Raw genomic sequence first — 144,179 nt, 5'->3', positions numbered from 1 at the left:
TACCAAGTGGTCATAGTTAAATTCCCCCTACTCAAGAGCCCTCTGAGGCATTGGATTGCAGAGAAACTTGGTATAGAGACTATGGTGACCATGTGGAAGCAAATGATGATGAAAAAAAAATAGTTCAAATTCTAACCACCAGGTGGAAATGTGGTATTGAAATATGGTGTACAGTGAACAACATGTTGGGAAACTCTTCATGTAACCATTGATCACACTGTCTTATGCTTCCAAAGGGTCATTTATGTTGATGGCTCACATATTGAACACTGCTACACTGACTCTCCAGAGGGCTCTGAGTAGGGGAAATTTAATTCTAAGCACCACATTTCCACCTGGTGGTGAAAATTTGAACTACTACTTTTTTTTGTCAGTATTTGCTTCTCCATGACCTGCACATCATGTTTCACAACCCTTTTTTTCCCAGGTGCTCTGAATAGGGAGGCTATAAATATGACCACTTGGTGCATAAAGAAAACACATGTCCACAGTTTCTAACGCATTTGCTGATCAGAGTACACATTCATTGACCTTAAATGTGGTGGGAAATTTTTAAAAATATGAAATTTTGCTTCTTAGTGTGGCCTTCAATAAAACTAAATCCCAGATCTAACAAGAAATTACCGAAGGACAAAGAAAATCATGATTGGAATGACAATTTGCAATTATGAGGAGTCCAGTGTCCCATCAACTCTGTTATTAGGTTTTGAATTAAATGCACATCTACATATACTAGCTTACTGAGATCAGAATGATGAATAAATATTGTAAATGCAAAAAAAATTGAAGATCGATTTTCAACTTCCCTATACTTTTCAGGCATGCCCTTCATAATGTTATCACATTCAGATGGACAGCCTACATTTACTTTATAAAAAAAACAAATATAAGTTGTTAAAAAAATTAAGTAGCAATTTGTTTCATTGAGATCAAGACAAAATTTCAGTGAGATTTCCATGTTAATGTGTTCATTTTCAACTCTTAATTGTATTCAGGAATGTTCCTTTGTGAATACACTGACATTTCTATGTACATGCCTGGAAACCATATTGTTTATTTTAAACTGTTAAGGATTGTATTTTTCCAGACCATCTTTGCACATGAACAGTGCTTACATGCAATATAAAGTTTACAGTTGTCAATTTGAAAAGTAGGTTAAAACTGTGTCTCAATCAATTAACATTTTTACTAATTTTTCAAGTTATAACGTTCCAATTCATTTGGTCAATTTAGTAAACAATCACACAAGATAATAATTTTTGTCATGTTTCTTTCTTTCCCTTTTTTTGTACAATACGTTTCCACAAGTACTGTTCTGTTTCATCAGTTATTTTACCTTTTTGGAGCATTGTTGAAACACACATGAGATTCTACAGATGCAACTTCAACTATATCATTACAAACTAACCCATTAAATGAACCATTTGGCTGAACAACCTAACACGAATGCAATAATGGACTCAGTCAATTCATTTTTTTACAAGGCACAGTGATTACCTGACTTGCATAAGCTGGTAACGTAACGTTACATAGCACTTCGTAAGCAGTACTTGTGTGGACTTACATAGAAGATACTCGACACCAAACACTCTTTTGTCACACAATAATGCAATATAGCATTGACATGGAATGTATACGTCATGTACATAGTAACACACTCAATACCAAGGCATCAATAACAGACTTACATGCATTTAGATAACAGAATATTTTTGCATAGCCCTAACTTGTTCTTAAATTGGAAAATATATATTCACAAGATATATTACGACGTACAACAAATATAAAGTGGCACTTTGAAACATTTTCAGATATTATAATGATCTGATTATTAATTTACCACCAACCAATAAAATAACCTGTTGACAACCCAAAATATAAAACATAATCTGCAGTCAAAATTTTCAGTAACCATTACAAGAATACAACACATTTCTAACATTATGTGAATCTTCTTGTAATGAGTTCTCACGTACTTTTCAAATTGTATATTGGTCAGTGAAGGGGAGACATTTTACTTGATGTCTACCAATTTCACGCTAAAATGATCTCTTTCGTTCTGATGCCATTAAGAAATCTATGCCCTGGCAAGACGATGCATCAACATCAGTATCTACATATTGATACTTATGCAATAAAGCAGACATATCTTATTATTTTATTACTTTTTATAGTAAAGATGCACCATGGACATCTTGAATTCTCAATGCAAAAATAAAAAAGATATGTCTAGGCCAAGAACTACCTTTCTGTTCCAAATATAAAAAATCTGAATAATTACAATTGGCAAGGATATCTTTAACAATAATAAAATACAGTGGAATTCACAAGTAGATTGGTTTAAAAATGTGACCAGTTCTAACAAGTGCCATACAAAAAGCACTATATGACTGCACATATACATGGATATGTTTTTAAATGCACTGTTATGACCAAGTGGTCTTTTATTACCAAAAAAAATGTTGCAAAAAGCAGTCTTTTGAAGCAGGAATGATTTTGGATTTACAACAGTTCCAGCATGGAATGAACATTTACAATATTAGGACAGGTGTGAGCTGGTTGTTAAGGAACCGGTTGCAAATTCTCACATGAAAACATACAAGCATGGAAATGTTATTTGAGCTTCTGTACAAGCAAAGGCAGATTAAATACATGAACTTTAATTTTTTTTTTGCTGAATGTTTGAAAATAGGTTCATCTGCTTCTTACCGCATGATCTTGCAATATTGCCAGACCATCAGTGTGTCATTTTCATTTTGTTTCAATGTATGTTCATAAAAATGGATGGATGGATGAAAATATACGACCATAGTTGCATCTGCACATGGTTTAGTGTGGACAGGAAATTTTGAAATTACGGAAATTATCACAGCTAATAAAAATTCACAATGAGCTCTAACCCAGGCAATTCAGTGGCAGTACAAAAATTAATAATAATAAAAAAAAATGCACTGGCCTGGTAGAGCAGAGATTCAGATTCAACGACTGGACAATGCACAATTTTTCACTGATTAGTTGTACAATTTACATGCTATGTCCACACCATCATTTAATGTATAATCAAGGGTTGTTCGAATATTTTTTTACCTTTAATAACAGTGAAGTTTAAGCATATCAATGCATTTTGGAAAGCAGTAAAAGAAAATAAACATTGGAATGATATATACGCGTGCACACACACACACACACACACATCTAAAAACAATTTTAAAAAACATTAAATTTGCAACGATTCCTTGCAAATCAACAATATATATAGAAAAAATCAGTCCAAATATGGAAATGCTGCAACCTGTAATATTTTTTTAACAGGTTTTCCAGATCCAAAATAGAAATTCCACTGTATTTGTGTAAGTATGCAAATATACAAGTTCTTTATGATATAAAAATAAAAAATATATTATGTATATATAACAGCACAAACTTACATATTTTGCTGGGATTCTATTTCAGGTATTGTAACTGGCTCAAGCTTCACGGCAATGTCCCCATTGCTTTGAAGTATTACAATGTGCCTATGAAAAAGAGAGTTTGTCCTCCGCATTGGGTGGAAGTACCAGTAATACAATATCATGAAACCTATCCCCAGAAAATAGCTAAATATCTGCGTCAGCACGGCTGGGTAAAAGAACCACAGATCTGAATTAGCAGACAGACACCACACTATGATCATTCCTGTGTTCTCCATGAAACAGATAAAGTAGTAGATGAAGTAGCTGTATCTCGTCTGTCCATCCTTTGCCGTGATATATGTAAATATGTACACAAGCCCCAAGACCATGCTGAACAGCAGATCCTCGCATCGGCTCCCACAAATGGCAGTTTGTTGCAGCACCAACCAGACAACCATTACGATCCAGTGAGCCATGCAGATCATCCCCATCCAAAAGGGATACATAGATGCAAACAGACTGAGGGCAAGTATCCTGGACACTGAAAATGATTATTAGTATCTTTTTTAGCCTACATGATTTAATACCATAATACAGGGTGTTCCAAAAGTGTGAAAACGTCTATATAAGGCATCTTTTACACTACATTTCACTAACAGCTGAAGTCGTATTTTTAACCCTTTACAGAGGAGATTTAGAATATAGATTTTTCCCTAGGTGATTTTTTTTTTTGCAGTTTTTCAAAAACATTATAGATAATATGCTGTTGAGTGTTATTATTTTTTTTCTAAAATCTACAACATTTCTTCTTTCCACAGATGTGTGTGTCTAATATAATATGTCACATTTTACAAAAATTTTCTCACAAACAATTTTTTGGAAGTAAAAAAAACTATAACACTACATAAAAGTTACTCAAAACATATTTTGAATAGGTAATATAAAATTAATTCATGAAAATATATAAACTTTACATTAGGATCAAAATTATCTCTAACTGCGAAATACGAAGCCGAAATTTCCACAGTGTGTATATAAATTATTAAATGCTATTTTCAAGAGTATAAACAAGCGCAAACTTAAATCGACATGAGTGCAAGTAAAATTCAGCAACAAAGAAATTAATAGAACCATTACAAGTAAGTCTTGCGGAAAAAAGTTAGTACTGTATTTCGCTTTCATAAATTTCTTATACTATGCATCTTTCAATACTCAAATATGAAAATTGTATTCATGGTGGTTGCGGTAAACGCGGTTTAAAATTACTTACGTGAAATTTAAAAGATTTCGTAATTCCGCATTGCACAATTTAATGGTTCAATCCTATTAATTTCGAAGATCCACTGTCTTCATTCACAAAAGGGTACGGCGTTTGAAGCGGAGATGGTACCGCGTCAGTACATTGTTTGTTCCCGGGCGGCGGTGGTTGCGATTTTTCCCGTTCGGCAGCACTGGCGCGCGCATCTTGGTTTGCGTCGTCTGCTTCCTGTTGTCCGGTGGCGTTGTCAGTTGGGGGTTGGGGAGCTGGGCCGTGTTGCTCGGTAATGTGCCGTTCCTGTTCCCCGCGTGGCTGGAGGGGGGTCGAGTATGTGCATAGCATCTTTTCTTTTTCAGGTCGGGGATCTTTCTGAGGACAGGGTGCCAAGTTGGGTGTGCTTGTCCATTGTCCAGGTTTAGTGCTGGTTTCTGCTGGATGATAGCATGGGTTTCTTTGATGGTGTTTTCTATGACAGAGCCGGTTGGGTGAAGTATGGATATGGAGGAGATGGTGTGGTTAGTGGAGTGGAGGTGTTGGGAGAGGCCTGATTTAGGTGTGTCGTTTTTGGAATCTTTTACATGTTCGTTAATCCGTTCTTGGACAATTATGTGGGTCGTACCGAAAGTAATGCAAAAGTGGTCATAACCTCTTTATTAACTGATGTAGATCGTTCAAATTGCACATGTAGTTGAAGTGACTTTCTCCATACAAACCAGCTACTCAACATAGTCTCCATTTAAAGCGATGCATTTGTGCCATCGTTGAACCCAACTCTAGAATCCTCTTGAAAAAAGTTTAGTGTGCACTGTCCGACACCCACTTCTTCACAGCCACTTGCACCTCGTCTGTGTCATCAAATCGTTGTCCCCAAAGACTGTCCTTCATGGGACCAAAAAAGTAGAAGTCTGAGGGTGCCAGATCTGGCTGTACAGTGAATGGGAGACCACAGACCAGCCCATTTTGCCGATCACCTGATTTGTTGACAACGAGGTGTGTGTGGTCGAGCATTGTCATGGTGAATGTGGATTGCTATCAGATTCTTGTTCAGTCTCTTCCTCCTAATGGCTTCTCTAAGCTTATGGAGTGTCTCAATGTACCGCTCGCTGTTGATGGTACGGCCGCATTCCAGGAAATCAAGGAGAATGATGCGCAATCAACTCATCCACTCGCTGACGATTCGTGTAAGTGGTCGAAGTTGATGGTCTCCCACTGCGCAGTTTGTCTTCAATGCTGGTTTCCCCTTCTGTAAACTTCTTCATCCACCTGTGCACATTGCTCTTGTCAATGGTGTCATCTCCGTACACATTCTGTAGCCTTCTGTGGATGTCAGACAGTGCACACGGGACTTTTTTCAGAGGATTCTAAAGTTGGGTTCAACAATAGCGCAAGTACAACCCTCGTATGCACAAGAAACAATAAAAATAGTGAATTGGAGGCTACTAATCACACACATACACAAAAGCAGCTCTGATGCACCAGTCATGTCTGTTCATCGTCAAATGTCAATAACTACCACAGTTACAAAAATATATTTGATCCGTGTCAACTTTGGGCATCCTAGTAACTATGAGAGCTATAAGAATACAGAGCGTCCCACGGCATTTACACTGTCTTTAGCACAGGACACGTCAGTGTTTCAGTATCCAGATAGCTGGTGTCCAGTTTGCACGTGTTTGTGAAGTTGTTTTGTTTTAGTTTACATATTACTGGTGCTTTCATGAAGGTTTTTTTCCTCTTCTTCTTCTTCCAAGTAACGACGAATTCTTATAGGGAAGGAAGTTAGAAGGCATTTTGCAGCAAAATTCCCACGTTTGTTCCACACAGAAAACTTGTGAAAAATATCAAGAGAAATTGAAGTAATTTGGGAAGAGGCCAATGTTTAACTTGCTTTGACTAGGATTGATTTAGTTTCTCTTACTTCGCTTTTGTGCCACTTTTGGCTAATTGCGAAGATGAGGATGAGTGATGAAATTGATGAATGGACAATGCCCAGGCCGAGATTCAACCCCGGGACCATTGGTGTACTTTGACTGAGATTTAGAGCCTTTTTGAAATTTAATTTTCAGTAAATTGTCACCCTTTCTGCAATGCTTTTCTCACATTTTGATCACACTGTGTGTCTTTATCTTTCCTTTTTCACCAACAATTTGACCTTTTCTGCCATTGTTGAACTTGCTTTGACTAGGATTTAAAGCCTTTTTTATATATTAATTTTCATTAAAAAAATCTTACTCTTTATGCAATGCTTTTCTCAGATTTTGTTCACATATCATTCCTTTTTACCATTTCCCACCAAAACGTAATGGAAATCAACGACTTTGGCTTGATATAAGCAAGCTTCTTCGAGACCCTGTCCTCTGGCCGAAGTTTGCATGTCCCAAATATGCTCATGCACGGAGTGCCGATTTCATGATGTGATCCCACAACCTAACGATCTCCCACCTGCTTTAAATCCTTGTCAAAGGGAGTTCAACAATGGCAGAAAAGATCCCACTGTTGATGAAAAAGGAAAGATAAAGACAGTGTGATCAAAATGAGAGAGAAACATTGCAGAAGAGCTCAGATTTTTAGGGAAAAATTCACCATCCGCCACTGGGCATGCAGTAAAAATTTCGAATAACTCGCTGGAAAATAAACTAAGACAGGCAGGACCTTAACACTTCACAAACACCTGCAAACTGGACCCCGGCTATCTAGATACTGAAGCACCAATGCGCCCAGTGCCAAACTGAACATAAAGCTCTAGGTCTAAATGCCAGCAGACAAGCTCACAATGCCCGGCAAGCTGGCCACCATGCCACAGCCAAGTTTACGTGGGACTCACTGTATATTCCATCCATGTCAACTATTATTATCTCAGTAACCACCGGAGCTATAAAATTACATAGTAGATTCAAGCAACATAAATTAACACAACCACCTCTTAAACTTGCATAATTGAAGATGTAAAGTATTCTAACAGAAAATTAATGTGGCATTTCACATCTAACTGTCTATTAAAACTAATAAAATGTAATTTCATCTTGAAGAGTTATTTATGAAGAAATTATCATAATAAATTCAATCCACACTTGATTACTCACTATGTATTTGTTGTGACTAAGGTTATATACTAATTCGTTGTGCTCGCCAGCTGATGGAACATCAGTTGGAGGGAACAGAATCGAAGTTAATTTTGGATGTTCGTTAATTAGCCCAAAAACACACATTACTGCAGCAATCATGCAGTCAGTGTGTGTGATCACATTATGTACGTGTTAGTGTAGTTTTTGATCTAAAACAATCTATCAAGTGAAATGTCAGTGTGTTATTTTATTTGCAATAACTAAACGACAGCGGTCAAACGTGTCGCACATTCGAGCGATTGAACCGGCTAAACAGTACAAATACCAGAGTTTTAGGTGAAAAGAATCATGGTCCTTCGTCAGTTGTATGTAAGTGTTAATCATGGTCCTTCGTCAGTTGTATGTAAGTGTTCGGTAAACAATTGCAACATAAACCACACCCAAAACAGTATTTTCAAATGTGCGAAGTAGCTCCATAGTTTGTGGATTTTGGTAACTTCTGGTTAAAGGTAATACACTGAATACTATGTTTGAAATGTGAAAACCTCAGCAAAAATCCAAATTAAGATAACAACTTCCTTCTATTGAGGAATAGACAACACAAATGAGTTATCCACACAGAAAACACTTTCTATGAAAAGGACGGGAAAACTATTGTACTTACCAGTACTCATGAGATGCCAGAGAAACTGGATGACTGTTCCTTGCCAATCCATGTTGGCTTTGTCTTCCCTGGAGAGCCTAACAGACCTATGATATGAAGCCAATGTCCATGCTATGCTTACAACAGAAGATGCTATAGCACACAGCTGATAATCTACAACAAAAACACAATAGCATTAAAAAAACAAATAAAAAAATCTATCATATTTACATATATAATTCAGCAGGCATAAATAATAAAGAGTGTGGAACATTTAAAACAAAAAGGGAGAACGATACAGTCTCAGAATTTTACACTGGTTGTGGAGAAAACTGAGATAATCACATGCAAAAAATAAGACAGGAAAGACATATTAATGCAGTAGCTAGATTGTGAAACATCTATGATGTTATTATATCTTTGAATATAGATGTTCAATTGTTTTGTTGATTTGGATTGTCAAGCATGGAGTTAGCCATGTTGTATATTCTTAGTTATGGATTAAATTATTATTTTGTATAAAATCGAACCCACATGATTTATTATATCATATTACCGTGGTTGGTAATACAACACTCCTAGCAACCAAAATCTTCAGGTTATATACAGCGTGTCCTCAAAGTCCTGCTACCGTTACAATGAAACTTAACTCCTAAACTATATGAGATAAAGACATGCAGATTTTTGAAACGTGATCTACAGCTCTCAAGGTTTTAATAAGTAGTGGTATTTTTTATTATTATTATTATTATTTTAATTTTTTTGCAGATTAGAATTATAATTTTGTATAAAATCGAACCCACATGATTTATTATATCATATTACCGTGGTTGGTAACACAACAATTTGGCGACTATGTATGGGATTCAAGGACAGATTCTGGAACCTTTCGAGGTGGATAAAGGTAACATTGATTCGTATTTGGAGCGGTTTGAACAGATTTGTGTTGCTAATGGCATTCCAAATGAAAAGCAAATTAGTCATTTTATTGCATTCTGTGGAGGAAATTTATATGATGTTTTAAGGTATTTAGTTACTCCAGATTCTGTTGCTAATAAAACATACGAAGTAATAAAAGATGTATTGTTGAATCATTTTCAACCGACGCATAATGTTGTTGCAGAAAGATACCGTTTTCATCTTCTGACGCAAGAGTTAGGTCAACCTGTGTCTGAATATACAGTTTCTCTTAAACATGCAGCTACTAAATGTAACTTTGGAGCATTCTTAAATGATATGCTAAGAGATCAGCTGGTGTTTGGAGTTAGCAGTGAAGTTACAAGAAAGAAATTGTTATCAGAAGGCGATGTTTCCTTTCTTAAAGCTTGCGACATTGCCGTGAATATGGAAATGGTTGAGAAAGATGTACGGCTATTCCATCAAAAGGAAGGTTTTGCTACTGATTATAATGTACATGAGCTTCATGAAAGCAAGACTAAACCTTTCCAAGCTTTCTCCAATAGAAAAACTAACTTTAATAATCAGTTTGAGAAGAGCAGAGTTAATGAGAAACCTGGAACTTCAAGACAATGGATTTGTTATAAGTGTGGAAAGACGCATAAAAAAGGTAAATGTTATTTAACCCCTTTACCGCGGCAGCCTTGAAGAGAAGTTCGACAAGAAAAAGATAGTCTACATATAGACGCCACTGCAAAATAAATTCATCATAAATAATAACTATATTTAGACTCTCCGCAAAATGAAGTTAATCAAAACAATCTATATATAGACTCTGCCGCAATTTACCATTATATATTAATTTTTGGATTCATAAATTATTTTTATTTTTATATTTTTAAAATGCACATATTTTTAATTTGTACTTTTAATTATTTTCATAGGGTAAAATGTGTAATAGTTTTTTGTTTATTGAAATTTTTGTTTATTTTTTCAATAACAAAGAAAATACACGTAATTACAAAATTAATATTAGTGATTTTTTTTATATTTTGATTACAATAATGCCACAAAAACTTTTGTTGCTATAGAGTCAGTATATACCTAACTTACAATAAGAAAAACTAATAATAGCAATTGTGATCTACATTCATTTTATAATGTCACTTTCAATAGTCCATCTTTTTTTCTCAGGTTCATATTTACTTTGGTAAGTTCACCACTGTATGATACTCTCTAAAACATGGTAAAGGTAAAAGGTAAAGTGCTCCCCTGTGCATAGCACCACGCCATGAAGGCGTATAGGGGGTGTGGGGGTAACGCCCCACACTTTCTTGATCCGGTCGTGAGTGGGGGTGATGTGATCAGCATCACGCCCCTGACCGCCTTTACCCCCCAGGGTTTCCCCCAGGTACCCATGTTATTCGACGCTGGGTGGGCGCCGGGGCTGCTTTCACCGTTAGAAAAGTTCCCGGATTTGAACCGGCCGGGGATCGAACCCGGGACCTTGAGCATGGTAGTCAGACACGTTACCGACTGAGCCACCGCGGCCACATGGTATGATGCACAATGGCAACTCGCATACATCACAGCAATAGATACTTCTTCTAACTTTGTTTTGTAGTGTGCAATACACGCATCTTCTTTGAAGCTTCTTCTTGAGACCAGGTGCATCACCTGTAAGAATTTCGACTGGGAAATGTCTTCCTGTAAGCCTTGTGGGACATGTTCCTAAGTTGAGGGGACCTGTTGGTTTTCTAATCCAGTACACATCTTTTCCATACGCACTGATGAGCTGCTCAACGAGATCCATTTTGAAATCAAGAAATTTCTTTCCACCTCCATTGCGCCTGTAAATGATGTGGCTGTTGAGAAGAGTTATCTCAAGCAATCTGAAAAATATCTTCTTGTAGTATTTCTTAACTCCTTTTCTTGTAGGCGAGGAAGCAGATGTAATTTGGTCCATTAGATCTATTCCTCCCATGTGACACCTTTTATACTGTACACACACTGTGGGTTTGCTAATGGGTTTTCCTGCAACCTGGACTTCTTCCTTCATGTCATCATAGATTGTGCTCAGCATATGTACATATTTCTTGTCTCTCCACTTCATGTGCATGAGCTTACTCTTGAACCTAACAATAGTTTCGCCTTTTGTCAACACTTTGTCATTTACTTCCTTGCAAAGGTTCTTCCTCGTGAAACGCACTGTTCCTATGGCATCTGTTTTGTTAGTGACAAGAATCTCATAAAGCTCAGGAGAGGCATAGAAATTGTCTATTCCAAGAGTGTATCCCTTATTCAATAATGGTTCAATAAGACTCAAAACTATCTTCGTTGGCTTGGTGAATCCTTTGCTAATTTCTTCAGATATTCCTGGAATATTACAGGGATAAGTCGTTTTTTTACCCGTGTAAACTAGAAGATTCCAAACATAGCCAGTTTCTGCTTCTGCTAATATGTAACATTCAATGCCAAACCTGGCTCTCTTGAGAGGGATGTATCTTTTCCACCTGAGTCTTCCTTTCCACAAGAGCAATGATTCATCAATACTTATATTTTTAGCTGGAATGTAATGGGATTTGAACTTTCCGAGAAGAAAGTCTAGCACATCTCGAAATTTTATGGTTGGCACATCTTGTTCTACTTTATCAGACAAGTGCAAATATTTCATAAGTAAGCTGAACCTGTCCCTACTAATGCACTTGGAGAAGAAAGGAGTGGATATCAGAGGATTGGTAGAGTGGTAAGATTCGATTGTCGGCTTTCTGACAATCCCTTGCAGAATAATGATAGCTAGGAAGACGTACATCTCACCAACACTTGTGTCCTTCCATAAAAGGTCTCTGCTTTTCCGTCTCATTTTACCTGATCTTCTTTTGTCATCTCCTACTTTACTAGCATATTTATTTGTTTCGCTCACAATATATTCCATCAGAACTTTATCAAAAAAAGACTGAAATATATCCAATGGACTTTGTGGATTGGAAAGCACTAACTTCACACCACTGTCACCTGTGAATGGGAAAGGGTCTCTGCTTACCATTGAAGATTCAGTCCATGTATCAGATGCAGTTTCATCTTCCAACTCACTGCCGCTAGTTTCACCATCTTCTTCTTCAATTCCTGTCCTATCGTTTTGAGCATCTTCATCACTTGAAACAATATCTTCACTGCAAGTACCTTCACTTTCAACATCAGAGATTTCATCCAGAAAATCATCATCTAAGTCATGCTCCAGTAGATGCTGAATATCTGTACGTCTGAGGTTTCTCCCCGCCATTGCAAAAATTCTGTGTGCAATACACAAAATAAATATGTACCATTGCACAATGCACACCACTAGCTAACGAAACTTCCTCTTGGGAAGCAGCTCTCGAACTAAAAGAAAAGCCACCTAACACAAAGCAGTATACGATAATCAATAGAGTCCATATAGTAACAATGGTAAACACACAATACAAAGTTTTTTTCGGTACCAACAATGCATAAAAATGGATTGTTTGCTTCCAAACTTCTTGCACAGACCTGTAAAAGCATTAAAATGAGGGGCCTATAAATATGACTTGCCGCAATACAACAGCCGTTAATTTTCAGACACCGTCTATATATAGTCGCGCCGCAAAATAGTCCCGCTTTTTGAGAGTCTATATATAGTTCCGCCGCGGTTAAGGGGTTAAAGCAAATTAGATGTAATTATTGTGGATTCTTTGGACATATTCAGAAATTTTGTAGATTTCGTAATAAACCGACAGATAAAAACTTATCAAGTTTACAAAGTAAATCCGCTGAATCTAACAGTTGCTTAAGTAATGTGTCTCTTGATGTAATTTCAAAAGAATGTAAAGATTCTATTAAGTCAAATGCAGAAAAGGAATCAAGAATTGTTAATTTCACGCGAGCCCTTGCACACTTTCCAGTTACCGTTGTACAAGTATGGTTCTACTAAAGAACGGCAATTTGAATTTAACTCTGTAGTTGGAACTTTGTACAATACAGACAAATGTACAATTGATCTGAATTGTGATGGTAAATTAGTTAATTTTGAGATCGATACTGGAGCTTCGGTAAGTGTGTTTGATAAAAGATTTCTCGATCAATCTTTTCCGTATTTAAAGATTCAACCTGCAAATATAAATTTGAAAAATGCTGACGGAAGACCATTAGCATTAGAAGGTCAGGTTATGTTGGATGTATTGTGGAGAGATAACAAATATAATATGAATGTTTTTGTTTGTAAAAATCTGAAACAACCAATTGTAGGATGAACTTGGCTGGATATTTTATGGCCCAATTGGAGGCAAAATTTCATGTTACAGCAGATAGGAGTTCAGAGCTGTTCTAATAAGGAAGTGGTGAGAAATGAGACCAATAAGAACGAAGAATTACCATCAATCGGAAGTACAGTGTGGACAAGAAATTATACATCCAGATTTCCGAAATACGTACGAGCCACAGTTACGGGTCATTTAGGAAGACGCTTGCTATTGGTCAATGCCGGTGGAACAACGAGAAGGGTACACCTGCATCAAGTGAAGTATAAATCTAACAGGTCGGATACAGACAGTGTACAAGATAACTTTTGAATCTTTGATGGTTCCGTGTCAGCGCAGGACAGAGCATGTGAGGAGAGACCGCAAACTGGGCGAGAGGAAGCTGTTACTGCCTCCGCAGTGAACAGTCCACGACGATCTTTTAGAAGAAGGAAACCACCTGATAGGTTGCAGCTGTCATTTGGAAGAAGGGGGAAAGTTGCAGTAGCTAGATTGTGAAACATTTATTATATCATATTACCGTGGTTGGTAACATAACAATTAAAAGATAATCCTGATACACATCATGAAATATTCTTCATTGTTTAAAATTTTCACAAAGGTTATGTTCACTTTTTTAGCATGCATCTTCCTTCCTCAAGTTTTCACCATGTCATGTGGCTTCTTCAGGAGGTTGGACAAAATTTAGATTGAAACATGATAGAAGGTACTTTGTTTAAAGGTTAAGAAGAAGTTAGAATTTCACATAAGGTACCCATCTAGACATGAGATAATAATGTTAACACCATTACACATTCAATTTTTTGTACTATACTATCAATCCAAGGAGGTTTCTGTGACTTTAGAAAGTGAGTCATGTGAGTGAATCATGGCAGAACAGCAACTGAATTGACTGATTTTTATAGTTTGTGAACATCAGCATATAAACTATTTTTGATTGACTTATTGATTTGGTGTTTTAAGTCCACTTTATGCACAGTAAGTCTAATCGGGACTGGAGCTATAGTTTAAAGAGGGATCCTAACCACTTGTGCCTCCACCGGGTATCGAACCTGGCACCTCTTGATTACAAGGCAACGACGCTACCACTGCGCCATCGGGGAGGCCACACAGACTATTTATGATTAATTGATCGAACTAAAATTTTTTGGTGTGTCACCACAATAGGTTATTTTGCACCCTTCAACGTATGCAGGGAAGATCTCATCTAAAACCCTTACCTAAAATTAAAAATGGGGTGTAGTGTACCTGACATGCAATACAAGAATAGCCTCTTACAAACAAAAAAGAGGACAGGTCCCTAACAAGAAATGAGATATGTTTCTTAAAAACTCCCTTACTCAATTTTTAAAATTAGTGTGTTCAAAGGCTAAAGAATAACAAAGCACCTGGCATTGATTTAATACCAGCTGAGTTAATTAAATATGGTGGAAATTCATTAATATGTCAAATTCATAAATTAATTTGTTTAATATGGAATAAAGAAGAAATCCCTCAACAGTGGAAAGAATCCATACTTGTTCCTGTGTTTAAAAAAGGTGATAAAATGAACTGCAATAATTACCGTGGAATTTCTCTACTCTCAACAACATACAAAATATTGTCTAACATTCCTTTAACAAGACTAACCCCATATGCTAATGAAATTATAGGTGATTATCAATGTGGATTTAAACGTAACAGATCAACTACAGATCAAATTTTTCACATCAGACAGACACTTGAAAAAAGTGGGAATATAATCAAAATGTCTATCAGCTATTCATTGATTTCAAAAAAGCATATGATTCGGTCAAAAGAGATAAATTATATGATATATTAGTAGAGTTTGGAATACCTAAGAAGCTTGTTAGTATGATAAAAATATGCACCAGTGAAACAGAAAGTAAAATTCGTGTAGGTATTAATATGTCTGACAAATTTACAATTCATGATGGGTTAAAACAAGGAGATGCATTATCTCCATTGCTCTTTAATTTTGCCTTAGAATATGCTGTTAGGAAGGTAAAAGAAACTAAAGAAGGACTAAAATTAAATGGTGTGACTCAGTTGTTAGCATATGCAGATGATTATAAACTTACTAGGGGATGATGTGATTACAATTAAGAATAATGCTAAAATATTTATCAAAACTGCTAAAGAGATAGGTTTGGAAGTTAACAAAGAGAAAACTAAATATATGCTTACAGGCCGAAACCAAGTGTTAGGTAATAATCAAAATCTAATTATTGATAACAACTCATTTGAACCAGTTTCCAAATTCAAATACTTAGGAGTAATATTAACAAATGAAAATTATATTAAAGAGGAAATAAAAAGTAGGCTTAATTCAGGAAATGCATGTTACTTCTCTCCTCATAAACTTTTGTCTTCTCGTTTAATATCTAAGAAACTAAAAGTTAAAATATACAAAACAGTAATTTTGCCTGTAGTATTATATGGATGTGAAACTTGGTCCCTTACATTGAAAGAGGAACATAAATTGAGAGTATTTGAAAATAAGATCCTTAGGAAAATCTTTGGACCTAACAGGGATGAGGAAACAGGTGAGTGGAGAAGGTTACATAATTTAGAACTACATAATTTGTATTCATGTCCAGATATTATTAGAATAATTAAATCAAGAAGACTTAGGTGGGCAGGCCATGTGGCACGAATGGGAGAGGAAAGAGGAGTTTACAGGATTCTTGTTGGGAAACCTGATGGTAAGAGACCTGTAGGAAGGCCAAGACGAAGATGGAGGGACAACGTTGAGATGGACCTAAGGGAAATCGGTAGAGATGGAAAAGAGTATATAGAACTTGCTCAAGATAGGAAAAGATGGAAGGCCTGTGTTGCTGAGCCATGAACCTTCGGGTTTAAGAAGGCTAGGGAGTTAGTTAGTTAGTTAGTGTGTTCATACATTACTAAACAAGAACTAAAAGTATACTGTCTCTGAAGTCTAAAGTCTCCTAAGGTGTGGCCACAATTGGGGTAAAATGTTAAAGGGAGGGGGGAAATTCATTCAAGCTGAACCAACTCTATCACTATCCAGAACTGTCTGAACTCTGGAAAACCTGAAAATGTAGAACTACTGACATCAGGCAGAAAATTGAAATGACGGGCGTTCTGAAATAAAAATTCATCTATATGTTGCTTGAAGACTTGACCATTAGGAACGTGTTGTGTGATGGTTGCCATAGTTTCTCACGCCACTTCTAAGCAAAATTGCATCAACATTTTGAATGAATTAGTGAGAAGTGTCCAGCCTAATAACAGGGGATGAGACGTGGACATGCTATCATGACCCCAAAAGAATGGGTGTTTGCTTGCAATGCGTATCACGCCACAGGCATGAGTCGAACCCAAGACCCTGAGTGTCATAAATAAATAAGCTCATCACGTTATAAAAAAAAAGAAGAGGTTCCGGTGAGGCATTGGAAGAGAGCTTCTTAAAAGCTAAAAGTTGGAAAAAATTTGCTAACATTGCACTAGGCCGGGAAGAATATGAAAATCAGGAACTCGGCATTTTTCCTCAGAATCGCCGTTGCAAAAGGATGTGGTCGAGACAACGGATTTACAGATCTGAAGTTCAAATTCCGAATAAATATCTCGCCTGAGAAAATCTCCCTCTCAGTTGCCTTCAGTTTTATACCAGAACTTATTCAGTGTGACAGAGCTCCGAAATATTGTTGAAAGAGGAAAGAGTAGTTGTCGAACATTTTAGTTTAAGATATCGGGACAACGTAAGGGTAGTTTTAGGAGCACAGAGTTTCGCTCCCGATTTGTGGTTTATTACAGGGTAGGATCTTATCAACGAGGACCAGCGGAGAAGTGAACTTCAACTACAGGATTATAGAGCTAACAAACATGTCTTTCCTCCCCCACCTGTTCAGTCAAGTGAAGTGTTAAATTGAATGTTTAAGTGTTCTTATTTCACGGAGCCAGTCCCCTTGCTGTTTGAGTGATGACGTTGCTCTTCAGAGCTTACGATAAACCTCTCGCCACCTATAAACTTCGAATTCCAGGCTCTCACATAGCCTATCTACGATCCCCTAAATCTAAACTAAGTAGTGTTAAGACAAATGGAAGCATACGGCAAAGTTCAAAAATCAACACGCAAGCTGTTGTTCACTGTGTTTGAGACTGCAAAGGCTTTCTGCTTATAAAGTTCCATCCCAGAAATATCATGATTAATAGCAAGCACATCGTGACATGACCCCCAGTTAATTTTATCTGTTTCAATAATTGAAATTCAAGTTAAGGAAACAGTGATTCACCATGTGTGTTGTGAACTCCTTTTTTCAATCTTGGGTCAAATCCTACAGCAATGAAATTGAGCTTGTCATCCAGATGGGAAGAGCGTTAACAGAGGTAGAGACTATATTGAAATTTAAACCAGATGTTTTTTAACCACATGGTATTTGTGTATACTTCTAAATTCACCTTGAATTCTCCTTGTAGTCAAATAAGATGAAAGCACAGTAGCAGTTACCCTGACATAATTCTCGGCCTTCTGTGTCTGTGTGACAAGTGATTTTCAACCAATAGAGAGAGGAAGCCAGCACGTGTTCAGGGTCAGTATATGAATCTCAAATCCTAGATCCAACACCCAAATCTCAAATCCTGGATTAAATATCCAAAACTTCATTATCCCAAATTCATGAGGATGTGATGGATCTTCAAAGATTTGGACTTGCCAATCCCATCCCTCCTGTGTAGCATGAATAATAGTTTAATAAAACAGGAGAGAAGTAAACAAATACAGTGGAACCTGTGATTTTACGTTCCCCAGTTTTAGATTTTCCCGCATATTGGACCCAACAGAGTAAAATGCTATTAACATTTTCCTGGAGTTTAGATTCTCCTGCATTTTAAGTTCTAACACCTTGGTTCGCTGAAAAACATAACATCAAGGTTCCACTGTACATGATTGGAAAGATGAGGCAATACTTACCCAGTAAACTTTCCTGCTGCTGTGTTGCCTCGAAGATCAAAATAATCAGCTGCAGAATGACTTGAGGCGCTGCCTCCAGGAAGCATTGGAACAACCTCAAAAGAGCAGCATCCGAATCCTCATCCAGCATGCACCTGTAATACTTGAACTGCTTCACTCTTTGATTCTCCTTCTCAGCTTTTCTGCTCTTCAAGCAAAACACTAAGGCATCACAATACCTTCAAAAGAGGAAGACAAAAGATTATATTGAAATATTCACAAACATCCCAGCAATTGTATGCAATATTGGAATTCAAAACTGAGCTTGCAAATTAAGAACATCCTTAAATAAATAACCTGTAGCGCAACAGCCCATGAGGGCAAGAGCCTACGTGGGAGACCATCCAGCCAGATATGGGGTGATATGTAATCAGTACGACAAAACCCCAGTTGTTGTACGTTTTCATGACTGGGTTACGCTATTCTTTTGTAGCTCCCCAAATTCCGCACGATGGTCAGGAAACCACCGGTCCCATACACTGGTCAAAATCTCGTAAGAAAAGTTGTTACACTTTCCCCAGGAGACTTGGGACCAGCACGTGTCCTGTAGCTGGAGAGGAGAGCATGACGCCTTAGACAGCACAGCCACGATGCAGGAAAACTACCGCTTGGGTGGAGATTTAAACACCGCTTAAGATGCAAACAATGTACACTGAGCAACCAATATGGTGGGGACTTGATCAGATGTTGGGAAATTGTGAAAGGTTCCTGTCTGTTTTGCATTAGCCTAATGATAGTAAAAAAGGCACAATATGCTAATTATATCAGAAACCGCAATAAATACATCTCAGTAATTCTGTTAAGGCTGTGATGGACCTTTGGCTTACACCAGTCGACCCTTTACTGAAAATTCTTCTACATATTCACAATAGCCTCTTTTCCATCATGGATATCTAGACAACAGCAACCCACATGGAGGTTCATGTGAATGCTCTAGAATGAATTTTTCAGAATTGGGAATATACCAGTTTTTTGAAAGGATAGGAATTTTAGAAATCAACTAGGCTGGCATTGAACAATGGCCTAGTGGAACTGTAGGACATGCAGGAGCATTATAAAGCAATGCATGTTTTTGGAAGTTCAGCTTAGTTAAACAGAACTTTCTCCATAAGACTTGGCAACAGAAACTGGAGAAAGTTGTATTTACCATCATGTCTTGTTTATGGCCGTATATGTCTTCTTATTATTTCTAAGCATATGCCTTGTAACTGAAAATATGTTAGATCACAAAATCTTTATTGAATTAAAATGAAGCAGTTGATCAAGAAATAATGCATTTCTTCTACTTTTACTTAATGTCAAATAAATATGTGCTAATACACAATAAAGCCTGTAATCTTTCAAAGTAGTATGGCATTATTGTTGCAACATTTTAAAATTATTTTTTACCTCCTCTCATTAATGTAATGCAGAAAAAAATATTTATTTGCAATGGAAAGAACGTTTTAAACAAATGTTTATTATAGTATTTACAACCTGCTTCATTTTTATATCATTATTTTTCATGAATTATTTCAAGGTGTCAAGAAATCAAGAGGTAGGTCAAAAAAGTCAAGACATTATGCTTGTGCTCAAGAATTTTTCCTAATTTTTGCAGTATAGTGAATTTACATTGTTATATACCTGTAGTGGGACTTGATAAGACTGAATAATTGGAAATCTAAAATTGTATTGGGTTGTGGTCTCCTTTGTTTTGTTGTTAAGAATTACATTTTTACATGCGTAAACTTTTGTAAAAATATTAAACTTACGTGGCCATTCCCCATCCAGGATGATGTCTGAAGCATTAATTTGTGCATGCATTAATAATTAAAACAAGTCTAAATATTTTGTGAAATACAGCTTCAGCTTCAACTTTCATCTTACCTAGCCTTGTGGTAGGGGTTCATCATTGAAAAACAAAATATATCTATTTCCTTCATTTCCATCATTTTCCCCTGCTAATTTTTTCCTATGGACTGATGTTTGAATTGTTGTGTCAGTTGTATTAATTTTCAGATCAAGGAAAGAAATTACATTGTTATTCATGGGTTCACAAGTGAATTTTATGTGATGATGTGATTCATTTAACAATTTAAATACGTTTATGATGGTGTTCTCATTTTTAGCAATAATTAGCACATCTTCTACATATCTGATGTAGAGTATGACATCCAAAGCTAGCTGATTAACAATTGGCAGATTCTATGTAATGAAGGAAAATGCTGGAGATGATTCCGGATACCAGGTTTCCCATTGATAGACCATTCATTACTTTGCGGATAGATTTTGCCATGAAATATAAAGTAATTGTAATTTGCACATACAGTAAACCATCGAACCATTTCCCATGATTCTACTGGGTTAACCTTCATCTCAATAAGCCGGTAAAATTTTGATCTCCGGGAAACGTATTTCTTCAATTTTACAGGAGAAAGTACTTACCGAACTGAGTTTCTGTAGACTTTTGAAAGATTATGGAAGTGTTTTTTCCCATCGTTTAATTTATTTGACCGGTAAATCATGTATTTTTAAAGATTAATGTCTCTCCGATGCACAAAAGCTGTTGCATCTATGTCCTTCCACTACGTGAACCAAATGTTGTGTGCGATGTAACCCCCTGGTCAGTGTTTCCAACCATGCCATTCTTTTGCAAGAACATGATAATTTTAACTATGTTTGCCTAACCTAACGTAACCTAACCTTGCCGTGCATGGTTCGTGGGGCTATACGTGAATGGTTTGTGGGGCTACCCGTGCATGGTTCGTGGGGTTTTCGAACCCGGAAAAAAAATACGAAATCAGTAACACAAAAGTAGGTATTTTTCGGTGAAGAAGGTTGGAAACACTGCATACCCACTGATGATATACAACGCTAGTCAAGATTTGCCCGCCATATTGTGTGTGTAATGCAAGCGAAAAATGAACAAACAATAATTACTCGATATGTGGAAAATTGTAATTGCTTTCGTGAAAAAAGTGAAATCCCATCTTAAAGAATCCTTAGCAATGCAGAATAAGTAAGTACGAATGTGAAAAATAACAAAATAAACAAATTTGAGACGTTTCCCGGAGATTGGAATTTTAATGTTTAATTTTGCTACTTTCACAATATTAAGGAACCTGAATGGTCCATATGTTTTGTCATTTCTGCCCATTCAGCATCTCATTTTTGTGTGGCCCCTAAGGTATAGCCTAGGATAGTCTAGTGGCAAATGCCCCCTGTACATACCTGAGAATAGGTGCCATCTGAAACAATAACATGGTGATACGTAGCACCCATTTCCACAATGGAGCCTTTGGTAATGAAGGGTCATCTGCATCGATTATATACCTAGAAGAAAACAAAGCAACAATGAAAGTTTAGGTAACGGTTCTGATTTTTTTATGACTTTTTTTCAAATTCTCCTAGCAGGAAGACTAATTATAGTAGAATTTTGGAAATTATTGTCGCACGAAATTTGAACCTTCCTTAAAGTAACGAGCACTGTTTGGATTTTGAAAAAAAAATACTCCCTCTGTCCCATAATTATTGTCCGGTACACTTTTGTTTGTTGTCCCATAATATTTGTCCAATAGGCAAACTGTGACATTGGTGTATACAGAAGAAGAAAATTAAACATGGAAATGAGTCATACAACGTTATTACTCAAGGATCAGTACAAATTTGCCGATCAAGTATTGAAAAGAACATAAATAAAAAGTCACCATTTTGGCATACCGGACTATAATTATGGGACAGAGGGAGTAACAAAAATTACCTTACGCAAGCATGCACGCTTCCCATGGACAATGTATTTTCCATTGACAAGAGACTGTAAGTATCGTAGGCCAGTGGGAATCAATGTAGAAGTAAATTGGAACCTTAGTAGAATGCATTTAGGGACTTTATTTTAATGCTAAGGGAACCAAACCTACCTGCCTAACCTAACTACGAAAGCATATATTGAACAAAATCTTAAGTAATCGCTAAAACTCCGAAGTATGTGTTAACAGAAGTAAATCGAATTGGTCCATGTTAAAATTGCGGTAATCGGAATAACTGATTTCTTCATTTTTACACAAGAAACTACTTACAGGAACGAGTTTTTCTAGCATTTGGATACTTCGTCGAGATATTTTCTGTCATCGTAGAATCTGCTGGAGCGGTAAATCATGTGTTTTTCACAAAAAATATCTCTCCGATGCACAATTGCTGTTGCTGTTCCTTACTTAGTCTACATGATGACATAATCTCCTGTCAGTGTTTCCAATGACGCGGATGTTTTTCAAGAAGATGAAAAAACGAAAAATACATTCACGATATTACTACGACCCAAAATTTTAACTATGTTTTCATAACCTAACCGAACCTATCTGGGAATGTTTTTTGGGGCTATGCGTGAATGGTCCGTGGGGCATTTTTCGATTAAGAAAGTTGGAAACACTGTATACCCACTAATACTACTGAAGCTGTACCCGTCATATTGTGTCTGAAGGAAGCGAAAAAAGGATGAACAATAATTAGCGTTATTGACATTATTTTCATCAGAAAAGCAAAATATCACCTTAAAGAATGTTTCGCAATGCACAATAGTAAGTACGAATATAAAAAGTGACTAAATAAACGAGTGAGAGGCGTTTGGCCGATCGACAACATTTAATAAAATTGCATTCGTAGCATGATGAAATCGCAATAAAACAAAAGGAACTTGGGTCGTGCAATTTTCATCAGAACTAGAGAAATAATGGTACTACTTTACTGTACCTGAGACACCTGGGAATGATTTCTTTCGCACTCCAGAACACTTATTTAGGTGAAATAATGGAATTTAACGAAAATAATGTATATTTCTTACATTTACGAGTACTTACTGTTCTTGTTTATTTCCACACACAACATGGCGATAGCTTACCGTTGATCGTTCGTTGTGCCAGTGTTTTGTCGATTTGGAGTGTGCATGCAGTGTTGCAAGCTCCTTTACCGAAAAATACCTACTTTCGGGCCGGATTTCAAAGTATGCTCAAATAAAAAAAAAATAAAAAAAACACCTCAGGAAGAAACCATTGATGTTATGTTAGGTTAGGTTAAAAACACACTAGGAATTTTAAATTGACTTTTTTACTTACTTATGGGGACGAGGTAAGCCTACTAGGTTAGGTTAGGTTCCATTAGCACTCCCTTCGTTCAATTTAGCATATACGGACAACATCGGATTGTAGCAGCAGCAATATCGCGTATTGTGCTCTCGTGCAGAAAGCAAATGGCGGAAGCAGCAATAGCGCGTCGGAAATAGATTTTCGTATAAAACCACATGGATTCGCATTTAAATGGACCAAAACTACATTCCGGAACATCAACAACACTCCAGAAAATGAACTCCGTAAGTACTTTCTCCTGTAAATTTGAAGGAATCTGTCTCAGGTATAGTAAAGTGTTACCGAAATAATTACAAGCAAGAAAGACCAAATGCTAAGGGGAAGAGGAGAATAGGCCATAAGCTCTTTTCTTTCTTCCCCCTCTTAATTTGTAGAAACACCACTGACTATCAATTTATCAGTGCTCAAATTGGATCCGGATGCAGGGGGTTCACTCCCCAGCTGGAAAATATTACATACACAAAAAAAAAAAAAAAGACACCCCAGCTCCATCATCCTTCAGTTACTATTTATGATTTCATTTGATTTATTTTACTTCGGATTTCTTTCACTTTTGGATAATTGTAAATATGCGATTATATATAAAATGAACGATCCATTCCTTTTCATTGGTGCTTTACAAAATGTGCGTCTGAGATAGTGAGTTTAATAAAATGTACATAAGCATATTCATTGCTGCTCATTATTTTGCTGTTATGTAATCTATTACATGAATGAGCATTCACAATGTGCAGCGTTGTATAGTACTTGCCACCATTTATTAGCAGGGAATGTGCAATTTCGACTGAAATACATATGAATAAATACAAATCAAACCGTAAATATTTGGATAAAACAGTTTGAAACTTTACAAGGTCGCCATCCTACAGGTAGCACGGATAAAAGTAGGTCTAAGAGGAAAAAGTGTGCATTTTCTACGCACACAACTTACCATCTCATGCTGAACGCCGTAGTGACAATCGACGGAAAAGCTATGAAAATTACTGTCAATGCAAAATAAACTCCTTGGCCGTGAGCATAATAAAAGTATGCCAGGCATACATCGAAACCTACATCAAGTATGTAAGTTACTACACTTAGTAAAATACATACTATATAACAATGCGAAAAATGAAACAATTTGGCCAAAATTTCATTGTCTTCTTTTTGTTTCAAAACAGAATTTTCAACATTTGCCGCATCCGATTCTCGAGTATATTTCACAGCGACAGTACCTTCCATTGCTAATCTACATCACTACATTCGCTACAATATTTGCTGCATTCCTGTTTATTGCCTGTTTGCTACCTGTTTCTCGTCTATGTTGCCAAGTAATCTGATAGGGAAATCTCCGTATGGAGTACCATGATATAACTGTATAGTGGACTTCATAAATATAAATATTACCATGCAATTTACTTCATGTTTGTTATTTGTAGGGAAATAAGAGAGAAATCACCCTCTCAGGCTGAGACCTTGGACACACTCTGAAAAGGAAAAATGTCGTTACGAAGAAACAGGTACGGCCAGGGGAGCTGTGGCACTCCCGAAAAATTGACTGGCTGGCACTCCGTGCTCGTCCTAGCGAGTTTCAAAAAATATGTTACTACAATATAGTAGTAACCTGCGAAATTTACGGAGAAATTTACAATGAACAGGGAAGTTAGTTTCACAAGTGTGACGACGTTCCTCCATTTTTATTTATTTATTTTTAGACTAAAAATTTTAGTTTATTTCTTACAATGCTGGATATTTCTTTGTCTAAAAGTGCGAAAGTACAAATCAAATTGTCTTCTTTCAGTGCGAGGCGGCTCTGACGGATTGGTGTCGGCGAACGACCCCCGATTGACCGCCCCCCCCCCATCAGAAATGAAACATCTTATAGACCGTGTTAAAAATGTAAACATAAACCCTATGCATAAACCTTGGTATGGTCTTGCCCGGTCCCCCCGGAACTTCCGGTTTAGGCCAGTCCCCGTTGTTGCCAGTGCAAATTCACCGGCATACGAAGTAAGAAATGAGCGCTTGTTTTCATCAGTTGTGCGACGATAGTCAAGAAAGGTATTTGTTAAAGTTCTACCTGGTTCTACTATGAAGGAGTGGACGTCTAGAATCCGTCGGATGATCATCTGCAGAGCAGATTATTAAAATATGACGTGTCTTTGTGGCCGCCAATTGTATAGTATATATTGTATATACGCATATACAAGTATCTCATGTAGACGCACGACGAACGTTTAGATATATTGAATTATTTTGTAAATGGAAAAGTGGGAAAGATAATTCTATAAAACTAGTGATATTATTATATTATAAAGTATGATTAAGTGAATCTTTGCCAACAAATCTGCAGAAGTAATGACATAACAAATGCTAGTAAATATTTGTGCTTTCAACGTCGCCTTTCCGCCTGAGGGATTTAGGGAAAACCTATGATATGGCATGCCACTTTCACTTGCACGAATTTACTTCAAGCAACAAGGGAGTTTTCAGACTGAAGCGACAAGCGATATCGGGATTTCGCACAGAAGTATTCGATCTAAAGCAAACCATTCACCAGTCCTATGCCAGTCACGCTTGTGCAAATAACAGGCCGGGGCAACACATTGCGCGGTATTGATAAAACGGCCAAGCAACACATGCAATTTGTCGTTCGGAAGGTGTTGTTTATTTTTTAATGTTGGTTTCCAAGAGAGACGCATCGCTGCAATCTGAAAGCTTCCTTTCGAACCAATTCACCACGAGAAAATGCACGTGTCGCTTGGACTGGACTGTTGTTTTCTCAGTACCATACATCGTGTCGCCTCGCTCTGCTGTACTCGTATGCAAGGTGAATTGTTTCCTTTAGAGTAAAGGGGCTCTTGCTTGTCGCTTCGGTGTGTAATCTGCGTGCCACTTAAAATAAAGTGAATCCTCAGTGATCAATGAAATTTTTCGAACCGAAGCGACACGACAAGCTGCACGTGTCGCTCAGATTCCCAATGGCGTGTATTGTGCAGCCTGAGACTTGATTTCCCATGAGCGGTAAATGCTTATTTATAGACTAAATGGGCCTGTGTCGCTTGTTACTTCTGTACGAACCACTGCTGTTGCATGTCGCTTCGGTTTGAAACCTCTCTAAGAGGCGAGCTTTTCGCCACAACACAATACGCAGATAAACGATCAACATGCTTGTAACAAAATGCAAGTCTTAAAAGTCCTTTCCGGGTACCAATCCTTTCTCGTTCTGCTTGTATCAACAGGTTTCGTCTCTCTACGTCCTTCGGAAACCTACGAAGTAATACTTGACTCAATAAATTTGTTCCCGATTGAACTGTGCAACCATATGTTACACAGCTGACACGCTATTTCCTTGTAAAAGAATCTCCACTTTGCCGTTTCATATTATCGTCCATAGCACCGTAAGCGTAACCGGATGTTCGAGGGGGACCAGACGAGTGCGCATGCTCCGCAGTAGTTCCGCCTTTAACACCGTCTATATGATACTTCAGCTTAAATATGCATTTTGATTCCTTATCCATCTTATTCTTGCACTGCCACTGTTTATAGGGGCAACATTGATATAAGATTAAATAATAATTTAATAACAAGTATTATTATAAAATAATAAACTATTATTTTGTCTATTTATCATTAATATATCCTGGTCGGTTCTTGAATTTTAACTTGTGTGCGTGTTAACTTTCTTTTATTATTTAAGTGACTGGAAAAGGATTTTGGAAGATAATAATATTTGATCTTATTAGAAATTTTTTGTTCATTTGTTTATTGAGAAAATTCCAGATACAACACAGATGGCCATTTTACACTGAAATTGTCAACAATGAAAAGTAATATATATAACAATAGCAACAACATTACTTCTCACATAGAACATTATCATTCCTTTTGAAGGGACCCATACCCACACTAAGGCCGTCTCCGAAATGTGCAAGACCATACTTCAAGCAAGCATCCTCCAAGTATGCTCTTGCAGTGCGGTCGTGCACAGGAAGTGAAAGTCTTTCGAATTGCACTTCGACTGCAATGCCAAATACGATCAGTAGATGAAACTGAGGACACATTTTTTCCCTCACGTTTTAAACACTTGTTTTTCATCATAGATATCACATAGAATTTTCAAATGTTCTTACACATACATTTCCACAGGTTAGAAGCACTTTAACCAACAACTTGCTGACCCATAACGTATATTTAACCCATGTTGCTGGCTTTCTGTCTCCGCAATTTTAAACAAATGAACAACGAGTGTGGATATCACGTGACCTAGTCATCTGTGCTGCGAGCTGTGTACTTGTGTGCTTCTGTTCTTGGCGCTTTTTAACTGTACTAGGTGACGTCACTTCCGTCAAGACCATACTTCAAGTATGTACCTTGTACATTTCGGACAAAGCCTGTATCCACCAATGTGCTACCAGTGACTGCATTTGAGTCTCTGATGTAAATACCCTCCACTGATTTATTATCATTGGTATTTTATTACTCATCCTCAAACACCATCCAACAGAGGACAAAAAAGTGACTAGTGATCCACATGCAAAAAAAATGTTACCTCCCAGGAATAAAATCAAGATTACTCTACTATGTTGGTAGAATCTAATATGTACTATTGCATTTACTTAATAACATCATTAATCTTAAAAGCATATATTACTCAGCCTTATTCACCTATAATGTGTTATTCAAAGTAGAGGCAGGTCAAGGTCAACCAATTCCCTCCCCTTTTTTTCTACTTCTTCTCCCAACACAGTGGCTGCAATGTTGCCAGTAGCATAGTAGTTATTCTCAATAGATCAATCTCTGCATGTTCTGAATACACAATCAAATGACTTAATCTTATATTGCACTGCAATATGCAGTGTACGATTCTGAAAATCATCATAGAATGTCATGTGACAACCATACGAGGGGAGTCCAAGGTGAATTTAGAATACCATACAAAGCGAACCATGTAGACATGTCATATCGTGGCAGATAATTTTAGCACCATTACACATTTTTTGTACTCTGCAATCTCATTTCTGGTGGTTGCTACGACTTTGGAAAGTGAGCCACACGAGTAAATCATGGCCTAACATCAAATGAAGTGTTGAGCTGTGGTAGAGTTCTTGATGCTAATAGGGCTACCACTCAAGGACATCCACACCTGTTAGTTCAATGTGTATAAGGGCTCTTCACCTTCCACCTACCATGCACAATTGGGCTGACAAGGAAAATTCATTCGAGATGAATCAACTCCATCACTGCCTAAAATGGTTTGAACTCCGGTAAACCTTAAAAATTAGAACTACCGATATCAGACCAAAGATTAAAACACTCTGTAAGAACAGAGGCAATGGACATTCCAAAATCGACAATTCATCTGATGTTGACTGAAGACAAGATAATGAGAAAAGTATCCACGCTATTGGTGCCTAAGTTGCTCGCACCACTTCAAAAGCAAGATTGCATCAACATTTCGAATGGAACTTTGGAATTAATGAGAAGTTAGAAAAAAATCTGTCTACTCTAGTAACAGGGAACAAGACATGGGTACATTGTAAGTGAAGCAGGTGTCCATGCAATGGGAGCACAGGGACTCTCCTCCATCAGACAAGGCAAAAGTTCAAAAATTCAACAAAAGCTGTTGTTCCTTTCTTGAGACTGCAAAGGCCCATTGCTTATGAAGTTCAATCCCAGAAATATCATGATTAGTGCATTGTATGCAAAAACTTTGACTGATCTGTATCAAGCCATTCTTCAGAAAAAGGGGGACAAATGACAGGTACAGGGTGACTGTGATACACAACAATGCACTACAACTACTTTACCATGGCTGCAGCAGATAACTAGAAATTCAGAATGATCAGCCACCTCCCTTATTTACCACACTTGGCCCCCAGTGATTTTTGTTTCAACACTTGAAATTCAAGTTAAAGGGAAAGTTATATGACAACAAAACGATCATGTGTATTGTGAACTCCTTTTTTTGGATCTTGGGATAAATTCTAAATACTAGAATTAGGAGCTTGTCATCCAAATGGGAATAAGTGTGTTAATTGAGAGGTATATTACCTTAAAAAATAAACCTGATATATTTTGACATGGTATTTTGTGATTTTTCTAAATTCACCTTTGCCTCCCCTCGTATTTGCAAATGCTTACATTTTATTTATATTGTGTATTCCAACGTTTTAGAACTTACTTCCTAAGGTGGCATGTTTTTAACCAGTCTGTTGCATCCAATCCAACAATCAGGGAACTCCTTGTCAGGTAATCCTCCACTTGATGGCTTCAATGAGCAGGAGCTCCACCTAACTGTTGGTAGAAAATAGGCTAAATGGCACAGAGAAATATTGAAGCATGTAGATATGAATTTTCCTGTACTGGTCGGTTCCTCAAAGTAAAATGGAGCATACACCACAAATTTAATTTAGAGAAAAACATTAGTCACTGACCAAGGCAGATTAATTTACATACAAAAACACTATACACGTAACATTTCGACCCTGTACCAGGGTCATCTTCAGAGAAAGAAACAAAAACAAAAATTTTAACTTGATTTTTTAAAAATGTGTTTCTTAGTCTGAACAAGACCCTGATACATGATCAAAACGTTACGTGTACAGTCACGGACAGTTCTGGGGTGTTACAATCCCATTGACTCTTAATGGGATCATTACAACCCAGAACTGTACAAGGCAGTGCCTTGGTGAGTGTTTAGTGTTTTTGTAACTTGGAAACATGGCTTAATTGTGTTAGTTTAGAGGTATTGCAGATGTGCTCCACAAAAATGTGCAGTTGTCTGCACATTATACATTTTACTTTTCCATGTGGGTGGAAGGTATCTTTTTGGTGAATGCATGAATCTCGGGCTCTTTGTCAATCCACCTTAGATGACAAATGAACGGTAGTTTGGGTTTATCACTAGGCAGTTATATCCCTCGATATTCATCTTGAACAGGTGACTTCGTATAGTGACCACAAAGAAATGAACCTTCAGTGAAAAGTCTCTCCGCACCTCCCCTTGAACTTGGGCCATAAGGAAGCATACTCCACTCTGCCCCTTCCCTCCACGTGGGAGTATGGTGCACAGGAATCGTGGGTCTGCACACTTTTTTTTTTTGCTTGTGGTTCCACTACAGGGTTGGCTGCCTACCTGCCTCACTAAAAGACTTCTGCACACACTGATGAAAAAACCTTCCCTGATCGCATCCACACTGTCACCTAATAGGGTTTGCAGTATCAGTGAACTTTCAACACCCTTTCTACGTACAGAAATAGCTTTTTGCTTGCCTTGGTGTTGAGTGATAGATACTTTCCAACCACAAAACGAAAGGTTCAGTACACATGCACAACGGAATTATTCTCAACATACCATCATGCAGATGAAATATCTTTTCAGCAGATGTGACTTGGACTTTTGCAACTCAAACACAACCACATAGTCTAATTCCTCTTACTCATCCAATATATATATATATATTGTGCAATGGTACCAGGTGTAGAAGTATGAAACCAGAATTTGTTTGCAAGAAGTAAACGGCTGGTGTTTGCAACTGAGAAACAATATTTTATTCAAAGTAAGCTCCATTGCTAGTTACACATTTCTTCCACCTTTCCGGCAGGTTATGAATGCCACGCCAAAAAAAAAACGTTCTTCTTTTGAAGCGAGCCATGTTCGTACACGAATTGAAGCGGTGTTCTGCAAGAGCGTGTCCCAGTGAGGCAAATAGATGATAATCTGAAGGAGCCAAGTCGGGAGAATACGCCGCATGCCCTAGTATCTCCCATTTGAACGCCTCGATCGTTTCCCGGACCCGTTTTGCTGTGTGTGGTGAGGCATTGTCATGGAGCAGGATGACCTTGTGTTGCCTTGATTCATATTCCGGCCGTTTGTCACGTAATGCTCGATGTAAATTGATCATTTGCTGTTGGTAGCGATCTGCGTTAACGGTTTCACCGGGTGTTAGCAGCTCATAATACGAATAATGACGCCCCGCTGATCCCACCAAACACAGAGCAGTGTCTTTTTTCCAAAGCGATTTGCTCTTGCAGTGGATGTCGATGGTTCGCCTGGATTCACCCACGATTTACGACGCTTAGGATTCTCCAAATATATCCATTTCTCATTGCCGGTCACTATGCGATGGAGAAACGACTTACTTTTGTATCTGGCGAACAGCATTTGACAAGTGGTCTTGCAGGATCCTTGCTGTCTTTCATTCAGTTCATGCGGAATCCATTTGCCCGCTTTCTGCACCTTTCCCATAGCTTTCAACCGAAGAGAAACGGCTTTCTGCGTCACATTCAATTGTTCTGCGAGCTCCTGCTGCGTTTGGGTATCATCTTCATCCAATAAGGCTTGCAATTCGTTGTCTTCGAACTTTTTCGGAGGTTTCCCACGTTCCTCGTTTCGCAAGTCAAAATCGCCACTTTTGAATTTCTTGAACCACTCGAAACACTGTTTTCCCGAGAGCATGTTCGCCGTAAGCTTCGACGAGCATTCGATGCGATTCTGCGGCGGTTTTCTTCAAATGATAACAGAACACCAATGCTGTCTGCAAATCGTAGTTCGTAGGCACAAAACTCGACATGTTCCGGGTGTGCAACACCTTCCTCTGACTGGCACTCGGGTTACTGTGTTCCGATATAACGTCCTCGGGACTGGCGGGCAGCAGCTGGCGCTGCTTACGCGATCTTCCGTGCCCTCCACTTCCGGCTAGCACCATCTATCAGCCAATTCCGGTTTCATACTTCTACACCTGGTATATGTCAGTCTCAATCTAGGTAATCAAAGATTATATCAAACATCTATTATTCATACCACATACAACGGGCTTTGTTTTTTATTGATTTTTATTTAATGTATCTTTTCTGCCTCTTTTGGATGATCACAACGAGGATTGATGATGATATGATGAAGGGACACTCACAAAGAATACCCATACCCCGACCAGGATTTCAACCCAGCATACCTGCGATTGTAGCATGCTGTAGCATCTTTGGCCCTCTCTTGTTCATTCTATACATGGACGATCTCCCTCAAAGACTTTCCTCACTTCCTGTCAATATACTCATGTTTGTTGACGACTGTAAACTTTTCAAAGAAATCTCAACCACACAAGATTCTGTGATTCTCTAGAATGCTCTTTCCGAACTTGTCACATGGTGCAAGCAGTGGAATCTACAACTTAACCTGCAGAAATGTTCCTCCCTCACAGTCTCTTTAAAAAAGAACAAAATACATTCTCATTATGTTCTTGAAAACAATTATATTACTACAGTTGCGACCCAAAAAGATCTAGGTGTTATCATAGATGAAAAACTGAACTTTAAGGAACACATCGCAGCTACAACTAAAAGTTCAATGCGCCTCTTAGGCCTCCTCTACAGATTCACTGAAATTGATACTCCAACTTCTCAGCCTATTTTTCAAGTCATTCATTTCTCCGATTCTCGAATACTGCTCTCCAGTCTGGGCCATGGCTTCCAATACAAATCTTTCTAGCATGGATTCCGTCCTCAGCTTCTTTACCTCCATTGTTAGTCATAGAATCCCTTCTCTGCGGCATCTTCAAAAACCTGACATCCTGACTACTTTGAACATCCAGTTACTGCAGACCCGACGCAATATGGCTGATATGAAATTTTTCTATAAAATCATGAATGGAAAATTAAGATCTGAATTTCTGCTTACAGAATTCAACTTCAGAGTTCCCTCTCGATCAAACCGAAACACTGAATTGTTCCACAACTCTACCGCTAGGCTTTCCCTTATACAGTGCGCTGTATTCCACAGGCTGCCCCAGTTCTACAATAAACTACCCACAAACATATACATTTTTGCCCCTGATAGTATTTTCCGATCTTCCCTAAAAATGAATATGTAAATCTTTGTTTATTTCCTTGTTTATGTCTTATGTTTATATTTAACTCTTCTTGATTTTACCTAAAACCATCTTGACTTGTTCTTGTTATTTGTAGAGTTTTCAGTGTAAAATGGCCCTAAAAGTTCTGTATCTGAAACTTGGAATGAATAAATAAATAAATAAATAAATAAATCCTCTGCTATGGAGGTTGGCTACACATATACAGGATACCATATTTTATTTTGTAAGGAAACATTTTACATTTTTCTTAATTTTTCCAACAGTTTATCGAGTACCACAAACTCAAACATATATTTAACTACAAATCATGGATGGATAGGACAAATAAAAAGATTTACTATTTGTTTCTTATGATTTTAATTTACTCTCCAAAAAAATGTTTTGTACATAAAGACTTCTTAATAAAAAAAAATCCTCAAAGAATTCAATCATCATACAGTTATTGCAATCCCCCAATATCATAGTTCGACAAGGTGCATTTTCAGATCCAATTTTTGAATTATTAGCTACATTATTCCATCATAGACACACATTATTTTGTCAACAAAAAGTAAGCAGTAACAACTGCTGTTATACCACTGCTGTGTAGAAAACAATAATATGGTAAAAGAAAAAAGTAGTGAAAGTATTTCTTAAAATTTAGCAGATGGTAGACTCTCGTGCCAGGAGGTTTTCAAGTGCATGCTTTTCAAATAATGAATTGCTGCACAAAAAATAATCACTGAAGGAAAGCTACATACGGTATACAGTTGGGGACAGTTTTGTTTTATTCTCCTCAAAGAATTCCAACCTTGAGAGAAGAAAATTTTGGTAGATTAACCTGTATCCACAAAAATACAATTGGAAGGAAATTACTATTTTACACAAAAATTCCTGTTTGGGGAACCCCAATAAACAGAAGTGAATAAAAAATTCTAAAATGTACACAAGTTGTGTTGATAACAGTTGAATAGTTAACCATACACACACAAAAAATAATTGGATTATGCAGTACTAAAAAAAAAAGCATGATAGGTACAGTAAGAATATTGGTCTAGCAGTAAGCTAGATAAATATTATTTTATTGTAAGTACGGTGTACAAATATATATGCCCTAATGTTTCAAACCATCATTCTCACCATGCACTAAATAGGAGTCAAGTAGGAGCTAATTAAAGTTTAGAAAAAATACTTTTTTCGAAAAACTTTAGGTATTTTTTTAAATTCTTAGGAATAGTTGGCAGTGATACTTATTCACTATTTTCAACTAGTGGTAATGTCATCAAAGGGATCCCGGTTTCGATACCTGGTTGAGGTACATTACATTACACAGTGGTTTGGATCCCACTTTAAACTGTAGGTCCAGTCCCAATTAACCTATCCGTACATTAAAATGGACTAAAAAAAATTCAAACAACCATACATTCAACTATACTTTGCAAAATTCTAGGTACATAGCAGTGGTACATATGCACTTCGGTTTAATAAAGGTCACAAGGATCCCAGAAAAGGAATTTCTTGAGTATAATGTCCATTCTTTTTCTACTTATAGCTGTATCAACATGGAATGTCAATATTGCATTTTCTGTGAAAGTCCTAGCTATTCCATCCAAAATTCAACACACTTCAACTCTCTGCAATGAATAGTTCTCTTTCCATGAATTTCTAGAAAACTTTCATGCATTTGACTAAAATTCGTATCAACCAAAAACTTTTGTTTGTATTCTGGGTTGCTACTCTAAGACCATGATAAAATTCAAGTATAATTCCCAGTTTTCAAGGAGAAATTTCTAAAAATTTAAGGGTACAGGCAAATGTTTCCTCTATTTAAACCTTGCTATATTACCATATGCAATCATAAGCATATGAAGAAAATGTTTATGATTACACAAAACAATATTAAGAAAACAAACAGTTCCATCTGCAATAACATGCATGTGAGCAAAGAACTGAAAACGAACCGATGCTAACGCAGACGAATTTCAGTCATAAAGGAACTCGTAGCTTATAAGCTCCAAAAAAGTTAGATCTGATGCCTTTCCATGAGTCAGATAGGTTATTCTGCAAAGAACATTAAAAGTATAAGGACTGAGAGATTTGTGTTTTTTTCTGCAGCTATATTATTTTCCTTCCTCGATAAAAATAAAAGCTAAAGAGTGAAAATGATGCCACAGGGCATTTATAAATACGTATGGATTCAATGAGGTTTGGATTAATAAAAGCTATAAATTAGGGATGTGCTGATATGAAATTTTGGCCGATACCGCTAAAGTACCTATATAAAATTTGCTGATACCGATAACCGATATAAAATTAGAAATGGTCCTTGAAGTACCTGAAAGGTTCATTGACCTCCTTAATAAATGTGTGTTTTGCGGTGACTGCAGTGCAAAAGATGTTCAATATTTAAACATTTACTTTTTAGAAAGTAGGGTATGGGGATTATGCATAAAAATTACAACAAAATGGTAGAATTTTGCACTAAATTATCAGATATTTATCGATATATCAGATCGGTAAAATAATCGGTAATTTTACCGATAAACCGATATGCCTATATCGGCCGATACCGATAGAGTACCGATTAATCAGTCCCATCCCTACTGTAAATTTAAACGTCTGCGGAGAAGAATTCACAGAGGCACATATTTGTGGTAAATAAAAAAGCAAAATTTCGGTACAAAACTAGAGTCGATTTCGGGTTCAAAAGTGGTAAATAAAATAAAATTTCGGTGTTATAGCGGTGAATGATCAGATCAAAAGTGCTATATAAGATGACATTTTGGTTTTAAAATTGTGAATATAATCCTAAATTTGATTTAAAAACTGCCATTATTACACAAAATAAACTTATCCCTTCTAATAGCACATTTATGTACTTACCAGAGTATTAAGTTTATTCCTGTGTAAAGGGGTCCAGTTTTGCTTCTCAAATATTTACAGCAGAATTAATAAATTTTCCGTGAATTGCATAACTCACAGGATACTTCAGACTTCAGAAAGTGTCTCGTCGGTATATAAATGGTAAATTTCGTGTTTAAGAGTCAATTTCGCATTTTGCAGTTCATTTCGCATTTTGCAGTTCATTTCGCATTATTTCGTGACAAAACGGGGTAGAAAAATGCACCTCAGACCTTTCAGAAATATGAAATATGAACATTACAGCATGTTATTTCGTATTTCCGTCAAAAACGAAATTTGCATGCCTCTATTCATGCATAATTCCCAGAATTCAAAAAATTCCTGTTGAGTAGCCACCCTGGTATTGCATTACAATCTGAGGATGCCATACCTTAAATGAAAAAATAACTAAAATATCATCTGTAGTTTTGGAGAGATGACATTTTAAGAGCTACCATGTGGTACTGGGTCTGGTGTAAATCCAGACATCCCTCAGACAGAATTTCTACTGTAAAAGAATAGAATAAGACACTCAGCCCTTCATGTAAATTTACGTTTTATAAAGTACACCCTCTTCAATAGCATACTGGTTGAGTTTCTGGCCTTGTAATGAAGGAGGTGTCAGGATTGATCAAGTTAGAACAGTGTAGTGGTTTGAACTGCACTTGAAACTGTGCATTTCAAGGCAATTTAAAGACATCGTTCATATTCAATTTGTAAAACCAAATTCCCTGCCTTTTCCAGTTTCCAGATTACTTTATAACAAAGTAACATACTAATAAATAAAGTACTCTTTATTCAACATTTTTGAAAAATAAAACGACTCCCTGTTCAACAGCCCTCTAAGGAACAGGGCCTGCCAGACCAGCTTTTTTATTGGGTAGCGCATGGTCAGTGCATTGAGTTCCACCACCACTGTTTTCTTGCTTTTGAGACCGGAGCCACTTCTTTTCAAGTAGTCCCAACTATCGCCATGACACTGGGTGAACACCCGAAATTTTGGGGGTTCCCACGGGACCACTCGCACCAAAGCGAGAGCTCTACCCATTTGGCTACGCAGGAACCCATTGGAAAATGAAAGAACATTTGGTAACAGTTTGATCTCGGGCCAACGTATTTCTTCATTTTGACAGATGAAAGTACTTACTGAAATGAGTTTCTCTAGCATTTTGAAAGTTCGTGGAGGTATTTTCTTTCATCGTTGAATCTATTGGACTGAGAATTCATGTATTTTTGAAGAAAAATATATCTCCGACACACAATTGCCGTTGCTTTTATTTGCTTCCTCTACGTGAACTGAATGTTGCGTACGTTTGATGACGTACCCTCCTGTCAGTGTTTCCAACCACGCCATTGTTTTGATAGAAAGTGAAAAAACAAAATATACATTACTGATATTACTACGACCCCAAATTTTAACTATGTTTGCCGAACCTAACCTTACCGTGAATGGTTTGTAGGGCTATGCATGAATGGTTTTTGGGGCATTTTTCGGTTAAGAAGGTTGGAAACACTGTATACCCACTGATCCATCATGCTACTCAAGCTGTGCCCACCATATTGTGTGTTACGGAAGCGAAAAAAGTAAGAACAATATTTACTCGTAAAGTGAAAAATTGAAATTATTTTCGTGAGAAAAGCAAAATCCCACCTTAAACAATGTTTCGCAATGCACAATAGATAAGTACGAATGTTAAAAATAACAAAATAAACGAGAGAGAGGTGTTGTACTGAGATTAAACAGGTAATAAACATTTTTATGTGAAATATTCCCAAAAAAGAAACCAGTTTGGAGGTAAACGTGAAATGTGTTTTCACTTTCCATACCTGGCAAGAAAAGAAAAAAAAATAACAATTGAATTTCCATGACTGAATGTTTTTATAAAATTCCTGCACCTCTCCATGGCCTTTTCACTCCTGACTTTTTAGAAACTCCAGATCAGAGAGAACCCTGAAAGATTTGCATTTCAAAGTCAACTCTTCATTCCTTCTTTTTGTCTTTGGGATAGAGGGCTGAAAAAGAAGACACTACAGTCATGTTCTTGGCATCTGATCTAATGATCAAATATTGGTACAATTGTGCCTTTGGTCCTGTAATAAAGCAACATGCAAACTATAATTGAACCAAGAACATGAGTGTAGTGTCTTTCCTGTCAGTCCATCCATCCAAACAGGAATGAAGAATTGACAATGAATGTTGCTCGTCACTGCCTGCTCCAGCTTTACAGCCGTGAGGTTTTACAGGTACTAACTGTACCATCTTCTCCACTGGACAGAGGACAAAGACTTTACAGACAAACCTTAGCACATGCTATACTCTTGGAGATCTTACACTCTCAATGAAGTGGATATTCACATATTTATGAGAAGGCCTGCTTTAGACAGAACCACTTCCTTTAACATTTTTCCTGGCATAAATGCTTCCAAAATCTTATATAAATTTTTATAGCAGACACTACTTTACACAGAAGCAATTCATGTAATTTTCCAGTTAGCATTTGCGAATGTGGTGTGAAGAATGCAGAGAACATTAGATACGTATATAAGGCATGGAAGGAATACCGAGTTACACTTTTCAATTAATTTTAATTTAATAACAAATACATTTAAAGAAGAAGAAATGTAATTTGAGAGAAAATTGTTATTTAATTAATAAGATATCATGTAAAGAAACTGATACTCTACACATTTTTTTGTAACATTAAGTGACCATCAACCTCACCTATATATTGTACTATTTCTGTCCATCAGCCAGTGTGTGGTGTTTACAATTGAAACAACAAATGCATTTTTCAATATGCGCTAAAAGTACATATTTATGGAGCAGGATTGGTTTGTACCTAACATCGTTTCGCAGGAAAATATTTTCCTCTCAGTTGAAGTTATCAACTTTTAGAAATGTTAAGTGATATATTGTTTGCTTCTGATCGGTCACGCTATGCGATAAGCTAAGAAAATTAGGACCAATTTTATCTGTGAAATGCTATTTTTTTTTCAATGTGTGTGGTAGAATTCGACTGTAGTAGAAATGTTAAGTAAATGCCAAGGAAAGAGCTTTTGTCTAAAGCAGGTCGAACCGTGAGAATAAAACACTTCAAAACTACATTCCGATATTAGGTTTTTCGTTACAAAAGAGCAAAATGCTGTACTGAACAAACATGTTCAAGTTATAACAATGTGTTCTCAATGATGAAAGTTACCTCCCATGTAGCGTAGTGGCTAACCATGTCACCTTGTAATCAAGGGGTAATGGGTTCAGTTACATATGTAAATAAATATTTATAAACTAACTATTGCAAACAATTTCACGACTCACTATCCTTTGTGTATGCTATAAATCATCTCTGAAGAATAAAAATAAAATATGCTATTTCAAACAAGCTACACAGCATCACTAACTGTCCACCACTAGAAAAAAAAAAATGTACTTGCACATGGAGAGACAAGTCTTCCTGTAATGTGTCTCTCATTTCACAAACCTTGATCGTATTTACAATAATTTTAGTCTTAGGATACTTTTGAGGTACGTATTGTCAAAAAACTAACAATGTCATGTCAGCCTTTATGTGAGTCAACAATTACCTCCCAACAATGCATTTTAGTTGCAAACTGTGATGTAACCACTGCATTCAGTGAATGTTCAAGCCATCAGTGAGTGGCTACATGCATGTGGCAAATGGAAAGGTATTAACCATAATAACATGGAGGGGGGGGGGAGTACATTCTCACATAGGTCACAACCAATTCCTAAGCACATTGGAATGAAACTTGAGTTCAAATACTGGTCATTGAGTTAAAAATACACTGGTGCTACCACTATTCCTGCCCGCTCTCCTGGCCTGCCTGAGTTGCTGGTGCCGCTTGCGCCAAGAAAACTGGTGTTCCACCACCTGACTGGCCTGCAACCTGAAGAAAAAATCACAAGTTTGTGTAAGTCCACGTCTTATATTGCTTATAGGTTTCAGTAAGTTTTACATAATACTGTTAAAATTTTATCCAAGCTAAAACAGAACAAACTGTGAATTACCTTTATCTTAAGCTCACCTCTTTGATATATAGGGTGCAGCAATGAATCTGGCGATTTTAAATACTCCACACTTAAGACAAAATAATACATAATACAAAGAAAATATACATAATAAAGACAAAATAATTTACTTTATTCATTGAAGAAGAAATACCACAAGAAAATAAAATCACTACATTTTCATTTATTTGAAAATGCTCATTCCACACACCTTACAAGTCTTTGGGTACGAATCTGAGCGACTTCTTCCTGGGTCTGATCTGTAAGTTCATTGAAGGTGTGGGGAGGTCGGTTGGAAGATATTTACTTTCAATACTCCAAAAAGAGAATAATCATATGCGAAAAGTCCAGTGATCTGGCAGGCTAAGGAGTATCCTACGTAACAGCCGCTATTATTTTTTTGTAACATGCTTTTGCAGTGCATGCGTGCCGTGCTCAGTTTTCTACAACTCCATCATAACTGGATAGTACAACATGGGCTGCAATATGGCTGAAGTCAGGTGCTACCCCTGACAACAACTAGCTATATCCAGAGTTGCAAAATTGCCCGATTCATTGCAGCACCCTATATAAATTAGTGCAATTTATATTGATATGCTTTAAATGGAATGTTAGGGAGATTCATAATTCTCAGGAGCACAATACTCATATTTCCACTATATTACCACTGTGTCAAATAGGGTAGAGCTGATATCACTTTGAACCAGTACCCATACCGGTGCCCTTACAGATTCCCACCAATACCGATGCTTAAAAATTGCAACAATTAAACACTGATTAATATTAGTGGATGAGTATTTTATCCCAATTAAAAGCAACAATTTACTCGAGCTTTGATTCAGTATATTCAAAAATTCACCAGAATATAAAAATATCTGTTAAGTAATCACAAAAAAAAAAGTTGTCCACATAATATTGGAACAAAATCATTACAAACTTCGAATTTTGCATAACTTCCTGGATATTTAAACTCTGCAGAGGTGTCATGCAGCATTTTTGCAGATTCCGCAAATTATCGAAATGCCGAAAATGTATCGACAAGTAAAATCCAAATGATACTTTCCGATACCGATATCACTTGTATCAATGGAGTGGCATCGGCTCAGCTATAGTTACAAAGAGTACTTACAGTAATTTGTTGTGTTCATATTCCAAATACCCAAAATTGTAGAATCACTGATTGAATCGAGCGAAAGGTTGGTGGAGAAGAAATTTTGTGCTATTGAAGGTCCTGGAAAGCAGAATGATTCTGGTGTTTCTAGGATGGCAACCATCCTAGACCAGTTTCTCAACCAGCAGGCTGCGGAAGGTTCTTCTGAAGTTTACGACTTGCAGCCTGAGCTGGCAACCTTTCTCGGTAATGCTGGTGAGAAATAAAATCTGCTTAAAGTTGACTGTTACTCGTGAAGTCTCCAATTTGAATTACAAATACCACTGGAAAGATGGCCGCTTGTTTGGGGTTCACACCAGCGATGAGGGGAAATGCTTTCATGACATTGCTGGTGAGGAATCAAATGCGCTGAGAGGGGCCTGTCGCCCGTGCAGCCTCTAAATTTGAATTACAACCACAGGGTCATTCTCAAGTTTGGGCCGAAAGGATGAAGCAACTTGCAGCATGAGCTGACAACCATCTGAAAAGATGGCCGTTTGTTTGGGTTTCGACTGCGATAATAGGATATCCTATCGTGACAATAATGGTTAGAGATCAAATGATCTAACGAGGGGGCGCACTGCTTTCTGACTCCAAATTTGGATGTTGACAGACTGGCACCATGGACAATTTACTTTGCGCAGCAATTTTCATTAACAAATTTATTGAAGTGGAAAATATTTTTATTTGATGTTGATTAATTAGTGATACTTAGACGTAGATATGTCACAAAGGAATACCAATGCCCAAGCTGGAATTTGAAATCAGAACCTCCTTTGATGAGATGGTGAGTCATTTACCCCACCTTCTCGGCTCCCAAGCAAGCTGTGTAATATATAAAGACAAATTCACATAATGATTACCATTAACAATTTAATGTGTACACTATGTACCATTACGGCCTTCTTATCAATAACTAATCTACAAAGTTGTTGGAACATTTCATAGTAAATACCTGGATAATTTGTGGTTGTGATTGATTGGAAACTACTGTTGGCTGTTGTATTGCTTGAATCGGAGCTGTCTGGATTATGATTGGTTGATTTGTACCTCCTTGTATCTGCATCCTGATCATCTGTAGCTGTGATGGTGTCAGCTGTATCTACGAACAAATAAATGTGTTTATAACATTTTTCAGATGTATCATTACTATAAACAACCGTAACATGCATGCTGCATTCTTGAATGTTTCACTTGAGCTTATGAGTAAAATGTAGTGCTGTTGAAACCACCTGTTATGGGACAGAAACATTCTGTAAAAAGTAAAACAGTTCTGGGTTTCAAAATCTTTTTTTGACTTCCAGTTTTAAATACAATATTTTTTTCAGTTTTAAAATATTTAATCATCACCAATCATTCTAGGGCTTCAACAAAAAACTAAATTATGACAGTCACTGTCACTGATTTACCTGTGTGGAATTGAATTTGTCAGTGCTACCTCAATGTTATCTGTTGATGCTGACGATGTCTATTGATTGATTTGCTTTATTTTACTTCGCCTTTTGTGCCACTTTTGGCTAATTTGCGTAGATGGGGATGAGTGATGATGTGATGAAATTGACGAATGCACATTCACAAATATCCATGCTCAGGCCAGGATTCAAACCCAGGACCCCTGATGTCTTAGCGCGATGTGCTAACCACTCTGCTACGGGGGCCGGCACTGACGATGTCTAGTTTTTAATTACCTGGCAATTCCACACAGGTAAAACAGCGGCAGCGAAAAACAAGATGAAGCAAGGCTGGTTCGGTTGGGAGAGCAATGGCACAGTATGCCAGAGACCCAGGTTGGAGTCCTGGTCGAACCTGCATCTTTTACTGAAATTTCTACATAGTACATCTGTGTGCGTCAAATTGTAAAGTAAAAAAAACAAAATCCTACCGGTATCTGTTGGATTTCTCCATTAGGTGTCACTATCTGCTGCACTATCTGAATGCCTCCCTGTTGTGGTGCAGTCTGGTTCTGAACCTGAGGGGCCTGCAATTGAATTACTTGGGCCGAATGATGCTGGGCTGCCTGGGCGACAACTGTCTGGCCTGAGGTTGCTGGTGCCTGCGTCTGATGTACAGTGACTGTTTGAGCTGTGTTTCCGGGAGCGACCTGAGTTTGCTGAAAAACAGAATTGAAAGCTCTGTGAGCAAAAGTTGACACAACGGAGGGAACAGATATGGAGAAGCAACAACAGGGGTTCCCACTAATTTTGGAAAAATACAGACTTGTCCAAGGTTTTTTGCTCATTTTGAAATAAATTTCCAGAACATACTATAGTACTTCAACATGCTAATATTATTGACAAGATACATTGCATAACTGCTTCTTTATGCTATTGTTAAATCTATTCCATTGTTATAACGGCAACATTAATCAAACAAAAAATAAATGTCTGCCGAGGGTGTGTCTCTCTCAAAACATTCCATAAAAAATTATGTTTATATGCTCGTAACAACCTTAAACTACAAGAGAAATAATGAAAGATTAACTATAAAAATATTTTTACATAGAAGCTGGCTCAAGAAAAATGTGCCACATATGTTTATAAGTTCCCTGATTTTTCACTAAAACATTGATTTCCCTGACTTTTCCAATATTTCCATGTTGGTAGGAATCTTGAACCGGGTTTTCAGATCTATATACAAAGGGAAGTCAAAAATTATCTGCACTTTCGCTCTAACTTTAATTAGGTTGGCCACACTGCCTTCAGTGCACATGTGCTACAAGGTGGTACTCTTATGGTTATGTGGCTTTATTTGATCTTATTCACTCAATTTTTCATGACCACTCCACTGGTAGCGTGCATCGAGGAAGAACATAGATCAAGGATCCAATTTCTCTGGTCTGAAGGTGTGTCAGGGGCTGAAATTCATCACAGGCTTTCAGTACAGCACTCTACCAGTAGCGTAGAAGTGTGTGTGTACGGATTGAGAGGTTTAAAAATGGTCAGACAAGCGTGAAACACAAACTGGAAGTAGGACGAACATCAACCTCCATCACTGACGGGAAGATTCTACAAGCTCGAGAGATGATTCTGGCGAACTGACGCGTGACCATCGATAGGGTGGCACCTTCAGACAAGAAATCGGATCACTGATCTGTTCTTCCTTGGTGCACACTGCCAGCGGAGTAGCCATGTTTACTCTGTAACAAAAGAAAGAAAAATGGAGCGATTAATATGAAATCACATAACCACAAGAGTATCACCCTTTAGCACGCGAGTGCGGCCAACCTAAACAAAGTTATGGCGAAAGTGTGGATAATTTTGACTTCCCCTCATATGACCACTTGAACCTAGGACCTCTGGCTTTGCAGTGCATTGGACTGACTACTTCCTCACAGAGGCCAATAGCTATATTAATGCTTTCAACAATCTCATTACAAATATTATAGCCGATGATACTTAACATGGAAGCATTTCATGTAGCGATTAGCATCTGTTATTGTGAAAAGTACGGGAAAGTAATTATGTAGAGCGGAACTCTATTGCACTTTTCACGGGACTCTGGCTAAGGAACTTACAATGTGAGTGTAAAATGGAGAATCCATCACAAAAGGCATTCGAGTTCAAACATAATACACAATTTTAATTTCAAAATTAATAAATTCAGAGGAGAAACAAACTTCTTTTTCTAAATTCAATAACGTATTAACATAGCTAGATGAAATATACCTATGCATTATTAGCATTATTAGAAATTGCTCTATTTTGGCAAAACATGAAGCCAGGGGAGTTCCACATTCTGCTTACATGCCTGATCTATCCTTTTTTCTCCAATGACCGAATCGAAATGGGGTTAAAAGTTTTGAGTTGACTGACTCGATAGAGAAAAGTTCACTACCAGTACTGCACAATATAGCAAAAGAAAATGGCTTTCACACTAACAGAATAAACCAAATCAAAAAAACAAGTCGCAAGAAAACTAAAGGAAAAGAGAAATACAGACAAGGATGAAAAATCTGTTGAAAAGAAATTTGTGTGCATTCCATTCCACAAGGGATTCTCACATAAAATTGCAAAAATTTTTGGAAGTTTTAATTTCAAAATTGTTTTTAAATCACCAAGAACTTTGAAATGTACATTTAACGAATTCGAAATGAGAAACACCAGATGTGGAAACCACAGGAATATATAATATAAGTTGTTCATGTTCAAAGGATTATGTGGGAGAAACAGCAAGGAAAATGGCAATAAGATGGCACGAACACAATTTGGACATTATAAATCTAAACCCAAGAACAGGTTTGTCAGCTCACATCATCGAAGAGAAGCATTTGATTAAAAAGAGAAGGGTTTTAAAAAGATTAACGGGAAACACAGAGTTGAATGTCTGGGAAGCTTCGTTCATTGCAGAAGAACACTGGAATAAATTAAATAATGAAAATGGTAACATAGATTCAGTATGGAGTTTTCCTTTTCACAAATGGAGTAAGCCACCATCTTTAAAATTTAATGTAACAGAAAACATCAAGAGACTTTGTGAAAACAATGATGAATTTGAATTACCTGATGATATTTGGGATTCATAATTTTAAAAAAGTCTGAAATAAAAATAAAACAGACTGCTTCTTTTCACAGTTAAGTTGCTATATTACAACAATGTAATATTGACAACATCCATTATATAAGGGATTCTTTTTGTTTAAAAATTACTAACCATTGTTATAACTGCATCTTTAGTCAAAATGAAAATAAATGTTTGATGAAAGGAGCGTCTGTTCTCCTGAAACGTCACAAAGAAAAACTGTTTTCTTATGCTTGTAATAACCGTAAACTACAAGAAAATAATTCTATAATGCAAGCAATGCGTACATACAAGAAAAACTATTGTGAAAGTCGAAATAGTAATGTTATTAAAATATCGCTCTGAAACTTGCCAGTTGAACGCTCATTCACCCCAACTTCGACCGGATGCAGAGTCGAGCAACAAGAATTTTCCACTCGGCTCTGCACAGTCAGCAAGGAAACGGCCCTCGCCAGCGGTGAGTGCACCTCCACTGTAAATTTCCACCAGCACCAAGGGATATCCCAGGTGAATAGTTGGAGGTGCAAATTCCACCACAACACAACAAAATTCCGATGTATAAATACCCCTGGAGATGATAAATCGATCTCCACATCATCTGCAACATGATTGACAAGACCACTCAGAGAGACCGCAACGAGCTTGCAGTACGAGTAGCAGTCCGTTCTATGGAAAACCAGAAGCCAAAAGCCAGCCCGAGTCTGGAGAATCAGTGTTCCGACGACTAACCCGCCGATTCTCCAGCCACCTCTTATCGCCATTAGTATCTAGGTCAGCACTCTCTCCAGCGTCTCCCGCCATCTCAAGGGTACCAGTCTCCATCCAACTATCGCCGATGCCAGAAGCGGAGGACCAGATCATCAAGCAAGGGGGTGAGTAGCATTCAATGACTAAGGCTCCCAACATCCTTCATCTGCACCATTCAGGGTAGAGATGGTTCAGCGAGACCCAAACTAAACCTAACTTATTTAACTGAACTACATCCCGGGTTAACTCGATCCCCTTCCATACCCGACGTCACACTACAATAGACTTTACTTCCATTTGACAATAACAAAAACAATATTGGGTTTTGGAAAATCAGGCAAAAGAAGACATTGTAATAGTTTCTCTGCTTGAAAAATAACCAGATACGACGAACAAATCACCTACCTGCTCTGCATTTTGAACCTGCACGGCAGCCACTGATGCATTCGAGGAGTTCCCAGAACCACTACCAGATGGCACCACACTGATAGTCTGGACCTGTCCACCTGGTTGCACAATCTGTATGGTTGGGGTGGCACTTTGGTTTGAACTGGTGCTAGGCTGTGACGACTGTTGAAGGGCAGCCTGGTGTTGCTGAGCCAGTTGGAAATAGTAGTGAACCTGTAAATAAGCATTTGCAATTAGATAGTATACCCATGGGTGTCACAAACATTGTTTGCAGGTAGAGGGGTCAGGCCATTGACGAAACTTGAATAGTAGAAATAGCAATAATAATAATTACTATTATCATCCTTCTTATTATAAAAAATAAAATGAATAAACTTTATTCAAAATTTACTACTAGTAGCGGTGGTGGTGCAATAACCTAGGGGAGACCTTTCCACTCGATTCACCAGGTGAGTGAAAATCCAGCACAACTTCCTTGTCTTTATTTCATACAGTTAGGATACTGAAATGCATATCTATTCTATTTGTGTTATTAACTTTTTCACATCTTATTAAAAAAAAAAGCTTTACAAGTTAGGAAGAAATTTAGGTTTGAATCCGGCTCTGGTCGGAAATTATTCGGCCTACGTATAGGGCCGGTGGCAACCCACCATCGTGAGGAAATTGGGGAGCTACGAATGAGTAAGCGTAATCCGGTCCCGGAAACCTAGTATAACGGCTGGGGATACGTCGGGCTGACGACTATTCCAATCTCCACGCTTAGAGGTGACGAAGGAAAGCGTGGGAGGGAGCCCGGCAGTCGGTAGGTAAGCCAAGGCCCTTCAGGGCTGTTGCGCAAAGGATTATTATTAGGATTGAATGGTAGAATATGAAAACACTCAATTCTTTCAATTTAATGCAATTTTACTTAGTTATTCTGTTTGAATACTACCTGAACTCTATTTCTGTTATCTTCTAATATATGTATGTAGGTTTGTTCCGGCATAACTCTCGAACGCCTGGAGTGATTTCAACCAAACTTGGTACACATATGACTTACAATCTGGAAAAAAATATTGTGAGGGTAAGACACCCCTGGCATCCCTAGCAGGGTGGGGGGTGGGAATGGGGTGACATGTAAAAATAATAAAAAACGATCGATATTAGTGTGGAATCCACAGCTTTTGGGGTCGCTAAGATGAATAGTGACACTCCCAATGCCGTTCAATTTATTTTTAGTTAAATTAATATTATAGTGAATTTTAGGGATGGGACTGATTAATCGGTACTCCATTGGTATCGGCCGATAAGAGGCATATCGGTAAATTTACCGATTATTTTACCGATCCGATATATCTATAAATATCTGATAATTTAGTGCAAAATTCTGCCATTTTGTTGTAATTTTTATGAATAATCTCCATACCCTACTTTCTAAAAAGTAAATGTTTAAATATTCAACTTCTTTTGCACTGCAGTCACCTTGAAACACACATTTATTAAGGAGGTCAATGAACCTTTCAGGTTCTTCAAGGACCATTTCTAATTTTGTATCGGATCGGTAGAATATCGGTTATCGGTATTGGTACTTTATCGGTATCGGGCAAAATTTCATATCAGCCCATCCCTAGTGAATTTATAAAAGATTTCACTTTATAATTTGTATACTGTACTTATACTTTTAAATACCTGTAAATAAAATTAGTTACATTTTACACTATAGTTAGAATTCATTATTGTCCGGGCTAATAGAAGATTAGAATGCAAGAGAAATTAAACACGATAAGAGTATAAACTTGCAAGCAATACCAATTAATAGAAAGGATTACTGTCAATTTTTAACAGTTAGCCAAAAGAATTATAGTTTGATCTACTTGTTTGGTCCTTGCAAGTAATTGTTTGGATTGATTTTAAAATATTCAGGATTATCTATAATGCTTTTCTCATAGCGTAAGTTTTAAAACTATGAAGCAAAAGTTTTATGAATTAGCTTTTAGGAGAAAAATCTATAATTCTCTGTAAATACCCGGGCAATGCCAGGTAATCAGCTAGTTAACATTAATTATAACATGCTTTCTGATTTTCTCTACCTTGAAATGAAGAATGCCATTTTCCGGGTGGGATTGACAGACCAGATTCACCCCTTCTCCCGATGGCCATGAGTGTAAATTGATTACTCTTTTCTGAACACTGGGTCAAGTACAAATGGAAGCTTCAACCCATGTTTTATATATATAAACAATAATAATAATTCTCACCTGGTCTGGGTTCATGGAGGTTGTCCTCACTGTTGATTCCTCTCGAGATTTATTTGGTTTAATATCATCCCGAGGCACTATATCTATGAGGAAGTCAAACTGGTCAAACTTGGTGATAGCCATTGCTATGTCGTTTCTCTGAAACAAGTAAAATAAGACAAATTATCTCACCAGCATGAAACAGCACGTAAAGACAATTCATTCACTCATTACTGCCACTGTTAGGCACATGAAATTTTAGTTTCTCCTCTAAAATCGGTTATTTTATGATGCAAATTAATGTTACCTTTTATAGTCTTGTGTAAAATATGGTGGTGTTATTGTTATTTCTAAAATACAACATTTCGGTTGTAAAGTTCTAACAAATTTTAATTTTATAACAAAATAAATTTCAATTTTATTCTGGTACAAAATGGACAACTATGTTTGGATACATATTCATCACACCCTAAATATATGAATATGAAATTTTAACCAAATAATATCATACAACTCTTTGAACACAGTTCCACTTTCACAGAATAAAACTGCTGCCTTGGGAAAGTTCTCCAATAATAAGGCTGATGGGTTTCTATCATTGTTGAATCTTTGTAGTATTCATTCACAATACTGGTTTTCCCGATGGCACCGTGGTAGAGTCATCACCTTGTAATCAAGGGGTCCCGGGTTCGATACCTGGTGGAGGAACATAGTGCTTTGGATCGCACTTTAAACCATAGGTCCAGTCCCGATTAACCTTACTCTACATAAAGAGGACTTAAAACACCAACTCAATCATTCACAATACTCTTTTCCACACATTATAATTTAGGGCCATTCCATGAAAAGTGACCCACGTTAATAACAAAATTAATTAATATGAAAATTATTATTGTTTTAATTTCATTAAGGTTTAGATGTTTGTGAATGCATATAATTTGCAAATTTCACCAATAAAAGTTACTAGTATCTTTGAATTTGAATTTAAAATTTTGGGTGTGTCAGCACTTAGGCTATTTTGCACCAGTCACTTTATGAGGGTCCAGCCCCTTACCTGAACTAAAATGTAATGAATAACATAAATGTAACGTTGGAAGACTAAAATATTCTGAATTAGGTTAACAGAACTAAAATAAACATAACTGTAATGTCGTGTCGTAACTAAACTTTTAAAATATTCTGACTTTGGTTAAAAGCTGAGGCTGTACAGGGGCACTCAGCACACATAAGGACAAGACACAAGACAACACACAGAATTATACTGGTCATAGGGCCATTCGCCAGAGCCTCGATCGTCTGCCAAATGCAGTCCAGGGTGTTCTATGTGGAAGTGAGGATGACAATTGGGTGTACTAAGTGGAAGGTCACCCCAGTTACTAGCATCTGCAGCCTATATGCTTCGCAGACAAATAAAGTCAAAATTTGCTACTTTCTTAAAGTGTCACACTGTAATGCACTTTATTTTAATCCAATCTCTTGTATAGAACCTCAATTTTTTTGTGTGTAAAATGTCACACACGTAACGCTAGAATGCCCCTTTAGCACAAAAACCACAGTTCGTTCATTTACAATTTATAAAATAAATTTTCAAAGTCTATGTTTGAGGTGGGTTCTTATTAGTGATTGGAAAGTTACTACTTAAAAGTACCTGAGTACAGTAACTTTCTGCTGGGAATTTATTTGCGAACAAACTACACACAATCAGTGATCATTATTGTAATAAAATAAATATATGACGACTTAAATGTGTTTATTTAAGTTACTGGTACATAATATAAGTCTTTATATATTTATATTATTACAACACATAAATGATGGAACAATGCGATATTTCCTTCTGTACCTTTAATTGAAAAAACTGTTTGCATGCCAGCCATGGCATGTGACAGCATGAATCCCACCTCCTTCATTCTCTTCCATTCTAAGTTTGACATGCAATGAAGCCTAGCTTCCTTGCCTTAGGCATTTCATGAAAATCCTTTCACCTTAACATCCAGAGAAGATGCGTAGTTGGAAACAGATTTCCCAAATTTAGCTTGTTTTCTCTGTGATTTAAGTGCCCTAAAGAAAATGTTGATACTGCTTATCTCTATTGGGAAAAAATAATTGTCTTAGTTACACCTATTCTTACCTTTTAAAGTAGCTAGTTAAAGTTAAACTTAAAAAGTAACTTACTTCAAAACACTGGTTATAATATTGCTTCAGACAGTTGACACTTTAGGGAACTTGCTTGGAAAACAAGTTTATATTTAATTTTGTATTAATGTGTAACATATAGCATTATTCTGACAGAATAGTCAAATTTACATTATAGCATGGTTCTGAAACTTCAAGAACCTGCCTCCACAACCTTCTGAAACAAAGCTGAACTCTACGTTTAATATTTTTCAACTATTGGTGTTGAAACGTTCACCTCTATAATTATAGTTAGTTGTGTAGATAATTTGCAGTTCCATTCTGTAATTACTACAGCAAGCATCCCAAGAAACAAACCTGCAATGTACGGCGCTTGTTATCTTCGGTGTGCACCCATGCACGGAGGGTCAATTCGTAAATAAATATTTCAGCAGCTTTGGCAAATAATACTGGGGCTTCAGCACTGATCATCTTCACATCTTCATCTAACTTCATTATCTTTTTGATGCGTGCCAGTGGTAGCTCTTGCGTTTTAAGATCCATCTGGAACAAAACGAAATCCACAAACAGCAATTTGTTCGCAAAACAAGAGTTAGTATCTAGACATGGACATTTACATGTCATTTGACACCTAATATATCAGGATTGGTCCCAAAGCCTTGAAAAAAGGAAGAATAATGAAAAACATTGCATCGACAGTGTCAGATTTAAAGTGATGCCAACCATAGGCCAGTTTGAAAACACCACCCGTCCCACAGACTATGTTCAGTTAATGTGTTCTGGAATACTACAGAAATAGTTCAGCTCGTTTGTACCACCTGTGTTAAATGTGAATGAAAGATGGTAGGCGACTTTTAAGATGAAAGGAATGGGACAAGGAAGTCAAAGGGACAGTCCTGGCTTTCTTTAAAGGTTCCATAGCAGCAATTGTCCACAGCGATTGAAGTAAATGATGGAAAAGTTTAATTCAGGATGGACTGATATCATAGATTAATAAGAGCCATCGATGAACATACACATTATGCAACAAAGAATTCTCATACAGTTTGACGGAAGCGACCACTTTTTCAGTAGCCGAACTCCTCCTAAAATACAAATAAGGGGAAGACAATGCACAACTTTGATTCTAAATCTAATCAGTTCCAATAGCACCATCATCTATAGCTAAAAAACGTTAATGTATGAACCAAAACTGAAAGAAAAGGTTTTGAAAACAGGAACCAAAAAAATCATTTTATGAAATGTGATGTTTCAAAAACCAATATCCAGTACACATATTTAATAATGGTCTTGGGTGTCTTAATCAATTTTTCCAAGTGCAAGGCCAAAACCTTTGTGCACAAAAACTGACCACTACAACTTCATGAAAATATTCATGATGGATGTGGTAAACACGGCTTAAAATTACTTACGTGAAATTAGAAATTTCGTATTTCCACGTTGCACAATATAATAGTTAAATCCTATTAATTTCGAAGATCCTCTGTCTTCATTCACTAATGGTACGGCATCTGGAGCAGAGATGATATCGCGTCACTGCCAAATCCCAAACGGATCGCTTTTCCTTACCACCCCACCACATCAGGAAAATTCACCAAGGCCCTCAAACCCTTCAACATCAGACTGGCACACAAACCCTTATTCCAAGTCGGAAGAGCACTACCCAACTTCAAGAGATACTACCTACCCAAACGTGCATCCCTTGGTGATTGGAATTTTAATAAAAGCAGATTTCCCTCGTTCGTGTTTTGGGATTTTTAAAGAAATTGAAATCAGGAATCACAAAATAAGGCCACATGCCAATGCCACAACACCTACATTGGCAGAACCATCCACACTGTCCAAGAACAGATTAATGAACACTAAAAGATGCCAAAAAAGACATACCAAAATCAGGCCTTTCTCAACATCTCCACTCCACCAGGGTAGCTACGATTTTTTGATTATGAAATTCTCTGACTTTTCCAGGTTTTCCAGACCAGAAATAAAATTTTTCCAGACATGTTTGTCGTCATGATTTTTGCTTTTGAACCTCATGTTCTTCAATTAAAATATGCAGGCACGTTAATTATTATGAATATGAATATACACAGTTATTAGCTGAAAATTTACCAAGTGATTAATATAATGCTATTCAATGAAAAAACAAATAACTATTGTACTTCCCCATTTTCACTAAGTCATTACAATTAAGGTGGTGTAAAAAATCTATAAAAAAATGTGGCATATATCAAAGCTTTACAATGTAACCTTTATACAACCTCAATTAGCCTATATCAATACAAATGAGAAACAACAGAAAATTAGGTCATGTACCTTTACAAAATATGCAATAAGTTTAATGATTATATATTTTTTAATTTATTGAAAATAGTACATATTACGGAAATTCAGAACTTGAATGGGGCCGGTGACCAACCATACACCTAAAAAATATATTTACGCGGGCCATACTTTGGAATCAAATATCTCCATTATTTGAGATTTCCACATGCTGGAACCAATTTCATATTACGGAAAACATCGAAATCTGTCTTTTAAAAGGTAACAGTTCCGAATGTTTTATGATTATTTTTTTTTCAAATTTTCCTAGCAGGAAGACTAATTATCATATAATTTTGGCAATTATTGTGAAACGAAATTTGAACCTTCCTTAAAATAATGAGCACTATTTGGATTTGAAAAAAGTTATTTATGTTGAAAAAAAACAACTTCAAAATGACCTTACTCAATCATACATGCTTCCCACGGACAAGGTATTCTCCGGTTGACAAGCAACAGTAAGTATCGTAAACTAGTGGGAATGAATGTAGAAATAAATCTGAACCTTAGTAGAGAGCATTCAGGGTCCTTATTTTAATTCTAAGACAACCAAACCTGACATTCCTAACCTAACCACAAAAGCATATATTGACAAAATCTTAAGTAATCGCTAAAACTCTGCAGTATGTGTTAACAGACATAAATCGAAATCGAACCATGTAAAAGTTGCATTTGTAGCATGATGAAATCGTAACAAAACAAAAGGAACTTGGGCTCATTTTCACCACTTTTCAGCATAATTTCATTCTACACGCAAACAATACATAAAATTACTACAGGCATCAAACCAACATTCCTAACCTAACAACGATGTGTGACCACCGTACGTTTAATTACTCTATTTCGCACCAGTTTTTAAAAAATAAATTCGTTCTACATGCACAAAACACATGCATATTTGAATAATGACGTCACTGATACTGCATAAAATCACTAATTTCTCGGGCATAACACATCTCTGCAATGTAAGAACTACGACAATGAGCAAATGAACTAGTTGATCAGGTTGCTTCTGAACGGGTCGCAAATGAAGACCTTAAATTCACAGAACAGGTTCATGGGGGAACGAAGTAGTGAGTCCCTTTGTTTTTACTCGGCGTCCGCACCCATCCAGTGTGACGTCAACCACAGCCAGTTACGTGAAATTCTGCTCTTCAAGCTTTATTGCAGATCCAAAACCAATGAACTGTCCAAACACCAACCTGCTCCACTTCACGTATCAAAAGAGAACAGGTTCCGAACGGGTGTGTTCTTGAAGAAAGAAAATTTCCTCACCACACACAAAGCTAAAGCAACATTTCTTCCGCAAGAAATTCTGAGGATGGCTGGTGCGTAGGTTTCACCTTGAGTAGCTTGTTCTCTAAGGAAAAATCTCACGCCTCTCCAAATTCCGGTCTTGAACAGGTTCACAAGAACGAGTCGCAAAATGAACGGATCCAAGAACCTAGATCCGAGAGTGAATAAATATAGAATTGAAATCCGAAGGAACCATAATTTTGTACGTAACAGACTAGAAGTCATAATGACGAGAGGAACAAGTTTCTGAACTGAATCTTTTGGGGGGACTGGAATCACAAGAACAGAATTCGGAAGTGGAAATGAACCGTACGTTCATTTTGTAACTGGTTCTCCTGCAACTCCAAAATGCACGTAAATTCCAGAAAATATGCAAAATTCCCTGACTATAACCTGACCAACCAAATTCCCTGACTTTTCCCTGTTTTCCAGTCACGTAGCAACCCTGTCCACAAACCACACAATCGCCTCTGTATCCATTCATCATCCAACCGGCTCTGTCATGCTATCATCCAACAGAAACCAGCACTGAACCTGGACAATTGATTAATTGATTGGTATGTTGTTTTAAGTCCACTTTAAGCACAGTTGGGCTAATCGGGACTGGACCTACAGTTTAAAGTGGGATCCGAACCACTTGCGCCTCCACCGGGTATCAAACCCGGGACCCCTTGATTACAAGGCGACGATGCTACCACTGCGCCATCGGGGAGGCTGAACTTGGACAATGAAAAAGAAAAGATGTGGTGACCATACTCGACCCCCTTCCAGCCACGTGGGGAACAGGAACTGCACTGCATCGCGGAGCATGACCTAGCCCCCAACCACAACCCGGCAGCACCACATGACAACAGAAAGCAGATAACGCAAACCAGGATACACACGCCAGCGCCGCCAAACAGGAGAAATTGCAACTACCACTGCCCGGGAACAAACAAAGCAGTGACGCGATATCATCTCCGCTCCAGACGCCGTACCCTTAGTGAATGAAGACAGAGGATCTTCGAAATTAATAGAATTTAACTATTAAATTGTGCAACGTGAAAATACGAAATTTTTAAATTTCACATAAGTAATTCATGAAAATAGCTTGATTGATTGATTTCCTTTGCCTTTCGTGCCACTTCTGGCTAATTTGCGAAGATGGGGATTGAGTGATGACATGATGAAATTAATGAATGGACACTCACAAACGTCCATGCCCAGGCTGGGATTTCAACCCAGGAGAAAATAGCTTGAAACGAAAATAACATAAGCAGAAGGTATTGTACAATACCCCAAATGCGTGCACCTCTAGCCCAGGACTAGTGAATATGGTCCTAAATCTGGTCCTGTGTAAGGGGGTAAAGCATATAATTATGATAAAATATATTCATATTATATTCAAAAATGAAAAATAGCACTGAAAATTAAGGAAAATATATTCATCCAGATCCTAATCTTGGAAAAACATCTTAGAGGAATTAAGAACTCAGAATCACTTTTCGATTAATCCTACAGCGGTTACAAGAAACACACACATGCATATATATCGTTACGGATCCCTCATTTTCATTTTCGAGTTACGTGTAGCTAGGCAGCCTGGCAGGAAGTATAGGAAAGTGTTAACTTCAGCACCAGCTCAGCGAAAAGCATTCGCCTATATTTGCAAAGGAAAATTGATGAGAGAGAAAAAGGGGAGGAGTTTTGATGAGGAGGAATGCAAGTGGGATCTGGCTCGAGAGAGACAGGGAGTTGGTCTTGGGTTTTGGAAGAGAACAGGAGAGTGGTTCGGGAGTAAGAAAAGGGGTTTTTTGAGTTTTGGAGAGAGGAGAGTGAGTTGGATTTTGAAGGAGATTGAGGATGGATGCAGACTTTCAGAAACTTGTTTGGAAGTGGAGTGCAGCGAAGCTGAGTGAGAATTTAAGAGGCGAACTTCAGCAAGCAAGTGACAGTTACTTTAGAAACTCTTCGGTCCACGATTCTAAAGAGAGACAGGTAATATACTTTTATAATGCCATCCTTTGCCAATGCAGACTTAAGGTCATAGTAACCCAAATCATGAGAGTTGCCATTTTATAAAGGGTTCTGTAAATTTAAGTTTATTCAGGTACCTCCTGCAGTTAGCAGATGCAGCCAAGCGAGAGCTTACGAGCTACCGCTAACCCCCAATAGAATAATTACTTTCATCTAAAGGGCTCCAGGTTTGATCCCCGAACCTTTCGAGGTTCACACACTCAGTAAAAGTGTGTCACAAGACGATATAATGTATAAATGTGTGTGTGTGTGTGTGACAATCCTTAAAGTGACCTAAAAAAAATATTATCATCATTTTTCATTATTTCAGTAATTGTACATTAGCTTCGTACCTCTAACAGTTAATGTATAACTTCCAACAATGAACACAACATACCTTATCTTTGATTTGATCCTACAATGGTAAGTTTATTATGCAAACAGTTCCTCCATAGAAGCCAGACATCTTGAAGTAGCATGTAGCAACTAGTTACATGCACATCAACACTGAATATAATTATAAAATAACTTCAAATATGCAAATATTTTAAGATGTCCATGCAATATAATTTGTAACTCCAATCATAACTTCACGAGACTTACTATCGTCATGTTCCGAATCTCCTCTGTAATCCGTGGCCAGAATCCATTAAGTAACGCCTGGGCTTCCGACTGACCCTGGGAGACTGTGCTTGACGTGGTGGTCGCCTCTGCCTCCACTTCCCCATCCGCCCTGCAAAATTAAGAGCTTATTTTAGATGCTTGCTTGAAAATACTGTCACATCTATCCCCCACTGCAATATCACTTAAAACTAAGTTAGTGTGTGGCACAACAGCCCTTTGAATAGCTTTTCTATGAGTGTTATGTCAGTACATTGAGACCCATCCCTATTATTTTATGGGTATGAGACCATAGTTCACCACTTCCTTTCAAGTAGTTACCAATTGTTGCAAAAGGTACCAAGTCCATTTTCAAATCTTTATTGCCGCCATCTGTGGCTGAGTGGTTATCACAGCAAGCTACTGACATCAGGGGTTCACGGGTTCAAATACCAGCCTGAGGATGGGTGTTCCTTGTGAGCGTCCCTTCATCAAATTATCACTCACCCACTCATCGCAATTAGCCAAAAGTGGCAGAAAGGGAAACTAAATAACAAAAGTTAAAACCAAATCCTGCATTATTTTTAATATTTTACATTACTTCTCTGTCACTTTCAGTGGAAAGATCATGTGTTGATGACTCAGTGCATCCAGAGGGTAAATAGGCACTATTTAATTCTGATTTAATATAATTTTCTCTAGATTGTAGAAACAAAGAATTACATTAAGAATATACATAAGTTAACAATGTCCTTAATATTTTTTGCTGGGCTGTAGTAGTAACAAGTACACCCACAAGAAAAAGTTAATATTTATTGTAAGTAATTTAGCATGTTGTTTTACAATATGATGAAAAACTGACGATTGGTGAAATATTGCAGGTTACAATGTGGCCCAGATAATATAATATGTTGAAAAACAAATATTTGATGTACAGATAGAAATGAGTACCATGGTTACTTTTTAATGTTTCTGTACCTCTCTCAATTATGCTGGACAATGAAGATGAGTGACGAATCAACGGAAGAGACAACAGGTAAAACAATACCATGCACAACCTAGAAACCTCTCGAAATAACACATTATGTAACCATGCACAGCACTTTGGCCAGTAACAGGATACTTCTAGTAACTATTAAAGCTATCTACAAACTAAAGGAAATTGCAATATTAGAATTTTTAAAAGAAAAAAGTCATACATAATTTCTAATGTGTAAGTGAACTCATGTTGAAAGGCTCAGTTAAAAAATAATATCAACTTGATAAACAAATCAAAACACCATGCCTTCTCAAGACAATTAGTTTCCTTATGATCATTAGAAAAGGTTACATGAAGCTTCAAAATTATAGTTTTCTTTGTAATAGCTAAGCACTGCACTGTACTATCACTTCAGTCATGGTTCACCCCTGATATTTTGACTTTCATACTTTTTATGGAAGATGGGTATTTAAAAGAATTTTCACACATATTTGTTGCATGCAAATATGAATTTACTGAAATACAGGGAGTGCAAAATTGAATTCTCAGATTGGTGATCTATATCTGTGTTGATTGAATGCAATCTTATTGTACTGTAATGAAAATATGTAAATTGAAAGAACAAATATTTATTTTTGGAAGCAGATTGAACCAAGGTTCGTTAACAACTGGCTGGCTTTGTAGTTCACAGAGCGCACTCATCAGCTGCAACAACCACATTCAATGCACAGTGTTGCCACACATACTCTACGCCACCTTGTCCCTCCCCCGCACTAGCACCTTACCACGGTTTCCACATTGAACTTGCAAACTACGGCAACAGCAACTGCGGAAGTCATGTGACGGAGACTCATGGAGAAGATGAACAGCATGACAGCTGCGTCAATTGGCTGAAGGTTGAGTGTGATTGGACAAAAACAACTCGCCCGCTGTTTAACCCCACCCACGTTTGTGGCAGCAGCTTCCTTCAGTTCTTGGACGTTAACGAACTAAACGCGTGGACTATACCTAAACTAATTTTGAACACTCCCCTGACCTTGAATGTTAATATGCTTGAAACACCCTTCTCTACAGCAAAACACAAGGAAAATTTTGGTGAACAGATGCATCATGCGGCAGTATGCAATAAAATCATGTTAATTTTGTATCCATAACTAAAGAAGGGGAAAAATGGTGGAGACTGAGTACTAGAACAAGTTTTACACAAATTTGGGGGTCAAGAATAACAACATATTTAGAATAAACTATTGATTGATTTGCTTATTTTTATATTGCTATTCTGCCACTTTGGCTAATCACGACAAAGAGGATGACGTGATGAAAGATACTTTTAAAGAACACTCATGCTCAGATTGGGATTCAAACCAAGGACCCCTGGCATTATGGTGTATTGTCATGGAGGTCGACATGAATAGATTAAAAATATGAATTGAAATGTTATCCACCAATAACTTAATTGCTTGTTAGGTAAAATTCCTATCTCCGGGAAACTTATTTCTTCAATTTTACAGGAGAAAGTACTTACGGAACTGAGTTTCTGTAGACTTTAGGAAGGTTGTCGAAGTGTTTTCCCCCCTTGTTCAATTTATCCGGCCGGTAAATAATGTATTTTTCGAAGTTAATGTATCTCCGATGCACAAAAGCTGTTGCCTCCATTACCCTCCACTACTAGAATCAAATGTTCCGTGCGTGGTCAGTGTTTCCAACCATGCGGTTTTGTAACTGTGAATAACAATTTTAACTATGTTTGCCTTTCCTAACCTAACCTTGCCGTGTATGGTTCGTGGTTATTGAATGGTTTTTGTGGCTATCCGTGCATGGTTCGAGGTACTAGGTATTTTTTGGTCAAGAAGGTTGGAAACACTGCATAACCACAGATGATCGACAACGGTAGTCAACCTGTCGCCGCCATATTGCATATTACCAAAGCGAAAAAACAACCAACAATAATTACTCAATATAAGTTTCCCGGAGATTGGAATTTTAATAAAAGCAGATTTCCCTCGTTCGTGTTTTGGGATTTTTAAAGAAATTGAAATCAGGAATCACAAAATAATAATAATTATTATTATGGGGTCATGTGGTGGAAGTCTGCACTGGTGAGGGAAGGAAATGCATATTTTTAATGATTCTCCCTTTATATATCTGGCTCCAAAATTTCCAGTTCCTTGGAAAACTCTATGCTGGGAACATTGTCTTTTTTGAAAGAGCGAAGACTAACCCTCCGCATAACAGCACATTTAAAGTGACCAGAATGGGGGAGGGCACTAGTGTAAAATTGTAGATATCTAGGTAAACTTTCCATATCCGGAAAATGCCTGAAACTCGCTATTTATGTCACTTTCCACATTCCTACTCACGTATTCTGCATTGAGAAACATTGCTGAAGGTGGCATTTCACTTTTTTCAAGGAAATAATCTATATTTTCGACGTATAAAGTAAGTTTTGTTTGTTTCTTTTTCCCTTCAGTAACATGCTAAATGGCGGTCACAGTGTCACTACCGTAGTCGGCATGCAGTGTTTCCACCTCACTCCACCCAAAAATACTTACGTAGCCCCACGAACCATTTTCGGTAAGGTTAGGTTAGGTTGGGTCACATTTAGGTTAGAATAGTTAAAAATTGGTTTAGAAAAAAATATGGATAGCCCCACACACCATTCTCGCATAGCCCCAAGAACCATTGACACACAGCTCCACAAACCATTTGCAGAAACGTACCTTCTTCAGTTACAAAAACACATGTTTGGAAACACTGGCCGGGATTACGTCATCACACAGAGGCAACATCCGGCTGGAAGGAAATGGATGCAACAGCTTTCTTTTGTGCATCGGTCACAGATTTATATCGAAAAATGATTTACCAGCAAAATTCAATGAATGATGCAAGAAAACACTTCCTCGAACTGGCACAAGTCTAAAGAAACTGCATTCGGTAAGTAATTTCTCCTGTAAATTTTAAGAAATTTACTTTCCGGATACGGAAAGTTTACCTTAGTTTTAATTTTTTTTAAGAATTGAGGGATGAAATTGTAAAGGTGGATAGTACATAGTTGCTTTGTAAGAGGGCTGAAAGCACAATAAGATAAAAACATTTTTAAAAGCAAAGGAAGCGGGTAACTCCAGTCGCCCATTATGCACTCCCGTTCCTCTAACTGTTCATTGGTGGAGCTGCACATCACTACTTGCACAGAGACTTGTTCTCGTTCGCCTGCTCTACAGTTAGCTGGTACAGGGTATAGTCTTCTAGCTCCCCTGGCGATTTAACTACAAACTCATATTTAAGGTGACCAGATGTCCCATGTTAGCCAGGACAGTTCATTTTATTAAACATAAAACAAAGTCAAAAAATCACTTTTTTGTGACAATGACTTATCAAATAGAATTACAGCACCAGTACACCTTCCCTACTATACTATAAACCTTGGCGTAGTAACTTTCACAAGATCCATCCATCGGCAAAATATCAATGAATGATTTCTAATTCTAACTGACTGCTTGGTTGGAGTGCAACGCATATCACCATATTATGTCAGTTATTTTCAAAGTATTTATATAATTATAATTTTCAAACATAAATAACTATGAGAACAATTTTTATATTAAAATGTGTACAATTTTTCCTTCAGAAAATATGAAAAATGTCCAGTTTAGTTGTTTAACAATCTTGTCACCTTACTCATATTACTTTCCTCCATCTAGAAACAGATTGTCTGAAGCCAATCAATTTTATTGCGGTAACGGTTCCGATTGTTTTATGATTTCTCCTAGCACAAAGACTAATTGTCGTAGAATTTTGGAAATCATTGTCACACGAAATTTAAACCTTGCTTAAAGTAATGAGCACTGTTTGGTCTCGGAAAAAAAGTTATTGATGTTGAAAAAAACAACTTGCAAATTACCTTATGCACTACTGGACAAGCGACAGTAAATATCGTAGAAGCGTGGGAATGAATGTAGAAGTAAATCGGAACTTTAGTAGAATGCATTTAGGGACTTTATTTTAATGCTAAGGGAACCTAACCTAACCACGATAGCATATATTGAACAAAATATTAAGTGATCGCTAAAAGTCTGCAGTATGTGTTAAGATATAAATCGAAATCGAACCATGTAAAAATTGCATTCATAGCATGTTGAAATCGCAATAAAACAAAAGGAACTTGGGCCTTTTATGTATTTGGTTTATTTCGAATATAAACGAAGCTCAAATTCACACTGAGCCGTGGTGTAACTGAAATTATTCCTGCTTCTCAATTCACTGAACTAATAAAAAGTGTCATTTGTAATCATACTTTTCAATCAACTGTACCAAGAATTATAAAATTAATTGTACAGAGAACTTCCGTCCTGTAATTTCAAGAAAGCTGTTTCTAGCAAGTCCATCAATTCATAATTAGCCAGTCATATAAATAAATTTCTAAAATGTAGGGAAATACTTAGGGCCGCATATAATTACATAGAAGGGGTTTAGAAAATAAGAAATGTAACATAGCATAAAACTTGGTTTGCAGGTTCTACGACCTCTTACAATGGCATTCACATACGTGTTGACGAAGAACACAGACATCTTGGATTATCAGAAATATTTTCTATTCTTCCGATCCAGCAGTAAATGTTCTTGAACTTCTCACGTGTAAATTGACATGCTTCTTTCCAATCACAAACATAATCAGTAACCAATCATAGTTTCTATCGCTTGTCCTCCAATCACTACAGAATGTAGGTTAGTAAGAAACTCCCTGACTGGTCAACGATTCCTCCTGTACCATTGCGCTTCCGCTGTGGGTTACGAAAACCACGAAACTACGCAAGCTGAAGTCTCTACCAATTTCGTTGGTTTATCTTTTATGAAGTGACGTTATCACTAAAAACTTCAAAGCGATAGCAAAACGAAAACACAAATGTAGTTTAATCGCCCTATTTTTCCCGATATTTACTACACAGTCAAAAATATTCTTATACGTTACTAATTTACGGATAGGCTGGGATAGGCTTTCAGTGACAAATAAAATGTTGCCAGTTACACAACGTTTAAAGAACATTTGCATCTTGGAGAAATACACATTTGGCTATCTAACTGTGACAATAAATGTTTGATCCTATCCCTTTATAAAATTTTATATAAAACGGCCAGTGAACGGCTGTTCTCTTGGGTAGAAGTAAACATATTCATTCCTTATCACTGGCGTCGACAGTGGGGGGACGGGGGACGAACAGTGAAAAACAAGTATTTGGGGCAGTCACCCAATGAAACATACTCTCAAATCAAAATGTATAGTTCCAATGTAAGTGCAGTGTGAGCAGTGTAATTACGCACTTTTAAAGACAAATAGAAATAAGCCACCTAAACACGACAAACTAAGGAAAGTATAAAGTATTCAGCCGCTTTTCTGCTACTTTTGGCTAATCGCAAAGGGCAAGGGGGCACTCTGGCATAAGTGAAAGGGAAGCTACAGGGGAAAACATACGACTGTGCACTTTAATTCACGAGTTTGCCACGGCCTTCTCGTATTCTGCACATAACATATTTTACTGCTAATATGGGGCCATGTACTCCCGCTGCTCTCCGCTAACGACGCCACTGATATATTACCAGCTTGATGTCTCGGGGGATGGGTAATCGTTTAATTTTGGATGTCAAGAAGGAGGTCGTCATTTGTGATAATTAATTACTTACTTTTAAATTTCGAAGTCAGCGGGAGGGGCGATGGCCCTCTTCCGTACACATATTGTATTGTGGCGTCTTCGCTTCCGTCCCTATCACAATGCATTTTTTTATACTTCTGAAGTTTGGATCTTGTATCTTACACACAGGTGTACTATATAGTAGCACACGATAGTCACCGATCTCCATGGGGGAATGGTCACACACTATAAGACCAGTGGCGGCGATTGGGTTCCAAAACTAGGAGGTAAATTGTAAAAAGTGGAGGGGCAAGGACAGTTTACTTTCCCTTGGTCCATGGGCAAAAGTGGCAAAACGTGGGGGGCAACTGCACTCCTTCGCCCCCCTAACCGCCGCCACTGTATAAGGCCATCCAGGTCAGTAACCAGAATTTGATTTCGGTGAGAGGGGTTCATCCCCTATCAGCAGCCGCCATCTAAAGGAGGGAAAGTGGGAAGTATAGAAGCCGTGAAGATGAACTTCTCAGTATATTACAGCTTATCATACAAGATGTTTAATCCTGCTAAGGAAGTAAAATTAATACTATTTAATACACCATTTAAATTACACTATTGTAGGATTTCGGTGAGGCTTCAGCATACCCAGCCCTCCCACTCGCTACGTGCTTGAGGCCATCAGAAGTTCAAACATTGGGCACATAGTGCATTGTGTTTATCATTGTGTTTGTTCAACCATCCACTTCATCAGTTAATATCATTCATACTCAACAGTGGTGGCGATTGTAGCAGGGCAGTTGTCCTCCACTTTTTGCCTCTTACTATCGCCTCTTACTGCTAAGTCTTGTCTACCAAGAGAAAGTAAACTGTTCTCCTTGCTCCCTTTCACTTTTGGCACCCAATGTACAAAGTCTTTGGGTGCCAAATCGCCATTGATCCTCATCGTCGCGATTTACCCAAGATGTAGAAAGCTATCTAAAAATACCGGAGTAGAAAGAAAGAAAGACATGAATATGATATGGGACAAATACAGCAACACAGCCATCCCATGCCTTTACGCCAGGATTCGAAACTAGGACGTTTGACTTCGCAGTGTGTTACCACAGATAAGGGTACATACCCTTATCTGTGGCGTTACAATAACTACCCCACCACAGGGAGCGGCAATAGTGACGATAAATAAAAATCATGCGCGGCAAAATATGCACAGAACTCAAACTAAAAGGCAATTCGTATGTAGTTTTACGTGAAGAAAATTGGCCAAGTTGTACATTTAGTAAGTATATCAATGTTCTTTACATGTGATTTTGTTGTTCTTTCTCAGTTAATATGAATAATCTTTACAAAAACAGAATTCGTATTGTCTGTAAAACTGCTTGAAAAAATAATACCTACAGACAAAAATTCTGCATTTCTAGCAAGTTATGAGAGAATTACTGAAGGTAGGTATAAAGCTACACAGTTGAAAATGATGAAACAAACGATGAATTTCAAAGTTCTTTAGGGATAAGACACAATTTGTTTAATAAAAGTTATCATTAGTTATATATTTTATTTAACTTACAAACTCAACAACAATACATAAACATGACTAAAATAATTATACATTATATTATAAAAGCATGACTTGGCAACGCTGTTGAACACTTTGGTATTAAATTGCACACACATGACAAAAACATGGATACCATAGACATAATGTGGTATTTCGAGGCAGGTATTTCTCACAGGACGTTCGACATTGTACTCCAAACAGGTGGCTAGAAAATTCGACCTGGTAAATGGAATAAGATTGCGCTGATGACAGACAATATGGGGAGGCTGTTTATTTAGTAGTGGTGACCTTCGTCAGCAGGTTGCTTCACCCAGAACCCATATGGGGCAAAGTGTTCGTGTCCATGTCCTTTTGTTGGCCCTCGGTATACTTTGATCTGTACACGTCCATGATGCCCTGAAAAAAAAAAAGATGCACATTGTAATTAGCAATATTCTTGTCATATTCATCATAAAGCATTCAACATCGGGGGAGTATTCAGAAGGAACATTATGGGGTTAGTGGCAAGAATGGATTTTTTCCAGGGAGGGGCAAGTAAGGTTTTTTTTTCCAAGGCATATTTTCCCCCATTATAGTGCTGCGCCCTCCAAAAAAAATTGCTTCAATATGAATTTTTCATGTTCGTGCAATAATTAACACATATTATTGTGGCTGAAATGAAATTATGGGTGTGAAATATCAAACATATAATTTTTGGTTGACTTTCAGTTTCCAGGGGGGCATGGCCCCCTTGCCCTCCCTTTAGGACGTGGCAGGGGTTCAACTATCCAGTATACATCAGAAGTTACCGCTCCCTCCACTCGGTTGTCTGTCGTTTGGTGGGAGATCTTGGCAGCCATATCACGTGAGTGCTTTCACCAGTGATCAGAATGCTACATTTTAAAAGTAGCTTCGCTACAGCTACAGCTACTCTTCAAAAATGTAGCTTCGCTACAGCTACAGCTACATTCTCTAAAAAGTAGCTCGCTACGCTACTCCTGTTCGCTACTCGTTACTTCGCTGCTTTTTCGCTACTTTTGCATAAAAAAAATTAACAACCATATGGATATTCCAAAGAAGACCCTAGTATGATAGTTGTAATTACTGGAAAATAGATTCTGTTATTGAAGACTAAAATTGGTAAAGTCTGTAAGCATAGAACTTTTCTATGCTGTAAGTGCCACAATAATTCAAACACCGTTTTCCAAGTTAAACTGTGAAATGTGCCATGCTTTATAATGTGGTAAACGTGAAATGTGGCTGGTAGCCCTCTAAGTAGTTCAAAGGGCGTGTAAAGAGGTCACTAGTGTGAACGTTCTTACGGGCTGATGTGGGGAATGATGCGATTTTCAACACTTTCGCTTTTGGCACTTACCACTTTTAGTCCTCTATTTATTATCATGATTCCCGTCATTCGGTAATTTTGATAGCAGTGTTACTTCAGTTACTTATTTTCAATATAGTGTTGGAGAATAACGTACCTATGTAAGCGGCAGATCAATTCAAATTTGATATACGAGTATTACAATTAGGATGACACAAAATTAATGATTACAACTATACACAAATAAAATTTCGTAGAATTATTTACATTTATACGGGTGACTGGTAATTAGATGTATTCCCTGAAAGGGGTTAAAGTAGAGACAATTTGCAATAAATTTGACCATGTGATACCCCGTCCGAAAATTAGTAGTTTTCGAGATAATCGAGTTTCAATTGTTTTTTTAAAAAATGACAATTTTCCACATAAAAAGATGAATTGAGAAAAAACTGCTCATTGTATGGAACTTATTTCAGCGTTTTCTGATAGCTAACAAATAAGTGGTTCGTTAAAAAAAAGTTTTTCCCAAATAACAATCACATGTAAGTAACGGGTGGGTCTAAACTTACAAGTGATGATAAAAAAATGCACTCTTAGTTTACTTGGCAATGTATTAGTAACAAAAATGGTATGACACGAAGTGTACAAATTACGTAAATTACTTCCTTGTGACATCTGCTATCCAACAAGGTACAAATGTTGCTAACATACACATTTGTGTACAAAAATTAATACTTCATTCATCTTCATGTGAATGGAATCAATGAACAATACAATTAAAGAACATTACACGTCTTGCTCAAAGTGGGCACCTCCGTTACAAATGCAGGCACGCAGGTTTTTACGGACATTTGTTCTCTTAACTCGTGATGTGATGGTGTCCTTGATGTGTTGACCAGCTGTTAAGATCTTCTCCCTCAGCTCTTCTTGCGAGTTTACCAGTGTCTTGTCATATGGCTCCAAATGTAAAAATCGCAAGGCGTCAAATCGATCGGGGGATCGAGCTGGGCAGTCATCATGCTGATAAATCATGTCACGTCTTGTAGCTAGAGGCACATCCTCCAACAACATTGCCATCCCGTTCCTCAAAAAATGTACATAAGTGATGCCATTTAAGATTTGGGGCAGGAAAAATGGCTCGATCAAATGATTGTTGATGACGTCCATCCATACTTCTGCCTGGGCGTGCGACAGTGGCTGGATGAAAATTACCCAAAGAAATGGATTGGCCGAGGCAGCCCGATTCCCTGGCCGGCTTGATCCCCCGATTTCAAGCCTTGCGACTTTTACATTTGGAGCTACATGACAAGACACCGGTAAACTCGCAAGAAGAGCTCAGGGAGAGGATCTTAACAGCTGGTCAACACATCAAGGATACCATCACATCACCAGTTAAGAGAACAAATGTCCGTAAAGTACTGCGTGCCTGCATTCGTAATGGAGGTGCCCACTTTGAGCAAGACGTGTAATGTTCTTTAATTGTATTGTTCATTGATTCCATTCACATGAAGATGAATGAAGTATTATTTCTTGTACACAAGTGTGTATGTTAGCAACATTTGTACCTTGTTGGATAGCAGATGTTACAAGGAAGTAATTTACGTAATTTGTACGCTTCGTGTCATACCATTTTTGTTATTAATACGTTGCCAAGTAAACTAAGAGTGCATTTTTTTATCATCACTTGAAAGTTTAGACCCATCCGTTACTTACATGTGATTGTTATTTGGGAAAAACTTTTTTTCAACGAACCACTTATTTGTTAGCTATCAGAAAACGCTGAAATAAGTTCCATACAATGAGCAGTTTTTTCTCAATTCATCTTTTTATGTGGAAAATTGTCATTTTTTAAAAAAACATTTGAAACTCGATTATCTCGAAAACTACTAATTTTCGGACGGGGTATCATATGATCAAATTTATTGCAAATTGTCTCTACTTTAACTCTTTTCAGGGAATACATCTAATTACCAGTCACCCTGTATATCAACATATTTTCCTTGAGAATAAATATTGAGTTAAGTTACATAGTGGTTCGAAACTAGTCTCGATTTGCTTATCTGTGCATAAAGTGGACTCCAAATAAAAACTAGGAAAGACGCTTGGAGGATGGGATCCTCCTTCTCCTCCATTCCCCACGCTGCTCATCATCTTTCATCATTCTTCCTCATTCTCACATTAGCCAAAAGTGGCAGAAAGCGACTCTAGATAAGATTGATTGATTGACTTTTTGTTTTAAGTCCACTTTATGCACAGTAAGGCTAATGGGGACTGGACCTACAGTTTAAAGTGAGATCCGGACCACTATGTGCCTCCACCGGGTATCGAACCCGGGACTCCTTGACTGTAGATAAGATAATTACTAAATAAAAGATTGGTCTTCATTGTCATGATTAGCAAAAGTAACAGAAAATCTAAACGGAAATATATTGAGAAACTGATGTGTAAATCCGAGAGTTCTGTTGTCATACTGAGCCATTGATTGCTACCACTATTGCTGTCATTCTAGTGGAAAGTTTTACACAGTAATTAATGACATTTTGCTGCCTCTTATACTAGGGATATCCACAACATATGTTCCGGGGTGGCGCAAACGAGGTATTTTTTTTCAGGGGTGACACAAATGAGGCATTTTCCCAAAATCTAAAAAAAAAGTAGATGTTAGCTGGAATATATTCATATATGTCAGTTAGTTATTTGGATATTAGAATTATTAAGATACTAATGAAATAAATTACGCGGATACGTATACTGTAATATCAAGATATTTATAATCTAGATTATCCGTATTTCCATGTAATAGATTTTGTCTTTGTGAACCTCCTGCAAAAGTAAGCGTTATAGTCGATTTTTTAATGCTGCTGCCACATTCAATATTTACCTCAAAATGCTGAAAAGAAATGTAGCTGTAGCGAAATTTTCGCTACAACTATAGGAATTTTGTAGCTTCGCTACCGCTACAGCTACAATTTTCAAAATATAGCGCCACGACAGCTACAGCTACAAATTTTGTAGCTAGCTACAGTAGCGCGCAACTTTCGACCAGTGGCTTTCACCCAATAAGAGAAACGCTGAAAAACAGCACGTGCTTTGTTTTCTGCCAACGAAAATTCACCCTTTCCTCTGGGAAGGAAATTTGAACACTTGGTTACCACATTACCAGTTGAGAGGATGGGAAGGCAACAGACATGGAGAAAGAAGATATTTCAGATAGCTACAGAAAAAGAACTCGCCCTCTGACTTGAATAGCTCATTTATAGTATTTGCCAGTGGCGTCTCGTGGCCTCAAATTTGGCCGGGGCTTATTGTTTAAAGAATTTAAAATATAATGACAATTCACATGAATTACAAAAAATAGGTATTATTTTCTTATAGACTACAAAACTGGACTTACTTTTTTTGAAAGAATTTAAAATGTAATGACATTAAACATGAATTACAAAAAAAACGGGTATTTATCTTCTTCCTAACTACAAAACTGGACTTATTTTTTTAAAGAATTTAAAATATAACGACAATTCACATGATTACAAAAGAAACAGGTGTTGTTGTGAAACATACCTTTCTACGAATTTTGACTCCTGTTCTTCTGCTCAGCAAATTTTGTTATTACTTATTCGTTGAAGTCCTCTATGTTTGAAATGTATTCTATCTCTATTGCAATCTACTGATAGAGTTTATGTTTTTCAACTCTTCACTACAATAAAGAACACGAAGTTCCCTCTTTAGTTTTCCCTCTTCTATGAAGGGATAATAAATCTGGGAAGATGCCTCTGTTTAAAGATTGTTCTCTTTCATTATGTCCTCGTAGAGCAAGTTCATGTCGACCACAGAATTTTAAGCAATCGATAATTCTATTTAATATATGCCTATTTTTCCGGACAAATTCATTGTGTCTTGTAATTGACAGCCTATGTCCTTCATCAATTTGTGTTCGAACATCAACCCTGCCAAACTCACTCAAACATAGCGAATGAAAGCCACCACAACACTACAGTACAACCAGAGGCGAAGATATAGTACAAGCAATGCAAGCACTGCTTGCATAATTCGAATATCATTTAATGTACTTAATGTTCTAACCGTATTTAGTTTCCATCGCACTCGATTTCGCGAAAAAATGCGGCCGCAAACTCCCCCAGCAGCTCTGTAGCAAGCACCAGCCTCAATGCTTGCAGCCGTTCTGCGGGAAAATAAGGCCTCCGAAGGAGTCACGTGGCGAAGCGTGAAATTGTGGTGGAACCCGTCCACAAAGCTTCTACAAAAAGCTGTGCTTTCCGAGCTTGCGTGATTCCCGAAAATAGCCGAGTTCAACCGAAAGCAGAAGGATTCATCTATGGGTACGTTACCAGCAAAAGCTAGTAACGAATATTTGTCTTCATGAACACGTAAACAAGATCGCAAATATAATAATAATTGTTAGTCATAAAATAACTAAAAGAAGTTATTATCACTGTTCTAAATTCCATATATATATCATATTATATTACAAATTATTTTAGATTTCGCGAAATGTAAAACGCGTAAAAAAAGTTGACATTGGGAGTTGGGGCAGTGGAATTTCTGCACCCCCGTGAAGAGTTTTCTCAGGGAGGGAGGGAAGATTGGACGGACCTCGGTCCTGCACCCTGCTTCCTGGTCGGTCCAGCTCAAATTACGCCAGAAGTGTTGACCGCTACCAGTGTTTGCAACTGCCAAATTATTTACGCAGTAATTCAAGTGAGCTCTTTCACAAATTTTACAATCAATAAATTGACTGCTTTTGAATAAAACTTGGGGTGAAAATAAAGCTATCTGAGAAAGAACTATCTACTGATATTTGTACATGGCATAGAAGTAAATCGTATACATTCTGCATATTATGAGCACAAGAATATGTTTTAATGATTGATTGATTGGTTGTTTTAAGTCCACTTTATGCACAGTAAGGCTAATCGGGACTGGACCTACAGTTTAAAATGGGATCTGAAACACTTGTGCCTCCACCGGGTATCGAACCCGGAACCCCTTGATTACAAGGCGACGACACTACCACTGCGCCATCGGGGAGGCCCGAATATGTTTTAAGTTCTATTATTATGACGCAAGTGGTGTTCCCAGGGTCTTTTTACGGTCCCCATTTTGTCATCTTTTCCTTCCTTTGACGTTTTTTCTTAGATATACTGGGCCAAAAGGGGGTTATGTCTACCATCCACCCCCCCCCTTCGCCCCGGGCACGCCATTGAATGACACTTTATTACTTAAATATTAATGTACATACTTGTTCTGCTGAAATGATTCTAATTCCTCCGCGTAATTTTTATCTCCAAACTGATATATCTTTTGTGACGGATAAAAAAAATTAAGGAAATAGGTTGGTATCACTTTCTGTTGTTTCAGAGATTTTCAAAGTGATCTTGTGTGGATGCTTGCAGTTGTGGAAAGCGCGTGGGATAGTGTGAGTGTTTGTTGCTTCGTGTTTTGTGCTGTGAATTTATCGGAATGAACGCGTATTTAGGAACGGTTGATGTGAAGTGCGGGTGTATTATTGAGCAATTGAAAATTGCTTCGTTTAGCTCGAGAGAGATACCAACACCGCATTTACCGGACTTAAAAACAAGTTAGCCCAAGGGGCTTTGTGCGACATTTCCAAAGGGTGGCATCCAATGGACCAAGAGTTTGAAATTTATTGTGGTGAGTACATCGTCTATGCATGTGTTTCTTTGCTTTGACATGAATTTTTTATTGTTTGTGTTTAACTTTTTATTTAGTGTTTAAGTTACTCCAATGCGGTTTTTAGGGTGCCAAAAAATACTAAATTACATCATGCAGCGTAAAATAAACAAATGATTTCCATTTTTTTAAATCTAAATCGGTTTGGTCACCGTTTGACCATATTAAATAATAATGAACAAATAAAGGTACTAATAAGTAAGTAAGAAATTCCGTCTCCCTTTAGTCGTATGCGGAAAGTTCGCATATGCAAAACGTTTAATATCATATAAATAACGTTACCTGGATTTTTTTAAAAAAGTAAATGTGACGTTTGCGGATCATATGGTTTATTTTTAGTACAGTCACTTTTTTACGATATTTTGACAAATCCAGCGACTGGGTAAATGAGGCTATAAACCTTGAATCTTTCCCCTCGGCATGTCGTTGTACTACATGTTTTGTTGTACTGAAACATTGCTTGCCTCCTTCGTAAGACTACGCTTCGCTACTGAGTACAACACGCGAGATCGACGCGATGCAACGGAGCTAGCCCCGAATCAGCACTCAAATCCACTGCACCCTCCCCTCCTCTCTCTGCTAGCATGTGACCTTCACTGTAGCGTAGGTGGGTGTAGCCCACGCCTTCCTTTGCGACGTGCCCCGGAAAGCAAGAATTGACATCAATGCCGCTAGGAGCGCTGTCGTATCCATTGCAACAGACGATGAATTTACGTGGGTAAAAATCGCCTTTTAAAAGACTGTGTGATAATTATGCGTTATGGTGATTGATAATTACGTCAATACGTCCGTTTTTCTTTAGGGGCTAAGCTCCGGAAGCCCCAAGGGACGAGACGCCACTGGTATTTGCTCACCCTTTGTAAGGTGAGTCCTACCACCAACATCCCCTAAATGTGCCTTCATGGCAAGGGGAACTTTACCTTAGAGTCGAATTACTTTCGGAACATCTCCAACGGACTACGCGAGTCTGTCTAGTGAGCCTATAGCTCTTTTCAGTTCTTACGGCGTGCGCTCTAGAAGCTGGCAGGGGAAGTGGGGAGCGGGGATTACGAAACAGTCCAACCAGACAACAGCAGTGGCGCCGAGAGACACTACGCGGCCGGAAAAAGTACTACGTGAAACTCGTTCTACTGGCCGCTACGTTTCTTATCGTGCTGGATTGGTTGCTTCCCCGCTTCCCCTGCCAGCTTCTAGAGCGCCCGCCGTAAGAACTGAAAAGAGCTATAGTGTAGAACCTGAGCAGGGGGCTTAGCGATAGGTTCTGGGTTGAGATGACGTCAGTGGCTCGCTTCGTTGATTGGCTGCTTCGAGAGTTATGACTCGTTCCGAAGCTTCAAATACATAACAGCCAAAGATGTTATGGAAATAATCTCCCTCTACCTTGTAAGGATTCGTGCAACAGTCCGGTGTTTGTAGGTGGGCTTCACAATCAACTGTCCCTTTTTTCATTGGACAAGGTTTTTCTTTTCGTTGAATTTGTCGGAAAATACTAGTATCAATATATATGCAAGACAAACAACATATAGATAGCAACAAGAGTTCGTCCCTTATTTATATTACAATTGGCATCACAATTTTGCTGGCCTCCCCGATGAAGCAGTGATAGCATCGTTGCCTTGTAATCAAGGGGTCCCGGGTTCGATACCGGTGGAGGCACATGGTGGTTCGGATCCCAATTTAAACTGTAGGTACAGTCCCGGTTAGCCTTACTGGAAGGTGGACTTAAAACACCAACTCAATCAATCAATCAACCTTGTATTTTGCTAGAAAACATGAAGTTGAGAGAGTCCAACAAGCAGGTATTACTGGAGTCCTCAAATTTGAAAACACTCAAATGGATAGCCCCTATGCAACCATTCGAAAGCTCCCAGCAGATCCCGCACACCTTAACTTAACACACACACTTCATTATTTTTGCTGGGCGTGTCATGTAAGAGAATATTGGAAGAGTCGAATATTTGTAAGAATTCCACACCATAATTACAAGACTATTTGCAAAAGCAAGGCTTACCGTCACCAGTTGCCGCTGTAAGCAAATCTTGCTGAGCAACGGTCATTGCTTGAGGAACAAGCACGACTTCTGCCGCCTGTTGGTCGATGGGAAGTCGAAATGGAGATGGCCGTGCAGGGTAAGCTTCACAAAGGGCGACCAGGAAGGCTGCCAGCAAGCCAAGACTCAGCTGCGAAAAGAGTGAAAACAATGGATATCACAGTCACCATAAATACAGGGTGTTCATAAAGTCCCAGTACCATTACAATGTAATGGTGCCGGGACTTTATGAACACCTTGCATAATTAGTATTGGTTTAGTTGGGGATAGCAGAGAATTTGCTCTGTTTCCCTCTGCACCACATTTCACACACAAATATATATTTTAAGGTGGAAAGGGTTCAACTGCTGAAGAAATATTTTTGACGAAATTGTGAATAAGAAGATAGTGCTAAACAATTCGTTGTAGGAAAACCAGAGGAACGTAACTCAAAACTTTGAAGAGCTCTGTTTTGAGTCAGATTGACGTAATCTATATAAGTACAGTACAACCTCGTTAATCCGGACCCCGATAAGCCGGACTTAACTTAATCCGGACAGGCAAAAGGCGAAAAAAAAATAAAAGAATGCAGAATGCAAGGTTTTTAAATGTGGCTGGAAGTCAACAAGAGAGCTTCTCAAAGAAAAGGCAGTCAACCACTGATGAAATTCTGTTTCCCGCAGACTTTGTACTGTACTGTATAGTGTATTTAGGCCTATGCCCTTGAAATACACCATAATAAACGTGTTTTGTTGCTATAAACGGAGTTTTAATGCACTTCTACTGTTCTTTTAGGCTATTTCAGTTAATCCGGACTTTCGTTAAACCGGTTAACTTATCCCCCCTTATTAGTCCGGATTAACGAGGTTTTATTGTGTATATAACCATTAAATTGGAAATCCGTGATTCCACTTTAGCTATAAGGAAAAGGGATGAGGATATCTTCATTTGGTTCCAAACAGGGCTCTTCAAAGTGAGTAGATACGTTAAGAGAATCGATCATAGCATTTTCTGGAGTTCGAGGACGAATTATATTGCCCTATTTTCTTCTGGAAAATTGTCCAAACGAGGGGGTTCTGACACCCGTAACGCCCCTTCGATGCGCCTATTACTGCAAAAAAAACACTCTCCGTTGCTTTTATTGTCAGAGGATATGAAATGAGTTAAAACAAATTATTCCCGATTAAAATGGTAAACTTCATGACCAGTAAGGAGATGCGGTGATCCAATCGTTAGGGTCTATCTGCCATGCGGGAGGCCCGGGTTCGATTCGCGGGGTGGATAATCTCAGGTGGGAAGCTTCCGACCATGTCGTGCATAAAGCGGCTCTGTGACTAATTAATGGGTACCTAGGAGAAACCATCAGGGGTAGAGACGGCCGATGTTTGGTGCTGATTACATCATCTCCACTGAGATAGAGAATGCATGGAATGGAACCCTACGTGTATCCATAGGCGGAGTTCTGGAGGGGTCATGGGGGGCCTGACCCCAACTTAAAAAAGACTAAAAGAATAACACATGATTAAGTTCAGTTACTACATTTTTGTTATGTAGCCATACCGCAAATCTTGACGTAAAGTGGCTTTGTGTTGAGTCAACAGTTACTGCTGAGGCATCAAAAGAACTTTTCAATTTAATTTTTCCAAATTTCTGAAGCTTACTATTGTACCGTAACTTTTTAAAAGTAATACGAGTATTGTATCAATAAAAAAATAATGAAATGCAAAATGCAATAATCGTACTGTTTTGCTTCTTTTAAAACTGACAACCAATATACTATATTAATATTTGTTTATATTTGTTTACTTAAGCGAGGAAATTTAACATTTTCAAATCTAAAAGGCCTAGAACTCAGTGTTTTTGAAGTTATTGTTTTTTTAATTTCTGGGGAAGGTCTCCGGACCCCTTATAAACTAGGGGATATTCAACAACCCTCAGGTACATCATATGCTTCTCACAGAGTCTGGCACCCCCAAAGCAAAAGCTCAAACTCCGCCCATGCCTGTATCTTGTCCTTTACCACGCCTTACAAATGTTTTACAAAAAGAGAGAAACAGAGGGGCAAACCACAGGAGTGACGTCAGAAGGAAAGGAAGAGAAATAAATGGGAACATGAGAAACGTAGAAGAATAGAAGAGAGGGGTAGGGCAATAAACAAGTATGAGGAAGAAGTAGAAGGAAGAGACACAGTAAACACATACAAAGAGAGAGAGAGAGAGAGGGGGGGAGTAAGTGAAATAGTAAGAGGTGAACGGTAAGAAAAGCACAGGTAAAATAAAACGAAACAGAATAAGAGTGGAGAAATAATCGCGACCACAACCAGGGGCGCCGACTTGTCAAAATTATTGGGGGGGGCTCTGATGACTGAAATAAATGAATGAATGACTCACTCCCTCCCTTTTTTATAAATAAAAATTACGTCTTCGTATAGCAGTTTTTAAGCAGATATTATATTCTTCATGCAAATGAAATGTAACATGAGAAACGTGTGTCTGCTCATTTGTTTTTTAGATAACAATTAACATTTTTATTTAAAAGTAGGCTATGTATTTACATTAAGAGGCCAACATAACAGTTTTATGCCGGCCTCGGTAGCCGATCGTGTTGGGTGGTCGGCTCAACTCGCTTTGATCCGGAGGTCTCGGGTTCGAGTCCCGGCGAGGGCATGAGTGTGTTTTAATGTCCGCAACAGACTTGTAAAGAAAGGACATGTGACGGGTGCAAAATAACCTTAGTGTTGACGTACCCGTAAAAATAGCGAATATTTACAATATTTAACAGTTTTATTTAATTATTTACATAAATGCTAACACAAATCGCAGGCAAATAGTTTTACTTTTTTGTTCTTGCTACAGTATTTTACTTTTTTAATTTAATTTTGCAATAATAAAAAAAACACATAGCACGCCGTGCTTTAGCAATAATGCCTTTGATCATAGCCGTTGCCGCTTTCGCAATACAGACTTTTCATAAGCTTTCCTTGCGTACTTTACTGCAAGCAGGCACGTATCCAGAGGGTGGGCTCAGGGGGCTCGAGCCCCCTCCGAAATTTTTTGGTTTACACTAGATAAAATGAGGTGTTTGGCTTGTGTGTGTGAAATAAAATATTGTGATTATAATTTGAGGAGGGATATAATTATCGAGGAAAGGCGGAGAATGTTCTAGAACCTTGAGGGATAACCCTGTTATTGATGATATTGTATGTAAACTTTTCTTGGTCTTTCGGTGTTGTCGCAACGAACGTGAGCATTATTTAGAGATTTGTCAACATTTGGAAGTTGCACAACAAAACACTGTTGAAGGTAGTGCCATGAGTCGGGCGATTCGTTGCATTACTAATTCTCTGAACGTTCTTGAATAGGAGGTGGAGTCGAACTACTGGCAGTATTAACAAAACATTTTATGTGCGGAACATTCCAGAATATAATATGGATATAAATACGTGGATTCAATTTCACGGTTAGTCTGTGCAACAGAAATCATTCAATAAGACTTCAGGAGTAAGTGTGACAGTCGATTAGTGATCAGTCAGTGCCCATTGACAGTTTATAAGATATAGAGATTCGGGGAGGGGGAGAGGACTTGTGACACATTTTCCTGGAAAGTGCTGAAGTCTACTACTAGTACCAGTTCGGGTCCAAAGCTGAAGACATTGCCGACAGTGGAGCCTCAGTGTAGTGCTAGTTTCGGGTCATGAGTCGAAGAGATCGAAGGTCTGTAAAGTGAATATTTCAGCAGTAATGGGCATTGGAGCATCATTTTTTTAAAAAAAGGAATAAGCTGCACAGATCGACTGAAAATCTAAGTTTTGAATGACGATTTATTAGTGACCGGATCAAGTTTCGTGTAAGCAGTCCGAGAGTTTCGTGGGTTAGAAAGGACTTTTAAGTCAACTGTTTTGGAAACACACTCAAAAAACTAACTACCACAAAGGGGCAGCCATGAAGGCCGAAAATTTTATGAATGTCGAGAAGACAAAGCAAGAAGATGTTGCATATGTGGAAATTTTAGCGGAAAAAGCAAGCTCGACGATGACCCCCAAACCAGGGTCTCTGGCATATACCGTGCCATTCTTTGTTCTACCAAGTGAGCTACGGAGTCACCCTTGGCTTCGCTTGATCTTTTGCTGTCGCTGTAGAGAAATGGCACAGTATGCCTGGTGGAGCCTGCATTTTCAGCTAAACTTTCTGCATAGCACATCTCTTGTGTATCCCCAACCGTAAGATGTTGCCTGTTTAATTAACAGAAAAAGGAAATAGAACAAAACTAAGGGACATTCCCACCGGTTGACGAGATATTTTTCTTCCGTGGTCAACACGAGCTGTCGTTTCAATGTGACAATGAGATTGACCCACCGGGGGAGGTTTCACACCGAAGCTACAAGCCGCTACGGTGTGAAAAGTTTCTGTTGATTGGGTCATTGTAAGCGACATGTGTGCCTTCGGTCTGAATTCTTACTGAATCTTGAAGATCCAAGTCACAAGGATGGAAAATTAGGATTTCGTTAAGGTTACGTTTCGAAGGCAGGCGACAACACCATAAAGGATCATATGTAAACCTGGGAGAACACATTCGAATGGACTGTCCATTGCATAACAGCTTCATGAAACACACACATACACATAATGAGATCGTTTCGGCACAAACACAACGTTCGTACATTGCAACAGAGGAGTCGAGTGATAAAAAATGTCCCGATATCACGTTCTGAAAAAATAAAAAAAACATCTTAAACAGTTGCAGATTTAGGAGACAGTTGCCCCCAATTTTTGGCCCCGCAGTATGGCTTTTTAATGCTAACCTTTGTCTACCAAGAGAAAGTAAACTTTTCTCCCCCCCCCCCGTTTTGGAACTGGATCGCTACCATCGACCTTAAACCTTGCGAGGTTATATCTATACCCCTTTAAAAAAATATATGTTTAGCCCCCCCCCCCCCCGAAAGGAATTTCTGGATACGTGCCTGACTGCAAGCCAGTGTTAAATAAACTCAAAGGCTTTACAATTATTTTCCCCTTATTCTTTGGACTAGAGGAAGAGATTTCGAGGATAACTAAATATCGTACATATCAATATTGCCTGAAAGTCGCGTTTACGATCTCAAATTGTTGAGAATTCACTAAACAACATACTGGTATAATTGTCATATCACCTCGTTATTTTGAAACTCTTTTTAGTAAAAATGTTAATACTCATAATTATATACTTAGTATATAGCAATAAGTCATGTGTTTTGCTGTCTCCGTTCATAGCCCCCCCCCCCCAAAGTTGATGGTTTAGCGGTCTCAGCCCCCAAATTTGATGGTCTAGAACATTTCGAATGTGTATTTAAAGTTAAGTTCATGTTGCACAATTGGAGTAAACTTTACAAGAGAAGAAAAATAATACATTAGATCCTCTTAAGCAAAATTATTTGAGGGGCTCAAACCCCCACATATTTAACATTGGGGGGGACTCGAACCCCCCAAGCCCAATGGAGTCGGTGCCTATGACCACAGCACAAGTATCCACAAAGCCAAAAAGGAACGAATATGTACTATAATCACTGTCGTACGCAGGGAAAGCTGATGCCAATCCAGAAATTTTGAGAAAATCAAAATTTTAAAATAAAAACAGTAAAAAAAAACTCGTGAAAAACCAAAGTGATAAATACAAACCCGCCTCAAGATGACTCCCAATTACCCCTTTTGTCTTTGAACCACTTTTAAAAAATCATGGTTAAAAATTATAATTACGGAATACAGCTATGTAATTATCCCACTTTTACTATTCCAGCCCATTAACAAAAATCCGTGTACAGTGACCATAACATATGCTCAGGGCTCGAAAATTACCGGTCGCCAGGTCGCCATGGCGACTAAAAATTTCAGCCTGGCGACTGTGAACTTTTGCTGTAATATGTACGAAATTTTGATGATTCTAAGTTCAAATTGCAGTACAGCGGAAGTTAGCAAATGATTTTTTTTTTTATCAACGTTGTGAACATTTCATAGAGTCAGTAACAATTTCTTACCCTTTGTCCCCCAACATCCCATTTCCTGCTTTCTCAAATAATTTAGCGATGTTTTGAATACCGTGATGCTCAGCATCTTTTACAGAGCGTTTCAAAAGTCGCACAACCCAAACTTTGGAAATGCATAGCTTGAAAACCGTACGAGATATTTACACCGGTTTTTCTGCATTATAAAGCCTCATCCAATGAGATATTTTTCAATGCTTAAAATCATCAGTTCAATAATTCAATTGCTCTTATTTAGATAAATGCTAACATAAATTTATGAACCCAGTGATAGCCTACAGGATTAGTTTAGTGCAGAAAACCCGGTGTAAATATATCTTACGATTTTCATTATATATATTTTCAAAGTTTGGATTGCGCAACTTTTGAAACATGTACGTAGTATGCACAATTACTATCGAGGAAAAACAACTTTCAAATAAGATACACATCTGTAACAATTGTTTGTAATTATTATTTGCTTGGTTATCAAAGCGTTAAGCGAATGACGGACTTATATAATTTCTCTTTCACGCCTTGTAAGTAACTAATGTCTGGAAAAAACGTAATCGGGTTACATTTTTACGCGTCGATGATAGAAGACAATAAGATTCAATTAAGTAATTTTGAAAAAGAAAAGTTACTCTCCATTTTTACAGCATGCACCTCATTCTATTGAATTTTCGTTGTATGGTCCAAGGTATGTTCTTAACATGAAGAAATAGATAAAGATGAAAGACGAGAGAAGTGAGAGAGATAGAGAGAGAAGAGAGATTGAAAACATAAACACAGGAAAAAAGAAAAAGATGTGACAAAAGGATAGAGAGAGAGAGATAGTGAAACAGAAGAAGAGAAAGAGATAGTGACACAGAGGAAGAGAAAGAAGAGATAGGAAAAGATAAACTCAAGAAGAAAGGAAAAGATTTGACAAAGAGAGACAGTGAAACAGAGGAAGAAAAAGAAGAGATTGGAAAAGATAAACACAAAAGAAAAGATTTGACGAAGAAAGAGAGAGAGAAATAGAAGACGAGAGAGACAGATAAATCAAGATATGGAAGGCGGAACATCTTCTTCCTGTCTTTCTTGATGTTCCGCCTTCCTTAGACAGGAAGAAAATGAATGATTTGGTATACTTTACTTCGCCTGTCTCCCACTTTTGGATAATGGCGAAGATGAAAAAAGAAACAGAAGAGACAGAGATAAAGTGAAGAGAAAGAGAGAGAGAGAGTAAAAGAAGGGCAGAAATAAAGAGAACGAAAGAGAAAATGAAGAGAACGAGAAAACCTCTGTGGCCATGGTTACAAATACAAAAAGAAAATATTTCATCCTCTCTTGAAGTCCCCGGACAGAATTCTCTTCGACGCCAAAGGGCTGTTCGTTCCAAAATTGAGAGAACATCAGAGGCAAGAAACAATACAAAGGCTATGTAAATGTGTGGGTGGGTTAATACTCGTCCAATTTTTCACTGGGCGTCGAAGAGCGTTGTCGTTGGATAATATTGAAGGGGTTTCCGGAATTTAACCCTCACCCTTCGAAATATCGTCAAAATATTAATATAGGCTTACCATACGTCCGGGATTAGGCCGGACAGTCCTGGTCTTTTAGTGTTGTCCGGGGTGGCGTCCGGGGTTTTGAGAATCTGGACATGAAAATAGCTACAGGTATTGAATATTCACCAGAATTTATGACCGGCAAGGGTCGATTATACCTTGTCTTTCTTCGAGATATCGCCTTCCGAGCGGTTCTGTTTCCGTATTTCCGTGAGCGTCTTGGTGGTCTTGCAAGCGTGTGAAGTAACTCGCCTACACGTTTTTGATAATTATAAGTATTTACAAGGGCTTTGCATTTGGCAATGGGCAAAAGAAAGTGTGCATTTAACGTTAACAAAAAAGTATTATCCCATAGCACCACAAGGTTCCTTAGTTTGTTGTCTGCAATAGAAAGAATACTTCCTCTCTTGTGACAAACGCCCAAAATTATTATTTGATTTTTTTGAAAATCCAGAAAGTGAATTGTATTTGAAATTTTTGCATGGTTTTCTACAGTTATTTAATAATGTAGTTTTGAAATTGGAAGCTAATTCTATCACAGCAACAGAAGCATTTCAGACATATTCTCAATTAATTTATCAACTTCAGGAAAGAGAACCCATAAATGTATACCATTTTCTGCGAAAGAATTGCTATGCACTCTAAAAGAAAATAATGATGTTCACGAACAATAATTCTTTTTAAGCGTAGACAATATTCTAGTATCCAATACTTAGAGTTGTGGAGAAACAATAATAATAATTAATAACATTAATAATGTTCCAATAAAATGTTAAGGCTTTTAAGTAATTTCAATTTATTTTTGTATAAAAACCTGAAATTCAGCAGTAATGAGTTGATCGCGAATATGTCCTGGGTTGGATCCAAGAAAATATGGTAAGCAGAGGCGTGGCATGCATGTAGCCGCTGTTACCGCAGGTAACACCAAAATATAAATAATTGAAGACCGCATTTGTCTTAAAATATTATTACGTACATAAGCTGGTAATATTGTCGTAAAGTAAACATTGCAGACTGACATTTTTTCTGACACCGGCAAAAGCGAAGAGGAGGACTGATCCGGTATCCTCCACAGGCAACATGAGGAAAGGGCCCTGAGCCCACCCAAGGAAGACTTCGCGTTGAGGCAAAGACTGACCGCGGGAGGAGGAGGCGGGTTTTTGGCATGCCTGTTTAGCTGGCGCAGTTGCCGGTGATCCTTACCGGAAACAGACCAGTGTTGCCATATTCAATTGACAGAAAAGAGCTAAGTCGCCTAATCGGGTCTATCTTACTCTGAAGGTGTCGTCCAGTCACCCTGGGGAACGATGCCGCAACGCCTTATGATCGAGGGATCCCGGGTTCGATGCCCGGTGGAGGCACAAGTGGTTCGGATCCAACTTTAAACTGTCCCGATTAGCATTACTGTGCATGAAGTGGACTTAAATCGCCAAATCAAAATTTAAAAAAAATCAAATCACACTGGGGGAAAAGCAAACTACCAAGTGATATTTTGTATTTACACTAAATATCAGCGATTACGAAAGTCCTCTTTGTCCTTCTTCGACATCATGGGCGAGAAGGAGAGGAGAGGGATGGGTATGGTCAAGGGGTCCGCTGTCCTTCTAAAAATGTCAACCTAAAATTCTATATTTCACGCATATAATGTTATTTCCGTTACAGGAATTTGTGATAATTCTTGAAAGGGCCGATTTCGATTGACATAAGTTGTCGCAGGAATGCGATAATTTCGGATTGAAGCAATGTTTTTGAGGTGGTAGAACTGTTTTTGGGTGAAAACATTACTTACAAGAATAATTTCCCGATTGTTATCTTAGCACGCTCTGAAGTGTCAGGTGTCGCAGGTTCGAATCCTCAGCAATATATGGTTATTTCAATGTTCGTTGTTATTATTTTACTTACATAATTATAAAAATTAATAATTACATACCAAAGAAATAATAATTTTATTTCAATAATTCACCATGCATCCTCATAGTCACGATTACGATTATCATATAAAGCGAAAGCCTTAAAGGTAGCAAGGATCGTAAAATATACGAAATAGTAGTGGTGTCAGAAATGAGATTTCTGTGATTTAGCGAAACATGGGAGTGGGAGTAGTTAGGAAACAGATGAAGACTACATCTACTCTACACACGTCTTATTTGAAACGAAAAGTTTCGCTATTTGGGCAAATCTGGTTTCAAAAGAACTAAGATGGCAACAGTAGTAGAACTGGACTTCTTGCAGGTTCCGAAGGAAATATTGGAGAAGGACCGATGCTGAGAGGGGAGGGGGCAAGGAGGGTGTTTCACGTGTTACAAAAGTAAACAACGGTTTGTGGGAGGGACTGTGCAGTGGGAGTTTTGTGAGTGGTGTCTTTCGTCTTTATGTTGTTTTCGGGCATTGTCAATTAATTAATGGAGCTTGCTCAGAGTTCCGAGGTGGCGGGTTCATCCTATCTGAACAGTGTGTGTAATCGTGCGATAGAAGATATTTTGAAGCAACTTTCGGTTCGTTCTTTTGCAGAAAAAAATCGAAATTGTGGCGAAAGGGAGGCCAAAGCCTATGTTTTTGAACGATTTAGAAACCAAGTCGTCTGCTGGATATGACCGACATTTCAATGTTTCGTGGTATAACGACTATCTGTGGTTATGTGGATGTGCGCAGTTGTCGAAACTCTTTTGTTGGCCATGTACTCTATTTTCGGGTGGAAAAAAAAGTGTGGAATTCAGATGTGGATAACATGTACCATGACCATGATGCACCCAAAAATTCAAATTCAAATGAAAAACTTCACTTTATGACAGCATCATAGAAGTTTCTTGATTTGATTTGATTGATTTTGCTTCGCTTGTGCCACTTTTGGCTAATTTGTGAGGATGGGGATGAGTGATGATATGATGAAATTGATGAATAGACATCACAAACGTCCATAGCCAAGCCAGGATTCGAACCCGGGTCCCCAGCATCATACAACTATTTTCAAAGAAGAGTCGTCGGATTGATCTGCTCTATAAGTAGCCTTCGATGTTTCTGTAAGTATCAAATTACGTATTATTGTGTAAACAACCAATGTTTGCAATTTCACTTCAGTACTTATGTCAACATTTTTTTCCCTGATTAATAACTTTACCAAAATCTAGTATGGAATTGAAGACGTACCAGATTAATATTATATGAACTTCTTGGAAGACATTGGGGGGGGGGGGGGGGCATGAGGTGGGGAGGCGCCCAAGTCTCCCTTAAATGTCCTACTGATAACCGGTAACACTTTTAAAAATCCCACGCCAAGCCACTGATGGTAAGCCTATATTAATACGAATGTGTGAACAATTTACTATCTTTGTCCGTTTGTTTCTCTCTATATACACACGCGGCCGCGATTTATTTTTGGGCACATCGCTGATTGACACCCTGACATTCGTTACGAGACTCGGCGGCAAGCGGTCCGGCGTCAGGGATTGTCTTTTCCGGTGAACGGGTTCGCGACAGTCGCACGCTACAGTCTGTTTTTTTTCGTTCTCTTTCCCTTTCTGTTGACGTGCAGACTGACGCCAGTATAATCCTCCCTCGGAAGTTGTATTGTGTCGTGTCCGTGTGTTGAAGATTGTGGCTTAATATGGCACCACAAAAATTTACATTACAACAAAGGATATATCTTGTCGAGTGTTACTTCGGAAAGAGGAATTGGCGGAGAAGTGCGACGACGTTTTGCAACGAAATTTTCTGGTGTTCCCGTTCCACATAGGACCACTATATTAAACCTCGTAAAAAGGTTTAGAGTAACAGGGTCAGTTCTGAATAAAAGTGGAAAGAAAAACCAAGTATACAAAGACAATCCGCACACCATCCGTGAGTTAAAAGAGAGTATTGTACGAGAAATCGGGAGAATTACAGTAGACGAACTTGCACGTGTAAATGCCAATTTCCTTCGGAGATGCCAGGAATGTGTTGCAGCAGAGGGACATCATTTTCAACACCTACTGTAGTCAAGGTTAGTACGCAATATGAAAACTGTAATTTTAATAGCCGACTCTAGCGACTGTTGCGGACCCCGTTGACCGGGAAAGACAAGCGCTGACGACGGGCCGCTTGCCGCCGAGTCTCGTAGCGAATGTCAGGGAATGCTCTGACATACAGAACTTTCTTGTACTTCGAAAAGGAAAATAATTGTACATTACTATTGATTCTAATTCAAATGAAAGAAAGAGATGCAGGAAAATAATTCCCTAATTATAAATTAGTTTAACGAATAGTTCAAATAATAAAGCACACATTCGTTTGCCTATTTCTGAGAATACTGCCCTATTGCAGAAGCGTGCGGTAAGGAAAGCCGGGGCAAGCGCCGCTTGCGTTCTTTTTTAAAACACTTTTGATATTTAAAGTTCGTGTTTTTCAATGCCTCTATACACATTAGAATGGAATTTATTTACTATAAGATATTTACATTGCAGAATTTTCATTTCCTCTATTTTCTGTTCTTTTGGCTTGAAACATAAACCGGCTACACCCTTGACGACGTTGGGCGATGCGCCACGATTGACCGCGTTTAGAAGAAGACTGCTCGCCTTTCTCCCCGCTTTTCGAGTGACTTATGCAGTTCTTGCATGGACACTGTCCATCCCCGTTTACGAAGAAAAAAGGCCGAGGGCAAGCAACACCAAGACCGCATCTGTCTTTGGCAAGGGTGTTGGAAAGAATTCGTCCACACGGCCACAAGTGTTGCTAACTTCCAGAATTTTCTGTGCATCCGTAGTACCACTTAACGCGGTACGATTTTCATGTTTGATACTCTATAGTAATCAACAAATTACATTATGAAGTTAGCCAGAGATCACAAGTCGTATGCTATTTATAAGAAATGAAATCACAGCTGGTACTTGAACATATTCGTCATGTGGTCGGTTACTCGGAAATATGGAGGGTAACTGCAGGTTATGGTGAAAAGGAAGGTTAATTTAGAAGCGTGGGTGCTGCTGTTGCATGTTGTTTTTTACTGTGATATTGTGATGTTTTTTTCTGTTCTTTGTGTCGTGTTTTTGTACCTGGTGTAAAAGTACATTGAAAATTTCCGCCATGGTTGACATACCAGAAGAGCCATCAATTTGCAGTGCTGCAGGTAAGGCCTTGATTAGGGAGCTTCTTTCAAAACCATTCAGTTCGAGAACATATGGTGTAAAGTTGGAGCTTGTGATTGTGAGTCGAGCGACCGTGTCCTGAACTGTGCACAACCAAACCAACTAAGAAAGATGGGAAAGTTTTCATTAGGCAGTTTAAAACATCTCAGTACAACAATATTATGTGGTAGCAACGATCTTAATAAATTATTTTGTTGGCCATGTGTTTTGTTCAATACAAATTTAGGAACAAGCTACAGTGACTTGAGCAATTTTTATAATGCAGTGCAAAGACATCACATCTGCGCTTGCATCCAACTGAAGACAAGTCATGATTCATAATTCTAGCCAAGTAAGAAACCGAAACCCGTCCGTTTGTTTAAGATCGAAACTTTATGCTAATAGGATGTTTATTATTTTTAGGGTTCAAAAAGAACGTAATTTAATTTACAGTTGCCCTCAAATATCAAGTAAATCATTATTTTCTTCATGGTTGAAATTTACAAGTTTATATCGAGAGGCTTGTTTCTTCTTTATAAACCTGCAGCGAAGATTTGATTTTACGGTATGTATGCACTTCACACACTCAAGCCCGATACTTCACCATTATGCACATTATTGTAGATAGGGATGTGTGTAGGCTTATATTATATTTGAAATTGTTATAATTAGGGAACGGAACTTTATGTGCTAAAAAACACAGAAATATTTATTTTTTATGTGTCATAAATGTTGAAAATATGTGATAAAAACAGGAAAATATGTGACAAAAATAAAAACATTTGGTAACAAAAACAAACTATAACATGCATTTTAAACACCTGAAATTAGTTTCTAAATGATTACCTCTTACCGAGCAATTTTTTGGAAGAGTTGCAGTGGATCACCATAGTTTTTTCCAAATTCTCCATTGTAAATCTGTGACGATTATCTCTAAAAAGCATCTTATATTGTGAGAAAGATCGCTCCACGTCACAAGAAACAATTCTTGCATATTTGAATCACGAAATGTCACTAACGCTTAAGTTTTTCAAAGCTTCCTCTTCCTCTACTTCACTTTCCAAAACACATGCAATTTGGCACAAAGTTTGAAAACCTTGTTTTTTCCCAAAAAATTCTGTACATTTAGACACTTAGATCCAGTGAGTTCTTGCAGTTTCGATTCTACTATACGGACTTTAACAATGGAAGCTGCCAAAGTGTTCGCGGACGATTCAAGCTTTCATATGGAATTAGAGAGAATGGACAGGTTTGTTGAGATGTATGCCAATTCGACTTTTACGGAGGGCTCCATCAACAGTTCTTGCAGAATTCTTCTTTGTCGAGATCATTTACAACAGATACAATTTTTTCAAACTTCTGGGCATAACATCTGCATCCAACCAAGTGCCCCATCGCGTAACTACAGGTGTAGGGGGAAGGGGTACCTCAGGACATTTTTGTTTAAAATTGTCTATTCTTCTAGCCAACTTGATAAAAACTTTCTTGCCATTTGAAACCAGTTTATCGACATTGGGATAAAGAGCTCTTATCTTTTCACATATTCTATGCAACGCATGGGCCACACATTTAACGTGCACCATTTTGGGGTAGCTAACGGTAAGGCCTACTGCAGCTTTTTTCATGTAAGCTGCAGCATCTGTCACGAGGAGAAGAACATTGTCAAATGTTATGCCTTCCGGCCACAATAGCTGCATTGCTTCATTAAAAAGCCTTGCTATCATTACGTGTAGCCAGCCCCAGCTACTACTTACAGCTATTTTCTCCCAATAGGATCATAGGCGAGGTGCCAGAAGTCTGCCAGCGAGGGTGTTCAAAGACAAAACAAACCTAGCACTCTCGATATGAAAGAGGTGCAGAGTAGCCTATAAACATTTTTCCTTCGAGGATTTCGAGGTGGATGAAGTCAATGAGCGATTTTATGTATTTAAAATGAAAATTCGCAAAATATGTATTTACATACGGAAAACTGGAAAATATGTGTTTTTATGTAAAATAAAATTTGCTGTGTTGACATATAAGGCTATAATCAGAATTTTGGCAAAAATGAGGGTCTGTATCTTATCGCAGAAAAAACATTTAATTACCTAAAGTTCCTTTCCCTAGTTATAATTAACCAAAACGAAAAATTAACCCATCGCTTGCCTATCACGAAAGGTCACGGCACGCCCCTGCCCTATTGTCAGTGATAACTTTATTTTCTGTCTGTATTTTTGTTATTTTACGTCGCTTTTCTGCCACCTTTGGCTATCGGAACGATGAGGATGAGTGATGGTTAGATTAAATTGTTGAAGGAACATGTACAAAGGAAACCCACGCTAACCCCAGGAACTTCGGTGACTAAATCAAAAGTCGACCGGCGTTATCAGTGATGCATGTACAGCATAGGCGGAGTACTGGAGGGGCCCGGGAGCTGGCCCCCAATTTAAAAAAGACTAAAAAAATAACACATGATTACACATCAGTTACTACATGTTTGTTATGAAGCCATACAGCAAATCTTGACGTTTAGCATGATTGCATGTGCGGTAATTGCGCCGCAATAGCGGGTCTTAGACGATTTGATTGATGTGTACGGTTTGAAGAAAGAAAAACGAAAAACGACTTTGTGTTGAGTCAACACTTACTGCTGGGGCATCAAAAGAACTTTTCAATTTAATTTTTCAAAAATTTCTGAAGCTTACTATTGTACCGTAAATTTTTTTTAAAAGTAATACGAGTATTGTATCAATACAAAATTTAATGAAATGCAAAATGCAACAATCGTACTGTTTTGCTTCTTTTAAAACTGACAACCAATATACTAATTAACATTTGTTTACTTAAGTGAAGGAAATTTAACATTTTCAAATCTAAAAGGTATAAAACTAAGTGTTTTTAAGTTGTTGTTTTTCTTTTAACTTCCGGGGGAAGACCTCCGAATCCGTTATAAACTAGGGGATATTCAAAAACCCTCAGGTACATCATATGCTACTCCCAGAGTCTGGTCCCCCCAAAGCAAAAGCTCGAACTCCGCCCATGGATCAGGGGTGCCCAGGGGGGTTTCATGATGCGCCTGCGTCATGGGAAATTTTTGGGGGGACAAAATTTTATACCAATTATACTGTACATATCTTCACACAAAAATGGGGGGATCGTATCGTTTGATTGACTTGTTATTGATTTTTAGTTTTGGTTATTATGTACAGTGCGATACGGTTGAAATGAAATGAAACACTACTTCTTATGCCTTTAGAATCGGTTTGGATGAAGGCGTGGTATTCGCATTAATACAAGGTTAATCGAGCAGAAAAATTGCCCTCCAACCTTCGACGGAAGTCAATTGTAGGGGGCAAGGGGTGACAAACATTGACGGCCAAGGGCACCTGCAAGGAGGCACAGAGGAGCAATTACCCCCTTCGATTCCAAATTTCATGCAAATAAAAATACATTTTGTAATTTTTTTTGCTTGCTTCGCTCACATTATCTGCTTTTCTCGTTTTCGTTAAGCTCAGAGCTGTAGCTAGGGGAGGTGGCCATGGGCGCAGAATGGTCTAAGAAAAATTGTAAAAGAGAGAATGCCATGGCGTCCAGTGAAATTATTTGCGCCCTATTAAATCAATATTGTTTTCATTTGCAAAAATTGGATCTAAAAATTTTCTTGCTCGCTTCGCTCGCATTCTACTTCTTTCTGTAGAGAATGTAATATACAACATTATTCAAATAATATCTGTTGTATATTTGTATTGAATAACCTTTGAATACGTACACAATTTAGTGTTAGCTTGTTGCATATGTATTTTCTTATTTTGTGTCGCTCCATGTTACATATGTGTAAAAGATATGTTGTGCATGAAAGTTAACTCATGTATCTTCAGAAGGCATTTATCATTCAAAAATACAGTTTGTGTGCTTCATTTGATACTACTACAGGTAGTAGTAGTAATAATAATAATAATAATAATAATAATAATAATAATAATAATAAAGCCATTATTAATATTGGTACGTTTATCCTGGCACTTGACCCCCACCCCCAGACAGAAATTCGTGGTTGCACTTCTGGTATCTTCTTATGTTTCCGCAAATTTTGTCCGACAAAAATAATTTGAATAATTAATTCGGCATAAACGGGGGGGGGGGCAAATGTTCTACCTTTTTGGGGGAGTGCGTCATGGGCCGGGGGGGATGGGTACCCCTGAATGGGATGCATAAGTATTACAAAGCAAATTGTCTATCACCACGTTCATGCACTTTATTTTACGCAATGAGTGCGTCAAGAATTGAAACAAAACACCAAACAAGCTGCAGACAACTTATGCACCAGTACACGTAAAATTGCATTCTTAAAAACACATAGGATGCAAGAGGAAAATAATGAAAATGGCCACGGACAATTTGCAGAGGAATACTTGTGCATCCCACTGTACTTATAGGCAGTTCTAAATTGTATACATGGAGTCATATTAATGGTCAAGAGGCCAATCAAAATTCAGAAGCGTTCGTGTCTGGACATACTTTAAATTGTAAACAACACATGAAAACGTAGACTAGCACTCTATGACACATCACAAATACCAAACTTCAAGAAGTACATAACAAAAATACTCACAATGCTTCTCATAGCTGATGTCCCTTCGCTTTCAGTTCTTTCCTGGATAAAATGTTGAATTGAGGGATTCAGTTGATTCGTTATCTTATATAAGGGGCTTTCCACAAGGGAGAGTGTGGAGGGGAGGTGTCAGATGTCGCGGTTGAGAAGCTCCGAAAGACACAATCATGTTTACGACGTCGTGTGAAGGCACCGATCTCTCCCGTAAGAAACCAAGTTGGGTTTCAACTGGGAATCGTTCCACAACTTCAGATGTGACAGTGTTGCCAATACAAACGTGTTTATTCATACATACAGCACAATCTGTTGAACATCTTTTGTGTTAGAAAATTATCATTGAACTATATAGTTCAATGGTAATTATCGCTTGTTTGTTCTACTTTACGCTCAGATAGGCTAATCGGTACTGGTCCTACAGTTTAAAGTGGGATCCAAACCATTGTTTTTAAGTTGATGGCCTCGTCCACGTGACGTCATGTAATCATCTTGTTTGAATATTCTGGACAGATTCACCTGCATAAATTCTACCTTTATTAGAAATTAGTCATTTTTGGTTACTTTTAAGTATTTTTGCGGTGGATAACTTTCACAAGCGGATAGGAGGAAATGTTTCGTCAAGCCTAGGGGAGTCATTGGGAGTAAGTATCCTCTACCTAATCCCAAGGCCAACCTAAACACCCCCTCCCCCCTTTCAGCTAACATTATCCACTTTAAGCGCTGGGTGGGGCATAGTTGATTTTGATTGAATTAGGTTATTCTACGTCGCTTTTTTGCCATTTTGACTAATCGCGACGATGAGGATGAAATTGATGAGGGGACACTACACTCACAAAGAACATCTATGCCCATACCGGAATTCGAACCCGGGGGGACCTGGCGTCATAGCGCGATGTGCTAACCACTGTGCCACGGATGTCGGCAGGGAGCAAAGTTAATGTAAACTACATTTTATTTATCATATATGGCACTTCTAGAGGAATTAAGAGGTTATGACTTTTTCAAAGTCAAAATGAAAAGGGCACTAGCATTTAATTGTATTTCTACTTAGCTTCAATAGTTTAAAAAAACACGAAACAACAGTTTCACTAGTACAATCATTTATGAAAAACGCACGCTTTTGTTGTACTACGTATAGGTATTTCTAAAATTTTTAAGTTAATGTTTTGAGAATTTGTAGGTCATCACTTTCCGAGCTCTGTTTACTGTAGTGTAGATCAATCGTCAAGACAGCACTTCTTAGATTCACTTTTAATACTAAGTGAAACGAATGCAACTCTAAATGGTCGTAATATTAGGACTGCTGAATACGGTACAGAATGAATACTATTCCGAGTGAACACGTAACACGTCTGTACAAAAAAGGGCGGATCACTAGAAAGAAAATCACAAGAAAAGTGAGAGCTTTCACAACACTTTCACAGGTACGAAACCGTTCGAGAGGGAACAAGAACATTCTCAATAGTTACGCATTGGTGAATCTCCTCTTTTTTTTTTTTTTTTTGCTTATCGTCGCTTTTCTTTTGTCAAGAGCAAATGATGCACGTACGAGCAAGGTTTCCTTTGCGGTTTCGGGTTTCATGCTTCCAATCTGAACAAGCTCTCGACGCTTAAAATATCACACATATCTTGACTTTCCACTCGTAAAAGTACAATCCAAGATATGTAATTTACAGAACCATGGTGCATGAAAATCTTATCATTTTAGTTAGAGATTAATACCATTGATCGAATTGACGAAGATGTAGGGATCATGTCGGAGCTTCCTATTTTCATAATTTGAGATTTGTGTGGTAGCTACTTCGATAGCTCGGGTGCAGGCAGAATTTTTTTTAGATGTGGGGTCAAGAATCCCTATCATAAACATACGCGCTGTTTTATTTCCATTTCTCGGGACTCAAAGTAAATAATACAAGAGAAAATTTTCATTATTATCATTATTATAAACAAACGTCAAACATGTTACTTTTAATTTCAATACTTACAACCATCGATGTCTGCAGGATTGGTTGAGATTGAAATGAAATAATATGTGCGAGTGTGAGCTACATAATTTTTAGTTGACTTTCGTTCTGCACCGTGGCCATGAGGTCTAAGGCCTCATTGTTTGGGCTCCCTAGTGTAACATTGTCATGGAAACCTACGACGACGATTGGGGGTTCGTCGTGCTGACCACATGTCACCAGTGACGTCGACACTTTGGGTAGCAATCAGTAGCGTGCTCAAGGGGGTGGGGTTGGTGTGGGTCATACCCCTCCCCCCCTTTAGGACACAGTATTCCTAAAAATAGAACGTCAATAACAAAAAAAGATTGCAAAATGATGAATGAGTACTAAAAAAGAACACGTAACCTCCACCCCCATTCGAAAATAAAAAAAAGATTTGATTTGACTAATAAGCCAGAGATCCTGGGTTCAAATCTCGGCTTGACCATGGGCATTGGGTTCGAACCCGGAACTCCTGGTGTTGTAGCGCGCTGTGATAACCACTCCCCCACGGTTGGTTGATTTAGTGTTTTAAGTCCACTTTATGCACAGAAACAAAACAGGTAACAAAACACACTCTTTTGTAGTTTCTTCAATAATATTCATTGCAGAGTACAACACAGGAACAAGAATGCGCGCTCATCACAGGTTCGAATCCCGGCCTGGATTGTTCGAGGTCCCTTCATCAATTTCATCAATTTCATCATATCATCACTCATCCTCATTTTCACGATAACCAAATGTGGCAGAAAAGCGAAGTAAAATAAACCAAACCAACAACAATATGAACGTGCGTTCTCTTGCTCAAATAAATACATCCGTTGGAGGACAAACGATTAGTATATTTAAATAAAACACTACTAAAACAAGAGCGAGAGAGAGCCTGAGCAAATATTTGTAATTTAATCATATATTCCATATTTGAAAAAAAAAATAAAGAAAGCATAAAATTATTGTCTGCACATAACACGTTCCCATTTCATAAATAATAAAACTACATCCCATAAGGTTCTGTAAATAAAGAGAACATACGTAAGTACTGCAGAAAATTTTCCCATGAGTTCTTAGAGGATTTACAAAGAATCAAGGGAAACCAATCCCCTATCTGTCCTATAGGAGATAGACTGGGGGACCTGAAACCACGGGCTTTCAACCATTGCAGCGGGGGGCGAGGGGACAATGGAGGTAGAGGCAGAAAGCTTCCCTTTTCCTTCGGGCGACCGTTTCTACCTGGAACTGGTATGGCGGAAGAAGAGTGAGGTAGGCCAGTTTTGCCCGCGGATCACACCGAGGGACGAGAAGCGCATGAAAAAGAAAGTGTTGCATATGAACTGTGGCTTTAACAATATAATAAATATTGTGATTTGAAAATAATTATATAATTTGCTACTGGATCTACCGTACGAGTGACATTATTTTTCTTACATTTTGTACAGTTAGTGTACTGAAGTTCATAGTTATTGTATTCTGTTATTAACATTTACACATTCCTTAAAAAAAAAAGACTAAAAGTTAGGAGCAAATTTTACTCATAAAGTTTATATTCTGGGAGCTTTAACAAAGAAAACTATAAATTTTGGAAGCTGTGGATCCATTTATTCTTTGGATTAAATTGTAGAATATAAAAATATAAGGTGGTTATTCTATTATACACTAAACATTTTTCGCTCTAATGTGTAATCTTGCTAAGGAAGTAAAATTAATTACCACTATACACTATTTAAATTATATATTTGTAAGATTTCAGGGGGGGGCTTCAGCCCACTTAGCCCTCCCCCTGGCTACGTGCCTGATTATAGTACATATGTACTGTATAAATATACCACAGTATTAGTGTGCTGTAATGTGCTGTTAATGGTAAATGCTAATGACAATAATAGTATTGTGAATGGTAAATTTAACAATAATGTAAATGTAATACTATATTATTATAACAAAGTACCGGTACGGACATCTGTGGCCTTAAACTGGAAGTAATATTTTTTCTCAACCTTACATTTGATGGCATCCTAGATTTGAAGAAATACGGCATATAGAAAGGGAAAATTTGCTTGTGTTCAATTTGAACACTAGATAAGGCCTATTGCAAGGAAGGTCTACAGCAAACAATTACTTGGAAATGGCGCTATTATGCACAAATACAGGCCGCTGTTGTTGTGGCCCATTTTGGTCCTTTCTAGTTTCGATACTTTCACATATTTTTGCTATTTCTTATTGGAGTAAATTAAGACTTTCTTTACAATATTGACATGCATTTGTTTATAATCCTACAGAGTAAATTAATACGTAATTGCATATTAGCAGGCTTGTATTTGAACAGTATCATAACTATAATGTTAGTGGGCCAGGTGCAAGTCATGATTTTCGGCCCCTCGTCTTCCATGCCAATACTTCAGCCATAGTATTTGCTGTCCTATGAGGACAATATTGCAATTCCACAGGGTGCTTATCAGGTTTTTTAAGTCCCTGTTTAGGTTAAGGAAGCAGACTAAACTCATAAAATCCACATTGTGTGGCTGATGTGTACTGAAATAAAGCATTGTACATCAAACAGTTCAAGAATGTACATTTAATATAGAACAATCAAGATTCAAGAAATAAGTAAAGATAGTAAATAAACTAAATACTAAAAAGGTTTGCCTGCATGCTTTGACATCAGCAAACTGCTTCACAATGTGTTCAAAGTTTAGCCATTCTGTCTGCCTATGCTTATTGTTTAAAAAGGATAGGTGTGTTGATCTCAACTATTCCGCACATAAATTTTTATCAACTTCAGTTTCGAAAATATATGTTCTACAGAGGCCACAGTCAGTGAGAAAGATGACAGAAATTTTTAAATGATTTTGTTAAAGGGCCAAAAAGCCATGATGTGATCTTGGGGCCTCCTGCTGCATATGTGCATTTATTAAAACCTTGTGATATATTATAATTTCCCTAGTTTTGAGCTTTTAAGTCTACTTTATGTGCAGATAGGCTAACCAGGACTTGACCTACAGCTTAAAGTGGGATCCGAAACACTATGTGGCCCCACTGGGTATCAAACCCGGGATCTTTATTTCCCTAGTTTCATCTTTCTTTAACTGTATTGTAAGAGTTGAATGATGGATGGGGACCCTGCTCCAGCATGATGCATCGGCAGTTTTTACGGTACTGTATTTGAAGGAGAAATCTCCCTCTGATCACAAGCGAAATCCCATTTGGTTGGAAATATTTTATCTCCAGCGCAGGTGTACGAATGATGTCTAAAACGAACAATAAATCATCAATAAAAGAGATGATGATCAACTACTCTTTACATCTAAAACTCGACCGCCACCACTTGATGTTTAAAATTTAATCATCAGATATCCTCTGAGACGTCTAAATATAAATCATCAAGTAACACAAGAGTGGGGGCTAAATGTTGATTTCCCCTTTGATATCTGAAATTACGAACCTAAGGATTGAGAGCTAAAATAACTTTCATTCTACAATAACTTGTTGCAAAGTTGTGACGTAATTTGATCAGAAGTTGAGCTCCAATTTTCGTAAGTTATAAGTAAAGTATAAATCACCAACCTTGAGACCTTCTGTAAACAAATCGTCTCACCGATTCGATGTATCACTCCACGTCAGCTGATTCATGACCGCAATCATCTGCTGTTACACTCATAGTAGTTCGCCGCACCTATTCATTTTATATAAGAGCCTCTGAATGTGAGAACCCGCTCTCAAAACATCAGACGAATATGGTTTAAAGTGAGACGTCATTTGCGGCAGCGTATCCCATACTACAAATTGGCCGTTGTTTTACCTTACGTAATGAATCCTGTAACAATGCTGGATTTTCGTGTGGATTATTTTACTTCTATGAGTTTGCAATGCTTTCTGCATGCACGTGGTTTTGTTTACAGAAGGTCTCAGGGTTGGTGATTTGAACTTTAGGAAAATCACATGTTTCTATAAAACTAGGAAAATCATATGACTCTACCCCATTAACCAACAAAAATTTATGAGTGGATGCAAATATTCTAACAGTTATATTTAGTGGTTTTTATTTTATTTTATCTGCGATGTTTCGTATCTGCAAGCTGGAAAAACCAGTGTGCCTAGGAGGAATTAAGGATGCAAGAATAGAGTGACTTAGCCATGTGAGGTTGTGTTAGATTATTTTGCATCTTACAACAAGTGGTTATGCGAACCTTTAAGAAGAACACAAGAGTGACACATAGTAGCATGCACCCTTACTAGAAATTTCTGAAAAATTATTTTAAAAATTGAAATCACGTGGGAAATATGAACTTCAAAAAGTTGATAAGTTGTAACTTTATTGTTTCATAAGTTGCACAAGCCAGAAAATTAATGTATGAAATTTCTCACTTACAAAAAATATAAATAAACACTACATAACAAAATTTTTGACAAAATACACAATCCCTTTGGTAACAGTATTTTAATTAACAATTGTAATATACTTTTGAAAAACAATACCTCTCCATACACAACATATTGTTTAACAATTTTAAATAATCATCTGTGATGCAAATTTCATTTAACATGGAATCAAAAATTACGTAAATTCGCCAGTACACTGGGATGATAAAAGTATTATTAAGTAGGTATGTACGTATTTAATGTAACATATTTTGCACTGGACTAGTTCCAAATTCTAGTGCCATGATAACAATGAAATTGATTATATAGAAAAAGATAAACATCATCTAGAGAACAAGAAAATGAATTCTCAGTCAAAATTCAGAAGTTTTTATTTTTATCCTATCCAAGCTCACAAATCATCATACGATCGATTCAAGAAATAATATGAACTAAAAGATTGGATCTCTTAATATTACTCCACAACCTCATTATGAGGAAAAATCATCAAGAAACTTTCTAACATTCTGTTATTTTTCTACACATCGAGAATACAGAACAGTGAGGAAAAAGGAAGAGAATACGTATATATGGGAATTTTCCTTGATAGATAAAGTTTGGAATAGTGCAGGAGCAAAAGTTTAAAAAAGGGGAAAGGGGGGAATGATCTTAAAGAATGATCAGAAGAAAATATTTACCAGCGATATCTAATCAATAGTATGTACATTCCAATTAAAATTATTATTAATAAATACAAAGATCTATAAATTTTTAGATACAAAGTAAAAAAATGTTAATGCAATGCTTGCCCACCTGCATACCACAACAGACATAAAAAAAGTGAAAACTTTTTTCCTCTTATTTATAGACCATAAAAAGAAAATCAGGAATTGAAAACTGTACAAATCAGGAATGTACTAACACAAAAAAAAAAAACGAATGATCATAATCATATAATCCTAATAAATATATGTATCAACATTTTTTTTTTGAATAAATAACTGGCAAACATTATTGACTAATAAAACCCACACTTAATACCAATTTACGTTTACATATAGTACTCCATAAGCCGAAATTAATTCTAAATGCTACATCAATAGTTACAGTTTGAAAAATATCTCTGATATCTTTGAAAATTGGGCTGTACAATTATCATATTGGTTATATAGGGTAACTATAAAAGATAGACAATTTCAATGTTATCCAAAACCTTTAAACAGATAGACATGGAATAAGATGGGTGGGATGAAAGTTTTTATGATTGCAGTTGCTTGTGACGTCAGCATCACGTGAGCGCCCATCTATGCAAAATGGCTGCTACTCTGGTAGAGAAGGTTTCTTTGCACGCCGGAAAACAAACACTGTTACTGTTGTACAGCAGCATTTTAAAACATGTTGGTAAACCTCCGCAAACAAGACTGGAGCAAGAATTTCACAATGCAAATGGAAAACTTATGTTGTGATTGTTGACGAGGACATGCTCCAGTGTCTGAAACAAATTGGATTAATCGTATTGATATCTTGTGTGACAAAGGGCTCACACATAGAACATCTGTAAGTTAGGCATACAAGCTTAGACATATACTTAAAAAACGTATGTACTTTTGACTCTTTCAATAATACTTTGGTTTCTATAAAGCACTGAAAAATGACTATTTCTTTTTATTCTAAAACCCTGTGTATGCTGTGAAAATGCAAGGATAAATAGGAACATTGCAAAAATATACAGAATTGTATTTTAAATAACAATGAGCAAAAGAGTGTTATGCTCTATCAGTGATCATCCAGACACAAGTTTCTATAAGCGTATGGATTCACCATTCTACCTGGATTACTTTCACACAATTAAACGACCATAAAAATTCCACCCCAAGAGAATAAATAACTAGAGGTGCAGAAGTGTAAGTTATAACGAATACATAACTAAATTATGCACTTTACACAGAACATAATATATTTGTTTTTGTATGTGTTATATTAATATTGAAGGGGGAATTACAGAAATAAGACTTTACTTTGATTCCACTTCTTTTTTCAGTCTTCTCAAATTCAGGTGTTTCCGGTCATAATATTCCTCACAGTGTTGTCAAAGTTTCTGTAATGCACAAGCACAAGGAATTTTGTTACAAAAATAGGCTTTATATTAATAAAAACTAATCACACTATGGTGTACAAGAATCACATTTATTTCAGTGATTCTGTGATGTCAATATCACAACTACAGGGACTCCCAAAATATGATTACCAAGTTTAAATGGAGATAACACTACACTGAGTGCACAAAATGTAACAAAACCTTAACAATGTACTTGCCGATTGTTGGAATTTGGTTTAAATCTGTGGTCATTTGTCTTTGCAGAAGTATAGAAGATGACAGACCAGAAGAAATAGATGGCTCCCTGGTAGTAGTTGCACTACTGTGTCAGTGTTGGACAATTGAACAAAAACAAACATGTTAAAAAAGCCTATTCAAAGGAATCAGTGGAAGTTGGTGGGAGCTGTAACTCCCCTTGGGCCCAGTATTTCTAAAAAAACAAAAAATGTCTAAGGCAGAAAAAAGATGGGAAAATCAGGATTGAATACTAAAAAATATGCACCCCCCATTTTGAAAATCCTGGGCACGCCACTGAAAGGACTGATCAATAATTGGCATAGAAATACACAGTAACCATCAAATTGTCACAACAGATGTGTATTTCTTCTATTGCAAGATCCTGATACATCTGTCTGCCATTTCCATTTTCCAACATTCTGTTCTGCTACTGTGAAGTCTGGTTTAAGTCTACTTCATGCACAGATAAACTAATTGGGACTGGATCCAAACCACTATGTGCCTCCACCGGGTATCAAACTCAGGCACCCTTAATAAGAAGGCGACAAAGTTACCACCATGCCATCAGGGTTTCACTGCATCAGATCAATCTGTGCTGCTTTGACATGCTAGTAACCAAGTTTAAATATGTACGCTTTAAATGCTAAACCAGATGTGATACTCAAGAGTGTAGTTTATTCAACACTGTACAGGATAAATGAACAAATATAAGATAAACAACATCTTTATACAGGGTGTCTCATCTAACATTGAGACCTAAAATATTTGGTGAACAACAACAAATATTGAAAAACTGCTTTCGCAAATATATAGGTGTGAGAGGGGCTCATGAAATTAGTGGACACAATACGTTCAACTACTTTTTTTATATAGAAACCCCATTTTGTTTTCAGCTCGTTTGAAAGTACGGAAAAAATCATTAAGAATGGCTTTTGTTACATTGAAATACGTCAAGTAGTTCACAAGTAATTGTAACCTGAAGTTGAGTGTGAAGGCTCTGCCTGTTGGCAGAGCCGAGCGCAAATGCCGTCGCACATACAGCCTGCACGCTTGTACTGCATTTTTCCTACACTCGCCACAGATAAGTATCATCCCGGCCTTTTCAGAGTCTGAAAATACAATTTGTCAGCAACAGTTCTGACGTACGTACACTATCACAAAAGTCTTGTTAATTAGTGCACTTTGTTACGCCCTTGCTTTATTTGATAAATTTGATAAATCAATTTGAAGGAAAAAATGTATAAGTTTCAAAGTTGAAAACTTAAAGATTTGTCATGACCAAACGAGAAGAGTTGATTGTTCCAATGTACTAAAAATTATGACGTAAATAAATGAATGCCAATTAAAAATTAGAAAGATGTTAATGCACTAACATTTATGCATGTAACTGATGGCGGAATGTTTAAAATTTATACTTTTTAATTAACAGTTATTTGTTAACTCAGAAAGATGTACCAGAACATTTTAGATAATTTGTCAGTGTTTACTTATGTACAAACTATACATTTTATTGTAACGCGCAGTTGTTGGAACGCAACAACTTTCCTAAGCACAACGCATAATATGCAGAAGAGTAACATGTTTGTTACGATACACGGATGCCGTCAAAAGGGGGATATGCATGTTACGACACACGAATCAACTTGTGAGAATGTTTGTTTCAAGCGTCAATTTCAGGTTACAATTACTTGAGAACTACTTGACGTATCTCAATGTAACAAAAGCCACTCTTAATGATTTTTTCCGTACTTTCAAATGAGCTGAAAACAAAATGAGGTTTCCATTAAGAAAAACTAAGTTTGTGTTGAAAGCCATATTTCCTTACGTAGCTGAACGTATTGTGTCCACTAATTTCATGAGCCCCTCTCACACCTATATATCTGCGAAAGCAGTTTTTCAATATTTGTTGCTGTTCACGAAATATTTCAGTTCGCAACGTTAGATGAGACACTCTGTATATACAATATCAAGGAAAAGTGCAATTTATTTCAATTCCCAAATCCAGGCAAGTACAAAACATTTGATTTTTCATTACTTTTCCAAGCCATTGAGAATCCTGAAACTGCTTACCGTATATTCACTCCTGTTAGATTCCATAAATTTTACAATTGAACAGATCTGTATATTGTTATATTAGGCACAACAAATTTGCAATATTATTATATTAGGCAATAGGTGATAGGCACGGTGGCATATGTCGGCAAAAAGACGAAAACGTCCACCAGACAGATACCGTGTGTTGTTGCATTCCAAGGCTGTGTCTATCACCTATTGTCTAACGTAACAATATTCCAAACTTTATGTGAGGAGTGTATAAATAAGTATTCTACAGGTTACACCAACATTACTTTGCTTTAAGGGCCTACAGAAAGTTAATCAAGGTAGACAAAGCAACATGCATTAAACGCAAAACGAAGCTGAAGGCAATGCAAATGCAGATAGATCAACGATTATTAACTTATTACATTTACATATAAACTTACTTTGAAACTATTGGATCCCCAGGAATGTAAAATGGGTTGCACACAACGTCTGTGTAAACGCTATGCAGCTTACGAAACATCTGAAATGAAGTGGTTGCATGAAAGAATTAAGAGATGCAAATAAACATTTAACACTTTATAATGACAACTGATTGGGAATGAGACTAACCAAGGAGTAATATAAATTACTTTTCAAAATAAGCAAATTCTTCACATCACCCAATTAAATTAAATTCTACACAAAGTAAGTGATCAAATACATTAAAGAAATGTTGTGATACTATGACTTATCACCACAATGAATTAAAGATGCTTAAAATAATAACAGTGTGCTTACCATTCGTACTTCATTGTCTCGAAGGGATGTATTAGAAGATTCAACTACAACAATAAACTTGATTTTTGTATTTGTCACGTAACCAAATCTAAGTGCAGTTAAGGAAAGTTTGAAAATAATTTGGTATTGTTTAAAGAAAGACCCAGCTTCAAAACATAGCACAACCTTACACACTGACTCCCAATGAGAGCCTGTAGTTTTCACTGTTCAAAGGATGCCACTGAGTGTGGTGTTGCCACGTTTCAGGTACATATTTACTCCGTTGAATAAAAATCTGTATAAAATTGGTTTCGCAGTGTGAATTGGTAATGATAACAGATTTTAAAAATAGATGCAAAGAGCTTCAAAACAAGATATATTAGGCGCATCCAGAAAGTTAGTTTCCCTGTGGTCGTGCACAAAAAAAAAACATTATTTCATTCAATGATTTATTGCCACAGATACAGCAATTGTCCAGTTACTTGTCAACGTAATTCCTGCCGGAATTCAGGCACTTGTCATAGTGTGGGACCAACTTCTGTATACCTGTGTCGTACAAGTCCGCCGCCTGGGTGCCGAACCACTGTGCTGTCTGAACCTCTTCGTTGCTGTGAAAATATTGACCGGACAGGAACTTTTTCAGGTGCAAGAACAGGTGGTAATCACTGGGAGCGAAATCCGGGCTGTACGATGGATGATCGAACACCTCCCAACCGAAGCTGTCCAGAAGGGCTGCAGTGCAGTGCACCTAGCAATATGCAGCTTCGCATTGTCTTGCAGCAAGATCACCCCGGCACTCAGCTTACCACGTCGCTTATTCTGAATGACTTGTCGCAATGTCACCAGTGTTTCACAGTAACGGTTAGAGTTCACAGTCTCACCTCTGGGCAGAAACTCGATGAGCAGAATGCCTTGTCTGTCCCAGAACACCGTGCACATCGCATTTCGCGCCGACACAGTCTGTTTGCTTTCTGGGATGCTGTATGCAAACCACATTTCATCCCCTGTGATGATCCGGTTGAGAAAATCGACATCATCATAGTAACGCTGCAGAAATGTCAGTGCCGTGCCCATGCATTTTCCTTTGTGTTTGGGCGTCAGTTGTTTCGGCATCCACCGGGCACACAATTTCCGGAACAAGAGGCATTTGGTAACAATGTCGTGCAACAACGACCGAGAAATCTGTGGGAAATGGCTGCTGAGTTCCGTGATTGTGATGGGACGATCCTCCAATATGCGCTGCTGCACCTGGAGTTCAAACTCGAGTATCTATAAAAATGGGGAACAAAATTGAACTTTTTTTTTTGGCACACAAGGAAAAATACCTGATCCTAATAGAACTTTTCACACTGAATTCAAATATGTAAGTAGTTTTCTGCATCACCCACAGTTTTTTTGTGACATGCAGGTTAAGTGTGAAATAGTTCTGTGTATCTTTACATATATGCATGACACTATTCAACTTAACTACGAGAGCTATTTTTATTTCAACCTCCGATAGGGCATGAAATCAAAACCACAGTGAATAGCAAAATGGGTTTATTGACAAAAGTTATGTACAGGTATAATCTACTTTTCAACGTAGAAGATTCAGACATTTATTGTACCGAAGCACCAGCTTCCCAATACCCTCTGCAAAAAAAGTGCCGCCTGTCTGTTGTGACAGGTCTGCACGGTGTCCCAAGGCTGCTCCTCATTGGCGTGGAAGCGCCATCCTCCAAACCACTTCTTCATTGCCAGGAAAAGGTGGAAGACTGGGGTGTAGTGATCAAACACTTCCCATTGGAATAGTTGAAGAACGTCTTGGGTTGATAGCATGCCTGTCAGTTTGTTCTGAATGGCTCTGCGTAGTGTGCGCAATGTCTCAAAGTATGCAGCCGCACTGATTGTGGTCCCGGGCTCCATAAAGTCAACCGGTAACACACCTCACACTTGGCGGGAGAGTCGATTGTAGCAGACATCTCCACGTGCCCATCGCTCAGCTTCAACTGAAGCGTTGGCCTTGGCAGGGGGGGACTTATATCACACTGTGTGACGCCCCTAGCGTCTTATGGGCCACCTGGCAGCGTCATCGGAGGTTGAAAAAAAATAGCTCTTGTAAAATGTGAGAGTTGTTGATTTCCTTCTGTATTTTGCAACTGGACATCCCTCTTCAGCATCAATAGTAATCAGCAAGAATTATTGCATTCCACTGTCCCTGGCACCTCTTTCCCATGACAGAAATGTATTGGTGGAAACTATCCCCACGTTCGTAACTGACGGCACCAAGATTGTCAGGGAAGAAATACAGGTGAGATTCAAAGAAATGTATTTTGAGGGATAAATTACACCCCATATATTTGTGTGACTGTTACAGTTCACCCACAATCTAATGGTAGTTCGAGCTTTTCGATTTCCTAAAATGTCTATATAGCTACACAATGCTTTTAAATTAACTCCATGCTGATCTTTCACCTTCAAATTTTTTATCCCTTATCAAAGCTCCAATTTGGGAGCACACAAAAATTCCTTCCTTGATTTTAGCATCACTAACGCAAGGAAATTTTTCCTTCAAATAATGAAACTCGGCACCATTTTTGTCCATCACCTTAATAAAGTTTTTGAAAGGCCCTAACTTGATATGAAGTGGAGGAAGAAGAAGAATCATACCAGAGTTCACTAGTGAGGGTTGCACAACATTTTTCTGTTGAGGTGTACGAGATTCAAGTTTTGGCTATTCTTTCGTGATGTAGTGATTATTATTCCTGTCCCTGGAGTCTCATTCGCACAAGAAACAGCAAAATTTAGTATAGATGTGCTGTGAACCCTTTAACAATGCAATTACTTATAATTCGCAATACATAATCCAACAATACTTGTCATACTGAATTTTTTTCTAACAGCATTTTCATATCTTCATATGTTTCATGTTAGTTGCACAAACTAAAGGCACAGAAGGGAATTTGTTCCCATTGTGCAAAAAAGACAGCCTTCAAACTAGTTTTCAAGGAATCAGTGAACAGTCTCCACGTTGTTGTTTCATGTTCATGATCAAGTAAATCCATCACAGCGCAAATATTATTACAGTACACCATATTGTTTTGTTCAGAATAAAAATCTTAAAACTCTTCCTGTCGGTTATGAAAGAAACATACTTTCGTGTCTTTCTGAAGAAGATTCCAGCCTTTCAGCCAAGATCTCAGAAGTTCGGCCTGTTTCTTTCCAAATTTCAAATTCAAACAAGGTTGTTTAAGGAAGAGGCTTCGAAAGTACAACCTTAGTGACAATGAAGTTAGACCAGTCACAAATATAGGAGTGCATTGTGAAACAAGGAGAACACATGCATATGCTGAACATATTTTATTCAGCAGGCTACAGGGAACAAAGGAAAACATAAATTTCCACTGCAACGCAGCAATGTATGGTGTCCACACAAAATAAAACATTTTCGTCCATCTACACGTGACATTGAAGTTCAACCACTGTTAGAGGGGATCCTGTTTACCATGGTGTGACGCCGCCCCGTCGGCGAATAACTGTGGCAATGCGTCGGGGCATGCTGCGGACGAGTCGTTCAAGGTATTCCACATCGATGCGGTGCCATTCGTCCTGCAGGCAGGCAATAAGAGCAGCCACTGTCGTGGGTCCCCTCTGTTGCACACGTCGCTTAATAACATGCCACACATTCTCAATGGGCGAGAGGTCGGGACTCGATGGTGGCCATGGCAGAGTTCGCTAGTGATGGCGAGTCAACCATTCTCTTGTCAGCCGCGCTGTATGAGGCCTGGCATTGTCGTGTTGAAAGATGAGACGCCGCCTGTGGAACAGGTGCCTTCGCACTGTGGGAAGATGCCGCTCCAGTATGTGTATATAGGCGTGTGCATTCACAATGCCCTCACAGACGTGTAGTGGGCCAACCCCAGATGCCGTCATGCATCCCCATACCATCACTGACGCAGGTTTCTGTACCCGACGTGCATAACATTTTGCTTCATTCTGTTCCTCCTTCCGACAAATGACTGTTTTCCGTATTTTCCCGTACACAACATTGAAAATGGATTCGTCCATCCACAAAACCCTGTTCCACTGCCGAAATGTCCATCCCCGGTACATTCGTGCCCACTGTAGTTGATTGCCTTCGTTCAACATGGAAAGGAAGGGTTTACGTTTCACCTTGTACACTCGGTAACCGCATCGCTGTAGGTAACGGCGAATGGTTCTGGTTGACACTTCAATGTGAAAGTGTTCTCGAGTCCACAGTCGTAATTCGGCCACAGAAACATTGTTGTTGGTCTGGATATAGTGCCTAAATATCCATAGGTCACGCACACTCAGCAGGCGTTTTCGACCGGGGGCCTTACCTGGCTCTGTAGTACCCGTATTTTGGTGGTGTTTGATGATGCAGTGGATGGTTGACTTGGGTAAGTTCAGTTGGCGCCCTATATCCCGTTCACTGAGTCCATCCCGTTGCAACTCCACCACTCTTCTCCTCACAGTGTTGTCAATATGTTTGCTCCTGGCCATGGTGATGATGCACTGCGGTTCCTCGGTGCACAGCACGCGCTTATATACGGCGGACTCCCTTATCGTGTCCGTGACGTCATGCTTCCGTCGAATGCGCCACTATCTGGAATTTTCCGTATGGGTCTGGTGCCTGGTCGAAGTTCAATGTCACGCGTATAGTTCCCCGTTTTCGTTCTTTACGTGACCTTGGGTGCAACATGCTGGGATCACGATTCTTGCCTTCTCACACGCCTCCTCTTACACACATGCGTCACTTCTGCGGGTCACCCATTCCACCGCCTAAGCCTCTGTGCATTTAATCACGTATTCCTTTCTGGTCGAACTTCATTGTCACCAAGGTTGTAGAATAATCTTTATCCTCATTTTGAACTTCGGTAGCTGCCTCATGTTCCTATTCATGTATTAGATGTGTAGGGGGATGTGGTACTGGTAAGTAAGTTCTCACTGTGAGGTACTAGCTTCATAGGAGATGATAAATTTGGATACCTTATTTGCATTTTCTACTTATTCCTTTTAACTACATAATACATAAATAACAGTCTGATGAATTATCTCATGGTTCAAGCCACACCATTTCATTTCCATTGAAGTCGCATCAAATACAATGTTCACCTCCCCCCCCCCCTTCAATGTGATTCAGCCCTCCCCTGAAGTAAAATCCCGAGTGTGTCATTGTGCGTTCGTAAAGGTTTGTGCCGACCTTCTGTTCAAAATCGTTTAAAATATTGTTTTGCATACATTACTTATTACAGAAAAAATACATAAAATTCTACAAAAAGAAAATACTTAAAACATGTCATTGTACAAAAACTGTGGGTGATGGAAAAATTCTGAGTACATATTTGAATTCAGCGTAAAATTTTACATTAGAAATACAATGTTAGAGTTAGTTAGTTAGAAACACGATATGTTTCAGAGGCCAAAAACTGTTCCCCAGTGAAATTTTTAATCTCAAAATCCCTTCAAGCCACAAGCGAAATTTCAGAAGTCTAAGCTGACCTCCACACTAGAGTGATTAGAACAGCATGCTAAGACTCCAGAGGTAGCGGGTTCAAATCCTCGCCTGGTCATGGGTACTCTTTGTGAGTGTCCATTCATCAATTTCATCACATCATCATTTAGAGTAGTGGAAATAACTGTGGAAGAAAGTCTAAAGCAGTGTAGCACAGATGAAAGCTTCACTAAGTAATATTTACTGGAAATAGTGTAATTGGAAGAGTAGCAAGCAGCAGTTTCTCAAGCATGGAGTACTAGCAGATTTTCACGCGTTTTCAAGCGTTCTAGAAAAATGGCATTTTGGGCAGTGAGGAAGCAGGTGCTACAAAACTTATATTTTGTTACAATATGTGCTCATTGGGAAAAGATTTAACTGATATCCCCACGAAACTTTTTCCAGTAACGTTAGGGTAAGAAAGTATCTTGAATTTTGTTTATGTATGGTAGATTAACTAATTTTAGCCTTCTGACCAGTACATTATGAAAGGGTAGCCACACGAACCATTTCCGGTAAGGTTAGGCAAGCTGGTAACAGTTTCATAGATCGGAGACACATTAAAATCGAATATTTTGTGTTTCGCATGGTTCGTACTTACTATTTGTGTATTGCGGAACATAGTTCAAGGTGCCATTATGCTTTTTACACGAAAACAAACGCAATTTTTCACATCCTGAGTGCTTTTTTTTATTCCTTTCCTCGCTTCCGGAACACACAATATGGCGGGCACATCTTGACTCACGTTGTGGCTATTCAGTGTTTCAACCTTCTTCACCCAAAAATACCTACTATCGTGTTTGTCACCGGTGGAAATTATACATTATGCATGGGTAGCTGACGGATAGCCCACGAACCATTCACGGATAGCCCCACGAACCATTTCTGATAAGGTTAGGTTAGGTTACCTTAGGCAAGCATAGTAAAAAAAAGGGGGGTTGAAACACTGACAGGGGCTTACATCATCAAACGTACACAGCATCCGGTTGTCGTAGGGCAAACAAATGAAAGCAATGACAATTGTGCATCGGTGAGGTATTTCTCTTGAAAAATACATGATTTCCCGGTCAAATATATTCCACGATGAAAGAAAATACCTCGACGAACATTGTAAACCTTGGAGAAACTCATTTCCGTAAGTAGTTTCTTGAGTAAAATTGAAGAAATGTGTCTCCAATGTATGAAACTGTTACCGGCAAGCTTAGTTAAAATTTTGTTCGTAAAACAATGTGATACAGTTTTTTTTTTTTTTTTTTTTTTAAAAAAATCTCAACTTACTTCAGCTTTTGCCACGATTTCCAGACGTGACCCCCACATTTTAACAACAGATTCGTGATTATAAGGCCAAATTTAGTTAGTATACCAAATATTAACAAAATTGGAGACATTCTCTATACTTTGCCTTACTAATTTACTCCCAGGATATTTATGTTCAAAAAATTCACAAAGGCAACAATAAACAAAGGAATGTGTTTATTCACAAGCATTGCATGACTCCTTTTCTCTCTCTCTCCCTCACCAAAAAATTAATGCATTAGTTAATGACCAAAATAATCATCTCTAATTCAGAATTACCACCACACCACAAAACTGGACAACATTATATTTTCTCCAAGGATTGGTACAATTAAAAGTGCTTTACTATACATAAATAATTATCTAAAAATGAAATTGAAAAATATACATTTTGGAAGATCAAACCTGATTCCCTAACCTTGGCACTGACATCTTGCATGTGTATGTAGTCTAACATTTACACCTAAATCAATAATCATATATACAATAACAACACAGATTATGATATTCTATTTTGTTCTCTGTAATAACCTATACTTTGCCTTACTAATTTACTCACAACAGAGATTATGCTAATACAATCATTGTATACCCATTTTACAGATGAAAAAGGATACACTCTATGCTCCTCTGTTGAATATAGGAGTCCAAGATAAAGTTCTCTGACATCCCCACTTGCTTTACCAACAGCAGATAACTTTTCTTCTACAACATCCAAGGATGTGTGGATTGTGTAGTGAAATTGCAGCTCCAGATTTGGGTTTAGACATGATATGTATTTTGGTGAATTCTGAAAACACAAGTAAGGACTAGTTAACAGTTCAAAATGACTGATGTTATTTAGTTATCACACACTACCAAATTTTATATCACATCTGTAGCGAGACTGTAACTCTTTATAAAAATAGGTATTTAGGAAGTGTAATCAATAACATACAACAGTAAAGTGAGCCCAATAGCATCCCACAAAAGAGAAATAAATATCACTTTCATCTCGTACTCGCAATATTCATTATCATCTTTAAAGTAAAAAAAAATATTTATTGCACATCAACTTATGGTAGAAAATATATAAAAATTATAATGTTAATAATCCTCTTTCTAATATGTTATAAAATCTATTACAAACATTTTACCGCTTTGTGTAGTATTTACAGCAGCTTGAAAATAAAACGTGAGTTCATACATTCTTCTGGTAAAACCAATCAATTTTGTTGCATTACGTGTTGACAATCGATTGATGATTGATTACAAAAGCTACGTTTATTGTTACTACGAAAAGAATGGTTTTTACTGAATCTGTTACGTTTGGAAATAAAATAAAAGCAAAATCAACGTGAAATTACAATTGTTTCCATACCTCTTTTCCAATCACTGCCACGCATACCGCCATGATTTCCAGCTGATCAGTCTTTCGATATTTGGTTTATGTTTGTTTTGTTTACCACTGGAAAGGGAGATGACTGGAGTCGACGGACAGCCGCCGGACAGGTCCTCGTATTTTTTTCTCCCTCGGTGCAGATAGTTCACACATTCACCGTAGATGTCTCTGTCCGCCGCTGAAGTCTCCTGAACGGTAGCGTCATCGCAAGCGAAAATTCGAAACTAGTTCCTGGTAATTTGAATGACGATAAATCAATCAACTCTAGCACAGACATCAAATAAATTTCGAGCGGAGGGACGGGGTTGACTTAAATGATTTTTTAAAATTTTTATATGTAAATTATGCACAGTATTTTCCACTCTTCAGGAATTCTGGGGTCTCAAGTCGGCGATTATGTTGTCTCTTTTCATAGTTGACGCCGCTTTTATTTCGCTTTTGACTAATCGCGACGATGAGGATGAATTATGAATAGATGCAATTGACGAAAGAACATTGACACACACTCACTCCCAATGCCGCTCTCCAACTCCATTTTCATTAAAGTTGCTGCACAGGGATTTATCCAGCATTTTCCATTTGGGGTGTAAGTCCAAATTTAGGGGGAGTCCAAGGATAAATTTACAGCCAAAATCACCATAAATCGGGCATCTGTGAAAAATTTTAGGGGAGTGTTGATAAGTCACTGGTGCAGCAGATTGTGGATGTTACACTTGTATTATAAGATAAATAAATCCTGTTTTTCCTCCAAATTTGCCATATCTAAATTCACACCATAATATTTTTCAACAATTTTCATAACTCCTACACCATAGGCGTAACTTGGTGAGAACAAAGCGACTTTCTCGGTGATTTTTGTTCCTACGCTACGAGTCCTGTATTATATACTCAGTGGCGTACGCAAGGGGAGGTTACCGGGTTTAACCTCCCCCCTTGAGCTTTTGAAATATTATGGAAAATGCTGTAGAAAAAATAAAAAAATGACTAATTTATCACAGTCAAAGATCTCCGACAGTAATAATAATAACAATAATAATAATTTGAATTATTATTCCCATGCAGCATGAAGAAAAACACAATCTATGCGGCCGCAAAGTTCAATTTTTCAATTTTTTTTGCAGAAAGTCGCGCAGTGACTCTCGCGAGAATTATGAAAATTCCTTGCTTCGTCGCAGTATGCAGACCTTATTGCAAACGTTCTTCCCGGTACTGATTTCACATCCCGTTGTGAACTCTCAAGTGATGCTGAGTCTACATCCATATCATTAAATAATGTTGAAGAAGTGCTTTGTGAATCACCTAGAAGTGATAAATGTGTTGGTCTGTAAACTTACTTTTGAATGAAAACATAGACTCAGTGGAATTTAGCAACATGTATTTTCGCGCTTCATCATCATCCTGGGTGAGTTCCATAGGTAAAGGTAATGTAAATTTCCCCGTGCATATAGCACCGTGCCATGGAGGTACAAGTAGTGGTGTGGTGGGCCCCACACATTCTCGATCTCGGTCATTTTGCAGATGATGTGATCAGCACTATGCTCTGGCAGCCTTTATCCCCCAGGGTTGCTCTCAGGTACCCATTGATATGAGGCTGGGTGCGGAGACAAGGCTGGATAAATTCCAACCAATTCCGGGAATCGAACCCGGATCTCCCACGAAGTTGTCAGACTAGACCACCGCGGCTCCATGAATGAGTTACATATTTTGATTATTTCAATTAATTTAATATATTTGCTTGTTTTTATGGATTTTCTTCACACTTAAAATGTCTCACCTATCATATACTACAAATAACCGTTGACTAGACAATTATTTCGTAACAAAGAAACAAATGTAATTTTGTTCAATTGCTTTCATAAATATATTTATGTAGATCTTTACTACTTAATAATAGTAGTGATATAAGTAGTAACAGCAGCTGCATTAGTAGTATTATTATTAGTAATTAAACTAATTAATTAATTATAAGTATTATTAATTAATTGTGATGTTTATTAATTAAAGTATAATAAAACGATGGTAATATGAATTTGTAGAAAGTTTTCGAAATAACACCCCCCTTGATGAAATCCTGCGTACGCTACTGTATATACTGCACCCAGTGGCGAAGGGTAGGCACAGGCGTGTGCGTTTGTGTTGTTATGGGTGCGACTTTTTTAAAATATGAAAAATATAACCTTTAAAGTTATTTTTGAAAACGTAACAACATATTCTTGCATCTATCAACGTGCCTGAATAGTTCTTCTTTGTGCTAACTCGTAAATCGTATTTCTTGATTTTATTGTAAATTGATGCTTTAGATGCCATTCGAGTGGCTGTCCTCAATTTTCCGATGCCCCTTCTTTCCACCTACGCCCGAAAATAGGCTTTTATGCTTGTTTATGTAGTATTCCAGAGTAATAAAAGTCATTATTCCCAATGCTCACAATAATGAAAGCCGGCCCCCGTGGCGGAGTGGTTAACGCATCGCGTTACGACACCAGGGGTCCTGGGTTCGAATTTCGGCCTGGGGATGGATGTTTGTGAGTGTCCATTCATCAATTTCATCATATCATCACTCATCCCCATCTTCGCAAATTAGCCAAAAGTGTCACAAAAAGCAAAGTAAATTGAACCAAATCAATCAAAACAACAACACAAAAATAAATTAATGAAAAGAAGAAAACAAGATAAAATATAACAATACAACAAAAACGTAACAGGAGTAAATCGAGAAACTAACGAAAACGCAGAATTCTGTGATAGAAACATTTTTTCGCCGTCGGAACAAGTTGTCTTTGCCTTTCTACCCTCGCCTTTCCTTTCCCCTCGTTGGACACCCCACGGTGGGTAAGAAATAGATGTGCAGCCCATTTTTCTACCGTGTGTTCAGCGTTGCCAACCTCCCAATCAGAAAAAAGTGTGCTGATTAAACTCCTAAATTTTGCAAAATGCAACTAAATTGTGCTCGGATGACTTAGGTTTTAAGTACAGCGCCTTGAATAACGTAGTGTGGAAAACGACACAGTTCTGCGCGCTCTGGCTGGTTCCACTCGAAAATGATCCGCTAGAGGCGCTAGTGTTGACCCCGGTGCTTGGTGTTCGACTGCTTATAATGGAAGTAAATGGAGTTTTCGCTGCAACGTCTGATTCTTTTACATGAAGCATTTCTATGAATGTGATAATTGCTATGATATTTGGTACAGTGGTCGCGAAGATATTAACGAACATTCTAGACAGTCGACCACGTCCTGTTATTGTCATAATTTCGTTAATAATACGGGAGAAAAAATACGCGTGGAATGCTCTTGGCAACTAAATTTTTGTGTATGAATTAGGTTCATTATTATTATCATCATCATCATTTCTTTTAAAGATATACACACTGAACCATTTGTATTTTGGATATTTACTGTCTCTTCTCTTCCGCTTTAAACTAATCGCGGCGATGATGATCATGATGATTGCATGAAACGACAAGGGGAACCCCACAAAACTTTCTTAGTTACTATCGACATGAGTGTAAGGAAACTTTCAAACCAATGGGACAAGCGACACGGGATGTTCACACTGTCACACTAGTGACACACACTTCCAGACTGTAAAATAGCATTCATTGCACATGAGGGTCCAAACAGCAAACGACACGTTCATATGGCGTATTCGCGTGCTAATTGTTACTTCGGTCGGAAAGCTCCTTAAAGGAAGGGTGCTCAGACCGAAGCGACGCACTACAGGGGGAGTTCCCAACTAAGTGACAAGCGACATGGTGGCTTCAGTCTATTGGCAAGCGTTCGCTGCTAATTGTGCGAACAACAGATAGACGACACGAAAAACCGCACATTACAACAGATCTAGGCGACACGATAAGTCACACGTGTCGCTTTGTCGCTTGTGCGTCGCTCAAACTGGGCCATTTCCTCAATAGCTTGCAACATGTTGCCGTGGTTTGTTGTTCGCGCATGCGCGATGCAATGAGTGTCTTGCTTTAGGGAGATTGTGCACCAAAGCGACAAGGGACACGCGACACTTGTCGCTTGAGGATTTCACCAACCGAACGCTGGCCTGTGCTTCCAGTCATGCCGCTACGATGTGAAATGTTGCTCTTGATTGGCTCGTTTCCAAGCAACATATGCCGCTTCGGTGTGAAAGTTGCCTTGGACCGAAGGACCCGTGTCGCTTTGGTGTGAAATCCTCGTATCGTTTGTCGCGTGTCGCTTTGGTGTAAAATCTCCTTGAGGAAACGGTGCAGTCAGAGCTTGTGTCCCTACGGATCGAAAGGCTGCATTGATTACGGACTGCTCGCTTCCAAGCGACACTTGTAGTTTGTCGCCTCGGTATGAAATATCTCTCAGGATACTATTTATATTCTAATAACATAGAAAAATAAAACTCTAGTACACAATCCAACACCTGACGTCCGGAATCACTTTGCGATGTTTCTTCTTGTGTTACGCATACTATTTATTTATTAATTTTATTTTACTTTTCTTTCCAAATTAATGTCATTTCGTGACTGCAAATCACTCCACAAATATAACTGTTTCCATCAATTCACGTACCGCCTTTCAAGACAAACAAATCTACATAATATATTCCAAAAACTAACAAAGCCGCATTACTTTCATAAGAAAATTAGCACCGAGATTGATCGCACTGCCATCTATGTTTCTCATCCGTCTGGGGAACCAGTTTCTTGGGTCGTTTTCCACACTACGTTATTCAAGGCGCTGTAGTTTTAAGTTCATTTTATGCATCTATTTTGATGGGAGTTGTGATGTGAACATGCGTTGGCTTGTTTTATCTGTGAATCCAACTTTCTAGTAATTTCCTTCAATAAAATGTTCCTCGTGAGCTAAGTAAAGAAAGATAAAGAAAATATGAAAGGAAGACGGTGGACCAGCTGTGGCTGGATCGGCATGCTACCTTTTGTTTGAAATTGAAACAAATAAAATTGTATTTTTTTTTTTAATATATTCTTCTGAAATTAACTTGTCTGTCTCCCAGGAACGCATGTTTATAGATGATGCTATATTTTAACATTATGCCAAACACAGGGTGCTAGGCGTCAATAAAGTTCAAATTGTACTACGTTTAGCACAATTATGCTAGAGTTGGCATCACTGCGTGAGGCCGGACTCACTGTGTCAATTTCGGGCGAACGCGCCCCTGAAATTATGCTTTTCCGCATGAATCACATAGAATGTTATGGGACGCTCATGATACCATGGACCAGCTGAGGCCCTCGGAGAAGTGGCTCGACATGCGAAGATAGAGCCCCTGGCAGGGATGGACATTTGTGGAAATTATCGTAAGGCCTAGAATTTCAGTTATCTTGTATTAAGGTGTCGTTTAATGAAATTACAAGTAATAAAATAATCCGTAATAGCCAAATATATTAGGGTAGGCCGGGCCTCCTGCTCTCTTATGACTAGAGCCCGGAAGTTCAGGAATTTATTTTTGTTAAAATAGGCAGGCTAAAAGGCATTTATAATGTGGAAAATAGGCACTAAAAATGAAAAAAAGGCAAAATAAATCGAAAAAAGACACATTTGGAAGTCGCTTACTTTTATCTATAATTTCTGGCAAAATGTTAAAATCTACATTGGGAAGAGCATTTCAATTTTCTCCGTCTTGATTGCACATAACTACAAGGTGTTTTTTTTTTAAGTTCTCAACATTCATTGATAGTAGTCTGTCAGAGAGAATGTTTTATTTCATAATAGAAAATGATCTTTCTACTTCGACAGAAGTTATTGGAGCATACATATAACAAGCTAATGTAGCTGGACTCATTTTGGTAACAGCATTTTCACCTTTTAGAATATCACAAATTGTTTTCAATTGTTTCAAGTCCTCATTTACACTCACTACCCGTTTGCACTTTTCCGCAACAGCTGACCACTTTTCTCCTGGCACTTCCATCATCTGCTGCATAGATTCCTCGTAGATGTTCATGGATGCTATAATTGTAATTGTCTCTGGCAATGCACCATAATGTGCAAAAATAAACTTGAATAGCACAGGAGTTTTTTTACTTCACGAATTGAAGCTGCTTCATTTTCTGGAAGAGCATCTATCACCTCACTGATTTTTTCAAGGTTGTTAGAATAATATATAGCTGCTGATATCCAGGTTCCCCATCTGGTCAAGACTGGTTGCGGAGGTAAACTAACCTCAGATGCAACTTCCTTAAATTTTCTGGTTCGAGAGGGAGATTTCAGAAATATCTTCTTTGTGTTCGAAATCAACCTATCCACTTCAGCAGTCAATCATGCACAAGGAAATGTTAACCGAAAGGCAATATCCTAACTGAGCATGAAATACATATTTCTCACACTTTTCTCCTTCAGCAATGTTGAAACATACATGAGTTCAATATTACTTAAATAAGGCGAAAATTATTCACATAATAAACGGGAAAAAAAATAAATGCCAACAACGTTTTTTGGGAGAAAAATAATTTATATACACATCTTTTTTTAAAAAAAGGTCAAATTTCATTGAAAAAGGCAAAAAAAAAGGCATTATAATTAAAAATAGGCAGTGGGGTCCCAAAATTGGCAAAATAGGCAAAAAGAAAAGGCTTCTAAAACATTCGACACAACATAAAAAACATATATCCGGAAAAATTTTATCAATATATGCAATAGATAAAAAGAGGCATTTTGCCAAACTTCCGGGCTCTATTTATGACGCTTCGCCACTCTGCACCGCAGACAGTGGCGTAGCGGCCGGCCCCGAAACTCGCGCAATGCGGGGGGGGGGGGTGGGGGGAGCTGTAGGGGCCCCGCTATGTTCTCTCTCTGTGCTCCTGACATTTATATCTGCTAAACCCAGAAATTAAGCAGATAGTGTCGCTTATTTGAAAAATGGATTTATGACACCGAAACTTGGTTCCCAGTAACATATCATATGCGAAGTCTGCGATAATTGTGCGTATTGTCTCAGTCAAAGGGGCCCGGGCAACTTGACCTTATGGGTCTCTTCCGAAATTCAGAATTAAGTTACTAAGTTACTTGGTCACAGATGACAATCGATAGGAAACTTCTCTCATCTCATACTTTTATAGCTCGTAGTTTTCGTAAATGTAGTGTAGTGTGTGTAGTACAGTCCGGCCAAGGAAGACGAAACTACCTGGAAAGGACGATTCCAAACGCGAGAGGGGAAGCAGGGAGAAGCACTCGCCGAACTACCCTGTGGTATTTCGCTTGTGTGGGTTTGCTTGTTGTGTTTATTACCGCTTTCTGTGTTGTGCTTGTGATTTGTGATGGCTCTTACAATTGGCAACAAACCGTTTCGAAGTGGAATGAGGAAGATTGGGACGTTTTGGCCCCTGTTTCACATTCTACAAAACACCCTCGTTATGCTAGAAAATGTCACAAGCCAATCAGTTACTACATTTATACTTATAATACTATATACAACAATATTATTATTATTAAATACTATCCTGATTAATGTTGTGTACATTTGTGCTAATTATAATATTTACTAAGAAGATCAATTTAATTGAATGATCTAAAATAAAGCTACTGCTTTACAAACAAGTTTATCTACTAATGTGACGATATGAATACTTTCCTGATATGTTCTGTTTGCTGATATAGTATATGACCTTACATAATTCGTAAACATCTCTGTATGTAATTTGGCGGCGATGTTACTGCGTTGAAACTTCATTGCTGTTTCTACAGCAGACGATTTTCAAGGAACCTGCTTCCTGTCCGATGCTCAGTCACCCCTATTCAGCCACTGAACGCATGCGCACTTCCGTCCATGGTCTCGGCTAAGGCAGCCAGAGAGTACAGTTGTGAATCGAGTAAAAAGATTCAGTTGCTCAACCGGTCGATGCCTTATTGTTACGCAATACCTAAACAAACATAGTTGATAATTTATTACCTTTTTTATTACCAGATATATTACATGATATTAAAATGCAACTTCCCACCCACAGGGGGGGCAAGCCTCAGTATGCAGAGCCATAGCTAGGGGAAGGGGGGGGGGGCGAGCAGGACAGTCGCCCCGGAAGCTGATGGTAAGGTGCGCCGAACGGCAAGAAGAAAACATTGAAAATTACTTGTAATAAAGATGCATGCGATCCCCTTGAAAGTATTGACGCCCTATTAAAACAATATCATTGCCAGTTTGCAAAGATATTATTTTTTTTGCTCGCATTATAAGCTTTCCTTTTAAATATTTTAAACAAATAAAAGAAAATAAATAAATATCCAATTTATATATATATATCATTTGTTTGTTAGTGAGGATGTGTTTTACAACTTCTTAGTGAATAGTTCCAATAGTATATGCAGCTGTAAAAATACCATTGGTGTAAACTGCAGTATGCATGTCGTAACAACTGCACTAAATTTTCCTTTAAAACAAAATATTTTTTGCGAAATTGGACGGAAAACCATCTCTCTTCAAAAAAAGCTATTTCATTTAAAAGAATACGTCGTGATGGTCTTTGGCTCTTTCAATGATCTTCCCAGGCAGCTTTCAAATAAATCACTTAGAACAACAATAACAAATGAAAGTCTATGCTGTTTATTATACAGTGATTTATCCACACACTTCTAACAACCCCCAACACCCTCCCAAATTTTGACGAACACCCCTAAGCAGAAAAGTGGAACACCCCCCTACAGGGGGTGTAAGTATGGATTTTTATATCAACAATAGAATAACAATACTTCAACATAAAGGAACCATTTGTAGTGTAATAAGTAGGGAAAGGAACTTTAGGTAATTAAATGTTTTTTCTGCGATAAGATACAGACCCTCATTTTTGCCAAAATTCTGATTATAGCCTTATATGTCAACACAGCAAATTTTATTTTACATAAAAACACATATTTTCCAGTTTTCCGTATGTAAATACATATTTTGCGAATTTTCATTTTAAATACATAAAATCGCTCATTGACTTCATCCACCTCGAAATCCTCGAAGGAAAAATGTTTATAGGCTACTCTGCACCTCTTTCATATCGAGAGTGCTAGGTTTGTTTTGTCTTTGAACACCCTCGCTGGCAGACTTCTGGCACCTCGCCTATGATCCTATTGGGAGAAAATAGCTGTAAGTAGTAGCTGGGGCTGGCTACACGTAATGATAGCAAGGCTTTTTAATGAAGCAATGCAGCTATTGTGGCCGGAAGGCATAACATTTGACAATGTTCTTCTCCTCGTGACAGATGCTGCAGCTTACATGAAAAAAGCTGCAGTAGGCCTTACCGTTAGCTACCCCAAAATGGTGCACGTTAAATGTGTGGCCCATGCGTTGCATAGAATATGTGAAAAGATAAGAGCTCTTTATCCCAATGTCGATAAACTGGTTTCAAATGGCAAGAAAGTTTTTATCAAGTTGGCTAGAAGAATAGACAATTTTAAACAAAAATGTCCTGAGGTACCCCTTCCCCCTACACCTGTAGTTACGCGATGGGGCACTTGGTTGGATGCAGATGTTATGCCCAGAAGTTTGAAAAAATTGTATCTGTTGTAAATGATCTCGACAAAGAAGAATTCTGCAAGAACTGTTGATGGAGCCCTCCGTAAAAGTCGAATTGGCATACATCTCAACAAACCTGTCCATTCTCTCTAATTCCATATGAAAGCTTGAATCGTCCGCGAACACTTTGGCAGCTTCCATTGTTAAAGTCCGTATAGTAGAATCGAAACTGCAAGAACTCACTGGATCTAAGTGTCTAAATGTACAGAATTTTTTGGGAAAAAACAAGGTTTTCAAACTTTGTGCCAAATTGCATGTGTTTTGGAAAGTGAAGTAGAGGAAGAGGAAGCTTTGAAAAACTTAAGCGTTAGTGACATTTCGTGATTCAAATATGCAAGAATTGTTTCTTGTGACGTGGAGCGATCTTTCTCACAATATAAGATGCTTTTTAGAGATAATCGTCACAGATTTACAATGGAGAATTTGGAAAAAACTATGGTGATCCACTGCAACTCTTCCAAAAAATTGCTCGGTAAGAGGTAATCATTTAGAAACTAATTTCAGGTGTTTAAAATGCATGTTATAGTTTGTTTTTGTTACCAAATGTTTTTATTTTTGTCACATATTTTCCTGTTTTTATCACATATTTTCAACATTTATGACACATAAAAAATAAATATTTCTGTGTTTTTTAGCACATAAAGTTCCGTTCCCTAGTAATAAGTGCACTCGCGGTCCCCGAAATGACGCATCATTCATACCCCGGCACGGGGCCAGACATCATTATGGGTACGGGAAACCGGTCCTGACATTTATTTACAATCCAGGTTTTTTTAGTTCGGTACCGAGACGGTCGTTTATTGTCGTACTAATGCGAGGTGGAGATAAATACCTAGAAATGTTACACTTTTTTGGTTTACCTTAGATATGTACACTCGAACAATAATAACACACTAATAGCATTGTACCAGATACCTGCAAAACATCAAATGATAACACTGACGAACGGTAAAAATGTGGATATATTGTATCAACAAAAAAATATTTGGAATCAACAAACAGTTTACATCGCCTCCTCAATCACTCTCTCTCATTCTCTCTCTCATTCTTACTTCTGAGGAATTTCACATGTGAATATACATACAAATCATGGATCTAACCAACATACCATTTCCTTTTTGTTTGAACCTTTACGTGAGTTTAGGTCATTAGTCTGCCCGCTCCTGTGCTCTTTAAATCAAATATACGCCAGCCCTCGGAAAGCAGTTATCTAAAACAATTGGGTCGGCGTGGTTAAACCTTTCGTTCGAATGAACGTACGCATCAAGTCGTAAGCACGACATTTACCAAGTTTCTCGGACGGGGGTAATACACGCAAGCCTCTCTCGTCCATTGAGAACAAATACACCATTACATAGTGATGCAAAACTTAATCGGCTCCAGCCGCCGGAATACACAAATCAATCGTCGGCGCGAGCAAAAATTACAACAAAAACCACTATGCAATAAAGAATACTACACTCGCACGACCTTGCAATATAAAATACGCTTTGCGCAAATAAAAAGACTAATCGGTCAACTATTGACAGCTAATTGACACGACGGGGCGGTTAGTTACACAAAAATGGAGCACACTTTGACAATTTACACGAAAAATTAACGTTATGTAATGGAGCTTCTAACTCTGAATGTAGACAATCAAATTATTACATATTAAAAGGGAGTATGCGCACAGAGCGACACGCTTTTTTTACAACCATGCGACGATCCATCATCCTCTATCTTTTCTTTATCCTGTCGATTTTGTCCCTGAGGAGATTTTAGGGCAGTAAATCTATACAAGGTTCGCGGTAAACAAACCATTTTCTCAAACCGTTTCAAGTTTTATGCTCAACCCATCTCGTTTGTTGAGCCATTCTACACAATTTTGTGTAGTGAATAATAAGTAACGCAAGATCAAAACTCGAAAAATATATGCATAAGAAAGTTAAAACTGTAGTTATCAGAAAGAAAGTAATTAATAATAAATCCTAGCACAATTTAGAAGCATTTATCATAATTTCAGAGTTTAAGCAACACTTTTTATTATCCTCAATCCACACGACAGGGAGAGGGGACGAAATGGAAATTTTTGCAAAATCTGAAATATCGTCATGCATTTTCGTTGTTTTTTTTTATAGGTTAACATTAAAAAAATTCATGGTTCAAGGGGGCAAGGGCCCCTTGCCCTACCTTGTGCGTGGGCCTGCAGGTAACATTCTAAATGCAATGGATAGTACGTACGAGCGATTTGTGCGACTGTAATTGAACGAATTTTTCAAACCTTCCTTAGTTTACCATAACTTCTTCCTACACTCCAAAAAAGCCACGAGTCGTCACTGTCTCTCACATGTGTGTGCACCTTCTCCTCAAAACTATTGTTCATACATTTAAAACAAAACTGATTAGCAGCAACAGTCTGAAGTATATATTTGGTCTTACTTCTCTTTCTGGTAATTTACAGCACATTACAGAAAATAATGAAATTGCGAGCGAAACGAGCAAGAAAATTCTTAGAATCAATTTTTGCAAACTGAAAACAATATTGATTTAATAGGGCGCAAATAAATTCACGGGGCGCCATGGCACTCTCTTTTACAATTTTTTGATTTAGATCGTTCGGTGCCCAGGTCTGACTTCTGCTGGCCCCTAGCTACGGTTCTGAACTTGATGAGACTGTAAGAAAAGCAGTTATTGCGAGTGCAGCGAGCAAGAAAATTTACGATACGTATTTTATTTGCATAAAATTTGAAATCGTGGGGGGATTTCCCCTCTGTGCTCCCCTGCAGGTGCTCTTGGCCGTCTGGGAAAATATGCAAGAAATACATGAAAACTAATTCCAGCTTGAGTATCATTTTGTCCTGCTATTCTTAGATTCTGCTAGCCTTGCTTTTCTTTACTTCAATGTTTGCCCCCCTTGCTCCCCTATAATTGGTTTCCGTCCAAGGTAGGGGAAGGGCAATGCCCCCTGTGGTTGCGCCACTGTTTATGATTTGTTTATTAAACTTTGCTTTTTGCCTAATAGCGAAGATGAGAATGAATGGTGATGAAATGAAAGTGATGAAAGAAAAAATCACAAGTACAGGACACAAACCTCTCGAGGATTGTACTGGCTACCGGTTCAGCCGCCGAAGCCTCGTTAGCCTCCAGAATGCTTTAGGACGAGAGGTCGACATTTCAAAACGTCGTAACCTTACACCCTCAAAAGAAAAGGTATTTCCATTTCATAACGTCTGAGGAGGACTTCGACTTCTACCATTTCGTTTCTTGTGCTCAGAGACAGTCCTTCATCCTCACTTGGGGGCGCTATCATCTGCAAATAGGAGAACTACCAAACGTGGTGTAGGTAGATGTTGGTGGAAAGCCCCACAACGCCGTCAACGTCTCTACCATCTGTGGGGGCCTCTTTTGTTTACAGTTGGAGAGGGACGCAAGACAGCTTACACCGTACGACCTTGCGCCGGAGAACCAACTATGTCCTTATTTGAAGGGCATGGGTTTGAATCCCGGAAAGGCATGTGTGTTTCATGTTTCAAAAATGTGTATACCATCCACCCTCGCCGTCACAGAGAATCAGGGTAAAAGATAGAAAATGAGAAATCACAAAATACGGGGTGTTCCAAATTTAGCTTTACAACGTTGACCCTCCATAAAATCTAAACGAATAAAGAGAGCAAAATTTTCTGTTTCTTCTACATGTAAAGGTGTACCCCCTGTACTAGTTACTATGTGTTCGTGAGTGTCGTGATGTACCCTTTCCTGACAGATGGATTGGATGGGATGATTCAATTCCTGGGCCTCCAACTTCACCGGACCTTAATCCGCTACTCTTGTTTCTAAGGGGGGTTAAGACTATTGTGTACGGCACAAAGTTTGATGAGCAGGAGTACAGGATTACAGGGACATGCCGTGGAGAATATGGCTGGAAGTCGCATGCTAGCGTCACAAAAAAAACAAAAAAAACATTAGAACTTGTAGCCCAACATGAACTAAACATATATCATTTTTGCCCTATTCCGATTCTGCTGGATTGCCTATAAAACTTGTAAAGATAATTGTGGAACACCCTGTACCTTTACCTTTTTGGTGGCAGCAGCAGCGTAAGAGAGGTAACGGAACATTTCTTAGGAAATGTAACAATGTCTAAAAGTAATGGTGACGAATGCTCATTTCTGTAATGTCCTTTTGCTATTGATGCAATAAGTATTAACATAATTAGCGTAGCCCTATGTTAAAAGTCCTTTTTTTTAAATAAAGTTTAACTTAACTTAATGTCATTTGTTCTCATGTAATAATCATATTACCGACACTAATGAACCCACCATACAGATTCGGACAATGGAATTTAATGGATTCTCAACAGATGGTAGCACTTACATAAATTATATATTACTAACAAATCCATTATCCTAATAAGTTGCACAGAAAATCACTCGTAGCTATGTGGCGTGGGGCGCCTTTTTTCCACACAAAACTCAACTCTTTGGAAAGGCTAGGACTGCCGCCGGCCCTTGCCTAAAATTGGCAAATTTACTACTAATCGAATAACGATCATTCCGAAGAAATAAATCCTCGAGTTCATTTTCGAATTGTTCCTAGCCTTTTATAAGTTTAACTTCGAGCAGTTATTTACTCCACTTGCCCTCCTGCTTTTACGTGCGTCGTTTCTCTTCTAGATATATATTTTCAAAAGTAAACTATATTGAATGGTTTTCTTTAATAAGATTACGTATGAGAATCTGTCTGGTTCCCAAGGATAAATTCCATATAACTTATCATATATTTCATTTGGTCTTGATCTTAAGAGGCAAGCATTGAAAGAAAGTCCGGAAAAATTATCTTTGAATCGTATACCCTGTCTCAGCTACCTCTGGAGCAAGGTTGCGCATAGAGTCAGAGAAGTGGGGGAAATCAAATGATCAGAGTAAAGCAGTACACGCTGTGGGAAAGCTAGTAACAGTAGTCACTTCCCCCCTTCCACGCATACAGGCCCCTCTCGCGTGTTCATTGGTGGAGCTCTCACGCGTCACTACTTGCGCAGATACATGTTTTCGTTCGCCTACTCCAGAGATAGTTGGGACAGAGTTTAATAAAGCGAGAATCAACCAGCATCCATTATCTACTCCTTAAGAGCCAGCAGCGAATCATGCAGCAGCATTACAAAAGAATCTTGTCTTAGTGGCTGTTGGAAATGCTCGCCACGCCATTTACTGCCCCGTAAATGAATTAATAATGCAACAGCTCAGCAGTATAAGTTAAATTGAAAGAATCTATGAGAGACTGTCCTTGTGTCAATTGAGTCAATATCCTGCTACCTCAGAAAGGACAAAACGGTGAGAAAGTTCTTTCAAAACCGGATTCAGCTATATTATAGTACTTTGCGTCGCTCTTACGTTTGTCCCGATTGCATAAAGTGTCCAGTTCTTAAATTAGACGACATAAACAGGGCTGGGGGGCCTCTATTTTCCGTGTGAGTGCTTCCTCTACAAGTCATCACTCCCTTCGCAACAAATTTTCATCCTAACAGTAACAATTACAAATAAATGGTTATATTTGAAGGCAAGATTTCTGAATATTGGAATCACGCGATCTGCTCCTACATATTAGGTGGCGATACTCATGTCTAAAGTGTAATAATCAACTTCAAAGCAGTGACGCTTAGTTTCCTTGCTGTTTACTATAGTGAGTCACTCATATACATTAGTTTCGAATTGGTGATAGTTTTCCATTACCTACTGCTTTTTTTATTATTAACATTTTTTGCATGTACAGCATGCAAATTCTCATTCGTTAAGTATTTAATTTGCCAATTTTGAGTAGAGCCGCCGGTAACCCTTACTATAATATGTTAGATAAGTATTATCATTATACTTCTAACGTGTGTGTGTAGGACTTAAAGCTGAACTTTAAAATTATACGAGGGTTGGGGAAAAAGTCATTGCAACTGTTCTTTGTTGTGCAGATATGTGAGCGCAGCACAAAGTGTTATGGGTTGCGTGGAAGTGTGTATGCACAACAACAGATGGCTCTGTGATTGCAGGAAGTAGCACAGAGATCGTTGTGAAATCAGTTGTGTGGCGCCTTGTGTGTGGCGAGCGTCGTGCGAGATTGACGTAACCCGTGTTGAGTAGCTCTCGTACATCAAACTAGCCGTTCGCCGAGGGTTAAATGCGAGAGAATGTCACAGTGAATTGGTGGACGCATTTGGGAATAATGCCCTCCTATACCGGACACTAGCATGGTGGGTACGAAAGTTTCATCAAGGATGTGTGTCAACCGGTGATCAGCAACGCTCGGGACGACCTGTCAGTGTGCGGACCAATGTGGCACGTGCCGTCATCGAGCAGCTCCTGGAGGAAGACAGACGATGGACGCTACTGGAGTTAGAGAGGGTAAGTGTGAAGTGGCTACGAGAAACGCACCATCCACAGGATATTGCGGACAGAGCTGCAACTGCGCAAAATCGCATCGCGGTGGGTACCACATGCACTGACGGAAATTCAACGGTGGATGCGATATGCAACATGCTCCGACCACCTAGCACGCTTGCAACAGGACGGCGACCACTTCCTGTCCCGAATAATCGCCATCCATGAATTTTGGGCTAGGGCATACGAACTGGAACTCAAACGTCAGTCCGCCAAGGGGCGACATGCCGAATCACCAAGGCCGAAGAAGTTCCGTCAGAATCCTTCCCCCGTGAAATTGATGGTGATCGTCGCGTATGACGTCATGAGTGTCATTGTGTGCCACTTTTTTCCACATGGCAGAACAGTGACAGCAGAGTACTACAGAAACTTCCTCGTGCGACAGGTACGACGTGGCGTTCGGGAGAAACGACCGGATCTTCTGGACAGTGCAATCATCCTGCACGACAACGCTAGACTACATAAAGGAGTGTGTGTACGGCGGCAACTGCAACGCTGGGGATGGGAAGAATTGGAGCACCCGCCGTACTCTCCTGACATTTAGCCCTGTGACTTTCATCTCATATGCAAGGTTAAGGAACCATTACGTGGAAGGCGGTTTGCGACACGAGAGGACATTGCCAATGCTGTGCAACAACAAATGACCCGATTCACACATGGTGCGGCCAATGGTGACGCAGATGGTATTCCGAGTCTCCCACATCGTTGGCAGCGTGTGGTGCACATGGTAGGTGACTACTTTGAGGGCCTTTAGCCCCAGTTCTGTTCCGTCAACTGTAGAACAGGTATGTAATTGTCTTGCACGACCAAACCAGTATTGTCCTGTACACTATCGTAATAAATATGTGAAGCACAATGTTCGCGTGTTTTAACTGTCCCCACATGTAGTTCCCCCTCGTCCTTTCATCTGTATATGTCGCATTTTCCAACCGGGCTGGTAGGACTTTTTCCCCAACCCTCGTAAAAGTTGCAAAATCAGTCATGCAAACACTGTAGAATAATTACAAGCTGAGTCACTCTGTGTAAGGATAAATAAGTGTTTTTTCGACGAAATAAGCCACACACCCTTCATAGTGAACTCTGGACCCCATGCGCATCCATAGATGTTATATACTATGTGTCTCTTTGTTTTCGTGAGAAACTTGTCGGTTAGCTCTGACAAGTAACCAAGAAGACTGTGCACCTATACTGTCCAGTCATCATTATAAATATCTTAATATTAAAAAAAATGATATACGTATAAATAACCTTTTGAGATACTCACAGCTCCATGCAGTCAGTGATAGCATTTGATTGTAGTTACATAGATACAATACCAAATTATTGCTTCGGCATTGTTGTGCGCCTGGAAGATGTATAATGACACCAAATGCACCCTCTCAGGTTAATAAAGACGATGAGGTTGAATGATGCTATGACAGAATAAATTCTTACAATTTTAGCTAGCAAAATGATATTTAAATGCATACAAAATCTTGTAACATTTTTATGGTAGATATTAACGTACACGCAAATATTCCACTTAGCATTGATTTAGTATTTGTAATTGCTTCGGCAGAAAAAATATTATTGTTCAGAAAACCTCCCCCCCAAAAAAGTAAAGTGCTCCCCTGTGCTTAGTACCACGCCATGAAGGCGTATAGGGGGTAGTGGGGTCAAGTTGTGGTTCCACGCGATATTTAACTTGGAAACGGCTGCACGGCAACCACAACCACGAATGCAATAAAATAGATCTGAGACCCGTACTATACGTCGCAAATTTCTATTTGTGTCGTACTTCCTGCACGGTGCTGCGGGAGTTTACAGGCGGCACAGACAAGAAGCACGAGACAAAGGCCCTGTAAGAAATGCACATATACAATTACGCAAACATACGCAAAAATATGTCAAGGGTCCGACAACGAATAGCGAGTTACGCCTTCTCCATTGCAAGCAAGATTTAAAAGTCGTACTTTTACCCAACGTTATTCCCTTTCTCAATTTGCCCCTTTAGATTGCTTTATGTTTTAATTTGATTCTCAAATGCAACTTCCCTCACGCGGGACTTACTGACTAGAATCTGATAGGTAAGTTAATTTAAACTACTCCACAATTCAATTAACAATAACATATGTATATTGTCGCATTACGATACATTCTTATAAACACAATTATCCAAAAGGGAGTTGTAACAAAAATCAACAAACGTATAACCCAATCAACAATCCTTTTTTAGAGTGCAATCACTCAATTACTTTGTCCGCACGTCCAGCGTGCCATGCCCCCTTTTTTTTACAATTAAACTTCAATTTTGCACCCACAAGTTATGCGTAATTACCAACACGCATGCATGCTTAACAACAGACTAATTCAATACTCACTAACACAAAAAAAGGAATAATTGACGTATGCACCATTCTCTCTCTCAAGCGTGCATGGTACGTTCAGCAGATCCCCTTTTTACTTAATCAATGACTCCTTTTGACTTTATTTTATATTAGACTTAACCCCGCTGTTATTTGTTTTGTTCTGATCCCTTTAGCATCGTTAGTGCTACCGTGACAAGAATAGGATTAATAGCAATTTGCAATTCAAACAAACTAGGGAAAAGGTGGGGGAATTGTAGTTTTCTACGCCGTTTTTCTCAAGTTCAAATAATGTCCATTTAACGCCACTAAGCCCAATCTTGAATAAACAAGAATATCAAGTTGCACTGCAAGCATGAACTCGCACCTCGTACGTCGGTCCAATTATGGTACGTCTGTTCGTTAAGTGACCGTGCCGTATACGTTACTTACAAAAGACTATTCAAGAGAACATATTTGTGCAAGGGTACTTTTAACTAAGTTCGCTCATATTTTATGCACGTTTTCCTTCTTTTGCCCCTTTGCGACACACACGCAAAATATACATATATATATATATTTATTTTTGGCACAATTAAACTGTTCTACAAGAGAAAAAGAAGGGGGCAAAAATGTTGGGGGGAAGCTATAGGTTTCTCGTTGTTACTATTTAAGTCACGTGAAAACAAAGACGTCGCAAATAATTTTATGATGAACGGCGACGAGAAGTTAATGAGTTCCAATATCACAGTCAAGAGTTTTCTTTTTAATTTTATTGTGTTTAAAATTTGAATTTCACTTTTTTAAAGTTTTTCATTAATTTTATTGTGTTTAAAATTTGAATTTCACTTTTTTAATTCCCTGGCCATCGAGCTCTTCCTCGATGCCGAATCGCCGAATCGTGTTTATTATAATTGCTACCATGCAAACCGCTGACACCAAACCCAGAAGTGTTACCTGTTTCCTGAATGCTCAGGAGGTTTGCATGGCACAACACAATGCATTGTAAACATGCCTAAGAGGCTTGAGACAGCTGAGAAAACAAGTGAATGCCCTGGTCAACATGAAGCGTTCAGAGAGACTTAATAAAATAAACATACAATCTTAGGGATTGATACGATATTTTATGCACGTTTTCCTTCTTTTGCCCCTTTGCGACACACACGCAAAATATACATATATATATATATTTATTTTTGGCACAATTAAAATGTTCTACACGAGAAAAAGAAGGGGGCAAAAATGTTGGGGGGAAGCTATAGGTTTCTCGTCGTTACTATTTAAGTCACGTGAAAACAAAGACGTCGCAAATAATTTTATGATGAACGGCGACGAGAAGTTAATGAGTTCCAATATCACAGTCAAGAGTTTTCTTACGTACCTCACCACTAATGTTCAGCCGATGTAAAGACACAACGCCACCTTTCCCATCGGAATCCTTGTGTCCATTAGCCTGGCCTCTTCGCGCTGGTGGTTCGCGCGGCAGGTTTCTCTTCCACAGGCAGCGTGGTTTGGTACGGTCCCTTGCCGACGATGAATAGATGTAATATGCAAAAACTGGTGCGTGCCGTTCGTAGCGGGCGATCGAGAGAGACTGTTTGCACGGCGGGGCGAGATTTACGGCCAGGCGTGTTACGCAAAATGGCCACCAGAGGCAGCACTAGTAGAGCTATCGAGGGAAGGAAACGCCCTCTGATAGCCAAAAGTGAACATGCACTTCAATTTTCAATTATGTAATGTTTGCAGGCACGAAGGTAATGAAAACGTTACAAATACCCCCTAGCAGCAAAACAACAACCCACACTTTCATAAAAACCAAAATAATTTACCAATAATATAAGCATGCAAGAAAGTACCCATCTTATAACCAACACTGGTTAAAATTTCATGTCACTTAATCTTAGTAAAAAAAAAACAGATCCTTAGTTAATTAGCAGACACATAAGGACTGACACCTAAACTTTAAACAACCAATCAGAACTTTAACTCTGATGAAATTCATAGGAACACATAAATTTTGTATAAGAGAACCATTCTGTAGTTGATGATCAATAGTTCACCATGCGTCGTGCACGCCTCCCGGCCGAAACACCTAGATGCATGACTAGATTCGACACTCTTGATAAGAAACAATCACACAGACTGCATTGCGTATTAACCACTGTTATTCCCAGGAACGCATAAGCTGGCATCGAAGACTTGTAAGTAGTAGATGTAAAAAGTAGCCATTTCCAAAATTGCATTAGTAGTAGATCGCTTCCTCGTAGAGCAAAAAAAAACATAGAAAAGAAAAATAACAAGAATCAAAAACTAGAAAAGAAAGAAGGAAGAAGCAAGAAATAGGAAAGTTAAGGAGGAAAATTACTACAGGAAGGAATAAGGAAGTAGCACTATTACAAGGGATGCAGAAAATCAGGGATAAACATAGTATATACAACAATAGACAGCTTCAATATTCAATAGAGCATAATATGCACTTTTCACATATACATATAAAAAGAATGAATGAATTCACTCATAAATCAAAAAAAAATCTAGAATTACGTCATACAAATATATATAGAAGCACACATTCAGAAAAAGAGTATAGATATATAAACATGTAGACAAAAAAAATCAAGGGAACAGAGCAGGGAATACGTTGGGTTGACTATGAAATATAGCTTGATAATATCCAAAAAAAAATCATTAAGGAATTGCTGGAGAAGACTGAAGAGTAACAGCAACATCCGAATCAGCCAAATCTACTGATTGGGGAACTACATCTGTGTCGCGGATAATATAAGGCTTAACGTGGGAGACATGTACCTTCCTGACAAGTTGCTGTGTATCAGGGTCGACCAACATAACAGTAACCGGCCCCAGCATTTTGTACACTTGAGCGGGACCAGACCAACGGTCCTGAAGTTTGGAGGATATATGATGTAGAGCATTACTATGGGGAGAGGTACGATACAACACCATATCACCAGGCTTATAGGAAACCTGGGATCTGGAGGGGTCGTATTTACGCTGGCGAGAACGCCAGGACTTTAATAAATGTTGGTAGGCCTCACCCCAACGATGCGCCCGCTCTGGCGAAGGAGGAGCAGCCGATTCAGAGTCCGTTTGAAGTTCCCAAAAAAAATTCATTGGACCATCAATATCTCTACCAAAAATGATTTTGGAGGGGAAAGTATGAGTACTATCATGATGGGCGGTATTGAATGCAAAGGCAATGCTATCGAGATGGACATCCCACTTTGTATTATCCTGAGAATGATAACAAATCAATGAAGCCTTAAGGTTCCTAATAAATCTCTCAGCCAAGGAGGGGTTCGGGTAGTATGCACTAGTATAGATATGTCTAATATTGGATTCAAACAAAAAGTTATTAAATAGATGAGAGCGAAAATAGGAGGCATTATCCGAAACGAGTTCACATGGGGCACCAAACAACAAAAATAAAGTGCGTAGCTTGTCAATAATATGATGGGATATCGCAGACCTAAGCGGAAACAAGGACACCCACTTAGAAAAGGCATCCACCACAACCAAAATATAGACATTGCCCTTGGTTGAGCGAACAAGAGGCCCCACTAGATCAATGTATAAACGTCTCCATGGGTGCCGTATGACCTCTGAAGATAGAAAGCCCGGAGGCTTACGTACAGCAAGTTTGGCCCTCTGACAAATGTCACAAAAGCGAACATAATTACGAATGTCAGAGAGATAACTGGACCACCAGAAAAGTGATGCTATTTTCTTTATGGTTTTATGCCTAGATGCGCGCCACCCACAGGAGTGTCGTGATAGTAACGACATATTAGGTGTTGTAACACCTGTGGAACTACAACCAAGGAAGAGGTGGAACGTGGGGGCTGCCAAATCAAAAGATCCTGATATAAATGATAATGTTTAACCTGTTGATTATTCTTCAATTGCGCAATTATAGGAGACAATTCTGGATCCTGAACCTGAAGAACCGCAATGTCGGTCTTATTAAAGGGAATGATATTGAACTTAGGAGCAGCGCAGGCCAAACTGGTAAAACAGGGTGATGCCACCGAAAAATCTTCTGAAGAATACATGCGGGAAAGACAATCCGCAACCGGATTTTTGACGGAAGAAATATGTTCTACATTATAAGAAAAACGAGACAAATACAATAACCATCGGCCAAATTTACCAAATTGTTCAGAGTGTTTTAGAAGCCAAGATAATGCCTGATTATCCGTTTGAAGAATGAAATGTTTGGAAGTTAAATAAGTTTCAAATGTCTTAAATCCAAACACAAATGCACAGCACTCTGCTTCATAGATGGATTGCTTACGCTCCAAATTGGTGCGCTTCCTTGAGGCAAAAGCAATAGGGCGCATGATCCATCCTTTTCCCGTTGGTTTAAGGTAGCACCAAGACTAGAAGCATCCGTTTGGAGGACAAACTCTTTAGTGAAATCCGGCAATGCAAGAACAGTGTGCTCAATAAATGCTGCTTTAAGATCATCGAACCGAATCTGATCTTCAGAAGTCCACACAAAGGGGACGTCCTTTTTTTACGTTTGTCAGTGAGAAAACACGTTCGATCAGTAAATTGGGGTAAGAACCGGGAATAGTACGAAAGTAAACCCATGACTTGAGAGACATCCTTCTGACTCTTAGGGGGAGGAATATCCTGTATAGCCGATACCCGATCCGGGTCCATAACCATCTGACCTTTACGAATGATGTAGCCAAGGTACTTAATCTCCGGAACCATCCAAGTGGATTTTAAAGGGTTTACGGTAAGACCAGCTTTCCGCAAAGCTTGAAGAACCTCTTTGAGGTGTTCCAAGTGGGAAGACATATCAGGTGAATAAATAAGTAAGTCGTCACTGTAATTGAGAAGAAACTTGTACTTGAATTTTCCCAAAACCTCATCAAGAGCCCTTGTCAATATTTGGGTCCCTAGATTAATACCAAATGGAACACGAGTATATCTATACTGGCCAAAGGAAGTAACAAATGCTGTTAAATCTTTACTCCTATCGTCCAATCGTATCTGATGGAACGATTGGCATAAATCCAAGCTTGAAAATACTGCTGCAGATTGGAGATGTTGAAACAAAAGATCAATGCGCGGTTGCGGAAATTGATCATACGCTATCAGGCGATTAAGGTTTTTGTAAGAACATACCAAACGGTGTGCACCGTTCTTTTTGGGAACGAGGAAGGCCGGGCTAGAATAAGGTGACCGGCATGGTTCTATAATGTGCTGAGCCTGTAATTCCTCAATCTGTTTCCGCATAATTTCAGTCTGAACTGGATTGAGTTGGAATGGTTTTGATCGGAACGGAATATCCGACACCACAGGTATCGAAACCGGTTCTAGAGTACAAGTACCGATCTTTTCCGTGACTACATCCTGAAATTGAAGCAACGAAGATTGTAAAGATGAATTGTTCAAGGACATGGGAAGGAGATTGGTGTCATCAGAGGGGTTAGGAACTTCCAACGAAGTTGGCGAGGGAGAGAGAGATACGTCAGGGGTAACTATGGGAGGTGAGGAGGGAAAGGAAATGGGAATACCATCCTGATGGAAGGGAAAAGATAAAAGTTTCTCTTCAAAGGAAATAGTTGCTCTTGCATGGACTAAAAAAACCGTACCCAAAATTAAAGAAAAGGGGAGTGCATCAGACACCCAAAAGCGCCATTTCCAAGATAGCCGATCAAGTCGTAGCGGTAAATAACAAAAGGATGATAAAAAAAGGAATGATTAGTAACATCTCGCAATTCAATAGATTGATCATTAAAGATGGGGCGAGATTTACGGCCAGGCGTGTTACGCAAAATGGCCACCAGAGGCAGCACTAGTAGAGCTATCGAGGGAAGGAAACGCCTTCTGATAGCCAAAATTGAACATGCACTTCAATTTTCAATTATGTAATGTTTGCAGGCACGAAGGTAATGAAAACGTTACAGTATAAATAACCTTTTGAGATACTCACAGCTCCATGCAGTCAGTGATAGCATTTGATTGTAGTTACATAGATACAATACCAAATTATTGCTTCGGCATTGTTGTGCGCCTGGAAGATGTATATTGACACCAAATGCATCCTCTCAGGTTAATAAAGACGATGAGGTTGAATGATGCTATGACAGAATAAATTCTTACAATTTTAGCTAGCAAAATGATATTTAAATGCACACAAAATCTTGTAACATTTTTATGGTAGATATTAACGTACACGCAAATATTCCACTTAGCATTGATTTGGTATTTGTAATTGCTTCGGCAGAAAAAAAATATTATTGTTCAGAAAACCTCCCCAAAAAAAAGTAAAGTGCTCCCCTGTGCTTAGCACCACGCCATGAAGGCGTATAGGGTTAACGCCCCACACTTTCTTGATCCGGTCGTGAGTGGGGGTGATGTGATCAGCATCACGCCCCTGACCGCCTTTACCCCCCAGGTTTCCCCCAGGTACCATGCCATTCGACGCTGGGTGGGCGCCGGGGCCGCTTCCGACGTTAGATAAGTTCCCGGATTTGAACCGGCCGGGGATCGAACCCGGGACCTTTAGCATGGTAGTCAGACGCGTTACCGACTGCGCCACCGTGGCCAGAAAAACCAAAAAGATTCGATATAGTTTTAGTAAATGTTATGTGCAAATTTATAAAGAAAAATTCTCTGGATGCACCTAAGAATTTATTCAGAATATTGATTGAATGATTTTACTTCGCTTTTTTTGCCACTTTTGGCTAATCTGCGAAGATGGGGATGGGTGATGATATGATCAAATTGATGAATGGACATTCACAAATATCAGGCCAGGATTCGAACCGGGGACCCCTCGCGTCGTAGCGCGATGTGCTGATCACTCTGCCACGGGGGCCGGCGATATACCAGAATGTATTATCGCATGTGCTTTAAAAAAATAAAATTAATAGGTATTTATGAAAGTGGGCGTTATTGATTGTGTACTGGCAAGGTAGTCAAGGGGACCCGGGTTCGATTACCAGTGGAGACACTTTGGACAGCAGTTCATAATATGTTCATTGTTGTCTGCCCCACAAATTTGGCCAACGTACGTACCGGACCAGAATTGGATTTTTCTTTACAACGTGGACCATAATATCATCTCTTTCCAATATTACGGTACCACTATCTGCAGGAAATCAATTTAGAACGGATGTAAACGGAACCTTTTGTTACGTACCCAATAGGACCAAGTAATGTAAATAGTTTGCCAAAGACGAATAGAGATGGCAGCACCAGGCGTGCAAGATTAAGAATTGGCATAATATATGTGAATAACTTTATAAATAAGAACAAAGCAAATTGCAAAGATGAAAAACAATAGAATATATTATGAGAAGACAAGGAATGAATATAAAATAAATAAATTAATATATATATTCGATAAATCAAATCAGTGATCATATGTAAGTTAATATGAAAATTAAAGAAGTCAAAGCACTGATACAAGTTTGTGTCTGAACAGATATTGCATCTGTCTGATTGATTTACCATTCCCATAGCGGAAATTTTGTTTACATCATTGGCGGAGCTTTCCAGTCGACGCCCCACAGCACTTTTGGTTGCGCGTTTCAACCGTAGCACCTACTTGGATGCGCGTGTCATTCGTTTGGCACCAAGTATATACACTCTGTTGTACCCAGTTAGTGTTGGCGCGTTCCAATCGCAGCCGCAAGGGAGGAGATTAGTATATTTCCCAAAGCTTAAGGGAAAAAGTTGGAAAAAGGATATATGAATTCATAAATCGTCAAAAGCTGAAATAGAAGGAAGTCCAGATCCAGATCTGTCCATCCATTAAGAAGGAAGCTCACGTAGGAAATCCAGAAGGAAGTCCAGACCTGTCCATTAAGAAGGAAGTCCAGATCCAGACTATCCATTAAGAAGGAAGTCCAGATAGAAGAATATACAAATTGAAGAAAAGAAATAATAAAAAACATATTGAGATAAAACTTGACTGTAGATGAGAATTATAGAGAAAAGTAGTTCATCATGTAAATATTCTATTTCCATGTATCCTTGTTTATATAATATATTCGTTTAAACGTCTCCATTTGAAGGCATCCTGTTTGGTTTCGTTGTCTACAAAGACAACGAATAATACCCATGTAGATATTCTAGCTGAGGTTTAAGATTAAGATTCATGCACCTTCCACCAAAATGGAGGTAGCACTTTTTGAACCCTTTTTCTATTTCACTACATATTTCGATTCCTGGACCGCATGGAGAGAAAAGGGTTCTTTACGGTCCAGAACCAATTTACGCTTGCTGATTTTCTCTCCCGGACAATTCCTGGACCATTAACAACCCTGTCCGCAACCCCTTGATTACGAGGCAACGTTATGTTTGAAGACGAAGGCAGTCTCCCTGATAAAGTCCGCGCGTTCATTATATCCCCATCGGCAACCCTTTGATAAAACTTAACACTGGAAACAATAGCCAACAATAGCCAGACCGCTTCCGATAAGCGCGTGCACTCAGACGTTGTTGCCACATTTTCTTTACATTTCTTGTAGTTGCAAGGCGGAGCAGGCGGGTGCGTGAGTCTTTTCTCTTTACATATTGTTTAATTTGTTTGTTTCTCTTTCTTTTTCTTTACCCTTTCCTTCAATTTGGCAACATCGCTTTCCTACTCCAGTTTCTTCAAAAGAAAACCGCCCGCTTGGGTGTTTCTTTTAACAAAGAGCACCGCTCCCTTTGTTAACCGCTGGGGATATAATGAACGCGCGGACTTTTTACAGTATACTGTTCGCATTTCTAGCTGGCGGCTGGGAAACAACGAATCAGTGATCAGCTGAATTCTCTTCGACTAACATCGGACATTTTCGTGTCACAAGGCACCGAATGGTGCTGTCGGACGAAACAAATGAGAGTTGGATATACAGCATGTTGCCAAACGTAGTGTAAAATCGCCGAGGGAAAGAGTTGATCAGAGCCGTTATTGGATAAAAGTTGTACAAAAGTATAAACATTAGTACACAAAACACTGTACAAAGAAGCTAATAAAAACAACTGACCAAAACAAACGTACGGTTGGCAAGTAACGGGAGAGCGATGTTACCAGTACAGCTTTTACAATCAAACTGAGGTTGTTGTTGTTGACACTGCCTTGGTCAGTATTTTAATGTTTTATTTAGAAGTATCCATGTAACCAAGAGGTTCCATGGTTTAATCCGGTCGTTTGAAACTGTAGGTCCGTCCAGTCCTTTAGCATATCCAAGTATAAATACAGGTGGGCACAATTGAATTTACCGTACTCAGATCCCTCTGGTGCCCATTTGAAGCAACATATTGGCGTCGAGCTACTCTGGCATGTGTGGACGAGTTCCGGTTCCCTTCAAGTTGGTTTCCTATTGTGTTCATTACAAAACTTCTCAAAATAGCGGTATGATGATGTGAAATGATCAAGTATAAATAGGTGCCAGTACGGCGTACCATTGCGTACCACTAGAAGAAAAGTACTGCATAAAAGTAATCACATTTTGGCTACCTGTACCTAGGCACATATATCAAGTGTCTTACATGTTATAATAATAATAAAGTTTATAGTAAATATGATGATAAGAGTAATATACCTACAGTGGCGTATTCTGAGTCTAAGACCTGGACTAGCTCACTATGACACCTGGTCCGAGGAGAGAAGACTAGGCTCATTCTTGACGTCTTCAAGGAACCCACGTTGCCATCCCAACGGTAGTGAAGTTGCAAACTTATAAAAATTCAGGTTGCCAACTTATAAACATTCAGGTTGTCAACTTATAAACATTCAGGTTGCCAACTTATAAACATTCAGGTTGCCAACTTATAAACATTCAGGTTGCCAACTTATAAAAATTAAGGTTGCCAACTTATAAAAATTAAGGTTGCCAACTTATAAAAATTAAGGTTGCCAACTTATAAAAATTCAGGTTGCCAACTCATAAAAATGCAGGTTGCCAACTCCTAAGAATTCAGGTTGCCAACTCCTAAGAATTCAGGTTGCCAACTCCTAAGAATTCAGGTTGCCAACTCCTAAGAATTCAGGTTGCCAACTTCAGAATCGCCATTATCTTCTTCTTTAAAAAATCAGGTTAATTCACAGTAGCTACTTTCTAGGCTTCAGGCTTCGCAGATAGCCTAGCTAGCCTGGAATATACGCTCCTGACCTATCATTAATAATATTCATATTAAAATAGGCAAGTCAAATTATAATTATTATTGTTATTACCTGGACAAGTGCTGGCCTATGTGGCGGAGTGGTTAGCACAGCGCTACGAAGCCAAGGGTTCCGGGCTTTAATTCCGGTTTGGGCAAGGGTGTTCTTTAGGAGTGTGACTTCATCAGTTTCATCACTCATACTCTCATCTTCGCGATTAGTCAAAAGTTGTAGAAAAGCGAAGTAAGATAAACCAAATCAATCAATTAATATATAGACATGTATAAAGATGACATAATAATATAGATATAACAACACGTATTCATTTTCTAGTTTATGTACAATTAAGAACATTAAAATTTGTACAAAAGTAGTTGTCCTACCAAAGAAATTAATGTGAAAAAATTTCAAATGGATGATTTTTTATTAATTGAATACGAAAAAGGTTTTTAGGTGCAGATGTTGAAAAGTAAAGTCCTTGATCATTATTTTCATGCTTGTTATTATTAGTAGTAGTACTCATAAATCTTCACAGACACTGTCAACGCTAACATTTATAATCATACTCTAATCCTTGTTAAGTTCTGCGGAAATAAATAACTTCATATTCCACAGCAACAAACCAATGTCTTGATTATTTAATGTTGGACTTCGTAGCAAGGCCCGAATCCTTCTCTAAATAAGTTCTTACCAGCAACACTGTTTAGGGTATGAGAAATAGTGAAAAACATTAATTTCGACATGAAATTCCTCACGGGCAGTATTATTTGGCCCTCGCTTAAAAAGAGACATAGTTTTGGCCTAGTGAAGCGAGTTCCTATCTCATTGTACGTACAATAGAATTTCTTTCAACGGATATTCATAAGTACCAATTTGAAATTTACTGACCGAGTATTCGATATAAAACGGCAAGAATTTCATGAAGAACCGAAGTGATTCATTCACGTCTATAGTTGATGTTATTTTTGTGGCTCTAAGAGTTCTTACCTTTGTAAAAGAAATTATATATTAGAAAGAGAGTTGTAAAAGGGGGAGGGCGCTTGCCTGGGCGCAAAGGACAAATGGGCTGCCGAACAAGCAAAACAGATAAAAATAGACAAGCATTAACGTCGTAGTGCCCTGTGAAATTACTGGCACCCTATTAAATTAAAGTTATTGACAGTTTGCAAAGATGTAGATTTAGTAAAATTTGTCTTCCTCTTTTTATCTAGTCTGTTCCTGACATAATGACATATTTAATTTTTTCCAACCTTTCAGAGGAAGCAATTGAAGTATAAGGAAATAAACAAAAACGTGGAGATCAAAAATGTCACTTGTTTCATTGTGCTCTTTGTGTTGGAAAGTGAAATAAATGCTATTCAATTTATAAATAATTAAAAATAAAGCATTACCTCAAATTAGAAGTGAAAACTCCTTGCCTTTTCTTTGCAGCTAACGTGCCATGCGTTTATTTTAAGTCTTCATGGCTATGCTCTAAATATAAAGAGAGTTTCATTACTTCATTTCAGTTTGTGAATCATTGTTTAAACAGAGATTTGAAAACACCAGCAGAATTTGGAACTCACTCCCAACACAGAACTATCAAAATTATATTATTATATATGCATATTTTCTAACTGAAGCTAGAACAGGAGGGGGCAGGGGGCATGTGCTGAGGTAAAGAGGATGCCGAACGAGCAAAGCAAGATTGTAAAGAGTAAACATCATGGGCTACTGAAATTCACATCCCCTTACATTAACCCAGCACAACTCGGCTTTCTTCCAAATTCTTCATGCCTTACCAATCTGTCTTGTATGCAATCCTGTGCCATAAACGCAATTACTAATCGTAATCAGTTAGATGTTGTTTACTTTGATCTGTCCAAAGCTTTTGATTCAGTGGATCACCACTATTTACTGCATAAATTATCTAACAGATTTAACATCACTGGAAACACGTTAAAATTAGTGAAAGACTATCTAAGAAATAGACAACAACGCGTTTTACTTTCTGGAACTCATTCTAACTGGCTTCCTGTTATATCTGGTGTGCCGCAAGGAAGCGTTCTTGGCCCTCTGTTATTTGTATTATATCTGGATGATCTCACAGACCTCTTTAATTCCCCCATCTCAAGCACAATTCTAATGTTTGCCGATGATTGCAAGATTATGAGAGAAATAAAACAGCCATCAGACATGCAAATTCTCCAAAATGACATTAACATATTCTCTGAATGGTGTAAGCGATGGAAATTGTCCACAAACCCTTCTAAATGCTCATACATAACAATTTCATTGAAGCAAAACATTCTTGAAGGTAATTACACACTCACCGACCTCCCTCTAACAAAAGAAGCACAACACCGAGATCTAGGTATCCTCATAGATTCAAAACTAAATTTCGATAATCACATATCAACCATCACAAAAAAGGCAATGCGTATGCTAGGTCTACTTTACAGATTCACCGAAATCAATAACCCGAAAGCACTTTCCATTTACTTCAAGATATTTGTGTCCCCCATTCTAGAATATTGTTCACCAATCTGGAACATGGCTGCCCATTCTCATACCTCCAAGATCGACAGTGTTCTCAGCTTTTTTCTCTCCATCGTTCGATATAGAGTGCCTGCCCTAAGACACCTGCCTAAGAGAGATCTTCTTGTAAATCTGCATATTAATACTCCAGAAACTCGTAGATACATTGCAGATATGAAATTGCTATATAAGATTATAAATGGAAACTTAAGATGCAGCATCCCACTCCACGAACTCTCACTCAGAGTGCCTAGACATAAAACACGGAGCAAGGAAACTTTCCACACTACAACTCCCAGGCTCTCACTCATACAACGATCACTATTCCATAGGCTACCGAATCAGTTCAATATAATCTCAAACCAAATAGATATATTCACTTCATATTCATTTTTTATCAGCAACATAGAAAAAATTGTACATAAGTAATGCTTTTGTGAAACTGATCTTTTTACCTTGGTACTTTTTTTGGCTTGTTTTATTTTTGTTTATTTTGTGTTATCCGTTCTTTTGTTTTTAATCTTAGTCTATTGTTTTATTGTTGTTTCTTTCTGGTTTAAAATGGCTTCTGCTGTACTGGAAATTTCAATAAATAAATAAGTGTGAAATGAAAGTATTGTTGCTATATTTAATTAATAATATGCATTATCAGTTTGCAAAGAAATAGTTCTAAAAATGTTCTTGTTCGCTTCGGTCGCAGTTTCATCATTTATGTAAGAATCATATTATGTCTGTATAGTGGAACCACAAGGAAAGAAACCTGCGCAGAACCTCATCGCGCTGGCGGGTGGGGAAAAGCACAGTGGGAAGGAGCCTTGAGCGCGACCAACATCAGTGTTGCCAGACCTATTGATTTATCGGGAGAATTCCATAATAAACTATTGCTATGGCACCTCCAACGGCCTGCTCAAAAACACGTTTCCTGCTCATCTTACTTGAACATGGAGGGGAGAGGTAGAGTGGAACTCCACTCAGTCATGAAAAGTGCTGTTTGAACTGTGAAATTATGCCAAACGATACTTAATTGTGCTCGGATATTATTATTATTTTATTACTATTACTATTTTTAGAAAATCTATTTCTATTTGAGTTATTTTACGTCGCTTTTGTATGTCTACGGGTAAGTACGACAATATGGATGAATGAAAAACTGATGAAATGGATGAAGTGACACAAACACAGTGAAACGTCCTTGCCTTACTAGGTAGAAACACTGACTTCGTACCGTGGGCAAATTATTTTATACAAGTATGTGTGTGTGTAGTATGTATGTATGTATGTATATAGTGCAAGGATGGTCGCCCCCCCCCCCTTTCTGGAAAATGAATGTTGACATAAAAGTACCAATTATTTCAGATGTACGAGTTGATTTCAGTCACAGTAATTTACATCCATTATTATAATAGGGATGTCGGAATGTGATAATTTCAAACTCAAGTGGCGTTTTCTGAGAGGGCATAATAGGG

At 38.2% G+C, this 144,179-nt stretch overlaps 5 protein-coding genes across 5 annotated transcripts; 1 reads left to right on the top strand and 4 right to left on the bottom strand.

Annotated features, from left to right (window-relative positions):
• Nucleotides 1-1,192: 1,192 nt before the first annotated feature.
• LOC145980142 (XK-related protein 7-like) lies at nt 1,193-24,908 on the bottom strand. The gene is made up of 5 exons (XM_083113191.1): nt 24,553-24,908; nt 21,715-21,816; nt 18,466-18,683; nt 8,380-8,532; nt 1,193-3,933 (listed from the first exon to the last, which is right to left on the bottom strand). The coding sequence occupies exons 1-5, from the start codon at nt 24,840-24,842 to the stop codon at nt 3,425-3,427; spliced, it is 1,272 nt and encodes a 423-aa protein (XP_082969317.1). The 5' UTR covers nt 24,843-24,908; the 3' UTR covers nt 1,193-3,424.
• A 13,886-nt stretch (nt 24,909-38,794) lies between these two features.
• Nf-YC (nuclear factor Y-box C) lies at nt 38,795-63,726 on the bottom strand. The gene is made up of 8 exons (XM_083113451.1): nt 63,293-63,726; nt 57,771-57,900; nt 51,912-52,097; nt 49,440-49,577; nt 47,200-47,415; nt 43,412-43,639; nt 42,485-42,631; nt 38,795-40,258 (listed from the first exon to the last, which is right to left on the bottom strand). Exons 1-8 carry the CDS (start codon nt 63,313-63,315, stop codon nt 40,169-40,171), a joined length of 1,158 nt encoding a protein of 385 aa, XP_082969577.1. The 5' UTR covers nt 63,316-63,726; the 3' UTR covers nt 38,795-40,168.
• A 2,188-nt stretch (nt 63,727-65,914) lies between these two features.
• LOC145980299 (uncharacterized) lies at nt 65,915-92,315 on the bottom strand. Its single transcript, XM_083113317.1, has 3 exons — nt 92,208-92,315; nt 74,952-75,120; nt 65,915-66,321 (listed from the first exon to the last, which is right to left on the bottom strand). Exons 1-3 carry the CDS (start codon nt 92,217-92,219, stop codon nt 66,200-66,202), a joined length of 303 nt encoding a protein of 100 aa, XP_082969443.1. The 5' UTR covers nt 92,220-92,315; the 3' UTR covers nt 65,915-66,199.
• A 6,169-nt stretch (nt 92,316-98,484) lies between these two features.
• On the bottom strand, nt 98,485-112,001 carry LOC145980066 (trafficking protein particle complex subunit 2-like protein). Its single transcript, XM_083113057.1, has 5 exons — nt 111,827-112,001; nt 111,084-111,256; nt 103,698-103,785; nt 103,361-103,440; nt 98,485-100,640 (listed from the first exon to the last, which is right to left on the bottom strand). Exons 1-5 carry the CDS (start codon nt 111,857-111,859, stop codon nt 100,595-100,597), a joined length of 420 nt encoding a protein of 139 aa, XP_082969183.1. The 5' UTR covers nt 111,860-112,001; the 3' UTR covers nt 98,485-100,594.
• A 15,824-nt stretch (nt 112,002-127,825) lies between these two features.
• Nucleotides 127,826-128,287, top strand: LOC145980228 (histone-lysine N-methyltransferase SETMAR-like). Its single transcript, XM_083113246.1, has one exon. It carries the CDS (start codon nt 127,826-127,828, stop codon nt 128,285-128,287), a length of 462 nt encoding a protein of 153 aa, XP_082969372.1.
• The last annotated feature ends 15,892 nt before the right edge of the window (nt 128,288-144,179 follow it).

This window comes from Lepisma saccharinum, chromosome 27, assembly GCF_977018435.1.
Source record: "Lepisma saccharinum chromosome 27, izLepSacc3.1, whole genome shotgun sequence".
NCBI classification, from domain to species: Eukaryota; Metazoa; Arthropoda; class Insecta; order Zygentoma; family Lepismatidae; genus Lepisma; species Lepisma saccharinum.
The sequence above is the reverse complement of the archived record's forward strand: the minus strand, read 5'-3'. Positions and strand labels throughout refer to the sequence as shown.

Coding starts and splice junctions, on each gene's coding strand:
- LOC145980142 (XM_083113191.1), bottom strand. CDS start 24,842: ATGGAAGGTACTGTCGCTGTGAAATATACTCGAGAATCGGATGCGGCA. Junction 8,533..18,465: donor GCAGCAGGAAAGTTTACTGG/GTAAGTATTGCC, acceptor TTTTTGTTGTAG/ATTATCAGCTGTGTGCTATA. Junction 3,934..8,379: donor CTGGCATCTCATGAGTACTG/GTAAGTACAATA, acceptor AATCATTTTCAG/TGTCCAGGATACTTGCCCTC.
- Nf-YC (XM_083113451.1), bottom strand. CDS start 63,315: ATGTCTGTGTTCTTCGTCAACAC. Junction 49,578..51,911: donor ACAAGCGCCGTACATTGCAG/GTTTGTTTCTTG, acceptor TACTTGTTTCAG/AGAAACGACATAGCAATGGC. Junction 40,259..42,484: donor CACAACCACAAATTATCCAG/GTATTTACTATG, acceptor TTTTTTCTTCAG/GTTGCAGGCCAGTCAGGTGG.
- LOC145980299 (XM_083113317.1), bottom strand. Junction 66,322..74,951: donor TACAGCGGCAACTGGTGACG/GTAAGCCTTGCT, acceptor TTTTTTTTTCAG/GGCATCATGGACGTGTACAG.
- LOC145980066 (XM_083113057.1), bottom strand. CDS start 111,859: ATGGCGGTATGCGTGGCAGTGATTGGAAAAGAG. Junction 103,441..103,697: donor GAGACAATGAAGTACGAATG/GTAAGCACACTG, acceptor ACTTCATTTCAG/ATGTTTCGTAAGCTGCATAG. Junction 100,641..103,360: donor GGGGATCCAATAGTTTCAAA/GTAAGTTTATAT, acceptor TGTGCATTACAG/AAACTTTGACAACACTGTGA.
- LOC145980228 (XM_083113246.1), top strand. CDS start 127,826: ATGCGATATGCAACATGCTCCGACCACCTAGCACGCTTGCAACAGGAC.